General features: G+C 40.4%; 1 protein-coding gene and 3 long non-coding RNA genes across 6 annotated transcripts in view; all 4 read right to left on the bottom strand.

Annotated features, from left to right (window-relative positions):
• Positions 1-15526: 15526 nt before the first annotated feature.
• On the bottom strand, positions 15527-68244 carry LOC118006252. The gene is made up of 8 exons (XR_004678024.1): positions 67666-68244; positions 65140-65473; positions 39082-39239; positions 36234-36339; positions 29865-30047; positions 17779-18192; positions 17361-17434; positions 15527-16908 (listed from the first exon to the last, which is right to left on the bottom strand). It is a non-coding gene; the product is annotated as an uncharacterized LOC118006252 (long non-coding RNA).
• On the bottom strand, positions 32008-35502 carry LOC118006251 (zinc finger C2HC domain-containing protein 1A-like). The gene is given in 2 exon segments (XM_034998842.1): positions 32008-34030; positions 34032-35502. Coding segments are annotated over 2 exon segments (969 nt in total). The 5' UTR covers positions 34473-35502; the 3' UTR covers positions 32008-33502.
• A 7740-nt stretch (positions 68245-75984) lies between the features above and the next one.
• Positions 75985-80994, bottom strand: LOC118006253. The gene is made up of 2 exons (XR_004678025.1): positions 77926-80994; positions 75985-76901 (listed from the first exon to the last, which is right to left on the bottom strand). It is a non-coding gene; the product is annotated as an uncharacterized LOC118006253 (long non-coding RNA).
• A 13413-nt stretch (positions 80995-94407) lies between these two features.
• Positions 94408-111320, bottom strand: part of LOC118006249 — a 106872-nt gene continuing 89959 nt past the window's right edge. The window contains exons 3-4 of one of the 3 annotated variants that reach the window (XR_004678018.1): positions 94697-94746; positions 94408-94432 (exon numbers count right to left, since the gene is read on the bottom strand). This is a non-coding gene — a long non-coding RNA (uncharacterized LOC118006249). Of the gene's footprint in view, positions 94433-94696; positions 94747-110727; positions 110758-111320 lie in introns of those variants that run through there. The other 2 variants (XR_004678022.1, XR_004678023.1) reach the window with 2 other exon arrangements.

The following is a 111320-nucleotide window of genomic DNA, read 5'->3' as shown; positions in this document are numbered from 1 at the left end:
TTTTTTTTTTTTTTTTTTTTTTTTTTTTTTTTTTTGCTGTCTTTACAATATTGGGATTTAGTGTCTTCTAACAGACCAAAATACACCTAGGACCAAGTGGATCACCTCGTTTTATCCACCTGGGAGATTATATTCTCTCTTGCCCCCCCCCCCTCTTTTTTTCTTCTTCTTTTCTTTTTTGGTTTCTGACCTATTCAGATTTGTCTAGTGCGTATTTCACTTGGGTCATGGTTGATATTTTTTACTTTGTTCTCTTGTTCCTCCATTCTTCTCTGGACAAAATGACTAGAAGGAGGAATTCACAACAAAAGAAAGAACCAGAGGTAATACTCTCTAACTGTCTAATACTCTCTAAACAGATCTAAGCTAACCTTACACCTAAAGGACCTGGAGAAAGAAAAGCAGATCTAATCGATATGGATATAAGTAAACTGTCAGAGCTGGGATTCAGGATAATGATTATAAAGGTACTAGCTGGACTTGAAAAAAGCATGGAAGACACTAGAGAATCCCTTAGTGCAGAAATAAAATCTAATCAGGCCAAAATTAAAAATGCTTTAACTGAGATGCAGTCTAAAATGGATGGTCTAACTGCTAGGGTAAATGAAGCAGAAGAGAGAGTCAGTGTCATAGAAGACAAGACGATGGAAAGGAAGTAAGCTGAGGAGAACAGAGAAAAACAACTAATGGACCATGAGGGAAGGCTTCAAGAAATCAGCAATACCATAAAGCAAAACAATATTAGAATTATTGGGGTCCCCGAGGAACAAGAAAGAGAGACGGACAGAAGGTATATTTGAGCAAATCATAGCTGAAAACTTCCCTAATTTGGGGAAGGAAACAAGGATTCAAGTCCAGGAGGTAGAGAAAACCCCCATCATAATCAATAAAAATAGATGAATACCCTGACATATAATAATGAAGCTTGCAAATTTCAGAGATAGAGAAAATCCTGAAAGCAGCTCAAGACAAGAACTCCTTAACCTATAGGAGTAGAACATTAGACAGGCAGCAGACCTATCCCCAGAGACCTGGAAGGCCAGAAAGGGCTGGCATGATATATTCAGGGTACTAAATGAGAAAAACATGCAGCCAAGAATCTTTATCCAGCAAGGCTGCCATTCAGCATGGAAGGAGATATAAAGAGCTTCCAGGACAAACAGAAACTAAAAGAATTTGCGATCACTAAACCAGCCCTGCAAGAAATATTAAAAGGGATTCTTTAAGCAAAGAGAGAGCCCAGAAGTAACATAGACCAGAAAGAAACAGAGACAATCTACAGAAACAGGGACTTTATAGGTAATACAATGGCACTTAGTTCATATCTTTTGATAGTTACTCTGAATGTAAGTGGGCTAAATGCTCCAATCAAAAGGCACAGAATATCAGATTGGATAAAAAAGCAAGACCCATATGCTGTCTACAAGAGACTCATTTTAGACCTAAAGACACCTGCAGATTGAAAGTGAGGGGATGGAGAACCATTTATCATGCTAATGGACATCAAAAGAAAGCTGGGGTAGCAATCTTCATATTGGAAATATTAGATTTTATAAGTTTGTAGTAAGGGATGAAGAGGGACACTATATCATACTTAAAAGTTCTATCCAACAAGATCTAACAGTTATAAATATTTATGCTCCTAACTTGGTAGCAGCCAATTATATAAACCAATTAATAACAAAATTAAATAAACACATTGATAATAATACAATAATAGTAGGGGACTTCAACACCTCACTCACAGCAATGGACAGATCATCTAAGCAGAAGATCAACAAGAAAACAAGGGCTTTGAATGACACACTGGACCAGATGGACTTCAGAGATATATACAGAGCATCCCATCCTAAAGCAAAAGAATACACATTCTTCTCGAGTGCACATGGAACATTCTCCAGAATAGATCACATGCTGGGTCACAAATCAGGTATCAACTGGTACCAAAAGATTGGGATCATTCCTTGCATATTTTCAGACCACAATGCTTTGAAGCTTGATCTTAACCACAAGAGAAACTTTGGAAGGGACTCAAACACTTGGAGGTTAAAGAACATCCTACTAAAGAATGAATGGGTCAAACAGGAAATTAAAGAAGAATTTTAAAAATTCATGAAAACACAACTTTGGGATATAGCAAAGGTGGTCCTAAGAGGGAAATACACAGCAATAAAAGCCTTTCTCCAAAAATTAGAAAAATCTCAAATATACAACCTAACCTTACACCTAAAGGACCTGGAGAAAGAACAGCAGATAAAGCCTAAACCAAGCAGGAGAAAAGAAATAATAAAGATCAGAGCAGAAATCAATGAAATAGAAACCAAAAGAACAGTAGAACAGATCAATGAAAGTAGAAGCTGGTTCTTTGAAAGAATTGATAAAATCAATAAATCCCTAGCCAGACTTACCAAAAAGAAAAGAGAAAGGACCCAAATTAATAAAATCATGAATGAAAGAAGAGAGATCATGACCAACACCAAGGAAATACAATTTTAAGAACATATTATGAGCAACTATATGCCAACATTAGGCAATCTGGAAAAAAATGGATGCATTCCTGGAAACTTATAAACTGCCAAAACTGAAATAGGAAGAAATAGAAAAACTGAACAGATACATAACCAGCAAGGAAATTGAAGCAGTAACCAATAATCTGCCAACAAAGAAGAGTCCAGGGCCAAATGGCTTCCCAGGGGAATTCTACAAACATTTACATAAGAACTAATACCTATTCTTCTGAAGCTGCTTCAAAAAATAGAAATGGAAGGAAAACTTCCAAACTCATTCTATGAGGCCAGCATTACCTTGATCCCCAAACGACACAAAGACCCCACCAAAAAGGAGAATTATAGACCAATATTCCCTGATGAAAATGGATGCCAAAATTCTCACCATGATACTGGCCAATAGAATCCAACAGTACTTTGAAAGGATTATTCCACCATGACCAAGTGGGATTTATTATTGGGCTGCAAGGGTGGTTCAACATTCACAAATTAATCAGTGTGATACATCACATTAATAAAAGAAAGGACAAGAACCATATGATCCTCTCAATTGATGCAGAAAAAGCATTTGACAAAATAGAGCATCCTTTCTTGATTAAAACTCTTCAGAGTGTAGGGATAGAGAGTACATACTTCAATATCATAAAAGCCATCTATGAAAAACCCTCAGTGAATATCATTATCAATGGGGAAACCTGAGAACTTTTCCCCGAAGGTCAGAAACACAACAGGGATGCTCACTCTCACCACTGCTATTCAACATAGCACTAGAAGTCCTGGCCTCAGCAATCAGACAACAAAAAGAAATAAAAGGCATTGAAATTGGCAAAGAAGAAGTCAAACTCTCACTCTTCACAGATGACATGGTACTTTATGTGGAAAACCCAAAAGACTCCACCCCAAAATTGTTAGCACTCATACAGGAAAAATGAAAGAAGAGAGATCATGGACTTGGCAGGGTATAAAATCAATGCACAGATATCAGTTGCATTTCTATACACTAACAATGAGACAGAAGAAAGAGAAATTAAGGAATTGATCCCATTTACAATTGCACCCAAAACCATAAGATACCTAGGAATAAACCTAACCAAAGAGGTAAAAGATCTGTAATCCAAATCTACAGAGCACTTATGAAAGAAATTGAGGAAGACACAAAGGAATGGAAAAACATTCCATGCTCATGGATTGGAAGAATAAATATTGTTAAAATGTCTATGCTACCCAGATCAATCTACACATTCAATGCCATCCTTATCAAAATACCATCGACATTTTTCACAAAGCTAGAACAGATAATCCTAAAATTTGCATGGAACTAGAAAAGACCCCGAATAGCCAAAGGAATGTTGAAAAAGAAAACCAAAATGGGTGGCATCACAATGCCAGACTTCAAGCTCTATTACAAAGTTGTAATCATCAAGACAATATGGTACTGGCACAAAAACAGACACATAGATCAATGGAACAGAATAGAAAACCCAGAAATGGACTATCTACTCTGTGGTCAACCAATCTTCGACAAAGCAGGAAAGAATATCCAATGGATGAGCTCGAAGAGGTTGCTGCCTGTGTTCTCTTTAGGATTTTTTTTTTTTTAAGATTTTATTTATTTATTTGACAGAGAGAGAGATAGCAAGAGCAGGAACACAAGCAGGGGGAGTGGGAGAGCGAGAAGCAGGCTTCCTGCCGAGCAGGGAGCCCGATGTGGGACTCGATCCCAGGACCCTGGGATCATGACCTGAGCTGAAGGCAGACGCTTAACGACTGAGCCACCCAGGTGCCCCTCCTTTAGGATTTTGATGGACCCCTGTCTCACATTTAGGTCTTTTAACCATTTGGAGTCTATTTTTGTATGTGGTGTAAGGAAATGGTCCAGTTTCATTCTTCTGCATGTGGCTTTCGCAGCTACTTCTTCCTAGAAACATCACCAAAGGCAAGGGAAGCAAGGGCAAAAATGAACTATTGGGACTTCATCAAGATAAAAAGGTTTTGCCCAACAAAAGAAACAGTCAACAAAACCAAAAGACAACCGATAGAATGGGAGAAGATATTTGCAAATGACATATCAGATAAAGGGCTAGTATCCAAAATCTATAAAGAACTTCTTAAACTCAACACCCAAAGAACAAATGATCCAATCAAGAAATGGGCAGAAGACATGAACAGACATTTTTCCAAAGAAGACATCCAAATGGCCAACAGACACATGAAAAAGTGCTCAACATCGCTCAGCATCAGGGAAATCCAAATCAAAACCTCAATGAGATACCACCTCACACCAGTCAGAATGGCTAAAATTAACAAGTCAGGAAACGACAGATGTTGGCGGGGATGTGGAGAAAGGGGAACCCTCCTACACTGTTGGTGGGAATGCAAGCTGGTGCAACCACTGTGGAAAACAGTATGGAGGTTCCTCAAAAAGTTGAAAATAGGGCTACCATATGATCCAGCAATTGCACTACTGGGTATTTACCCCAAAGATACAAAGGTAGGGATCCAAAGGGGTACGTGCACCCGATGTTTATAGCAACAATGTCCACAATAGCCAAACTGTGGAAAGAGCCAAGATGTCCATTGACAGATGGATGGATAAAGAAGGTGTGGTATATATATACAATGGAATATTATGCAGCCATCAAAAGGAATGAGATCTTGCCATTTGCAACGATGTGGATGGAACTGGAAGGTGTTATGCTGAGCGAAATAAGTCAAACAGAGAAAGACATGTATCATATGACCTCACTGATATGAGGAATTCTTAATCTCAGGAAACAAACTGAGGGTTACTGGAGTGGAGGGTGGGGTGGGAGGGATGGGGTGGCTGGGTGATAGACACTGGGGAGGGTATGTGCTATGGTGAGTGCTGTGAATTGTGCAAGACTGTTGAATCTCAGATCTGTACCTCTGAAACAAATAATGCAATATATGTTAAGAAAAAAAAAAGAAGATAGCAGGAGGGAAAGAATGAAGGGGGGGAATCAGAGGGGGAGACGAACCATGAGAGACGATGGACTCTGAAAGACAAACTGAGGGTTCTAGAGGGGAGGGGAGTGGGAGGATAGGTTAGCCTGGTGATGGGTATTAAAGAGGGCACGTTCTGCATGGAGCACTGGGTGTTATGCACAAACAATGAATCATGGAACACTACATCAAAAACTAATGATGTAATGTATGGTGATTAACATAACAATTAAAAAAATTTTAAAAAGAGTAATAAAAGTGAAAAACTAAAAAAAAACCTTAGCCATTGAAGTTTCAAAAAAATATATATATATATATATCCAATGGAAAAAAGACAGTCTCTTCAACAAATGGTGTTGGGAAAATTGGACAGCCACATCTAGAAGAATGAAACTGGACCATTTTCTTATACCATACACAAAGATAAACTCAAAATGGATGATAAACCTAAATGTGAGACAGGAATCCATCAAAATCCTGAGGAGAACACAGGCAGCAACTTCTATGACCTCAGCCACAGCAACTTCTTGCTAGACACATCTCTAAAGTCAAGGGAAACAAAAGCAAAAATGAACTATTGGGACTTCATCAAGATAAAAAGCTTCTGCACAACAAAGGAAACAGTCAAAAAAACTAAAAAGCTATCTATGGAATAGGAGAAGTTATTTGCAAATGACATATCAGATAAAGGGCTAGTATCCATGATCTATAAAGAATTTATGAAACTCAACACCCAAAAAACAATTAATCCAGTAAAGAAATGGGCAGAAGATATGAACAGACATTTCTCCAAAGAAGACATACAAATGGCCAGCAGGCACATGAAAAAATGCTCCACATCACTAGGCATCAGGGAAATACAAATCAAAACCACAATGAGATACAACCTCACACCAGTCAAAATGGCTAAAATTAACAAGACAGGAAACACCAAATGTTGGCAAGGGTGTGGAGAAAGGGGAATCCTCTTACACTTGGTGGGAATGCAAGCTGGTGCAGCCACTCTGAAAAACACTATGGAGTTTCCGCAAGAAGTTAAAAATAGAGTTACATTATGACCCAGCAATTGCACTACTAGGTATTTACCCCAAAGATACAAATGTAATGATCTGAAGGAGCACCTGCACTCCAATGTTCATAGCAGCAATGTCCACAATAGCTATACCATGAAAAGAGCTGAGATGTCCATTGAAAGATAAATGGATAAAGAAGATGTGGCATATATATGTATACAATGGAATATTACTCCGCCATCAGAAAGGATGGATACTTACCATTTACATCAACATGGATAGAACTGGAGGGAATTTTGCTGAGCAAAATGTCAGAGAAAGACAATTATCATATGGTTTCACTCATATGTGGAATATAAGAAACAGCACAGGATCATATGGGAAGCGAGAGAAAACAGAAAGGGAAGTCCTCAGAGAGGGAGAAAAACCATGAAAGACTCTTAACTATAGGAAACAAACTGAGGGTTGCTGGAGGGGAGGTGGGTGAGGGGATGGGGTAATTGGGTGATGGACATTAAGGAGGGTACGTGATGTGATGAGCACTGTGTGTTATGTGCAACTGATGAATTATTGAACACTACATCCAAAACTAATGATGTACTATATGTTGGAAAATTGAGTTTAAATTAAAAAATAAATAGATAAATAAATAAATAGGGTTCCTGGGTGGCTCAGTCATTAAGCGTCTGCCTTCAGCTCAGGTCCTGATCCCAGGGTCCTGGGATCGAGCCCCGCATTGGGCTCCCTGCTCTGTGGGAAGCCTGCTTCCTCCTCTCTTACTCCCTTGCTTGTGTTCCCTCTCTCACTGTGTCTCTCTGTCAAATAAATAAATAAAATCTTTAAAATAAATAAATAAATAAAATCAGGACTAGAGAAAAATACATATGAAAATGGGGCAATCAACACCTGAGGGATAGGGAAGAAGGAAAATGAAACAAATATATAACTCCACATTAAAATCATGCAGGTCAGGATGAGAGTGAAATTGCATTTCAACAGCAAGATAATGTGTAAAGATTATATTCTGAGGGCAATGAGGTATCATAGAATTTTTGATGTATGGAATTAGCAAGATCACTTTTTATTTCCCAGACAATTTTTGTAACATATTATAAATTCTGACTTAACTCATGTCCCATCTACCTGCCACAATGGCTGACACATAATAGGTGTTCAATACACACACAATGAAGTCATCTGAATGTTAAGTGACTGTGAAGGATGTGTGAGTGTTAATAAAAAGTAAGAATGTGGTTTCTGGAAACCAAAAGTTCACTTTACACTTTTGTCTCTGGTCAATCCTTTGGGGAACACTGTGAGATAAAGAGGTAGAAATGTAAATCAATTATTAAAAACTTCTCAAACTGGGAGATTTGAGTCCTTAGACAATGCTGCCCATATGATATTTTACAGAGCTCATGGATACAAATTTATGATTTCTTAAAGATAAATTGCATCAAACCTCAAGGAAAAGTAAGTACATCTCTCCCCAGATGCCTTCATAAAAAAGCCAATATTAGAATTTCAAATTAAGAAGAATGTGATACATAAAATTCATTAGAATCATTCAAATCCATCTTCTTGTGTGTCCACTCTTAGGAATAACTGTCCTTCTAAGACCTCAAAGTAAAGAAGCATAAAACTCTCGAACCACCCACATTGAAGCATTCAGGTAGGGAAATTTAAGATCTAATGCAAGATTACAGGAGGAGGACCAAGTCACCAATGTCCTCAAAGTATTTATCAATATGTTTTTAAATCACTAAAATTAAATACAAGCACTACAATAAGCAATTATTCATGGTGTTTTATCTACCTCAACCTAATAATAAGAACTGATTTCTATTTAACATTCTCTGCTCTTTATACATTTGGGTAATTCCTTTCTCCTACGCTTTTAAATTTTTTGGTAGCAAATTTGTCTGCTTCTATTGCAATCAAATGGCTGTGAAAGCATTCTTTTTTCTTTGGTTTGCTCATGCAATGATCAGTCCTTTCTAATGCCATGACACTGAACTCTTGGCATGGTTTTCTAGGCCCCATTATGGTCCCAGAGGAACCTTAGATACTTGAATAGAAAAACTGATTGAATGATGCAAGCTAGCTTGTTAAATAGATTTTTCTGAAATTCCCCAATACAGGTCGTTTTAGTCCCTTCTAGAATGGCTACATCCACAGCCCAGAACATATGATAGAGGTCCTCTTATGCTGGCTTCACCTCCTTCCTCCCAGCAGCACAGCACTAAGCCTTTATCCTAGAAAGGCTCTGTTCTAGGACACAAGCCTCTGCAACATTCCTCTGCTTTCTCCTCCTGGGAGCACAACTCTAAGGCCACAACTCACTGTCCTTCAGCTACCTTCAGCATACCATATATCATATCAATCATATCATATCAATCATGTCATATCAATCATATCCTATCATGGTAACACTTCAGCTCTCATTCTAACTTGAGATTTACCCACCTCACCTATTCCCAGCATTGCATCCCTTTGTATTCAGGTATACCCCATGGAAGTAAATGGTAATTTAACATTCAGGATAAATAAACTCATAGTTGAAGAAAATTAGGAGTTTAAGATAATAACATGAGGAGGTTAGAATTTCATGTAAAGAGAGCTCTGTTAGATAGTCCATTTGTCCTTTCACACCTGCTCTCTGCCTTCTCCAACCTGCTATGTGCCTCTGTGTCATCCTGCATGGAATGCCACAGTAGGGCCTTCTTGCCCTCTGGTTTCTAGATGGTTCGGTCCAATATGAGGCATTAGCTAAAGGTCACAGAGCAGGAAATCAGAGATATTGATGTGTTTATTTCTCCAGCTCCTCCCTCATAAGAAGTGGCTTGTTCTTTCGCCCTCCTACAGCCAAAGCTCTTGCCAATCTCATAACCTGCTCTTCCCTTCGCCTCTCCCTACCTGTGGAGGTAAGGCCTCCCCTTGTTGCTCAACCAAGGGTGCTTCCTCACCCCTTCTTCATTTGCCAGCACTCTTACCACATCTTGCAAAGACCCCCTTTATTAATCTCTCCTCAATCAAAAGGAGTCAAAAGACCCCCCCTTTTGAGTACTCCAGCTATTTCCCACCAGGACACTGAGATAACTGACATTTGGGAAAAGTGCTTCCAAACTCAAGTACATTTGTGGATTTTTACTGAGTTGACGCTCTACCCCACAGGGAAGTACACAACCGTCCAGCGGTTCAGCCTGGAAGCACCATGCACGCTGCACGTCCTCCTGACTCCAGCCTTAATGGTTCAATTATACAATCTCAGAAATGATTTGTCTTCATGGTGGTAAATGAAAGCATGTTCTATTTCAGCGTTTGAATTTAAACAAACCAAGGGTACGCTCTAATCTCTCTGCGTCTGATCCAACTTTAATTAGATTCCAGAATAGATGTGCAAGCAGAAGCATGACTCAAGAATATGTTAACTGTCCCCTGCTACAGAAATTTGCTAGAATTGTATATGTAACTGCATTGCCTAGACTACACCTTATACTTTTCTTTATATACTTTTCTTCTAGTTTGTAATCAGACTGAGAATACATAATGACAAAAAAAATGTTTTCTTCTACTGCCCTATTTTCTCACCTCAAGTTCAAATTGATTCAGAGTATAATTTGAATTTCCTTGTGAACAAGATAAGCATGTAGATCCTTCTTTCAAACTTTTTTACCATGACCCACATCACAATCTAGACACGGAAATCTATGCACAAAGACACATGCATGATTTACTACACGAAGTTTCATTAGGCAATAATTTTACTGTGCATAATGAATCCTAATATTTTATATACTCTTCTATTTAGAAAATATGGTAGTTATTGCCCATGAAAATGACTGTATGACCCACTAGGGGCTGTGACATTTGGTTTGAAATGCATAACTTTAAGCCAGTTGAGAGAGGAACAGGACAATGAAACAGACATCAGTTAAAGCAAATGAAGAGAGCACAAACTCTGGAGTTAGCCAAGTTAAACTTAAACAAAGTGAAAGTTTAATTAGACTTTTGAAAGCTCATTTAAAGCAAATCCTCAATCACTTAAATCATTAATCGTTTAAATAATCATTGATAAATATTAATATTTAATATTTGAAATAAATTAATAACAACTAATAATTTAAATAAAATTTTAAGTGAAATTTATTTAGAGCAAACCAGTATTTTCTATGGTAATATTTAAGCATAAATAGTTTCATGGACACTAAAGTCATATTCTCTTCATTCACGAGAATAATTGTCACAATGATTACTTTCATTTCAACCTACATAACAAAACACATTTTAATATTGAAGCTCCAAACTTACCCATAGACTATTTTGCCTCTTTAAAGGAAATGGCGGTGCACTCAGCCAAGTTCCTAAGTATCTACATGAAGTGGAGCTCTTCCAGGTAAGGAAACGGCTTCCTCTGGTCAGTTACTATATTAATTTGTGACAAGCCATGGTTCTCCACCTGTATTATGAAAGAACAATGCATACTCTCCAAGGGTCTCAAATCTCTCACCTCTAGTAATAAAGTGTTCTCAAGAAATACACAAATGAATAAAAGCCTTGGTGAGAATTACATTGATTTTTATGGATTGTAAGTATGCAAAATACCGTGATAGCCCCTGGGGCTTCTCACCATTAGCCTGGCTCTCGCCTTCTGGGCACATGTAGAAGTGCACCAGCTCCACTTGAAGTGTGGCCTCGAGACTTGAAGTCTGAGCAGAAGAATCAGTATGTGCAAGTCCAGGTGGAGTAGCAGAGGAAGGACCGTGTCGGTGTGGGGGCAGAACCCTCAGACAGCTCTCAATGGGGCAGAAAATAAACCTTTGTTCTTTTTGTATGAAAACTTCTTCTGTCTCTGCCCAGATCCTCCACATAGATTTTCTCTTCTGAAGTGTCTGAAGCCATAAGAATTTAATAAAGGAGTTTTTAAAAGAAGTGATTTCACTTAGCCCATCAAAAAACATACAGAAATCCTCTTGGAAAGAATGTATCTCGGGGCGCCTTGGTGGCTCAGTCAGTTAAGCATCCGGCTCTTGACTTCAGTTCAGGTCATGATCTCAGGGTCCTGGAATCAAGCCCTGCATCTGGCTCCCTGCTGCGAGGAGTCTGCTCGTCTCCCTCTCCCTCTGTCCCTCCCCTAGCTCACAGGCATGCACTCTTTCTCTCTAAAATAAATAAACAAATCTTAAAAAAGAAAAGAACATATCTAAAGTTAATTTCCAATGAGAAAGAAAATGTTTATCAGAACATTTCATTTAGGTTTCATAAAGCAAGATTTTCTACCCTTAAGCCATCAAGCTGATAAACTTTTAGTTGTCTATATTAAAGAAAAAAGATCGGACCACTTGATTCATTTGGCAATGTTTCTGGGCCTTGTCCACTGACCAGCCAGAAGTCAGCAGGCAGAGCTCACAAATCACTCTTCTGCTCAGGAAAGCTGAGATTCCTTTTTTTGTCTGGTGTCCTACCAGCTTTAATATGTGTCATGCCATATCACATTCAAACATTTTTTTGAAATGCATTATTTAAATGTTTCCACACCAAACCAGATATCAACTTTCAAGCAAAGTTTACAGAGTCAAAACAATTGCAAAGTACCACCACATTAAAAGTTTCATTTAAATAAATGATTTCATCTCAAAGCTAGGAAATGTAATTAGGATTTTCCCTTTCCTAGCAATGAAGAAACCACCCTCCAGATTCCAAAGAATGTAAAACCTCCAATAACTGTATATATAAAAAAAAAAATTATTGACAGTCTATGCTGGATATTTCTTTCCATCAATTCAAAGATGTACTGACAATGGCTAAAAAATGTGATGAGTTGCTCAAATCACTAACCAAAATTTGTCTCAATATCTTACACATGTATTATTGAGGAGAAATCTGTCATAGACACTCCTAATCAGAGACTTAGGTGGTACCTGGGGTCTGGGAAAACAGAAGACATTATACATGCTCCCTCTTCAAAAGAGAAAGGTATAAATGGCATGGCAACTCACAAAGTCGTCTAAACTCGGAGTACGTATCACCTACATTAAATTTACTTACTAGGGGTCATAATTTTGTTATGCTTGTAGCATCCAAGACTAAGCTCTTTTCATCTTAGAGATAAAAGGCAATGAGTGATGTATGTTGATGTCTTTATAAAAAGGAAGCAAATTATCTTGATTATATAATGTGCCATATGCCCTTGGTCTTTGTACAACCTCCGTGGGAACATTTAAAGCTATGTACATGCAGCATTTGTAATTACAAGGAGCTCCTTCCAAATTGGAAAACCTGGTTGACTCTGAGGATATAGAAAAGCATCTCAAGCGCCTTTCTGAAGGTCTTGGCTCCCACAAAACCCCAAGTGCAATTGGCCAACCACTTTCACCCTTAACTTTCAAGCTCATGTGTATTTTAAGGGAAATTCAATCCGTATGTTTCTGAATCATGGACACTGAACCCATTAAGATTTTTGTTTGGTAAGAGCTTTCTAAATCCCAAGATGACTTACGAGACTTTTTATAGCCTGTTTACTTTGAAGCAAAGAAGTCACGTTTTGCTGAAAGTAAATAAGACTTAAAAGTAAGAAACTTCGAGACTTAGATAAAATAAGAGTTCAAGAAAGTTTATTCACATCCAACCTGTACAAAACTCATTAGTTGATTCCTCCAGTTTACTCCACCCAAAGCAGAAATAATGGTACCTTGGGCCAATAAGTTTTTATGTCCATAAACATAGTCTACAGTATTTTAGAACAGCATAGTTCTTTTACTTGGGGCAATAGTTCATCATTCAACAGAATCACATATTTATTCCTTCTTTCGTGGAAACATTTTCAAAAGTGAGTGTCACTGATTTTGAGTTATGTTTGTGTGATTTGATTTCAATTTGTGTGTGTGAACTCTTAAGGGCTCCTGGCAAAATCTTCATTATTTCACATGCTGTTAATTTGGAATTTATGATGGGGAGTAAAGTTTACCCATAATTCAACTATGGAAAAGAGTTTGGAAACAAATTTACATGTGAGCAAGAATTGGATAGGCTCTTATTTCACCTATTTATGATTAGAACTTCTTTAAAGTATTCAATGAGCACTCCTTTTTTCACACGAACAATATATACTTATTACAAATAACTATCTTTATTGAAGGAAGTTACTAAAATGCATTAGTTGTCAAAATTTCATATACCTAGATCTATTAGTTGTGTATATTTGGCAGTAACAAAGTGTAATTTATTTAATTAATCTATTATTTGGGTTGGCCATTCCTGTCTTATTTGCCTGAATTAGTGATGTGTATTTCCTTGCATCAGATTTTTTTAATTCAAACAGATTATCAATGTCAAGGCTGCACCACTTTGTGATTCAGCTACATTAGTTCCAAATATCCTGGTTCATAATCCCTTTAACAGACACCCTAGAATCCACCTCAGTCATGTTCCCTCAAAAGGTTACAGCTTTGAAGGTATCAATCACACACACCTCATTAATTTAGAAGTCTTGAGATAAATCAGTAAATGCTATGTGCAAGTCACCATGCTAGATACTAAGACATTACCAACGCCAATAAGAGACTGCAATTTTGTGGTAGAAGTAACTGATGATTTTTAATTCAATTACTCCAAACACAGGCTGAGTGGTAAAGGCTTTAAAAAGGCACTAACCTGTGCTAAGATGATGGAGTAAGGCTGGGGATGTGAATTGGCCCCAAAGAAGGAAACTTTATTTTTTCTTCGTTCCTTCCTTCGTTCCTTTCTTCTTTCCTTCCTTCCTTTCTCTTTCTTTCTCTCTTTCTTCCTTCCTTCCTTCCTTCTTTCCTTCCTTCCTTTATTTTTATTATGTTCAATTAGCCAACATATAGTACATCATTAGTTTTTGATGTAGTGTTCAATGATTCATCTGTTGCATATAACACCCAATGCTTATCACATCATGTGCCCTCCTTAATACCGTCACCTGGTTACCCCATCCCCCCACCCCCTCCCTTCTGTAACCCTCAGTTTGTTTCCCAGAGTCCAGAGTCTCTCATGGTTTGTTTCCCTCTCTGATTTCTTCCCATTCAGTTTTCCCTCCCTTCCCCTATGGTCCTCTACACTATTCCTAAATTCCACATATGAGTGAAACCATATGATAATTGTGTCTCTCTGCTTGACTTATTACACTTAGCATAACCCTTCCAGTTCCATCCATGTCGATGCAAATGGTAGGTAGTCATCCTTTCTGATGGCTGAGTAATATTCCATTGTGTATATGAACCACATCTTCTTTATCCATTCATCTGTTGAAGGACATCTTGGGGAAGGAATCTACTTACAGCCAGTGGAAGGGAGGGATGCCTGGAGCCATTCCCAGCCAAGGAAGGAATCAGGATAAACAAAGTCAACAAAATCAGAGGAGGTGGGGAAACCAAGGAGGTTTGGGGCATCCCAAGCCATTTGACATGACTAAAGCACAGGTGGGGGGAAAAGATTCTCCTAAAGCTAAGCTGAAATTGGATTAAATACATACTAGGATATTGCAGGAAAATCCAGTCATGAGTATGGGGTAGGAGAACTTAATATTTACTGTGAAAGGATAAGTGCAAAGGAAGGAATAAATGTTTTAACAAGAAAGATAACCTACTGGATAGGATACAAGATTATTTTTCTCCCTCCAGTCATGTGGGTTAAGAGAGAAGTCACAAAAGGGAGGGTGCGGGAGGGGGGAGGAAGAAAAAGAATATTCTCTCATGAAGAATTCTAACCACGTATACAACATAAATAAATAAATACAAGTACGATTATTTATTCTTATTAAAATACCTTTGAAGTGGGCATTGAAAGAATAAGATATCAAATGAATGTGTCATTGATCTCAACAAAAGGGATAAAATGGATTCTTTTGGGGGCACCTGGGTGGCTCATTCGTTAAGCGTCTGCCTTCGGCTCAGGTCATGATCCCAGGGTCCTGGGATCGAGCCCCACATCGGGCTCCTTGCTCTGTGGAGAGCCCGCTTCTCCTTCTCCTCCCTGCTTGTACTCTCTCACTGTCTCTCCTTCTCTCTCTCTCTCAAATAAATAAATAAAATATTTAAAATAAAATAAAATAGATTCTTTTGTCAACTTTAAATCTCTGACAGAGAACAAACTTTAATAATTTCAGGGTTCTGTTGCTCCATGGATTTAAAGAAAACACATTCTTCCATTTAACATTTCAGAGGAAACTTAACTGAAATATTCATGGCGGGTGTGGATTCCGTGATGGTTGCTGGATGTTTTTATCTGTTAAAATAAAAGAGGCTTACCACCATCTAACTTATTATCCCTGACAAAAGAGGAGATCACACGGATAACTGGAAGAGCCTATAAGCTTTCAACACTCCACACAAAAGCCAACACTTGGCATTTTCATTCTTTGTTCATTGTAGTTATTCTAATAGGTGTGCTGTGACATCTCATTGTGATTTTACTTTGCATCTCCTCAATGACTATGAGGTTGAGTGCCTTTTCATTGGCCATTCAAATGTCCTCTTTTGTGATGTTTCTTACCCAGTTTTCTACTCATTGTCTGTTTTTCTTTATTATTTGTTGCATTCTTTGTATACTCTGAATTATGTATTGCAAATATCTTTTCCCACTCTGGGTTGAATATTTACCCTCTCAGTGATGACCTTTGTAAACAGAAGTTTCTGATTTTCATACGGTCCAATTTACCACTTTTTGTTTGATGGTGAATATCTTGGGGGTTTTTTTGAAAGAAATGTTTACCAATGCCAAGGTCGTGAAAATGCACTTATATGTTTTTCCTTTAAAGACTTTATTATTTTGCCTTTAATGTGTAGATCTACAAGCCATCTGGAATTTACTTTTTTGTATGGTGCAAGGTTGAGGTCAAGAATACATTTGTTTTCCGTATCAATATCCAATTGATTCATCCTTTCCTGCTGCACTGTACTGTTTAATTTGCCATAAATCAGATGAAAGTATACATCATGGTCTGTTTCTGGACTCTTTTTCTCTTCTGTTGGTTGGCTTGTCTCCTTGAATCCAACACCATGGTTTTAATTTCCATAACTGTAGCTCAAGTGGTCCAGTTTTGTTATTCTTTTTCAAGATCTCTCTGCATGTTCTTGGCCCTTTGCATTTCCAAATAAATTTTTGTAATCAACTTGTCAAGTTACACACACAAAAAAGTTCTTACTTGGAGTAGAATAGCATGATATTAACTTAAGAATCAATTTGGAGATAGTTGGTGTCTTAATAATTTTGAGTCTCCCAGTCCATGCCTTTCTATTTATAAAGTCTTCTTTAGTTTCTCTTTGTTTGTTGCTGATGTACAGAAATATAACTGAGAAGACGATAAATTCACTTGTGAATTCTAACAGCTTCTCTGTATATTCTTAAGGATTTTCCACATTCACAATTGGGTCATTTGGGAATGACACCTTCACCTCCTCCTTTCCAATGGTAGGATTAGAACAAATAAGCAATAAAGGTAACAGAAAAACTTATATAAGATAACAGATAACAGGAAATCCCAAACATATTCAAAAGTAACATGTCTTTATGTTCATTTTAGTGTTAGCCTCCTGGAGTGACAAATAGCCTATTGCTTCCTGAAGGCAAAGTGGGTGTTTGTTTTTTGTATAGCCAAAAAATGTCACCTGTGTCTAATTCTGGAGTCCCCCTCCCATTATCAAAGCCTCCTGCATGGTCACAGGATTGCCATATTAGACTTTGGCTTAGAAATCCTTGCTCTTAACAAATTTGCTGTCAATTAATACGAATAACCAACAGACCAAGAAGTGAATAGAAGCAGAGCAGGACAACATGTACAGTGAAGTTGGAGGAGCACCAAGGTTGGGGGTAGGGAGCAACCAGACATGTTTGAAGCCCATATGCCCTGCACCTGCACTTTGTGGGCTCTCCTTTCCCTCAGGGCCAGTGGGGGGTGGATATCCTTCTGTACAGTGAACATCAGTCCTAAGAAAGTAAGGAATTGAGAAATGGACAGTTTGAACAAAATAATATGTCTTTCTTAATGAGTAGACTGTTTTAATCTTTTGAAAAATACCTTTCTTTGAATATGCAATCACTATTTCTATTTCATTTTATGTTTTTATTTCCCTATAAGAGATGAATCTGATCTACAGCAAAAGCCCAAGGGATAAATGATTTTATTTCTATGCATTTCTGTGGTAATAAAACAAGAGTCAGAAGGAATAAAGAAAACTATTTCTTTTGTATTTCTTCTGTAGTATACACCAGAGTCTCGAGAGGCAGCCTTTAAGAATGTAAGCAAACATTTAAGGCTTCTTTTCACTTACCACAGCATTGTATTTATGCCTATGTTGTGCATGAAAAAATCCCACATGGACAGCCAAGTACGGTTCAACACAGTGGGTTGCAGAAACACAGAGGCAGAGGTGTAGAGAGAAGTCAGAGACACCAGCAGAGAAACAGAGTGGGATGTGGGGAGGCTGAGACCAAATGCTTCTTAGGTCGGGATCCCTGCGAGGAAAAAAATTTTAAGCAGTTATTTGGGGAGATGTACTAGTCAGTGTTCTTTAGAAAAATAAAAGTGATAGGATATATATAGATATAGATATATAGAAAGAAGTTTATCATATTATGAGGACTTAGCTCATGTGATTGTGGAGGCTGAGAAGCCCGATGATCTGCTATCCACAAGCTGGAGCCCCAGGAAAGCCAGTGGTAGAGTTCCAGTCCAAACCGAAGGCCTGGGAACCAGGGGAGGAGACAGTGTAATCCCAGCCATGTCTAAAGGCCCAAGGGAGAAGACGGATGTCCCCACTCAAGCCGCAAACAAGTTCCCCCTTCTTCCACTATGGGTTCTATTCAGGCCCTCAGTCAATTGGAGGATGCCTACTCCAGGTGTGAAAGCAATCTTCTTAGTCTACCAACTCAAATGCTTATCTCCTCCAGAAACACTCTCACAGACACATCCAGAAATAATGTTTTACCAGCTATCTGGCATCCTTTAGCCCAGTCAAAGTGATACATAGAACCAATCACCACAGGAGGTAATCCCAGAAAGTGTGGAGGAGTGGGGACGTAAGGCAGGAAAGGAGCAAAGCCAATGCAGCGTATGTTCATGAGTGGGGACCACAATGGGCAACTGAAACTAAATCCTGCCCAAAACCCTCTGAGAGACTGTATGTGTGCGCTGTCCCACATGGTAGCCACTAGCCACATGTGGCTATTTACTCTTTTTTTTTTTTTTTAAAGATTTTATTTATTTATTGGAGAGCGAGCGAGAGAGAAACAGCATGAGAGAGGAGAGGGTCAGAGCGAGAAGCAGGCTCCCCGCTGAGCCGGGAGCCCGATGTGGGACTCGATCCCAGGACCCTGGGATCATGACCTAAGCTGAAGGCAGTCGCTTAACCAACTGAGCCACCCAGGCACCCAACACATGTGGCTATTTAAATTTGAATTTAAATTAACTAAAATTTAAAATCAGTTCCTATTCTCATTAGCCACATTTTAAGTGCTCAATAGCCACTTGTGACTGATGGCTGCCATACTGGACATGGCAGATGACAGAATATTTCCACCATCACCACCCTGTTGGGTAAGGCTAATATAGACCCCAGCACAGAATTGTCCCATCCAATGGGCAAGGAAGGTGGGGTACTTATCTACCAGCTTTCATCCCTTATTGGATAATGGTCATTTGTGGAGCCTTAACTACCTCACCTTCTGGCTTGTGCCATCCACCAGAGAACACCTTCAGGCAGAGAGATGCATAGAGCAACCAAAGTGTGTAAGTATTCCTAGCAGGTAACCTCTAGAACGGCTGCAGTTGCATACAAAACAGATGGGAGGCAGAAATCATGAAAGACACAAAGAAGATTAGAAAATGAAACCTGCTAAACAAAAAAGAAGAGGAAAAGAAGTAGGAGAGGGAAGGAAGGAAGGAAGGAAGGAAGGAAGGAAGGAAGGAAGGAAGGAAGGAAGGAAGGAAGGGAGGAAGGGAGGGAGGGAGAATTAAGAGCAACTATCTCAGAAACAGCCACAGGCAAAGTCAAGGCTGCATTACACAGCTGTCCTGCTGGGAAACCCAACCCTGCACGCACACACCCCAAGCCTGTTCCTCTCACAATCGGAAAGTTGACCTCACTTAGACCTAGCCCCAGGCCATGGTTTACTACTTCTTTTTAAAGAGTATTACAAATGAGGCAGAACTTACTGCTTAGAAGGGAAGGCAGCCGATTAACTAGAACAGTGTCAAAGGTTCTGGAAAGAGAACACAATCCTCCCAGGCCCTCCCTCCTCCCCTGGGCCTGCCTGATGGCCCAGGAAAATATTTAACCCTTGCCAAGTTGCCTATCAGACCCCTCGATGGCCACAATAATTTTCACAGCAAACAAAGCCTTCTTTTTCACGACCATCATCAGAGATAAAGCTGAGGACCTATGCATCCCTGGGGAGGGAACAACATTTAGCTGTTTTCTTGGTTGTATAAAATTCTCTCAAAAATTTTCCTGAGAGATCTATGTTAACTTGAGAAAGGGAATTATTCTCTGCCCTGTGTGAGAAGAGGGGGTTATGGTGTGGATAGTGGGCCGTAAGAAGTGAAGATTAAACAAGAGGCTGCCTGGCAGATAGGACCTGGGGTAAGGGGGCAAGGTCAACTTCACCAGTAGTGATGAAGTCACTATCAGGCACCCCAATAAGATGGAACAAGAGGGGGACTTCAGCTGTGCAATATTCTTCTCAAAAATCCATAACCCTGTCTGGCCACGAGAGAAACATCAGGCACACCCAAGTTGAAGGACATTCTACAAAATCCCTGAACTGACAAAGTCGTGAAAAACAAAGACCAAGAAACCGCCCCAGTGTCTTGTAACAACTAAACGCAATAGGATATCCTGAGTGGGATCCTGGAAGAGAAAAGAGACATTCGTGGAAAAACTAGTGAAATCCTAGTAAAGTCTTGAGTTTGGTTAATAGTTATATACTAGGGTTAGCTTCCTAGTTGTGATACATATATCACAGTCATGTCAAATGTCCACAACAGGAAAAAGTGGGTGAAGACTATATGGGAACTCTCTGCCCCTTTTCTGTAAATCTAAAATTGTTCAAAAATTAAAAGCTCATTTTTTAAAAAAAAGGCTGCATTGTCCAAGACCAACTGCATAATTCCACTTTAGGCTAGCCCTGAGATGGGAGATGGTCTAGTGAGGGAAACAAAGTGAAAATTATGGTACTTACAGGTGGCAACATTGCAGGCATGGGTAAGTGGGTATAGAGCAGGGAAATACAAAGAAGGGATGAAAAAAAATCCCTCTTTGCTTACCTTAAGCTTCCTCAACTATTAAAAATTCACATAAAGGCAAAGGTTTTATCTGCCAGAAGAAAAAGTTAATATATCAAAACAAGTTTACCTCAACAAAGTCCAATACAAATGGTGGCGCTCAGGTGAGTGATGGAGAAATTAATGGCGCCCTGTGTGCCTGAGCCAAACAGAATGGCCTCACATCCAGTAGTAACAGATGGTGCACAGAAATTAAGTCCAGCCTAAAGCTTTTCAGATAAGTCAGTTAAAATGAAAGGAAACAAAAATGTTGAAATGTGTATGCTTTTAATGTGTAAGTAGTGCACTCTGGCTCACTGACAAAATGACAAATTGCAGTTTTATTTAAGCCTCAACAACAAAAATTTTAATTCAGGGAATTTCTTGGTAATTATTTTAACTGACTCTCGTTAATCACACACACACACACACACACAAACACCACACACCATAGTTTTATGACACATAACTGAATAGTTAACAACTGCAAGACTCAACAACTTCAAGAAGGGTTCTATAAATGGAAAAATTCTCCAAACCCACTAACAGTGTAACTGGAAATATGGAGTTTACCGAGTTTACAAAAAGAAATCCCTGAATCATAGGAACTAAACAAATAGAGAACCCAAACTGCTGACTTAGCATCCAGGGTTTAGGAGGGTGAAAATTAAGACATGCTAGGAAAAGCAATTGAGAAAAGATGGGGGAGAACAACAACATGCAACCAAAACACAACTGAAAACAAAGCTCTACACATGCCACTGGGATAGCATCAGATGGAACTCTTGCTAATCCTAAAACATATTCCATGGGACCTAATTACTGTTAAAAATGTGCCACCTCTTCTTTTCTTTCCATTCACTTTTCATCCATTGCCCATCTTGGTATTTCATTACTTAGAACCTTATGAAGCATGTAGAGGTATCCAGGGTGTTCAATGTGACTTTTCCTGATCTCAGCAGAGGATCCTGAGCACTTTTGTAGGCACTATCCATGCTAAGTTCTTGATCATTGCCTCTCAAATTTTAATATGCATAAAAAATCACCTAGTATCTTGGTATAATGCACATCCCATGGATTGGGAGTGGAGCCTAGTGTTTGCATGGCTAATAAGCTCCTGGCTAAAGTCAATGCCTGTGGTCCAAGAACTACACTTCAAATATAAGACTCTAGAGCACCAGGAGGGACAGGCTAAGATATTAAAGCAGATTTGCAGGAGTGGGCCCTTCACTTCCCTCCAGGCTGCATAGATGAAAACAGAGCATTCCCTGGGTTTTTGAAGAATCCAGCCGTGACCTTCCTTGCAAATAGTGCTCTGATTTGCTCCACTTGTTTTGGCTTTCCTGTAAGCCAATTGAGGAGCATTTTATGAAAATCCATAGACAGCTTGACCCTATCCTCTAGAGCTTGAGATCCAAGGGGATGGCTACTTGATCCCTACCTGCCAAAAGGTGAGAAGGTGGGGGCTAGGAGGTAATGAACTTGGACTGAACTTTCAGAGTTTGCAAGCACAAGGATGCATGCAAAAAGAAAAAGAAGCAGCATTTGGAAGCTACCCCACCAGATGAAAGCAACACCATACTCTAATTCCATCAGGAAAGTTAAACCTTCTTTACATTTGCTTCTAATTCCTGTTCCTCCAGGGCTCCAAACAGCAGCTAGCGAGTGGGGAAGGGGCTAGAAACTAGAAAGAGAGAAACAGCCCATGACAGTGACAGCATTTCCCTCCATTCTACCCACTACAGGGATCTCAGTTGGAGCCTGGACTGAACCAGAAGAGAGGAGAAGCTCTCAAGTAATGAACATGGCATCATGTGATTTTTCAACTGGAGTGGATTTTCATTATCTAGGAGAGAAAGATCTGCCGAGATGCCCAAAACTTTACCCAAAGTTGAGAAAGAGCAATCCCATAGATGAAGTTTAATGAGAATTGGTGAGAAAGAATAAAGTTGCTTTGTCTTTGTACCCTAGGACCCTAGTTGGTTCCATATTTGAGATTCTCAGTTGTGCTCATTAGAGGAAAGAATTTCCTAGATCACGTACATATGAATGGGCAGACCATTGTGCATGTGCCATAATAAACAAGAATATAAGAATCTGCTCTAATTAGACTTGGAGTTGGAGAGCTAAAAGAAATCCTAAGGCTTATCTTGTCAAACCTTGACATTTTTATGGAGAGGGAAACTAAGAACTTTATCAAGTGACTCGTCTGAAGACACAATCGCTTATTGGTAGCAGACTCAGATCTGAAAGTCCAATACCCTGACTCCTAATGCAGCATTCTTTCCAATAAGCCATGAGGACAAGCAAATAATTTCAAAGGAGCAAAGCACCTAAAACAGCCAACAGATTTATGGTTATTTATTGCCAAAATAGAAGCTATTTCAGTGGGAAATTACCTTTGGTGAGCAGGGCATGGAAAACCACTGTGATATAAATATTATAAATTTAGTATAAATTTGCTCAAAATATAGGTTTTAGCCAAAACAATCTTGAATAAGAAGAACAAAGTTGGAGGGCTCACAATTCCTGATTTCAAAGCTTATTAAAAAGCAATAGTAATCAAAACAGTGTGGTACTGGCATAAAGACAGATGCATATATTGGGCAATGGGATAGACTAGAAAGCCCAAAATAAACCCCTGCATGTGTGTTAAATTGATTTTTGACAAGGGTGCCAAAACTATTCATTGGGACAGGACAATCTTTTCAACAAATGGTTCTGGGGGAACTGATACCCACCTGCAAAAGAATGAAGATGGACCCTTATTTTATATCATATGCAAAAATTAACTCAAAGTTGATCGGAGATCTAAATGTAAGCACTCACACTATAAAAACTCTTAGAGAAAACACAGGGTGGGGGAAGCTTCATGACAACAGATTTGGTGATTGTTTCTTGGATATGACATCAAAAGCTCAGGCAAATAGGGCTCCTGGGTGGCTCAGTTGGTTAAATGTCCCACTCTTAATTTCAGCTCAGGTCATGATCTCAGGGTCATGAGATTGGAGCCCTGCGTGAGATTCTCTTTCACCCTCTCCCTCTGCTCCTCCCCTTGCTCATGCTCTCTCTCTAAAATAAATAAATAAAATCTTTAAAAAAAGCTCAAGCAACAAAAGCAAAAATAGACAGACGAGACTAACTTAAACTTAAAAACTTCTGCTCATCAAAGAAAACGATGAACAGAGTGAAAAGGCAACCTGTTATATTGGAGAAAATATTTGCAAGTCATGAATCTGATAAGGGACTAATATCCAGAATAGAGCTCAACAGCAGCAACCACCACTGTGAAACAACCAAATTCAAAAATGGCAAAGGGTTCAAATAGATTTTTCTGCAAAGAAGATATACAAATAGCCAATAAGCATATGAAAAAATGCTTCACATCATTAATCATGAGGGAAATAGAAATCAAAACTATGAATGAGATACCACCTCACACCCTTTAGGGTGGCTACTATAAAAAATAATAACAGCAGGTGTTCTCGAAGGGATGGCAAAACTGGGACCCTCGTACACTGTTGGTGGGAGTGCAAAGTGGGATAGCAACTGTGGAAGACAGGATGGCAGCTCCTCAAAAAACTGAAAATAGAATTGGCATATGATCTAGTTATTTTACTTCTGAGTATATACCCAAAATAATTGAAAGTAGGGTCTCTAAAAGGTATTGGTACATTCATGTTCATAGCAGCATTATCCACAAGAGCCAAAAGTGCTCATTGGTAGATGAATGGATAAACAAAATTTAAAAATTAAAAAATAGTATTGTAGGCCATTTGAAAAGCTTCAGTGAGGGTTTTGTCAACCATGTCTTTCTGTCCAAAGCCAGAATATCCATGGTTGAAGGGAAGAATGGCAAACAGAAACCAATTCAAGGGCTGTCTCTAATGGCTGTTAATAATTTTCTTTTGCTGTACTCATACTTTGCATGCTGCGCCAAATCACTCTAATTTATATAATCAGAAATATATATGTATGTGTTTTAAGCAGTATAAAAGGACAGATTGTATAATGTTCAGTTCAAATACTTAACACCCAAAGAGTGGCAGTCACAGCAATCCCCGCCTCCCTGTTCCGTACAATTCAACCTTCTAAACAATGGGAGCTAAACCATGTCCAGGAAGCTACGAGGGAAATTAAGACATTGTCCCTGCCCCTGCCAAAAGATCCCTGGGTTCATTACAAGTTAGCATGTCAGTGAGAAATTTTAAAGGCATCCTAAAGTTTTACCACACTCCCTCAACCATAAAAATCTGAAAAGCAAATGGAAAACAAGCCAACAATTTCATTAAGGGAAAAAACTCTTTTGCTACAGTTTTGTGGGTCAGGAGTGGAGATGCGAGTTCTAATAAAAATCAGGCACCATAACTTCCCTGACTAAATTGAGAATTGTGGAGGATAAACACTGGGTCTGGGAGATAGATATCAAATTGTCAGCTTTAATACTGATTAAAAAAGGAGCATGTCCAGTTACTTCCCCCCAAATTCATGAGATACCTTTACAATAAGGGCCAAAGTTCTAGGCCAGGAATGTTGCTCTAACAGAGGTCCCTTCAAAAGGAACAAAGCAAAGAGAAAGGGAGTTACTCCCTGCGCACCGGCAACTGGCTGCTGGGATCAGGGGAGCAGAAAATACTATATAAAAATGAGAAAACGGGTTAAGAACGCGACTTGAAGTAGAGTGTCGTCTCCAAACTCCACTTCAGCCCTTGAGAAGCCCTAGAGCTGCCGTGTGAATGGCAGGCCAGTCCCCTCACCCCCAGGAACCTCAGTGACACATTTATATAAAGAAACAATAGTCCCCACTCTCCTTGCCTCACAGAGCTATTTTGAGGGTCCCCAAAATTATGCGCCTGGAAGGGCCTGACACACTGCAACAGTGCTAAGCAAACTGCATTTTTCCAGTTTTCAAACATAAACTGCCAACGCTTCTCAAGTCTGCTAAGCACATCGTGTGGAAGACTATGATGCCATTTTATTTTTTTATTTTTATTTTATTTTTTTAAAGATTTTTATTTATTTGTTTAACACAGAGAGAGAGAGCACAAGTAGGCAGAGCAGCAGAGAGAGGGAGAGGGAGAAGCAGGCTCTCCGCCGAGCAGGGAGCCCGATGCGGGGCTCGATCCCAGGACCCTGGGACCATGACCTGAGCCGAAGGCAGACGCTTAACGACTGAGCCACCCAGGCGCCCCTATGATGCCATTTTAGTTCCCTTATTCAGACAAAGTAAGCCACTAATTTGCTCTTAAATCTCTGTGCTTGAAACTGCTTATGTGGGGCGCCTGCTTCTCCCTCTCCCACCCCCCCTGCTTGTGTTCCCTCTCTCGCTGTGTCTCTCTGTCAAATAAATAAATAAAATCTTAAAAAAGAAAAAAAAAAAAACTGCCTATGTTACAGAATCTGCCTTTACAAGGACATTTCCTTCTGGAATGGCAGCCAGGAAACTTCTAAGCAAATTGGATGGTCCTAGTCTAGGTGACCCGAAAACCAAGGCACAAAGCGACGTGGGCAAGTGTGAGTCACAGTCCGCAGGCTGCTCACATCGGACTGGGAGTGCTACTGTAGCTTAAGTGATAAATCATCACCTAGAGAAATATAAACCCTGGTTACACAAACAAATTCAATTTAAGAGTCCCTTAATGAACCTTTAACGAGTTGCATGTGGGCCGCGAACGCCCTGCAGGCTGCCTCAGTGTGTTTGCTTTTGAAAAAAAAAATTTAAAAACATCAGTTACCCTGATCTTATGACTCATCTCGTTAGCAAAATGCAATTCAAACAACCGACTTTTAAATTAAAACGCTATTTCCAGAGGAAGAGGGGGAGTGCATCTGCTGTTGATAAAGACATAAACAAACTGAGAAAACATAGTCTCCTCCGTGAGGGCGGAAAGCAACAAAGGAACAGTGATGTTTCTTCCAATGAGTGAGAATTTATGAAAAATTCAAGACTTTCTGCACATGGCATCAGCATTAAAGTGTCCCTTTGCCTTTTATCACGGTTGGAACTTCTAAATGATAGGGTTTTCGTCCTCCAACTCCTTCTTTATTGGCTGAGACTTAAACACATGCTCACATACACACACGAAACATTTTACTTGGGAGGACAAAGGTAAGGGTTTCAATTTGTATAATGAAGACTAGACAAGAAGGCAGTACCAACTAGGAGTTTTCCCACAATGACCCAAATCTGCCCATAGCGTTTCCACTGACGGATAAGGGGAAGCATGGAGCCCATGAGCAGTGAGGAATGAGCTTTGTTAAAAAGACAATGCTTGTTCCTATCACTTCAGGTACTGCACATTGTCAACACAGGACGTGGTTATTCATTTATCTTGCGAATGTCCTTCCTTACACAGGACTTTTTTGCTCCTCACAAACCAAGGATTCTGACTTGACAGAGAAGTAGTTACAGGCCAGGTCCACTGGGACGGGACCAAGTAGCCAGCAACTCACGGATCATCCAGCCATGATGAAAGGGGCGGCCAGGATGGAGACAGCTGGTCAACAGAAGTACGTTGACCTGAGGACAGCCCTACATCCTGTATGTCAGGGCACGTCAAGCACTGCAAATAGTTCCACTTGCTGACTTGACTTTGATTTGTGGAAAACCTTAAGATAATTTGTGTGAGGAAGCGGGGAGAAAGGACCTCGGCAGAAGGTCTAGAAAGTGCTTAGAACCACATCTCCCAATGTCCCCCAGGCACTTCAAGCCCCTGTCTGACTTTGAGGCTTTGAACAAAACTTCCCACCCACCCTGGTGCCTCTTTTCTCTACACCCTCGTTTGAATCTCCCCTGTGAGATTCTCCCACTGTGCTAATCAGTATGGGTTTATCGTCTCCAGAAGCTAATTATAAAAGTAAGGCTGTATATGTAGGCACAACAATAGAGGTCCTTCCTCGGGCAGTTCTGAGTCTTTGTTGCCCCAGTGTCCTCACCTCTAAAATGCCTATAATAGTATTACCTATGTTGTAAGGCTATTAAGGAGACTGAATTTGTTAACATAAGAGGTGCAGTTAGAGTAGTGCCTCACACAGAGAAAGCATTGTATAAGAATATGGGGGCGCCTGGGTGGCTCAGATGAGTGACCGACTATTGATCTCAGCTCAGGTCTTGATCTCAGGGTTGTGAGTTCAAGCCCTCTGAGCATGGAGCATACTGAAGAAGAAGAAGAAGAAGAAGAAGAAGAAGAAGAAGAAGAAGAAGAAGAAGGAGGAGGAGGAGGAGGAGGAGGAGGAGGAGGAGGAGGAGGAGGAAAGAAAGCATTGTATAAGAATCACATATTTATTCACTCATAGAAAGAAAATTTCAGCATATATTATCATCTGCTAGGCAATGCTGTTGGAGCCAAAATACAATAATAGCTGACATTTATTGAGCACCTACTATATACTGAGTCCTGTGCTAAACACTACATTTGCCTCATTTAATGGTAGAGGAGGAAAGAGAGAAATAGCTTGTGTTATTGGCTACCATGTGCCAGGAAATTCTTCTTATCCACATCATAGCGGAGACAGAACCAGTACCTTACCTACAGTCACAGCTGGTATGTGGCCCAGTCAGAAATGAAATCAAGTATACATCATGTTTATGTTCTTTCCACTAGGCTCTCTTCCATATACTTATCATATATGCATGAAGAATTGCTTTTCTGCAGGATAAAAGCCTAAGCAGACCAATGCTTTTCTGGAAAAAGAAATGTCTAATACAGAATATTAGAATTTTTGGAAGGGAAAATGTGTCTGTGCATCTAAGGGAGAGGGCTCAGACTGGCCACTTGCTGGCATTGATGCCTGCTGAGGGAGTTTCTTCAGCTATTCTTTTTTTTTAATTGTTATGTTAATCACCATACATTACATCATTAGTTTTTGATGTAGTGTTCCATGATTCATTGTTTGTGCATAACACCCAGTGCTCCATGCAGAACGTGCCCTCTTTAATACCCATCACCAGGCTAACCTGTCCTCCCACCCCCCTCCCCTCTAGAACCCTCAGTTTGTTTTTCAGAGTCCATCATCTCTCATGGTTCGTCTCCCCCTCTGATTCCCCCCCCCTTCATTCTTCCCCTCCTGCTATCTTTTTTTTTTTTTTAACATATATTGTATTATTTGTTTTAGGGGTACAGATCTGTGATTCAACAGTCTTGCACAATTCACAGCGCTCACCATAGCACATACCCTCCCCAATGTCTATCACCCAGCCACCCCATCCCTCCCACCCCCCACCACTCCAGCAACCCTCAGTTTGTTTCCTGAGATTAAGAATTCCTCATATCAGTGAGGTCATATGATACATGTCTTTCTCTGTTTGACTTATTTCACTCAGTGTAAAGGAAGCAAGGGCAAAAATGAACTATTGGGACTTCATCAAGATTAAAAGCTTTTGCACAGTCAACAAAACCAAAAGACAACCAACAGAATGGGAGAAGATATTTGCAAATGACATATCAGATAAAGGGCTAGTATCCAAAATCTATAAAGAACTTATCAAACTCAACACCCAAAGAACAAATGATCCAATCAAGAAATGGGCAGAAGACATGAACAGACATTTTTCCAAAGAAGACATCCAAATGGCCAACAGACACATGAAAAAGTGCTCAACATCACTCAGCATCAGGGAAATCCAAATCAAAACCTCAATGAGATATCACCTCACACCAGTCAGAATGGCTAAAATTAACAAGTCAGGAAACAACAGGTGTTGGTGGGGATGCGAAGAAAGGGGAACCCTCTTCAGGTATTCTTAAATTCATCTGCACAGTATTTTAAAAGGCAAAGCACCTAGGTTGCCATTGTTGGTCATAGTTCCAAAAGCTCAGCATTTTAGGACAGGCCCACTGTCAACATTTGTCTTAACTGCAGACCTGGCACAGACATTTGAATTTAGTCCCCTGAGAATCTGATAAAAATCAATGGGGAAAGGTTCCAATTATATTGGGAAATTTTTTCCATCTTGTTCAGATACAACCTAAATGCTTTATAGGTTTCCAGAATAGTTTATGTGATCCTCTGGTTTGTTTTTTATCTTTGTTTTGGGCATCACCTGAGCTAGAGAGATGGGTCGAAGTTTTAAATCATAGAAACAAGCAAACTCACCTCCCGACAACTTGATCTTTCTCATTTGGGAACCAGCATCAACTCTGGCCACTGGGCCTTGGATAGAAGTGCAATCATTATAGCTGCCTTGGATCATCAGAAAGAAGAACTTTATTAGCTGTTCTCTGCCTTCACTCATCTTCACTCATGTTCTCATCTTCACTCACCCAGAAGTGATTGCAGCTGCAGGAAAGAAGTTCGGGGATCTGAAATGAAACTAGGCAACCTGGTTTCATTTCTCTCTCCATTTCTCGTTGCCAGGATTATTGGGTTTCCCATTCATTCCCAAACAATCACTCCTGCCTCACCAGGGATTGTGAGCCAGAAAATGGCACCTTTTCTAGGAATTCTCCATTCTCACTTCCCTTTAGAGCCTTCCCTTCTTGTCTTTACCAAGCAGAGGTCACACAGATTTCTAATAGAAAGAACTGATAAAAAGTACCAGGTCAACCTCTACTAGCTCCTCATAAGATACCTTATAACCACAGCCGCACATTGGAGTCACCTGGAGAGTTTTGTGAAAATGGAGATGTATAGCTCACCTCAGAGACTCTGATTTCGTGGGTCTGAGGAAGTGCCTGGGCACTAGTATTCTGTAAAGCCTGACAGGAGAATCTAACACACAGCCGATGGAGATCCACTGCCTGATCCCAGGGTCTCTGTTTCTTGGAGAGATTGCCTTGGTCAGTCTCTCTCTTTCACTTTGAAGTTAAACTCCATTTGGAGTTTCCTTCTGATGCTGCTTCTCAGGAGTCACCCAAGGCATGGCTTCTCTGCAGAGCCCCTCTGCAGAACAAGATGTTGGGATCGGGTGTCTATTTCTCACCACTGACTCTACCCATCGTTGTTTTGCCAGTTACACCCTCCAATACGGGATCTATGCAGAGCTGGTAAGGGGCTAATGGGGCACTTGCCATAAGCCCCACATAGATGGAGGGTCTCAAATGTAGACCCTTGGCCTAATAACAAACAACTAGATGCATACAGCCGGAAAGATACACTGGCAGGTTTGAAAGAATACTTTAAATGTGACGGCTTTAAACATAAATCCAATTAGTAAACTGTACCACTTAGAGTGTGCGATGAATTCATATTTTTATAAATCATACAATTACTTTTGAAAAACAATTATAATACATTGTATTTTGGGGGTATATTTGAAGCCCTGGTGAGTTAAATGACAAGCATTTTAAACTCACCACAAATTTTGCAGCTCTGCTTTGGCTTCTTTCATTTTCAATATCTTGGGAGAGGTGAGTGCCCTGCCCCAGCTACCGGGTCTCACAGACCTCACCCGGGGGTGTGTCACAGGCCTCACTATACACCAGGGGACAGACCACTAAGCCAGCATTTCTTCCACCCTGCTCCCCTTTCTTCAGAGAATCCACAGCAAGGGCAGGACTAGGGTATGGTAAGAGAGACACAGGGGGCCGGTATTTTAAGGGGGCCCTCACTGTCATGTACAAATCATGCCCGTGCAACCGGGAAAGTGAGGGCCTCCATAAATATTGTATTGTGGGTGGTCAGGTACTTTCTGAAACACGACATTCATGCACACTTATGCCTGCACATGCATGTGCATACACACACACACACACACACACAGATCCAGCCATCTTAAGACCAAAGTGATAACAAAACTTCTGATGTAAAGTATCCCATTAAAATGCCTCTTACTCAGGGCACCTGGGTGGCTCAGTCAGTTAAGTGTCCAACTCTTGGTTTCAGCTCAGGTCATCATCTCAAGGTCCTGGGATCGAGCCCCGCGTCAGGCTCCTTGCTCAGCAGGGAGTCTGCTTGAGATTGTCTCCCTCCCTCTCTCTCTGCCCCTCCCTACACTCTCACTTTCTCTCTCTCTCTCTCTCTCAAAAAATAAATCTTTTTTAAAAATGGCTCTTATTCAAAAGTATGTTTCACCTTTAACAGACATATTTGATCCATTGATCTTCTATTATAATAATGAAAAAAAATTAAACCTTGCCATTGGACATTAATAATCCTGAACCAATGATAAGGTACTTGAAGGAGAGAAAACAGAAAATGTGTTGAAAAGACACGTTTGTATGTGACGCCTATTCCTGGGGATATATAAGCAGGAAAGAGCCACAGGGACTCTTGGCAACAGATCTACTGAGACTGTTAATTATTACTCTTGTTTTTATTAAAGGGAGTTTTCACAAAAGCTAAAATATACGGTGTTCTTTGAAATGGTAGAGACAATGAGAAAAAGACCAAATCTAATCCAGCCAAGTTGAAAACTGTGCTTGTAAAGACCTTGGTGATATGCCTGTGATTAATCCTGAGGCATTTTTCAGTGAAAAATATGAACTTGAAGAGATCGTCATTCTGTTCTTCCTTTTAAAAAAAAGTCAATAGGTTAATATTGTTTACATCAGTTTACTTTATTGTTTCAGTTCATTGCAAGTTCAAGTTACTTTTCCATTTTGAAAGGACTCCTACATCACTATGTGTATATACAGAAACACACCCCTAATGAGACAGCCCACTTGAACTCAAGAACACTTACGCACTGTAACAGCTCTCTGAAGAAAGAACTCTTTCTTCTGCTGTGAAAGGGCTGTTGTTCCTTTAAGAGGACAGCTGAGGAGAACAGCTTGTCTCTCTACTGAATCCCATCAGCTCTTGATTCTGTCTCATCATTGCATGAGCCTTGCCCAGTACACAGCTTAAAGGATAAGTCAGTGCAAAGGAGAGGATAGGAAAGAAGTGAGAACGTTATGTTTCCTACGAGCTGGTCAATGTCACCTCCAGTCCTACGTCAACCACCTTGCTGAGGATTGATACTATTGAAGCTACTACGAAAATAAATAATGTTCTAGAGTTCACTCCTCTACCCTTTCATGAAGAGGAGCAGCCCTCTCCGAAAAAAATCGGACTCATTTCTTTTACAATTGACACAGTGAGGAAAAGAAGTCCATTGTGGGAAAATTTTGCTTATCCGGTGGAATTTCTTACTCTTCAGTTCTTTAATTATCAATTTTTTAAAAATTTGACTTTCGTGGATGAATAACCAAAGGGATCAAGATTAGGAGGAAAGATAGCTTCACGGCTGATGTTATCCACCACTTTTGTGTCTGATTCCCACTTTACTGCCTACATGTCCTGGGGCAGGCTGTCGAGTCTCTCTGCTACTTAAGTTCTTCATCTGTAAAATGCAAACAATAAAAACACCTATCTATAGCCACTGTAGCAATTAACAATTCACCTTCAGCCTTTTAATGCTTACCAAGCCCTTAGTGCAGGGCCTACCTTAAAGCAAGGGCTCAAAATTTAGCTGTAATTATGCTTAATATTATTAAGAATCCTTAAATAATTTGTCAGGATACAAGATCCCTTAAAGAGGTTCCTAAATAGATCCTTTACAGTTTGTAAGGATGCAAGATCTTTCAAGAAGTCTTTTTTTTGGGGGGGGGGGGGGTATCAGGTATTTATTATATACAGTATATGTACACATTTATATACACACACACATTACACAGCCAAAGAATTATGCTCCAAAAATTGCTGAAAAAAGTATTTCGAATAATTTTAGCATAAAATCACTAAAGGAAATGTCTAGCTGTCCAAGGTGCAACAGTCATAAGATTCTGGACTTAGCTTTTTCTTTTGGGGTCTATTCACAGAACCATTCTTCGAATGCCACATTCACAACAAAACTTTGCCCATTCTACAGGGTATTTAGTCCCACACTCACGGCAGAATTTTGGTAAGTGTCCTGTTGAATTTCCTTCCATGCCTTTAACGTTTCCGCCATTAAGTGAAGATATATAGTCTCCATCTGGCCTGGCTATGTAGCTCTCAGTATATGTTTTTCTTTTGTTTGTAAGAACACCTGAGGAAGGATTTCGTGCCAAACTAGGTGGTGTGGAATTTCGAGGTTTGATGTTAGTTCCTACATGAGGGGCTGCTATCCCTTTATGGGAGGGAGATAAGGTCTGAAGTTTGTTTCCCAACTTCCTAACTGAAGACACTTTACCTGAAGGCACACCTACAACAGTTTTGCTAGTGCCACTTGGTTGTGGTAATCGTGAAGATCCTGATGGTGCAGTTCCAGGAGAATTTGACTTTTTAAGTGCAGGCGGCTTATACTGTGTCCGAGAAGTCACCTTTCCTTTGGTATCAGTAGAAAATTTGCCTTTATTACCTAATACGTGCTGCCTGTTCTTTACAGAAATTAATATGTCTACCAGCTGCATTTTCATTAAATCTCCTCTGGCAATATGGACGCTGAATATTATCAGGATCATAAGAAGGTGGAGGAGGAGGAGGAAGTTTTCCACCCTCTTTAAGTGCCTGATCAAGGCCTTTAGCTGCTCTTATGGTGGCAATGAATTCTTCATGTTTTCTTCTCCAATTAGATGGTTTCTTTGGTGGTTCAGGCCTAGGTTTAAGAGGCTTTACTGTTGGAATATCAGTTCCTTCAGCTCTCTGTCTGCTTGAATCAAAAGTCTTCCGTTTTTTACTGGCAGTTTTCTGGCAAATGGGTCCATGTTTTTTTAATGCCACTGGAAAGAACGTTCTTCCACAAATCTTGCAAGGTAACAATTCTCCCACTTGGACACTTCCATTTTCTCCCAGTCCCTCCATTGCGCCACCGCCCCTGGTTCCACGAGATGCCTCCCCCAGCACCCGCCACCGCCACCGCCCAGCTCCGGCTGTAGCAACCCCCAAGAAGTCTTTTCATAAGACCCTTCGCTCCATCATTTGCCAGTTTTGTGGGATTACAGACAATTGCTCTGTCTCTCTGAGGTGAAGATACCAACTCTTAGGGCATGGTTAGGTTTCACACTATTGAAATAAGCATGGCTGTCAATGGACACTAAATAAAAATTAATTCTCTTCATACTAGAATCAACCCCAAGGAGGCCACTCTAGTGCCATATGCCACAAACCCCAAACCTATGGTTTCTTCTCAGTTTTCCATGACAGGGTTCCCAGCCAGACATTCTTAAAACCATTCTTCTTAGACTATTGCTTCTACATGCCTGGTGAGCTACGGCTCCTTTTTAGCTCATTGTGCAATAACTATATTAATATCATGGCATCTTCTATTTTTTTTACATGGTTGACTCGAGATAAGTATAGAAATTCCTTGTGTCAAATTTATTTAAATTATTGGCTTTCCTGTCTTCCTCTGGTGGTTCCCAATGAGTTAGTAGTAGAAAGTCCTTTATAAATCCAGGATATGCCATCATCAATGTTGTTATGATAATATCAATTCCCTTAATAAGGCAAATTTGATAAATTGAGACACCACACATCATGCTTCAACATTCTCAGCAAGAAGCTCTGTAATAATCATTTCTAGCTTGAGAGAGGCCTTTTCTAGCCAAGTGTCCCATGAAAGCCAGACTTGGCAGGGAAACAAGATGGATTGCTCTTAGTGATTAATAAACCACATATTGCAAATTGATAGTCCAAAGTTGATGTAGAAAGTTCCCAAACTGAATGAGATGCCATTTTCATTCTACTCTGGTCTTTAGGTCTTTTCTAGAAACATCAAATGTCTGGGATAAATATAAGGTCGGTCTTTTGGCTTAAAAAGAATGACAAGTGGGGCGCCTGGGTGGCTCAGATGGTTAAGCGTCTGCCTTCGGCTCAGGTCATGATCTCAGAGTCCTGGGATCGAGTCCCGCATCGGGCCCCCTGCTCCTTGGGAGCCTGCTTCTCATTCTGCCTCTCTCTCTCTCTCATGAATAAATAAATAAAATCTTTAAAAAAAAAAAAAAGAATGACAAGTGTGTCTCTCTAGACATGTCACAGTCATCATGGGAACAGACTTAGAAACTTTATCAAACAAGGTGATGCAACTTCCAGAACAGTGATCCATCAACTCAGATGTCACATGGTTAGAAAGTAGCGTCCTTCCTTGACTCTGCCCAGGTGAGATCTTACCTGGAGCATGGAGTGAAGCAGTAAAGCACAGATGAGTAGTGTTGGGGGAGGGGTTAAAAGGACAGTGCAGAGATCTGAAGCCATGACGAGTGGATAGTTGACTTTCACTTCTCGACCAAGGCCAAGGTTCCCTCTGCAAGGTCTTTTGCATCTGCCCCTCATCTCTACCTCGGCCCCTTGCACTCCCCTGTGTTAGTCCAAGTCCCTCTTGTCTCTTGCTGTTATTGCAACACCTTTCCCTTCCCTCCGCGCTCTCTCCATGCCAATCCTGCCCCCAAGAGTGTACCTGTGTAGAGCCCAGGCTCAGCAGCCAGGCTACTTGGGTGTGGATCTGGCTCTGCGACTTGCAGCTATGTGACCTTGAGGAAATTTCTCAAATTCTCTGTTTCCACCTAAATGGGGGTGATTATCTTTATTCCACAGGCATAGTGAGAAAATGCAGTGTATTCATACCTGAGGAGTAGTAGGGCAGTGTCCGCACACAGCAGGCGCCTTATTACTGACTCTTCAAGTAGCCTTCTGGCACTCACTTTTCCAATGTTGACGTGGCTCTTATTGCCTACAGATTGGAAACCAAACCCCTCAGTAGCATTCTGGGCCACCCTTGCTCTACCCCCGAGCTTTCCAGGTTTGTCTTCTATTCTAGGCTCCAGACACATGCACACTTTAATCCACGTGCATCCGGCTACCCCGCATCAATCAAAAGCTGCCACCCATTTTTCCCATCTCCTCATTGAGGCTCTCACCACCTCTCCTGACTAACAGTCCCCTTTGCCCAAAGTGCCTTTTAAAATACTGCATCCCCTTCAAGGTCTGGATCAAATGAACTGTCATCCAGAAATAGTCTCAGTAACCCCATTTGGAAAAATTGTCTCAACCATGATGTTTCTCTGGCCCTCTGTCACTGTATTACACACATCGTCCCATTCCCTCTTATATTCTCAGAGTTGTGAAGGGAGACATAGGTGTACAGGGGCAGGTCACCAAAAATTTTCCCAAATCACACTCTGTGACGTTTCTGATCGGCGAATGTGCCAAGGATTTGCTTCTTTAGCTTTGAGGAGTAAAAGAAGGAAACAGAAGATGTCCTGTGGAGCTGTTCCATGAGCTAAAATCTGAAATAGCTCACATCCTAAAAAGAGAAGAAGATGGTAACATATCTGACAGCACGGGAACCTATGGATTAAAAGAAGTAGTCAGGTAGTTATCATCCAATCTCCAACATGGAACTAATCTCTGTTGAGAGAATTCGTGTTGAATATACACTCCAAAGGAGACAACTCTGATTCATCTAATATTTGCACTATCTTGTATTTTACATTCTTTGAATCATAATAAAGGATGTTTTCTCACCTAAGCTATTATCTTGAAATCTTTCTTTCTGAAAGCATAGTTATCACCAGCAATTGTTAAATGTTGGAATCCTGAAATCTTGCAGACTCTGGAGCCACTTTAAAGGCAAAATGGGATGCCCTGGACAGTTTCTACCCTAATGATCCACAACATTGCAATTTGCTAACATATCAAAAGGAACAGATGTTAGAAATGGAGGTAACTTCAAGCAACTGCTCAAGAAATAGCTGCCTTAAAGCATTTCTAAATTATTCTGGTCCTTTCCTGACCTTAAAGTTTTACAAAGCAATTGGAAAAGATAAGATCTGTTATGAAAACTTGAGTTCCAATCATCACTTTACAGAAGGATAACGTGAGTTCCAACTTGGGGAACAACTAACCTATAATCAATGCAAATCTTGGGAACCAAGTCTTGATAACAATAGTGTATCTTGATGCTGGAAGCAGAGGACTGACTTTGAGTATTTATAAGCAAAATAATAGACTCCATGATAATTCATCCACAGTCCACAATTAATCCACAGAGATTTTAGAAAACCAGAAACCGGGCGCCTGGGTGGCTCAGTTGGTTAAGCGACTGCCTTCGGCTCAGGTCATGATCCTGGAGTCCCGGGATCGAGTCCCGCATCGGGCTCCCTGCTCAGCAGGGAGTCTGCTTCTCCCTCTGACCCTTCCCCCTCTCATGTGCTCTCTTTCATTCTCTCTCTCAAATAAATACATAAAATCTTAAAAAAAAAGAAAGAAAGAAAGAAAACCAGAAACCAAAGGTAATCTATAATTTTGAAATAGAAAAAGATACCCTAATCTCTAAGGCAGACTACAGTGGTTCATGGATACCAGTCCAGGCATGAGCTTGTCTATGCACATCTCTGTAGCCTTACAGAGTGGGAAGTCAGTTTTGTCAGTTGACGTGATAAACGAGCTGGGGCTTAATTCAGTTTGTGGGTTCATCTTGTGGAAGACAAACGTTTGCACTTCATTCAGCCTTGGATAATTCAAAAGTTATGTTGTTCTAACAAGATAATCCATTAAGCATAGTTGTTCAGATGTCTGTCCATTTGGGGGGAGAATTTATCAGGGGGTTGTCAGAGGAAAAGAATCCAAGTGATGCTTCTCCAGACATTGAGCTTACCCTGCAAATTTGAGAAGGGCCCCTGCCAAAGAGCCCACACCAGAGACAAGCCTACAAGCAGATTTATGGAGCAAGGAGACCACACTCGCAGAAAGGGTCCCATGGCAGCTTCCTCACCTCTTCATAAGCTTTGGGTTTGGCTTCACCAACACTGAACTCTCCTAGACATTTACAATGATCTATAGCCTCAGTTTGAAGCTCATCCAAAGGTAACTGCAGAGCCATCGAGTTTTATTTCTATTAGGATCCTCTGGAATTTACTGAGTCTGCACTGGACCTTGGACAAAAATGACCTTGGTTTGCTTTGTCACAGGCACATAAGAATCATACATTTCAATCATTAGCTCCTCATGGACTATGAAAGCCTGATACTAAAGATTGAGCCTTTTAAAGATCATATCCTATATAAACATTGTAAGTGAGAAATGTTTTCTTCTTTGATTTTGAAGGTTAATGGAAATGTCATGGAAACACTCACACATCCATAATTCTATGGATACCCAGAGGAAGGCAGCATACTCCCTGGTAGTTGTGTTTAGAATCCATGCCACAAATAGAGAGCTGAAGGTACTCTACGTTGCTTAAGAAGTAAATGTAATGGGTCACAGGTTAACAGAGAGAAATGCTAGGTGAAGTCCTTGCATTAATACATGACAACATAAAAATCTAGAAGAAAATGATAGAAAGTGTTTGGGGCAGACAAGAAAACACTGTGGAGTCCATGGGATTACTGCTATATAAACTGGTTGAGCTCTAAGCAAAGGACAACTCATATCGTCATTTCCCCAATACACCTTCCAAGTCTTTGTTTCAAACCTTTTGGATGAACACGGCATCAGTCCTGCCACCCTTCTGCCATTGATGCCCCTTCTTCAGTCCTTCAGCCACGCGCACATCCTCCTTCCAAGCAAAACAATGTTCTGAAACACTGCCATCTTGTGGCCGCTCCCGGAGAAAGCATGAGCACTAGGCACCTGAAACACCAATCACCCAAGAGAGGAAACTTTTGAAGATCAAGTTTTCACAAATGGGCACTTTGGGGATGAGGATGTTAATACCCTCCAAAATGTAAAGTAACGTGCCCAATGTGATTCATATAATAAGTGACATTTATGTAAAATAGAATTCAGGTTTTTTTTAAATTATAACTGTATTTCCAGACTGCTGGATGTGTACACAACCAAGGCATCATTGTGGGAAAAACAAAATAGAACTAAAAAAAAAAAAAAAAAAAACTAAAAGAAGAAAAGGAAAGAGGAAAAGAAGGAGAAGAAGGAGGAGGAGGAGGAGGAAGAAGAGGAGGAGGATGGGAGAAGAAGAATCTGAGCAATGTCAGCACTGTCCAATAGAATTTTCTGCAATGATTAAAAAAAGAGAGAGAGAGAGAGAAACAGTAAAACATATCTCAAGAAGACATCTGCACATGCAGCTCACTCAGGTGATTATTTGTGATCTGTATGATGAGTTCTGCAAAGGGCATTCCAGAAAAGAGATTGGGATCACGTTTTCCCAAATTTTTGTTTTTGGAAAATTATCAAACCTTCCAAAAAGCCAAAAAAAAAAAAAAAAGCATCATGAAATGCCTGTATTCCCATTCTTTCGATTCACCAACTGATAACATTTTCCTATTGTCTTTATCTCTGTATTTCAATTAGAATGACTGACAGCAATTTGCAGTCATCATTAGCTCTCACCTTGAAATACTTTAGCATTTATTGTCCCAAGAAAAAGGACCTTCTTCTCTGTAGCCACAATATCAATGTCACACTTAAGAAATTTAACGGGTCAGTAACATTATGTAATATAGAGCCCATATTTCAATTATTTTCATTCATCCTCCAAAATATCTTGTATACCCTATCTTTTTCCTGATCCAAGGGCCACTCAAAGTTCACATGATGCATTTGATTATTATGTGTCTTCAGTCTCTTTGCAGGTTGGACAACCTCTCCCCATCACCATTGTCATTGTTCATGACCTTGATGTGTCTGGAGAGCCGAGACAGTTGACTCCATTTCTGACATTCTGGATATGTTCGTGTATTTTTGACTTCAGAGAACAAAGTTAGCTGATGCCAGCCTTTCTCCTATCTCCCCTCATTTTCATTAAATATAAATGTATTTATTTTTTCTGTGGCCTCCTAGGATGATAAGCACTGGAGTCCTGCTGGACCCCAAGGAATATCTCATTAGACCATGAAATATCTCATTAAACAACTTGCCTATATACAATCTCAAGGGAGAGACACAGAGTCCTGGGCTTTTCAGGGGGTCAAGGACAGGAGAACAGTTCTGCTCATGACTGACATTTACTCTCAGGCTCCATTTTCTTGGGACCCTCATGCACGCAAGCGGAAATTAAAAGTTCATGTTTTCATTTTCATGCCCATGTTCACAGATACTCTTATCAAAACTTGTTTTTGAGGAAAAGAATAATGATATGGTCAAAGCATGAGAAAATATTCTAAGACCTATCAGATTTCAAAAATGATCCCACCCAGTTTTATATCCTTTCCTACATCTCAGTCACGATCATTTGCAGCTGAGAGGGAGCGTTCTTCGCTGCAGAAGTAGGTTCGTATTTTCCATCGTTGTTCAACCGTACATCTGCCATCCGCCTGGTACCCAGTACACCCCGATGGAACTCTCTCAGGTTTGGCTCTGTGTTCATTTGCCTAACAGTTTGAAGTCTTATAGAAACTGAGAACCTGGTAGGTTTCTTCAGTTATTTTATGAGCACCTTAATCTGTAATATAGAATTTACCAACGTCAAGAGACCATCTAATCCCAGTCCTATCTGGGTTCCTCCTTCTCCTTGAAGTTGTCTTATTTCCAACACACCGCTGCCCAGTCCTCCTTGCCTGCTACTGCGAAAATCTGATACCCAGTTCTGGGAGGAAGGCCTTGCTGGTCCAAGGGGCACCCTGTTTATTTATTTTTTTTAAAAGATTTTATTTATTTATTTGACAGAGAGAGACACAGCGAGAGAGGGAACACAAGCAGGGGGAGTGGAGGAGGGAGAAGCAGGCTTCCCGCTGAGCAGGGAGCCCGCTGTGGGACTCGATCCCAGGACCCTGGAATCATGACCTGAGCTGAAGGCAGACGCTTAACGACTGAGCCACCCAGGCGCCCCAAGGGGCACCCTGTTTAAACCAGGAGCAGTAGCACCTGCTTGTCCAGTGCGACCCAGGTGAAGAGTTGGTCTCTCCCAGCCTTAGCACTCAGGTCCTTCACAGTGTCTGATTGCCAGCTAATTATAACCTGGCCATTCTGATTGCTGATCGCCTCTCTTTTCCATGGAACTAAATTTCACAAGGGTACTAAACCATTCCCTCACATCAAGAGAAGGAGTGCCTACAAACTAATCAGGGACACACACACACACACACACACACACACACACACTGAACAGCTCTGATTCTGGAGTCAGATATGCCTGAAATTCCAGCCCAAACCACCCCTAGGAGGTTAATCTGGGAAAAGTTACTTGTATCTCTAAATTTCAACTTTCTCATGTGTAAAATACTGATGAAATACACCCTATAGGAAGCTTATAAATCTTAGCGAGATAATGTATATAAAATGCTTTACTTTTCAGGCTCCTTCAAGTATCCCAACCCCACATTTGATATGTGATGTCAGTGTGTACTAACCATTGCTAAGATGATTCATAGGACTCACAGATTCCACTGATTAGTGAATTACTGTCAGGGAGAATAAATCGTAGAATTAGATAAGACCCTTTGGGAATTTGAAGGTAGTGATGCAAAAATTCTTTATGGATGATAAAAATTGCTACTTAGCATTAAAAATTAAAAGCCCATAATAAAGGGCATTGCATACGCATTGTCCAGGGGCATTTAACAGAGGCCTTTGCCAAGGAAGGGGAAATTTTAGTAAACTGGTTCCACCTCACAGGATAAAGGACTACTTGGCTAGCACTGGCAGGATTTCCTGACTGTGCTTGGCTGAACATTTGGCTTCAGCTGATAGAAGCACGTAGACCTATGTCCTGGCCAAAATGGAGAGATAAATTCTCTCTCTCTGTCTCTCTTTCTGGGTCTCTTTGGATTCTTCCAGAAGACGTGAATTTCACTCAATCAGCAGGCCTGGGTGCATGACCTCGCACTAGGTGGGGAAGGCAATGCGGCACACACAGTTCCTGCACACTTGGCCAGCTCGCCCAGTCCCATCTTGCTCCTCCCTTCAGTTCACACTGGCCTCATCACTTCTCAACCCGTCACTTCAAGTCATCACAACGAACTGGCGGGAGTGTGGACATGCAACATGATGTTTACTGTTCTGCTCACAGGCCACTCTCATTCTGGGTGTGGGATACTTTCATTAATTCCTTGGGGTTGGACCCCTTTCCTAAGTTTCTCCTTGGGATGTTTTAGTGTTTTGCATCATTTCAATATAGATTCATCCTATTATTATGAATTTCATCTTCATTCCTTCCAGAATGAGAATGAAAACCAATCCTATAACAAGAGCTAACACCTATAAGCTTACTATATGCCAGAAACTGTCTAAATATTTGTATAGTAAATTATGAATCCACATGACAATGCTATGAGGTAGGTACCATTATGATCCATAGTATACATATAAGCAAAACACTGAAGGGCCCCTGGGTGGCTCAGCCGGTTTTAAGCGGCCAACTCTTGATTTCGGCTCAGGTCATGATATCAGGGTCATGGGATCAAGCCCTGAGTCAAGCTCTGCACTCAACAGGGAGTCTGCTTGAGATTCTCTCTCTCTCTCTCCCTCTCCCTCTTCCCCTCCTCCCTCTCAAATAAATAAACAAATAAATCTTAAAAAAAAAAAAAAAAAGGAAAGGAACAAAAGAAAAGAGAAAAGAAGAGAAGAAAGGAAAAGAAAAAGAAAAACACCCAGAGAAGTTAAGCTGTTTGCTAAGGTCACAGAGCTGTGAAGGCAAAGCTAGGAATTGACTCCAAGTAGTGAAGTCTGCGAAGAAACATAATCCCGTACTCTCTCCAAGGTTCATGTATTCACTCCATGGACAGTTATCACTGAAGACTGTGTGCACAGGTATATAAATTCTACTTCTACAACTTTAAAGTTGTAAGTTACCAAAATGGCGGTGTACTAGAAAAACAATCACATGTTTGGGGCTGAGGAGGAAGCAGATAGCCCACCTTTCCCCAGATGGCCCTAGAGACATGCCTTATCCTAAAAGAGAGAACAGATGGTTACTGAGCATCACGGGCACCCTGTTGAGGCCGGACACAATGAGACTGTTATGATGAATGACCAAGATAAGAGGTGAGAAGGAAGAGAGAGGTAAATGTCACAGTGAAAAGTTAGCAGTAAATACAAGAACCTTAAACATCCTCCAAAGAGGAGAAAGATTTGAAAGGAAGAGAGAAAGAGGGGAGGAGGAGAGAGGGAAGGAGGGAGGCAGGAGGGATAGAGGGAAGGAAGGAGTGAGGGAAGCAAGGAGGGAGGGAGGGAGGGAGGGAGGGAAAGAAATACCAGGTGTAATTCTGTTTTCCTTTTAAGCTACTTTCTCAGGACTGAAAGCAGCTAGAAGACTTTATCTTCATAGAAAAAGCCAAGCTGACATTCTTCCATGTCTGGAATTCACCCACATGTTCCTTAATGCCAACAAGAATCCAGGTTGCAGAGACAACTGTGAAGTTTCAGCAAACTGATTCAGCAACCACCACAGGCCATTTTTTTCTTTTTCAGTTGCCTTTACAGTGAACAATGTTTCTTTCCAATGTAACTGCTGAGTGGATGATGTTTCTAAGAGCAATCTATCTCTAGTTGAGTCTCTCCTGGCTCAAGCAAAGATTTCAGTCCTAGATCTAAGAGCCAGCTGACAAGTATCTACATATACCTTATTCCAGACACATCGAGACTGCTTTCTCCCTAAAGAAAATAAGATAAGAAGGGGAAAATATACATATATGTATGCATACACACACATACATATGGAGAGGGAAAAAGGATGTAGGTATAAAGGATATATATAGGGATCATTTTTATATATTCTTTCATATCTATATCCTTTAATGTATATGTGTATATATATCATGTATGTATATATGTGTGTGGGTATGTATATATACATGTATAAATAGATACACCCACAGTTTATTATATATCAGGTCACTGGAACTTAAACTAAACTCCTATTTTTTATTTTATTTATTTATTGACTTATTTACTTATTTATTAGAGCAGGGAAGAGTGAGAGGGGCAGGGAGGGGCAGAGAGAGAGGAAGGAGAGAGAGAATCTCAAACAGACTCCCTGCGGAGCACAGAGCCTGACACAGGGCTCGATCTCACAACCTCGAGATCGTGACCTGAGCCAAAATCAGGAGTCAGTCGCTTAACCAACTGAGCCACCCACGTGCCCCACTTAGACTAAACTTTTAAATGAAACTACATACAATTTTTGAAACAGGCACCAAGATTATAGCATATTTATGGCCCAAATTCTAAGCTAGGAGTTTTGATTTTTAAATATCACCAGCCCATACATTTCTGTCCTGAGGCTCTCTGCCACATCGAATTATCATTTATATAAGCATTTGCTAAGCACTCATTAACTGTCTGACTCTCAAAAAAAACGGTGTCTATTTCAGTTCATTCCCGTCCGAATTTCTGATCTGGATAGCACAGGAAATTGCAGAGTTGCACAACCACTAATCAGATAGGTTTCTTTTCAGAGATCACCAGGGGCTTTAGAAGAACAAGCTCCCTGAGTGTGTGTTACATGAGGGTGAGGCCAGGCCTGGTAGATTTCCTTCATTGTGATTGCATGCCAAAATGTTACACAGTTCTTGACTTAGCAAAGGGCGCCAAGGCTAATAAACTGGTCTCTTTGTAGGCTCTGGAAGGATACAGCTGCCCGCGTTTTAAATGCCCCGTAAAAGCCATTTCACTTGAGATAACAAATAGAAGAAGCAGTCTTCAACCAAAAACTTGTCCTCTTCCCTAATTACGGTCCCAGAAATTCAAATCAGCCACCGTAGAGAATCATATTAAAATTCCTACATTACTCCTGACCTCAAGGAGACAGGGAGGTCGAAAGTGCTCAAGGCCAACAATAGTCAAGCTTTAATGCAACTTAATAAAATCATGACCCGCTTTGGCACTTGGCACATCCTCTCATTAAACCTAACATGTAGGGCTCTTAATGCTTCCAAGGGGTGTAAAATTTTTAGGTTAGAAGGTAAAGGTAGCAACAACAATCGAAGCAGAAATATGATGAGAGAGGAGGGGTTGGAGTTCCGAGGAGTCAACCTAACAATGGCATTCTGTGCATGTCGTGCAGAGTTAAATATGTCACACATGCCTAATGCAAAGCCACCCACCTGCCCATCAAGCCACCCCTTTCAAGAGTTGGAAACCAATACCACTCCTACTCACAATGCCCACATTTCTTAATTCCAGACTAACTGCAGCTTTTCACAGTGACCCAGTGTCTCACTGATTTTGCTAACCAAGACAACCTGATCATATATTACTCAGAGATTATTATTATTATTTGGTTCCCAGTTGCTATGGAGACTGTGCATTTCTTATCTTCGGGGCTAACATCACCATTTCCACCACTGCCAGTGCCTTTCTTCTTTATGGATAGATAAACTGCATTTACAATTCTTATCAAAAGTTTCATGACATCCTTATACTGTCTCTTCCTCTTTACTTTTTTCTTCCTACTATAATTTATTATTTTTGTGAGTTAATCCAACTCACTCTTTCTCAATAGCTAGACCAACTATTGGCAAGCTAAAATTCATCAAGAGGGGATAAAATATCATGCTTTTATAAAATCATTATCTGGAAGGTGCCTGGGGGGCTCAGTCGGTTAAGTGGCCAACTCTTGATTTTGGCTCAAGTCATGACCTCAGGGTCCTGGAATCGAGCCTCACACTGGGCTCCTTGCTCAGCGGGGAGTCTGCTTGAGGATTCCCTCTCTCCCTCTGCCCCCCTCCTCCCGCTCATGTGCCCTCTGTCTCTCTCTTTTTCTCTCTCTCTCTCTCAAATAAATAAATAAATTTTTAAAAAATAATATTAATTCTCTGGAGAGCCCTTCATTGGCTGTGGTAAATGTCTGGATCAGTATTTACAGGTGCAATATCTTTCAATAGGGCCTAAACCACAAAATTTAGATTAAACTATATCTCTTCTTTCATGTAGCTGCACACCCTTTGGGGGAACCTCCATCATAGAGGTAATAGGGCTCCACTTGGCTCAGAGTTGCAGAAGATTTCACTGGCTTTGCAATGCCTGGGACACCTTGGGACAGGACTGGGATTCACCTTATGCCTGGATTTACAGGGGTGGGGGTGGGGTCACAAACATTCTATAGATGAGATTGCCCACCCCAGCCCAAGATTACAATGTATTTTCCTGATTGTTCTCAATTCATTCCTTCCCCTAAATGTAACCATTCATACCCACGAGAAAAAGTGTATAGAAGACTTTTGATACTCATATTTTTGTGGCCTATTTCCTTTCTTTGTCATGGGCTTAAATGCACCTATTAGCCATTCTGCATTTCCACAATTTAGTTCAAGTTTGTGCTTTGAAGTTCCTGATTTATCTAAAATTTGCGTTTCACATGGGGGGACCTAAGAGGGGGATATTTGAAGAGCTGCCCAAGAGACTGTCTTTTGACTGCACAAAAGCTTTGAAAAGTCCCAGTACTCCAGCTGCACCTGAGATGAATCACATCAGAATCTCTGGGGGTGAGATGCAAGCATTATCAGTATTTAGTAAAACTCCATGTGCAGAAGAGATTGAAAACTCCTGCTGTAAAGTAACCAGGAGTCCCTTGTCCTACTTCTTCTTCAGCCTCAGACACCCCCCAGCCAGGGGTCACCCAAATCCTCTTGCTCTCAGAGAAAAGCAGAAGAACAAGCCCAATCCTGACCCCAAAGAGCACGCAGCTTCGTTTCTGCCCCAGGGAGCTAGCCTTATGGGAAGACGGTCCTGAGTCAGCAGATGTTAAGCTTTTGGGGTCTTTATTTATGTATCTTTTCTCTAAGGCGCATGTGAAGCAGGGTTTTCCTTTGCTGGAAGGCTCATCTTTTTTTTTTTTTTTTTTTTTAAGATTTTATTTATTTATTTGAGACAGAGAGCATGAGAGGGAGGAGGGTCAGAGGGAGAAGCAGACTCCCTGCCGAGCAGGGAGCCCGATGCGGGACTCAATCCCGGGACTCCAGGATCATGACCTGAGCCGAAGGCAGTCGCTTAACCAACTGAGCCACCCAGGCGCCCGGGAAGGCTCATCTTTAAAGGCTCACGAGTCACTTCACAAAATTCAAATTTGATGGCAACAGTGGGTTTCATGCCTAACTTATCAGCTGTGACTCCCTCGACCTAAAGAGATTAACACAAAGGGAAACCTGCAAACATTTTGGTAACCAGGGCTCCTGTGCATCACAGGAAGGCCCGGGGGCTTGCTCCCAGCCCTGGGGCTCACAGAAGGGTGACCTACGGCTGGGGTCACATATAACAGGTATAACACTGTGGTCACGAGGGCTGCAGGATCCCAGACAGCCAGGGTAAGTCAGAGAAAAACAGTGAACTCCACAGGGGAGCCAAAAGGACCAGTTTTTGAGCAGTCCTCAAAGCCTTCTTGGGCTGGATGGAAGAAATGATAAAATTGTGGGAGACTGGGGATATTGTAACATTAGGAGCAAAAGCCAGAAAAAGATACTGTTGTCCCTTCTCGCTGCTTCTCCTGGCTGATGTCTGAAAACCAGAGGCGGTATCAGGGGCTGATATCCTCTGGACACAGTCTCTTCCTGTTTGGACTAAGTGTCAGAGAAGAAGACAGATTCATATTCTCCTCCCACATACCCACTTGTCCTATGGTGATAACTCTTAACTGTATGTATTTGGCCCAGACCTCTCTTCTGAGCCTGAGTCATGTCTCCACGTATCTACCTGATATTTCATCTCTTCCGTGAGTCAATGGGGTGGTGAAGACATCGTTGTAGGACTAGGAACTGAGGATTACCTCCCCCCACCTGCCCCAGACCCCCCCATTCACTGGATGGAAGGATGGGTGACCTGCAGCTTCAAGCATGGGGAGGGAACTTTGGTAGGGTGGCGTCACAGATGGATATGAGCGAAAAGAGGGCAGGGCTGCTGAAGGTCAGACTTGGGAGCAGGATTTCTAGGGTGAGAAACCTGGGTGATGACAGGCTGGGCAACATATCCAAGAGGCAAGGCAGGAGATGTGTGGGGACTGGGTCTCCCCAGTGAAATGCCGAGGGAAAATCCTTCAAACCAGGTCCTCTGTTTCCAGCTTTCTGCTCTAGCTCACTATGGAAGAGAACGCTTTCTCACAAGTTCCCTCCATGCTTCTGGTAATTTCTTCTCTAAATTAAGTACGTGGTTCTCTTGAGATTTTCTAAGACTTTGGTACTTATTCATTTATTCAACAGAATAACTAATTGAGAACAATTAATCGAGCATCTTGTATGTGCCAGGCACTATGGAAAGTGCCAAGGACATAATGGTGAATATGAAATAGAAATGGACCATGAGTTTGTGGTGTTTAAAGGATACTATGAAGAGCTAGACAATAATTTTAAATATAAAAACACACACTCACAAAATGATTACAGTGGTTACAAACACTATGGTGAACAAATGGGATGTGGTGATTGAGGATACCAGGGGAAACTACTTTAGATGGGGCAATCATGAGAGACCTCCCTGACATTGGAGGAGAATGTGAAGGGCAGATGGGAGTGGTCCAGGCAGAGGACAATCATCGCCAAGGTGCCTAGGTGAGAAAGAGCTTGTGTGCCAGAACCAAGCAAGGGAGAGGGACAGGAGATGTGGTTGTAGAAGATCAGGTAGGACCACTCTAGTCACATCATGTGGTTTGGGTTGTACTCAAATGCCTTAGCAAGCCACTCGAGTGTTCATGCAAAGGCATTGGAAGATCCAACTAACACTTCTAAAACAATGCTGTAGCTGGTAAGTGGAGAATAAACAGAAGGGTGGCAGGAAAGGAGGCAGGAAGCTGCTCAGAAGGCTGTTGGAAAAGGTGACAATGCAGAGAATGGAGGAGAAGAAAACTGGGCGGAAAGGGAGGTACGTTGGTGGATGCAGAATCACTAGCATCTGTGGACGGATTAGTCGTGGGTTTCAAAAGAAGGCAAAATGAAGGCTGACCCTTAGATTTTGGCTAAAGCATTGGGGGGAATGCCAGAATCAATTCCCAAGATGAGAAATGGGAAAAGAGAGAGATCTCTGGGGTGCCAGAAAACAAGTGTTCCTCTCAAACATTAACACCATGATGCTCATGGAACGGGACTTCAAGCAGAGTAGCGAAGTCGACGTGTGGGTACATGATGCTGAGACTCAGAGGAGAGGTCTGGGCCAAATGTACATATGTAGAGCTGTCACAATAAATGAAGCAGTGAGAAAGGATGCTCCTGGTTGGGCTTCCCCATAACATGGCAGTCTCGGGATAGTCTCCTGACATGGCAGCTAGCTTCCCCTGCAAAATGGGTTCTAGGAGACTCAGGCAGAAGCCAGAGGTTTCTTCTGCCCTCATGTCAGAAGTTACAACCCTTCCCTTCCACCATGAACTGTAACACTGCACTTTGATCAGATTATTTCCCCCAATTCTTCTCTGTAGACTACTTAACGATGTCTGATTCTTCCAGACTCCAGGTTGAAGCTGGGATTTTCATACAGGGTCCATATTGAACCCACATTCTGAAGTGTGAAGTTTTTACTTGAAAACATGCTAACAAACTAAAATATGAATGAAAGGGCATAACTACAGGGATCTCCTTTTTGGAAGGCCAGCGGAAAGGGCAACACTGAAATCATGAGACAATGAACAGGAAAGAGAAAAGCCATTTTTCAAAGCATCGATGTTATTTACCACCAAACATACAAAAACTAACATGGACCCAGTTCACAACTGGAGCTGCAGAAGAATCCCCCCAAAGTGCTTTCACAAATACAGCAGCTTCCAGCCCCGTCCCTTCTCTCTCTCTTTTGCCCAAAATCTCGTTTCTAAAACTGACATTCTCTTTCCCTCTTCATATGCCTGTTCTTCTCCAAGCCACATCTTCAAAAACAATACACCAAAGCTATACAGTGTTTCTCTTTCAGAGGTTTTTTTAAATCTCTATTTAATTAAATTCCAGATTGAGATATTTTACTAGTCTGCCTAGATAGTCACTACAATTTGATTAAAATAGTTGTGCACATACTTATATCAGGAATGCATTAGGGTTATGGAGATGACAGTATTTAATTATGGCAACTTTTTTATAATTACCATTTTTTCATAGGGAACTTCTGGCCCTGGTCCTAATGATGCCTTAGGAAATGTGTCTCACTAGTTCTATATTAATTTTTATTCTAAGGAATCTTTTTAATGCTACACTGACTGGAGTGAAGTTGTTTTTGTCTTTTTTTCCTTTTTGAATCGTATCAAAGTACCAAATACCATGAAGATAAATACTGGGCACACAGCAGTGACACTGAGGACTAACTTGAGGTGACTCCCTCTGCATAGCTTCTGGTCCTCCTCCAAGGGCAGCAGCTTGGTGTTATGAGTCAATAACAGATGAAAGATATGCCTGAGAAAGAGCAAAGCACTCAAAGCCACAACTAGAGAGCTATCAAGACACATTGCCATTTTTTTAAAAAAACAGGAAGAATGGTTTTTAATTCAAAAGAAGATGTAATAAAACAATTCTTTCAGTTTGGGAAAGAAATGTTTGGAATCTAATCTGAACTATTGTAATGTCAAAGTTTCACCAGCATCTATATTGCTCAAAATTAGACATACTATGTTTACTGAGTCTTCTAGAGTTCTATAGAAGATTGATTAACACATGTCCGAAAAACTTCCTTGCTAAATTGTGGCCATACTCTTTGGCAGACTTCACAAACAGGATGTCCACAGGCCAGATCCGGCCCTCACGGGTGTCTTATCTGGCCCGCACCGTGTTAGAGATAATTGAGAGATTTCATCCAAAATGATTCATTCATGTATTCAGCAAATACTTACTGAGGACCTTCATACGTGCCAAGCTCAGTCCCAGAGTAAAAAATACTACAATGAAAAAATATGTGATTCTTGTTCTTGTAAGGTGTCCAGTCAAGACAGGAAGATGGATAATCAAACAAGCAGTAACAGAAAGTATGGTCAACGTTATGACGAAGTAAAGGACGCTGCCGTGTGTGCAAAATACCTAGTACTGACTGAGTGTTTACGATGCACTAGGAACTGTGTCCTGCGCTGTACCACATGCCATCATCACGGCAATCCTGGGAAGGGCGATAATCCTACCATCTCCATACTTCAGATGAGCATTCTGAAGCACAGAAAGCTTTGGGAATTTGTCCAGTCTCATAAAAAGTTACCCTTTTGAATTCAGTATTTTGATTTATCTATTCTGGATTATATTCTCAAGTCATTTGTTTCAGGAAAGGACCACGGATAGTTTCATGGCAACAGCAACGAATTATTCATATCCTCGTGGGGATATTAAGCTATTTTCTAATATGTTTTTCTTATCTTAATCCATGAATAGAGCATTCATAGTATAATGTAATGGATGTAGACTTTGAAGCCAGTTAGACTTCACTTGGTATTTGAATTCTGTCACTTTCTAGTTTTGTGGCTGTGGCAGACAGAATTTTGGTCCACGTAACGTTCACGCTGTGTGTTATACCCACAAATATGTTATGCCACGTGGCAAAAAAGACTTTGCAGATGGAATTAAAGTTCAAAGCCAGTTGACCTTAAGACACAGAAATTGTTTTAATGGGCTTGCCTCACTGGGTGCCTGATATTTGCCATGCAGTGTCTTAGGCATTTGGTAAACGGTAAATTTTGATGTCGATTAAATCTTAATGAGAAAGGCACTTTTATAATGTAAAATTACTTGCAAATATTACTATAAAATTTGAGTTTTATAGCCTGATTCTCCATTCCCTGGCCAACACAGAGATGGACCCAGCCAAAGTCCACTCTCTATGTGCTAACTGGGCATCAATGTGCATGATCCCACCCAAACCCATCTTATTTCTCTGGATACAGAAAACTTTCTTTTAATGCTTCTTCTTACTCTGATGCCATTCATTTACACATCTCTGGTCTGGTGCCCTGGGTCAAAATGTTGGAAGACAATATTATAAGTACCAAAAAACACCTCATGGTTATGAGCCACGTATATTTATATTTTGCATTATAATTTAGCAGTAAATAGCTTCTAATCCTTTTGGGGAAAGGCAGGATATATATTAATTGTCAATGAACTTTCCATTCCAAGCCAAAAAAAAAAATGAGTTATACGTGTAGAAATAGGCAAAATACAGTAGATTTGTTAAAATAGGACATCTACCAAGTTAGAATATAGTCTCTGCCTTAAGTTCCGTTATTTTGAGTAAACCAATATGGCATTGTTTTTTCTTTTCAGTATGTCATTGTTTACTGTAAAACTTCATCAATAGGTCAATTACTGAAAAGTTGATTATAAAATGAATTTTTGAAACTGAACTTTGTTCTTATGGCAATTTTTATATAAAGTAACATGCCTATTTTGAACTCACCTGTTTTGTAAATTTGAAATACACATAAGATTTTGTTTTCTTATTTCAATGTACATCTAACAAGGCAACTTGGGAGGGATATTCAAGGTGCTTTATAGTTTTATGCATCCATTCTTCACTTTTAATTATCAGTAGCATTAGGATATATCGAGCTATGATCTAGGCAAGGCAGTGTTCCTATTTTTCTCCAAGAGTTTCCAATCCATTAGGGAGATAAGAGAGACATGAATAATAATGGTACAAGGCATACAACATAGATCTTGTATAGGTCACCTCCCAGGACTGAGTAAAGAACCATCCCACCCTTGAGTAAGACTCGGAGGCAAATTCTCTATATAGCAGTGGAAAGATAACCAGACCATGATGCCCTGTCATTCATTCTTCAAATGACTTCAGGCAGGCGAGTTCCCCTCTGTGGGCTCTGGTGTTTTAGGAAAGGAAGGGAACTCTCCAGGTAAAACAGGAATGGTCACTTGCTGCCCCAGGACCCCAGGGCTAGTCCACTCGTTGCCCCTTGGCCCCCACCCAACTGAGGGGTCAGGAACAAGAAAGAACTGAGAAACTGGGGAGGAACCTGGCTTTGGGCCTCTTTCTTTCTTTTTTTTTTTTTTTTAAGATTTTATTTTTTATTTATTTGAGAGAGAGAGAATGAGAGAAAGCACATGAGAGGGGGGAGGGTCAGAGGGAGAAGCAGGCTCCCCGCCGAGCAGGGAGCCCGATGCGGGACTCGATCCCGGGACTCCAGGATCATGACCTGAGCCGAAGGCAGTCGCTTAACCAACTGAGCCACCCAGGCGCCCTGGGCCTCTTTCTCTCTCCAACCGAGAGGCAAGAAACGGGGAGATTTGCAAAGGAGAAGGGAAAAACAATGTGGGAACTTCCCCAGGAGACTTCAGCAATGATACAGGGAGTAAAACTGAAGCTTTCTTGATGTTCAGATCCGTGGTCATGTGAATTCAGAACAAAAATAATCTCATCGAGTCTTATTTTTACTTCTAAAGAAATCACTCAACACCGAACATAGCTAGAATTGTGCTTACTGGAATTCATAAAACTTTACACTTGCACTGAGCTCTGCTATCTCATCAGCATACGTTTAATGAGTAGGAACTCATATCTACACAGAATTTGAACTCGAATCTCTTCCTCTATGTGGAAGGTCAGTCACTTCTTTACCCATTTCCTAAATCTAGGAGCCACCTCTCACATCTATACTCTGCAATCTGAGATTCTAGGAAATATAAATGCCAGATGGCTTCTAAGACATATAAACGTTATTTTTTAATTTCAAATAAAATGATTTTTCAGAAGGCTTTAACACTTCTGGCTAATTCTTCATTTTAATCCCTCTGAAATTATCCACCAATCCTGAAATTTGGGGCCGCTTAACAGGAAAACTAGGAATTTCAAATATAGGAGGCAGGGCACCAGCACTCATCACATCATGACTACGTACAACAGGGGCTGAGAACATGAACTCAGAAGGCAGGCCGTGTGCGTCCGCAGCCCATACTCAAGAAGAGGGGCATTAGAGCTCACTTGTTGCAGGGAGGCATCTCAAAGAGTTCGTGGACATGTTTTTTTTTTTTTTTTCGTGGACATGTTTTTTAAAAGTACCACATTACCTGACAGGATTATAGTCAAGAGTAAATGAATCAATATGCATAGAACATTTAGAACACATAAAGAGAGCTTGATAAATGCCAGCATTTATCATGATTTTTATTATTCATGGGGTGTTCACTGTGTTCCTGGCACTGTGATCTGTCAAGGAAAGGCAGAAGCAGAATAAAACTTATGACAGTCTGACTCTGGAGCCAGCGTCCAAACCAAGGATGGAGCAACACGTGGGGGGAGAAGAAAGAACACCAGGAAGCAAAGACCGAGGTCTGAGTTATGTCAACCCCAAATCCCACCTTCCTCCAGGACTTGCCTTACTGTTTACATCAGTTCAAATTGCTGTTGTTGATATTTACATCCAAAATCAGCCTCGCTGATAAATCCTTAAACACTGGCTGCCATATTTTACATATTTGTTTAATCGTTGATCTAAACAACTGTGACCAGGTGGCCACTTTTGGTTATGTAAATGGCCCCAGGGAAATCTATTTAATTAGTCCAAATTTCATAACATCTGAATTTAATGTATACATTCTAAGTGATGGTTCCTTTTCTTCCTGGAGATTAAATGGAAAGCACAAATGGGAGATTAGCCTACGGTGGCATGCCATGGTCACTTTGTAATATTAGTTGCACCATTTATAAAGAGTTAGACAATATTAGTAGGAAAATACAATATAGTAGCTCCTCGCTAAGTGTGCTCCTTAAGCATATTTTCATTTCTTTGAGAATATTTAGTTTGGAAAAGAAAAAGGACCACAGAAATTTTTAATAAATTAAGAAAAATTCCTATGTGGAGTTTGTTAATTATGGGAACTCACACACTGCTAATTCCTAGCCATCTATCTTTGGGCAGACTCCTTAAATTTCTTGTTGGAATCAGGATATTTTCTTTGGTTTTACATTAATGATATTTAAAAATTAATTTTTCACCCACAGGAAATATTAGTCTTTCATTTGAGAGTCAATAATATTATTTTTGTCCAATAAATCATCTGTGAGTCGCCAGCTCTGAAACTCAAGATTCATAAATTATAAAATCATGAGGTTGAAGGCATCGTAGGATCTTCGAGCCCTGTCCTTATATGGATAAGGACAGTGAAAAGAATTGCCTAGAGTCACAACATGGAAAGGGCAGACCCAAACCCAGGTCTTCTCCTTCCCAGTTTTCTTAGTTTTTGGCTACATTATTGCCAGGCTTAGAAATGAATTCCAATTTTTACTTCAAATAAATAAAATTATGAATTGAATTTTAATTATTAATCAGTCATCAAAACGGAAAAGAAGCAGAAGCTGCTACGTTCTTTCCCTCTGTCTCTAATGTGTGACATTTCCATTTGACCCGGGTGGACTTGACTTACCCTGTGTTTGTAGCCCTGAGGGAGGATTTCTCACTTTTTCTGTTCCTAAGCCTCGCAAGTTAGAAGTTAGGAAAGTTGTATATTCTCAAGTAAAGGTCTTTAGCTTACAAGTCAGCCATTTAATTAACCACTGGGTTGGCCTAAAAATGATTTGGGTTTTATAACTTGGCCCTCCACAATCTGTTTCCTCCTCACCAAGAGATGATCAGAGCTCCTCCTATGGTTGGCTGCCTCTCAAATACATCTGATTTCATAGCCTTATACCCATGCTCTTCACACTGTTGACCTGCCCAGGGAACACCATGAATAGCACTTATTCATCTTGTTGAAAGAATTTTGGCTTTGAATGTACAACGTACACTTCAGGGAAAATCAGCTTTCACCTCTGTGCGTCCTTCTTGGCATTTCATCGCAGTATCTTAAAAGGGGGGCGGGGTTCTTACAAAGGAGAGCAATTTTCTTGTTTTACATCAGCTTATTGAGTTTCTCTCTGGAAATTGTTGCCCAAATGTTTTACATTAGTTGATTCCCATTTCTCAGTTAATCACCCCGTCAACAGAGCCTTAACAACAGTTTTTCATATTTCACTGTGTCTTAGACTTTCTAGAGCAGCGATTTCTTTGTATACCTTGGAGATAATTCCTGTAATTAAAAAATATTGCATTCCTACCAAACCATAGTCAAATAGTATTTATTCAGACACGAGGCTATGTCTCTGCCCTGTGGCTATTTAAATGTTAAATTGATCATCACGGATTTAATAAGAAGCCTGCAGTAGATAGATTCTCCAAGAGAGGCATGAAGGGGAAATTCACAGAATTCAAATATTGGCTTAGAGAAGATAATAAATTAGGTTATGAGTAAAACAAAAGAAATGGCATCTAGTTGCAAAACTCATAGATATGGAAGCATCATTTAAAAAAAAAATGAAGCCATTATAGTTGTTCTCCTCAGACACCATTTACCCCATTGTGCCCCAAACATGAGAAGTGGGCAAAGGCAGAATCAGGAGATCCCACTTTTAATCAAGGGTGATAGGGATGCGTTATATTCAATGAGATGAAAGAAAACCAATGAAACCCTAATTTACTGGAGTGACTGGAATTCAACCTCATTTATGTTGACACTCATTCATGTCATATATGAGATTCTAGGGGGCTAATGATACCAGAATACACAGGGGAAAGGCTCCAGGCTTCAGCCTGCATGACCCACTCAAATGCCAAGTGTGGACATGCAAACACTTCACTGCAGTTTCTAAGGTTGTGGCCTTTACCCTTCATAAAACCATCTTTCTTAACACCCATGTGTCCTTCAGTAAATGCATCTCCTCTTTAGGAAACTCTGGTTCCAAATGGAACTTCTTTTTATCAGATTTATTGAGATATCATTTATGTATCATACAATTCATCCATTTAAAGTACACAATTCAAGGGTTTTTAGTGTATTCACAGATATGTGCAAACATCACCATGGCCAGTTTTAATCACCCCAGTAAGAAACTCCATATCCATTGGCAGTAACTCCTATCACCCACCCCCAATCACTAGTCTACCCTCAGTCTCTGTAGATTTTTCTATTCTGGCCTTTTGCATAAATGGAATCATACAGTAGATGGTGTTTATGACTGGCTCCTTTCACTTAGCTTACTATTCTCAAGGTCCATCCACGCTGTAGCATATATCAGAACTTTGTTCCTTTTCATTGCAGAATGCTATTCACTTGCAGGGACATACCACATTCTATTCATCCATTCATCCATCGATGGACAATGCGTGGTTTCCACTTTTTGACTGTTGTGCTAATGCTGCTATGAACATCCACGTACAAATTTTGGTGTGGACATATGTTTTCACTTTTCCTGGATATATCCAAAGCGTGGAATTGCTGGGTCAGATGACAGCTTCATGTGTAACATCTTAAGAAAGTGCCAGACTGTTCCAAAGTGGATGCACCACTTTACATTTCCACCATCAATGCATGAGGGGTCTAATTTCTGCACATCCTTGCCAGCACTTCTTTATATATTGTCTTTTTTTTTTTTATTTTAGCCATCCTGGTGCATGTGAAGTAGTATGTCATTGTGGTTTTGGTTTTCATCTCCCTAATGACTAATGCTGAGCCTATTTTTAGGTTCCTACCACTTTTTAAAAGCCTCAATAACGTCCACTGTTTTCTTCCTAAGTGAAGCTCTTTCCAGCACCAGCTTCCAAACCCCAGAGTCCTCTCCCCTTTCCAGGCACAAACGCTTCTTAACTCTGGTGTGAGAAAATTTGAATCTTAGGTCTGAAAGTACAGCTTATTGAAGAAAGAAGCATGGGAAAAAGCACCTTCAAGACAAAGAGAGCCTATGAGTGGCTGTGAAGTAGACCTTCAGAGCGGACACTGGAGCATGGGCTTAACTGGTCAGCTGGAAATAGCATGACCCATGCCTGAGAGGGACGTGGTGGGGGGACCCTCGCGATTCTGTTTTCCCATGACCTGGCGCCTCGCTAAGAAAGGACTAGGGCAATACTGCTCAGCATCTCGCTTCACACTGTGTTTAAACTAGCACATGGGTAAAAAAAAAAAACAATAAAAAACCTCCTATTAACAAGACAACCAGCATCAAAAAATACTTGTGCAAATTAGCAATAAAAATATCCCCGTTATAAAAGTCATATAGATGAAAAGTACAGCATAGGGAATACAATCAAAAGTATTATAATAACATTGTATGGTGACAGATGGGGACAACACTTACTGTGGTGAGCATCGAGTAACGTATAGAATTGTCAAATCACAATGTTGTGCACCTGAAAGTAATATAAAGCCCCATGTCAATTGTACTTCAATAATAAAAATTTTAAATATTTGAGAAATAAATGTATATATTTATACATAAAAATACATATAAAATAATACATATATAAATATATATATATGCTCATAACAGGATAAAAAGTCCTTGGTGATACGATAATTTGATTGAGACTTATTCAGAAAACCTTGAGGAAAAGAAAATAGAATCTCAGAGTGAATGAGAAGGAAAATGCTGGATCTTTCTTGTCTTTGCTTCTTTATATCTGTAAAGAGAACACCTATCTAGAATGGGCTCAGATGGAGGGAAAACCTTATAATCCCTTTGCCCAGAATATCCTTTTAATAATCATTTTGCTCAAAAGCTTTTTTTAACAGGATTTTATTTATTTGAGAGAGAACAAGCATGAGCGGAAGGAAGGGCAGAGGGAGAAGCAGGGTCCCCGCTGAGCAGGGAGCCCAATGCGGGGCTCGAACCCAGGACCCTAGGATCATGACTGAGCCAAAGGCAGACACTTAACCAACTGAGCCACCCAGACATCCCTGCTCAAAAGCTTTTTGTCTTTAGCCAAATGTTTTTGGAGATGAACTAATTAAGAGGGCTGTATTCGTTTGCTCTGACTACTATTACCAAGCATCACACACTGAGCAGCTCAAACAGCAGACATTTGTTTTCTTCTGTGGCCTCTCTCCTCGGGCTGTAGATGGCCATCCTGTGGCAACTTCACAGGGTCTTCTTCCCCTTGTGTTTGTGCCCTAATCTCCTCTTCTTATAAGGGTGCACATTGCTGTGGTCTGAATATGTCCCCCCCACACACACAAATTCATATGTTGAATTCTAACCCCCAAGATGACGGTATTAACAGGTGGGGCCTTGGGAGATCATAGGTCATGCCTGTAGAGCTCTCATGGGATCAGTGTCCTCATAACAAGGTTCCAGAGAGGTCCTTCATCCCTTCCATCATGTGAGAACCCAGAAAGAAGACCATCTATGAAGCAGGACTTTCACCAGACTCCAAATCTACCAGCACCTTGATTTTGGACTTCCCGGTCTCCAGAACTGCGAGAAATAGCTTTCTGATGTTTATAAGCCACCTGTTCTATGGTATATGGTTAAAGCAACCCACACGGACTAAAACACCAGTCATATTCAGTTAGGGCCCACCCATGTACCTCTTATTGCCTTAATAATCTCTTTAAAGGCCCTTACTTTAAATATGCTCATTCTGAGGTACTGAGGGCTAAGATTTCCACATATGAATTTTGGAGGGACACAATTCATCCCATAACAAGACTCATGCAATAAATTAATGAATTTACATAACACTATGGTATTATACAAACCGTGTGGACATTTATTATTTCATTCAATTCTCACAAAAAAGGCTATGATTTAGACACTATTATTTACATTTTAATGGAAAAAAGATAACAATAGGTGCTCAGAGAGAGTGAGAAATTTTCCAATTTTATTTAGCAAGCTAGATACTTGTTTTTTTAATATATCAAAATAGCCCAGTACTTAGAGAGTCCACTGTTTATTTTAAAATTACAAATTTTAAAATAAATTTATTTTATTTATTACATAAATCTATTATGTTTTCATTACATAGTAAAAAAACTGGAAATACGCTGAATATTCATCAACAATAAAATAATTGGATATATAATGGTCATGCATACTATGAAATGTTATACAGTCATTGAAAAAGAAAAAGTTGGATATATATGCATTGACCTAGTCATAAGCCATGATATAAAGAAAAAATAAAGTTATTATAGTAAGCATGTGTTCCCTGAATAATTTTTATATCAAATAAAGGATAAAATTATATCCATAAAAATCTCATTAAATTATATTCTCAAAAAATTAAAAGCTTAACAAATATAGAGTGAACATGTGTCCAAAATATATTAACTCATTCATGAGGAAACCAGAGATGATAAAGCTAGTTCAAACATTTGAGAAACAAAATTTTTTTTTTTTAAAGATTTTATTTATTTATTTGACAGAGAGAGACAGAGTGAGAGAGGGAACACAAGCAGGGGGAGTGGGAGAGGGAGAAGCAGGCTTCCCGCGGAGCAGGGAGCCCGATGCGGGCTCGATCCCAGGACCCTGGGACCATGACCTGAGCCGAAGGCAGACGCTGAACGACTGAGCCACCCAGGTGCCCCAGAGAAACAAAATTTTATATATTCAGTGAAAAATGCATTTTTTTTTACAAAAATGACAGTAAGTTGTTAATTTAGATACAAAAGTGCTTAATGTTTTACTGAGCAATAAATGATACTCTTTTGGTTATCTTTCTACCAAACAGAAATCACTGGCACTGTTGTCAGTTTGCTACAATTTAACCACAATCCTTACAGAGCTTTAGAATATTCTAATCAGTAATACATACAAGTCACACAAAGGTCTACATCTCTGAAATATAAACTACTTCCCAGGTGGACAGCTTGGACAACTCTCAGTAAGGACACCCAATAATTCCTTCTACCTATTTCCAATTTTTCAATCTTTTTTTATAGTCTCCCTGGTTCCATTAGATAACTATAAACATTATCCTCTGAAATTCCCAGGGATTAAACCTATAATACAAAACTGATAGAATAAAATTATCTCTATTCTCAACTATACAAATATAATTTACATATAAAGTGAAAAAAATTTATATACAAAGCCTACGCCCCTCAACAAAAAGTAAACAATGCCAAAAAATAATCAGAATTTTAATTGCTCAAAAGGTACATACATGCTACTAAGTCTCCATGACTTCTATAAACTCAGTCAAGACATATGCCAGGGGACGCCTGGGTGGCTCAGTCGGTTAAGCGTCTGCCTTCGGCTCAGGTCATGATCCCAGGGTCCTGGGATCGAGTCCCGCATCGGGCTCCCTGCTCCATGGGGAGCCTGCTTCTCCCTCTGCCTCTGTCTCGCTCTCTGTCTCTCATGAATAAATAAATAAAATCTTTAAAAAAAAAAAAGACATATGCCAGGCATCCTGTCTACCTAGTGTTATGCCCTCTTCTAAGAGACATGAACTAAAAATTATCTTCCAGCATGACTGCATTTGAAAGGAAGTCAGAAAAACCACAGAGACCATTATACTATAAATCCACAATGGTTTGCAAACTTGTACAAAGTTCTGATGCTCTTTAAAGAATACTTTTTGCATCAGTTAGGGGCTTCTGTTGACAGTTTCTGAAAATATATGAATCAGTTAGGAAGCTTTCAAATGAAGGTAGGAGAACACCTAACTTAAGGTAGCCTAAAAAAACTTGTTGGATGATGTACATCAAAGTCCAGAGGTAATGTGGAATCCAAATATAGTTTGATCAAGGCTCTCTTTATCTGTGATTGCCTCAGCCCTCTCCCAGCCTTAAAGCCCTCTGCTTGTTCGCACTCTGCCCAGGCTCTATTCCCTGAGATCTCTGCCTGACTGCCCCTTTCACATTAGTCGGGTCTTCAAATGACACCACCTCAAAGAATCTTCTATGAACCCCTAATCCAAAGAAGTTTCTTTCTGCTCAGCACTATTCAATTAAACTATGTTTTTTTCATCAAAGGATTTATCATTATCTGAACTTACCTTATTTACTTACTTGGCTATTGAACATCATCACAACTAGAATATAAGATCAACAAGAGCAGAGCTGCTCTCTTATTCACCCATTATCCCCAGAGCATAGAACAGTGCCTGACATTCAGTAAATGATCACTAAGGGTTTACTGAGAGATCAAGTGAAGGAACTATTATTCATCTTTCAGGAGTCAGTTCAGACATCTTGTCTCCAGAATCTCAAGACAAAATTTACATAGATTTGAGGAAATAAAAAGTATACCTTCCTCCATGTATGATAGTAAAACATCCATGTACTGCAGAGAATGGCACCCTCCTTGCCAGAAAGAGGTGGGGGGAGAGGCAGAGAAGAAAAGAAGAAAAAAGAAAGAAAGAAAGAAAGAAAGAAAGAAAGAAAGAAAGAAAGAAAGAAAGAAAGAAAGAAAGAAAGAAAGAAAGAAAGGAAGGAAGGAAGGAAGGAAGGAAGGAAGGAAGAGAAAGAGAAAAAGAAAGAAAGAGAGAGAGAAAGAGAAAGGGAGAGAGTGCGGGGGGGAGGGGGAGGAAGGAAGAAAGAAATCACTATAATGTATTTATGGTTTTTGTAATGGCATGCCACTTCACTTTTTTTTTTTTTTTAAGAGAGAGAGAGAGCACAGTGGGAGAGAGTAAGAGGGAGAGGGAGAGAGAGAATCTTAAGCAGTTTCCATGCCCAGCATGGAGCCAGACATGGGGCTTAATCTCATGACCCTGAGATCATGACCTGAGCTGAAATCAAGAGTCAGATGCTTAACCAACTCAGCCACGCAGACACCCCATGACATGCCACTTTAAAGAATAGTAGCTACAATATATAGTCAGTTGGTATTACTCTTTTTCTTTTTTATATAGAATGTTGAACTTTTTCAAGGTATCCAGTAGAAGAATTTTAGTCCTTCTATGGTTGTTACTTTTTCTTATTATAAATCTCCCACCGTACCAGTTTCAATAGTTGTAGTTTTGGCGACTAGGAATAACTGTGGACTGTCATGGGAAGGCCAGCTTTCATTCAAAGCAGGATGAATACAATCAAAAGAGCTTTTCTTAAAGATCTTAATCCTTGGGTTCAATGCTGAGCTCCACATTATCGAATAAAAAGGCCATGTTCTCCTGAATTCTTTCCAGGCTCTACAATATTGAGCAGCTATTAGAATCCAAATTTGTTCTTCACCTTTTGCTGCCTGTGGGTTTTAAGATTTTTTTCCCCTGAGATCAAGGACCATATCGAGCAATGAAATGATCACATAATAAGCAGATCCATTTTCTACCACTCATCAGTACAAATAAATCTCCTGTCCTTACTCTTCTTAAAAGGAGCATTATTGTGTACGAGCACCTTCTTTCATTCCACTGTCTTTCCCTATAAATTCCCAGGAGGGAATGCCATTTAACAGAACCCAGTGCATGACAAAACTACATGACGTCAATGTCCCAGAGGAATTAGATTGAGATCAATCAATTTTCCAATCTCTTCCAATTTCTTTTGCCTAATTCAGTCTTTTCCGTTCTTAACATGATTCTTCATCCTGCTTTTTTCATTGTTATCCAGACCTACTGGCTACAAGGAACAGCCCCTCCCCTTAACTCAGCCTTTTCAATGCTTCTGCCCCATATTTGTTCTCAATGACCACCTAGGTAACTCTCTGCTAGTTTCTTCTCTAATTGTGGAGTCGCTGATCTAACCATGGCAAACACATTAAGCCTCTTTTATGGACGCCTGCCCTCCCTGGCTCCATGTTTTCCCTCTCAATATATGGCCTCACCTCTTAATTTGAACAGAAACATCAAGATTGTTGGAATGCCAGTGTCATCTACATCTTCTCCATCTTTTCATCACTTGCTTCCTTCCCTGCCATGTGTCACTTCCCACATTCCATCTTAAGCTGTCATACGTCTTTTTATTTTTTAAAGATTTTATTTATTTATTTGACAGAGAGAGACACAGCGAGAGAGGGAACACAAGCAGGGGGAGTGGGAGAGGGAGAAGCAGGCTTCCTGCTGAGCAGGGAGCCCAATGCAGGGCTTGATCCGAGGACCCTGAGATCATGACCTGAACTGAAGGCCGACGCTTAACGACTGAGCCACCCAGGCGCCCCACTGTCATGCGTCTTTTACACATCTGAAATGTGTGTGTGTGTGTGTGTGTACCCAGATTGCACCTTCAGCAAATAGACAGCAGGAGATAGAACTGAGAATGATGACCGAAGAGGAAGTAGGACAGGTTAGACTGATACCCACCTGGCTGGCGTGCTGGCCAGTCACTCCCTAGCTGCAAGCCTTGAAAACATGGCTTGGCCTCTCTGAGCCTCCAAGTATCACTTTCCACATCTTTTTTTTTTTTTAAGGGGTCATCTCACAAGCAAAGAATTAGTTTTTAAAATAAGACCAGCACTGAGTGTTGTGTGTTAGTGATAAATCACTAAATTCTACACCTGAAACTAACATTACACTGTATGTTAACTAACTAGAATTTAAGTAAAAACTTGAAACTACGAATAAAATAAAATAAGACAAACTAGCAATACATTTCTGCCCTAGAAATAATCGCTTAATCTGAAAACATGCTAAGGATTGTTTTGGTACAAGAGACATTACTTCCATTTTCTCCCTTCTCTTAGCATATTAATATGCTTCTTTAAAAAAACTATAGTGGTTTCCCTAGGGCTTTCTTTGAACATTTTCAACTAATCTAAGTCTACTTAGATTATATTAGCATGATGTTATTTAATAACAGATAGTGTGGTAATTTATAACAGAGTATTCCCAATCCTTCCTTCTCATCCCTTATAACATTGTTGTTATTCATCTCATGTATTCACAAGATATAAGTAACCAAAACATTGTTGCTATTATTATTTTGAACAAATAGTTATCTATGAGATCAATTAAGAATAAGAAAAGGAAAAGATTATATTTTACCTTCCTGGATTCCTTCCTTAACCTTTGTCTTTTCCTTATGTACAAGCTTCTCACTTCTATCATTTTCTTTCCCCTTGAAGAACACTGAGTATTGGCAAAGACACAGAGCAACAGGAACTCTCAGTCACTGCTGGTGGAAATGCAAAATGGTACAGTCAGGTACAGTTTGGGTGATGCCTTACCAAACTGAACATGAGCTTACCATACAAGTTGGCACCCATGATCCTTGGCATTTACCCAAATGAGTTGACAATCTGTTCACATAAAAACCTGCATACGGTGTTTAGGGCATCCTTATTCATAACTGTCAAAAACTGGATGCAATCAAGATGACCTTCAAAACGTAATTGAATAACAAATGAAATTAATTTTAATGTCTCATTATGCTTTGTCATTTATAATAAGAAATATATATTTAGTCTTTGCCCTTGTTTCTGGCACAGAGCTTCTAAAACTCTTAGAATTTCCTACGTAGTGAGAGTGACAAAAGTATCTTTTGTTCTGTCATTGAGGTAACTTTTAGACCACACCTAAGGAAAGGGACTGGTTGTCAGGGAATCAATCCTGTGACTAGAGAGGAGGGAAGAGAGACTAGGGGTTGAACCAATCACCAATGGCCAGTGATTTGATCAACCACGCCTGTGTAATGAAGCCTCCATAAAACCCCAAACAGATGGGTTCAGAGAGCTTCCAGGTTGGTTAACACGCAGAGAAGTGGGGAGAGTGATGTCATCAGGGGCATGAAAGCTCTGTACCCTTTCCCTACACTTTGCCCTGTGTATCTCTTCCATCTGGCTGTTTCTGAATCATATACTTCTATAATAAATTGGTGATCTAGTAATTAAAATGTTTCTCTGAGTTCTGTGAGCTGCTCTAGCAAATTAATTGAACCTAAAGTGGGGAGAAGAGTGGTTCCTGGAAACCTTTGATTTATAGCCAGTCAGTCAGAAACATAGGTGACAACCTGGGTTGGCATCTTGGGGTGGGGGGCAGTCTTGTAAGACTGAACCCTTAACCTGTGGGATCTGATGCTATCTCTGGGTAGATAGTGTCAGAACTGAGTTGAGCTGTAGGACACCCAATCAGTGACCAGAGGGGGCTTGTTGGCTATATGGGGAAAACCTCCCTTTCCAAGCATTGGAATTGGTGACCAGAACTAATACTCATATAAGAAAACTGTTAGCAATAAATAACATGAAAGATCACTTTTGCAGCAATATTTAAATCAATCATGAAAAGTTGTTAGCATGTAATCACAAACAGAAAGTGCAATTGAAATGAATAAATATTGCTTCACACCACTTTGAAGCCAGTGGCAACAAGGCACTAAAAGGTGAGCCTCAGGTATTGAGGAGGGCACATTCTGCATGGAGCACTGGGTGTTATGCACAAACAATGAACCATGGAACACTTCATCTAAAACTAATGATGTAATGTATGGGGATTAACATAAGAATAAAAAAAAAAAAACCAAAAAAATAAAATAAATAAAAGGTGAGCCTCAGTGTGATAGAAGAGATTTGATAAAGACCTTTGATGTAGACATTTTTAGATCTGCTTTAGGTTAAAGAGAGAGAATAAGTGTAAAATGTATTTTTATCAAACTTCAAATGGCATCATTTAATATGCTCAGAAGATATATTGAAAAGCTGACTGAGGAACTGAGGTCTGTTTACAGCTGGTTGAAAGAATAAATGTTCCATATTTAGTCATTGTAATGGTGGCCCTCTGTGAAAACATGTCAGATCACAACATACTTGATAAGAAAAGATGAGGGAGTGTTTTGGTGGATATGGGGTCAACTGGAAAAATTGAATCTAAAAGCAAGTGTGAAGCCCAACCAATGGAGACAAAACTGCTGGGGTGGTGGTTGTCAGACCCCAGGCCAGTAAGAACAGTGAGTGCATTAGTACTCATTTCATCATTCATTGAGAATAGAGTGCTTGCCTCTTGATTTTCTCATTGTGTTCGATGGAGTGGTAAAAATGGGCAATTTGGTAGAACAAACAAGATGACAAAAAAATGAGTGCTTAGAGCCATCTTCAATGAAACAGGAAGTGACTTTGAAAACTTACTCTGGAAGACAGAAAATGGGTTGAGAAGTGTCAACTGATTCGTAGGAGCCTAGGAAGGCCAAGCCAGGATTACATGCAAAGAGGCCATGGGAAAGAAATAGAGGACCTGCTTCAAGACTCCAGTCTTGAAGGGGTGAGGATGATGGAGGGCAGCAGTGAAAAGAGGGCCTGAAATCCAGGAGGTTCATTGACTTCAGTACAGGGAACAACTGTTCCCTCCCTTCCCTTCCTACCTCCAGCCTAGATGGGAGCCAAAGGATGGAGAGCCCCAGAAGCTAGTATCCAAGGGAAGGTGATATCAAGACACTTGAAATATTTAAAACTGGCAGTCACAGTGATCATTCTTTACAGTTTCCAAAGATGATTCATTTGACCAACTGAGAGCCCTTGAGAAACCTTTAAGAAAGACCATGATAACACCCACCCTAGAGCCCACCTCCAAAAGACCCACCATCACTGACCAGGAGGAACTGCTCGGTGAATGCTAGCCATCCTGCTTCCCCGGTCAGCCTCTTCCTGTCCAATGGACTCATGAACAGAGCACCCATGGTGCACAATGGACTTGCATGGCCTGAAAAATAATGATAGTAATGAGAGTCTCCTTGCAGAGGTCAATCTGGTCACGACCACTACAAGTTCCTGATATTCCAGCAGCCTTGACCTACCCAGGCCACACTTCCAAGGGACAAGTCCTCGTGGTATATCAAATGCATAGCAGTGCTTCTGCCATGGAAGCAGGGGGACATTGGTCTGAGAGCACAGCTCCTACACTTGGAAATTCACCCCCACCTTCACATCCAATCACATTTCCCCAGGCTGCTCCCAGCCAAAGATTGAGCATGACAAGGATGTATTAACCATGTGCATGTATGGTCCATCTCATATAAAGATTCTTTTAAATGTAAAGAAAATTAAATTTAAGAATTAGATAAGAAAGTAGATCATGGGAACTAAGAGTTAAGACTGTTGGTTCATGTCTTCTGTCCATTTCTTAACTGGATTATTTGTTCTTTTGATGTTGAGTTACATAAGTTCTTTATATATTTTGGATATTAACCCCTTATCAGATAAATCATTGCAAATATCTTCTCCCGTTCAGTTGGTTGTCTTCTTGTTTTGTTGATTGTTTCCTTTGCTGTGCAGAAACTTTTTTCATTTTAATCTGATTAAAAGTATCAGTGGTAAAATAGATGATCAAAAACATCAACTTTCTTCTGATAATAGGAGAGATCTGACTCATGAATCAGAAATTATTCCAGTCTGCGTGTTATTCAACCCTGGTGCCTCTCAGGGAGGAACCCATCAAAATGTCCACCAATATCAGCCTGAGATCATTGCTTTTCACCTCTCTGGCAACATTTGGACCTCTCTCTCCAGAGATTTCTCTGATAAAATTTTCATAAGAATGAAGGGGGAAAATGCTACTTATATATTTCAAGTCTGAGCTATTGAAATATCATGACACCAAGAAGCAGCAGTGAAATCACCTAAAAGACACAACCAATGGATCATTCCACTGCTCTTCAACTCAGCCTCACTCTCTACAACTGATAAATTCAATACAATAATATTTTACACATAAATCAGCCACCCAATAAAATAGGGCTTCAGACAGGAAACACTTGTGTCCATGTCCGTCTTTTTTCCTGAGAGTATTTTAAAATATTATTTTTATAATCAGAGAAATATAGAATGATTTGGATGTGACAGTCACACATGAATTTTTAAGGTTAAGCAAAAAACATCAAAAGAATATCTCGGCTGCTATAGTAGGCCTCAAGGCATGCCCCTGATTTCTCAGGGTTCAAGTTCAGGTCTTGCCATTAGGTATACTTCAGTGAAAAATTGTGAGAAGCAGATATTTATGGAATGTGTCTTGATGTTGTGAGCAATGAGGAGTCATTTAAAGTTCAGAGTCAACTCTATCAGCCTGTGAGGAGAAGCAGCTAGAGGAAGGAAATCCTGGAAACACAATGGTTTTGGTTTAAGATGAAGATTCCTTACATAAGAGCATGTTCAGGGAAGATAATGGAAGAAATTAATCTTTTACTGATTTCTAATCATTTATTTCTCCTCTATGCCCACTAAGTTAGCACCACAGTCTCTGACAAGCTCTTAATCAAACTCCACTCCTGCCATCAATCCTGTCCTACTACACTCTCCTTAAAAGCTCTCATTCTTCAAAGTCATTACAAAAAAAGCTTCTGCGTTATGAAAAGTGAACCCAGGACTCCATTGCTCCAAACCCCTTTTTTTCCTTAACTTTGTCTATATATTGCAGAGCACAAGTGTTAGCAAAGATCTTTGAAATCTTGAATTCCTCCTATGGAGTATGATTTTAATCTTCTGAAAAAGTTCCCAGGCACCTCTGAAGCTAATTGGCCCTAATGACATGTCAAAAACTAAACAAGTGGGTTTCTTACACTTCTCTATGCCCCGTTTTTTTTCCTTTTTTGAAAAAAAAAAAAAAGCATGACAATTTTATCTTTGGAACGAACACAAAGAATCTTCATCATTTCTTTCTGTTCCCCTGTCCCTCACATCTCCCTCTGCATGTTGCAAAATGTGCTATGGAAAACATTAAGTTGATGATAGATGATGATGATGATGGTAGGTAGAAGATAGATGTTAGATAGATAGATACATACATACATACATACATACATACATACATACAAGAGAGAGGCACAGAGAGATATTGTATATGTACATGCATATATACAAACTAGGATATGAGGGGAGCTCCTGGGTGCTCAGTCGGTTAAGCATCTGCCTTCAGCTCAGGTCATGATCCCAGGGTCCTGAGATCGAGCCCAACATCAGGCTCTCTGCTCAGCGGGGAGTCTGCTTCTCCCTCTCCCTCTACCTGCCATTCTACCTATTCTCTCTCTCTCTCTCTCTGTCAAATAAACAAACAAACAAATAAAAATCTTTAACAAAAGTAAGAAATAAAATAAGATAAAAAGCCAGGATATGAGGACTAGAGATAAAATGTGGGTAAATAACCATGCTTATTTGACTCTGGGTAAAATAGAAATGTTCGGATTTTCAATCCTTCTGTGTTATTTAGTGGTGAACAATTCTTCAGGTTGTCTTGGAACTGTGCTGTCCAAGAGATTGGCCGCCAGCCACACGTAGCTATGTAAATTTAAATTCAAATTAATTAAATTACGTAAAAATTAAACTTCTGTTCCTCATTTGCACAAGCCGCATTTCAAAGACTCAATATTCTCCCATGTCCGGTGGCAATGAATGTGACAGCAGACACTCAACACTCCTATCACAGCAGTTCTCTTGGACAGCTGGTGTCTTGCAATTTTTTTTACACCCGTATTAGTCTATCGTTAAAAAAAGAGGCTTAATTGGACATACAAGGGCTGAAACATTCTTTTCTCAGAAGGAAAATTGCTTTTGTCAAACTCACGTAGAAACTCTGAAGAATCACCAGGAAATAAAATTATAGAAAGCAGAGCTCAAATCCTTTGGTCGTCAAATTCAGATTCTATCCTATAATCATTGAATCTCAGGGTTGAAATAGAATTTAGAGGTCATCTGACCCAATCATCCTTTCCATGTTTGCCATTGCCTCTTCAAGAACTCTACCAAGATGGAATCGAGCCCATACTTGAAAACCTTCAACAAAACAGCCATGCCTCCAGGATAAATGAAACTCAAAGAAAATGCCTAACCAAGGGGACCACCAAATCAACACTAATGATAGAATCACAGGTCTCGGGGTGTCTTGGTGGTGCAGTCGGGTAAGCGTCTGATTCTTGATTTCAGCTCGGGTCGTGATCTCAGGGTCATGAGATGGAGCCCTGCGTCTGGCTCTGCTCAGTGGAGAGTCTGCTTAAGATTCTCTCTCCCTCTGCCCCTCCCCCCTGCTCTCTCTCTCTCTCTCTCTCTCTCTCTCAAATAAGAAAATTTAAAAAAGAATGATAGGTCTTAGTCATTCATGGCTTTGCTGCTTGTGATTATGTTAAATTGCCACTCTGCTAAGGGCAGTAAGACTCTGCCTTTAGTGACCCGTTTAAAAGAAAAGTAATAGCTTCTGCCCAAAATGTCATTTGGCAGCCCTTTAAAAAAAAAAAACATAGCTACTTTTCATAAAGCACTTTTGCTTTGACAAAGTACTTGCTTATTCAACAAAATGCTCTTATCCTCTGCTAATTTTTCACCTAGCACATGGCCAAGACACACTCAGGACTCTTGACCCTATTCCCAGTCACTTTTTATGTTGAATTGGAGACTATACTATTTGGGCAGAGAGAGCAGAAGTCTTCCTTTTCCCTAGGCCCACTCCTGGATGGAATATGGCTATACAAATAATGAGGACTGAACTTGACTTGCTTATGATAGCTTCATAATCAAGAGAACCAATAAAGTATTCACGATGGGAGCCGAACAGAGTATGAGATATTATAAAAGGGGGTAATGTCATTTTGTCCTTTTATGGTTAGAAAGGCCCAGCCATTATAAAGATACTATCAGGTTTTCCTAATGGAATTGTCATGGTTTAGTTATCTCATGCCCATAAATCTGCCTTCGCCATGCATTGCAGTCTAGAAAATTTCTGGTTAAGAGAAAAGTGGAACTAAGCCTGTTCTGCAGTTCATAGATAATAATCAGTATTTGCAAGCCTATAAATAAAATCCATATAGATTCTTCAAGCAAACAGCCGTAGATTGGCTCAAGAATATAATCCATTCTCCACAAGGTAGCCATGATGGTCCTTTCAAAACATACATCGGCTCATGTCACTCCCTACTTCAAAGCCAGCCAACTCACTAGAATCACATCAAAGTTGGTGCCAAGGCTTAGAAGGCCCTGCATGATGGGGTCCCAAGCTACGCCTCCAATTGTACACCTTGCCTCTTCTCTTCCCTCTGCACCTGATTCCTTGCTGTGTCCTTGCAGTTCTTCAGACTTGCTGAGCACACCCCTCACTCAGGATTTTGTACTTCCTGGTCCTCTGTCTGGAATGCTTCCCCCAGATAGTCACAGCCCTCCCCACCCCCCAAGTTGTAACAGGTCGATCAATTGTCACCTCGTCAGAGAAGCCTGCTATGGCCACACACTCACTTCCTGCTCCTTACCTTGCTTTCCTCATGGGACTTATCCACACCTTGAAATGTTATTGTCTTTCTTATTTTAAGATGAATCCCGCAGGGTAGAAATTTTGTCTTGTTCATTGCCATATGCTAGTAGCCAAATCAGGACCTGGCATGTTAGTAGGTGTTCGACGAGTATGCTTTTACAAATGCAAAAATAAGTAAATGAATGAGCACCAGCTGTCAAATGCTTCTGTCTCTGAAAGAGCGCCCAGTACTTCCCCTTTACAACATTCATAACCCTTGTAATCACTTGACATTTTATTCTCTGCTAGATTATGACTGACTTCATTCACTGCTGTAAACCCCCAATGCCTTCCAAAGTGTTTTTTAAATATGCACTAAGTGAAAGTGCATGAATGAACTGTCTACTTTGATTATCCATAGGATCCATCCTGTTGACAGATTTGACTCTCGTCCTCAGGCAATAAAGGTAGACAAGAAAAATCTCAGAGATTCATTAGCATCGTCATGATCATTAGCTAAGAGGCTAGAGTGTGTTGGAATCAATAGCCAGATCAAGTCAGAAAGCAGTGCTATTTCAAAAGGGATTGCTTTGTGGTGCCCAGGAAAAGTGGCCAGAGTGCCCTACAGATCTGGAGACCACACTGATCATTAGGCCAGTGAAGTATGGAGACAAATGCACCAGCAAAGAGGCTCAGGGGAAATTGTTCATACCATGCACCAATGTAGAAAATATTCTTCATTCATCTTCTTCAATTCAGGGAATATAAGTGACCTTAGGAACATGGGAAATAAGGATACTAGACATATCTTTTGTGATAGGCACAGTGCCCCCTGCTCTCCCTTTCCCATTCTAGGTTAAACTAGCCCCTGCTTGGGAGACTGCTCCTGTTCATGATCAAAACAGCTATAATGCACAATGGACTTTGTATGACTCTGATAATAATGAGTTTCCTTTCAGGGGCCAACATGGCAACCTTGACACGAGTTTCCTGATTTTCCAGCAACATGATAACCAGGCCTGGGATAAAACACCACACCTCAAAGGGACAAGTCCTCATGGCAGGTCAAACAGATAGAGGTGTTGAGGCCATGCAGAGGTAAACCATTTGGATTTGCCTTTCTTATCTCTATGCCATGGTATCATCTTCGGCGAGCTTCCTGAGAAGAAATATTAAATATTAAATATTTTATTTCTCTGTACATCAGGTGGTATTCCACACACATTGCTCTGGCCAAGGATATGTTCCCTCTTGGGAACATGTGGGCACAAAGGGATCCCAAGCAGGACAAAATCCAACATCCCAGGTCCGTGGCCCTAATACTATTTCGTTACACCAAAATGATCCCTTTCAGTACTCACAGTCCTGTAAGATGAGCCCTGGTATTATCTCCATCTTACAAATGGAGGAACTGAGGATCAAGTGTCTGAGGATCAAGTCATTTGCTCATAGTGTAGATGAGCTGCAAGTTCAGTTCTGTCTTACTCCCAAATCTCTGCTCTTAACCACTAGAAAATATAATAAGTCCCTGGTTTCTGTGACCTCAAGGGCATGAAATATTACCCTTTTGAAAATCCAAGTAAATAACCTGCTTCAATGACTTATTCTCTCCCCATATGTAAGAAATTATAAATCATTTCTATTATCCACGCTGAAAATTTTACACAACTTATAAAATGCAGTCTGATCAACCCTTCACTGTTCTCAACTCAATACATCTTCAGTTTACAACTGATTATTTACGACATGTTCATTGCAGACCCACTTGAACTCCCTACTTGGTTTAGGCAGAAATAAAGAGGCTTCTACTAAGAAAGGGTAAAATGTGTTATAAATGGATCACCAACTCCAAATATTGGGGGGTGAAGAAAGAAGAACAAAATCTTCTCAACCATGACCTTTTGCAAACATTTATTATAAACTCAATTCAAACTCAGAAACAATACACAAGGTGTTCAGGTTCAAGATAAAATGAAGTATTATAACAGAAGGAAAATCAGTAGGCTTGTGTCAGAATGTGAGACCCTTCCCCACCTGTTATTACTGCATTGGATAGGGCTTAACCTCTCTGAAGTTGAGATTTTTCATCTGAAAAATGTTATAGAAACCCTCCATCTTACCAACTGCAAGGTAAAGGTGTTGTGAGGCTCAAAAAATTAAAGTGAATGAAAAGGTCTTTTTTTTTTTTAAAGATTTTATTTATTTATTTGACAGAGACACAGCGAGAGAGGGAACACAAGCAAGGGGAGTAGGAGAGGGAGGAGGAGGCTTCCTGCAGAGCAGGGAGCCCGACGTGGGGCTCGATCCCAGGACCCTGGGATCATGACCTGAACTGAAGGCAGACGCTTAACGACTGAGCCACCCAGGTGCCCCAAAAGTGAATGAAAAGGTCTTAAACAGTAAGTGTAATGAACATACTAACTGGCAGTAGGCTCGGAGAACAGGGTGTGGTGCAGCAGGAAATTGGAGTCTCTTCTGGCAGATAAAGCCCCTCCCTCCCTGTGCAGCTCACACTGGCTTCTCCTGTCCCTGCAGAAGCAAGAGGAGAATAGGAACCAAATTTTGGCTTGCTCTTGAACTGTTTTTACTTTCCTGGAGACCCTCAGAGTCAGAGTTTATAGTTGTCCTGAAAGGGGGGTTTTATTTCTTCCCCATCATTACCTAAAAATATTCCCCCTGGAGGACTGCTACCTCCAGCTCTGCTGGATTTTAGACTTCTAGTGCCCATAACTGAGAGACAATAATGTCTGTAGTTTAAAATCACCAAGTTTGTGGTAATTTGGTACAGGAGTCATGGGAAACTAGTACAATATCATTTAAAGCATTGAGACTAGATGAAATTACCAAGCGAGGGGACATGGATAGAGATTAGGAGGTAGGACTGAGCACTAAGGCCCTGTAATTGCAGGGGGTGGGGGAAGGGGTCTAGAAAAGGACAGTATTCAGGGTGGAAACCGGGAAGGCGGTTCTGGGGGTGCGTGAAGAAGATGGGTTGGCTAATGTGTCGAATGCTATGGATTGGTCAAGTAAGATGAGGAAGGACAGCTGTCCAGTGGATTTGGGAATTTGGAGGCCATTGGAGACCTCCACAAGAAAGGTTTCAGCGAAGCAAAACCTGATTTGTGTTGATTTAAGATAGAACTGAAGAGAGAAATCGGAGACTTTGTGTATTTGGACAACTCTCAACATTTTGCTGCTAAAAGAAGTGGAGAAATGGAGTGACAAGGAGGTAGGAAATGAGGTCCAGACAAGGTTTTTCAGATGAGAAGAGCTCCAACGGCACGCTTTTATGCTGATGGGAATGATCAAGATAACACCCCCCCCAAAAAAGTATTACTTAACAGAGAGAGAGAAATTGCTGGAATGATGTACAAAAAATTTTTTCTTTAATATTTTATACCTCCATCCTGCCAAGATAACAACTATTTGGTGAATCTTCTTTTCTTTTTTTTTTTTTTTTAACAGACTTACTTATTTTAGAGAGAGAGAGAGAGAGAGCAGGGGAAGGGGCAGAGGGAGAAAGCCAAAAGTAGACTCCCCGTTGAGCGTCAAACCTGAGGCTGGGCTCGATCCCAGGACCCTGAGATCATGACCTGAACCGAGATCAAGAATCAGACGCTTAACCAACTGAGCCACCCAGGTGCCCCTGGTGAGTTTTCTTGAAGTGTTTTTATGCCTTTTTTTACCTGGTTGAGATTGCAGCTATTTAAGGATAGTTAATTCAGTAATACACACAAATCCAGAATGGAGTATTATTTGAATAAGAGTTTGGTGACTAAAAATATCTGGATAGTTTTTAAAAAAATGACTTGATCCATTTAATATAAGGTGCCAAAAATTGTTAAATCCCCTGACAAGTAAATGGCCATTGTGGAGATCTATGCAATTCTGCTTTTGTAAGAGCAAAAAGGCTTCACCATATCGTACACTTGAAATTAATATAACACTGTATGTCAACTCTACTGGAATTAAAATAAAAAATAAAACATTTTAAAAAGAGCAAAAAGGCTTTTTGTTGAACAATTCTCCTCCCACTGTGTCCTGCTGGGTCATCAGTAGGTACATTCTTAGCAAGCGCTGGGAATTGAAAAGCACAGTCATTTTTACATATGGTTATCAAATGTGTTAAGAAGTCAATCTGAACAGTGGATTGAAAGCTGACCGTTGGGGAACACATTTCCTGACACAGAAAAAGAAGCCAAAAGAGAGCTAAGAAGAAAGCAAGGAAGTTTCAAGTTTCACGGGGTTCACCATTACCCGAATCAACAAGGCAGCAAATAATACAAAGGGTTTAGCATTTCCATTTTTAATCAGGAATAGATGATATGCACAGTCCTCAGTTCTTCATTTATATTTTGAAGGCTTACATATCTAATAGCATCTTTTTGATGACTTTCACATGAAAAGCAACTTCTCTGTGCATTAATTTATTTGGTCACACGGCTTTCCACGCATCCTCTTTAGATTGTTCTTCATTGTCTTTTGGTCTTTGGATTCTGAGAAAAAGAATATTTTTTGTTGGAATCTCAGGTAATTTTTTTCTTTATCAGCCCAGTTCAGAATGTGAACTGGGATTTCTGGAGGTGTGTATTTCTCTTTAGGAATTTCACCTGACGTGGAGTGAAAACAGGGAAGGAGAATGATCAATTATTTGTTCTCTCTTTTAAATGGAAGCTATGTTCCAAGGGTTTTCTTTTACTCCTCTAATTTTTATGTTGAAGTCTCTATTTATAATTTTCTGTCATTGTTTTCTCAGCTTGGTCTTCTTCCTCAAGGACTTCTTGAGTTTATTTTCCACAGTGCTTACTTTATGAGAATTTTAATTTTAATTCTGGAATGATAGGTTGGTTCATTAAAATTTCCTTTTCTCATCTATTCGTACTTTCACATTATCCTATTGTTTCTTAAACTCTGGGATTTTTTCCCTTCCAATGACTCTCTGTTACATAATGATGAATTCTTCCAGTGTCCTTTTGGAGAGAGGATATTCAGAATTTCTAATACCGTTTTTCTGATTCTTAAAATAAATGATTTTAAGATATTTCTTCTTCCTTGGGAGTTCTATTGTTTTACAGACATGCTCTTTTTCTTCTATCTCTCTATCCATTTATTTATTTATTGAGAGAGAGATCAAGAGCAGGAGTGGGAGAGGCAAACGGAGAGGGAGAAAGAAAATCCCAAGCAGACTCTCCACAGAGTGTGGAGTCTGACGTGGGGCTCAATCTCAAGACCCTGAGTTCATGACTTGAGCCGAAATCAAGAGACAGATGCTTAAACGCCTGAGCCACCCAGGCACCCCTCTCAATCCTTTTTTTAAATGAGAATGCAAATGCAAAGAATGCAAAATGCAAAACTTCTGCTCATTGTTCTTCAAGACATAATGTATCTACATAATGGATATTACGCAGTCTCTATTAGAGGAAATTCAGCAGTCTTTTACTAGGAGGAACATGCATATTTAACTTGGAAAAAATTATTCCGTAATTATTAGATGAGAAAAAGAAATTATCCTGACTGCACAGGATAGCATGGTCACATTGCTGCTTTAAGCATAAATATACCTTTCAATCATTTATTGAATTAATATTTAGCACCTATCAACCGCCAATGTCAGCTGTAAACAAGACAACGTACCTGTTCTTAGGATGGGTACGTTCTGTTGGGGAAGAATGATAAAAGCAAACAGTGTAATCAGTTTAAATCATGAAAAATTGAGATGACTCATCTGAAAGAAATAAATAGAATGATCAAATGCAAAATACAGTAGCCAGCTCGCAAAGGGTGAACAGAATGATCTTGCCATGACCTCACTTCAGGAAAGACCACTTGGGCGAGTTTAGAAAGATGACAAGGAAATGCCTTGTGCCTTAGGGAAGACTCTCCACATGGAGGGAACAGCAACTTCAAAGGCCAGGACGTAGGAAAGTAGTTGTTGTGTTTGAAAATTAAGTAAAGAAATAGGACCATGTACCTGGCTGGAGCATATTTATGGGGAAGAACAGGAATAAGAGATGAATATGGATATTTAAATCCAATTCAGATCATGGAGGGCCTTGGGGATATTGCTAGGGAATTTAGAGTTTATTCTAAGAGCTCAGGAACTAGAGGCTTTGGGTGAACAAAAATTAAACCCCAGAGTTTCTTCATTTTTAATTAATATTATATAAGTCATAAACTTAGTTCCACTTTAAGCTTTTAAAGAATTTTATTGTTCAATTTCAAAGACGAGCAAATATTAATAATCATTTAAGGGATCCAATTGATGTTTGACCCCACTTACAAACTCAATTAATTTACTGCCTTGAAACACGTTAAGGTGCATTAATAAACTTACCCCGTTGATACTTGCTGATTTTGCAATTATCTGAGAAATTTTCCTAAGTACTTCTGTAATTATAAGTATGTTGTAAATACAGTGATTCTTAAAGTTTCTTAAATGTCCCAATAACTCTATATAAGCTTAGTATGACTTCAAATAAATTTCAAACCTAAAATAATCACTCATCTTATTTTTAAACTGAAATCACAAGGTTAAGCTATTAACACACTAATACATCAGATATTCTTAAACATTACAGATAACAAATGTATACATATTATATTAATATTATTATGAGTTTTTACTTTCTTCACACCTATACTTAATTCTAAACCTCCCTAGCATTAAAGGGGCTTACCCACTAAGGGAAAAATGGTGTTACTTCAAACTACTTTTTTTCAGGCTTATTGAAGTATAATTGACAAATAAAACTGTATATATTTAAGGTGTACAGGATGATGATTAAATATACATATACATTGTGAAATGACCACCACAATCAAGCTAATTAACATATCCATCACCTTACGTAGTGACCTCTTTGGCGTGTGTGGTGAGAACACTTAACATCTGCTCTCAGCAAATTTCAAGTATTCAATATGGTATTATTAATAAGAGTCACCACCCTGTACACCAGATTCCCAGAAATTACTCATCCTGCTTAACTGCAACTTGTACCCTTTGACAAACATCTCCCCATTTCCTCCACCCCCAGACACAGGTAACCACTGTTCCATTCTCTGTTTCCATGAATTCAACTTTTAAAAAAAATCCCGCATTGAGTGAGATTACATGATATTTGCCTTTCTCTGTCTAGCTTATTTCACTTAGCATAATGTTCTCCCCTCCAAGGTTTATCCATGTTGTCACAAACGGCATTCAGCCCTAAAAAAAGGAGGAAATCCTGCCACCTCAAACAATCCTGAGCTTGCTTTCCCAGGGGAATATTTAGGATTTCTTGGCATACTGAGGCTTCTTAATAACTAGACCAAATCTCTCAGTGTTATCATATCCTGAACTATAGACATCTAGGGCAAATCTTCTTCTTACTCTCACTGCCAAGCCAAGTCCCATTATATAGTACTTTCTAGAGCTAACAAGTACATCCCACGTGTGTTCCTATAGCTAACCTCCATCCAGGTGGCTTCTTCATCTGATTGGATCAGCAGATCAGTGTCCTGCTTCAATCTGTGCTCACTTCTTGTCCTGTTCTTCCCATCTTTAAAATCACAACCTTTACAGGTATGAAAGTAACATCAGATTGAATTCTGGAATGCCCTCATGGCTTTGTCCGCCAAGAGCAATGAGAAGTCATTGAACGATTTTGAGCAGGAGTATGATATGAATAGTTTCACATTTTCAAAATATTACACTGCAACTTTGGGCAAAATGAGTTAGAAATATGCAAAGCGGATTCAGAGAGACCACTTTCGAGGCTCTTGAAGTATTTCACGCAAGAGATTACTTTGTGATTCAAGCTAAGGATTGCATCTACTTCTGCACCCTTGACCTGAGAACGACCCTCTGTCTTCTTCCACCCAGGGCCACGCCATGGGGGGAGGTATACATGAGAAGGGAAGAAGGGAAGAATACAGTCAACCAAACCAGTCCCCTGATCCTTTCTCAGCCACACCACCCTCTGGTCCATGGGGCATTGCACCTAAGAGAGGCAGAAATCCAGCAAAGAAAGAAACTGAACTCAAAATAGGATCACAGAGTTTCACATGTTGCCCACTGGATGTCAAGGAAGTTGGATAATTTATGTGTATAAATATAGCTGTGTCTCCCAGCTGTGATGGGATGGATGGAAAATAACAGTATCTGCAAATTCTTCTGCACATCTACACTTATTTGATCATTTTATTAGAATCTATGAAAGGAAGGAGACCTATTATTAATCACATTTTGGTATGAAGACATTGGGGCATAGAGAATGTTAAATAGTTAGTCCAAGGCAATATCCAAATACGTACTTGTACACACACATGCACACACATGCAGAGGACAGAGCTAGGACTAGAGTTCTTGAAAGTATTTCTTCCTTCAGGCATCTACTCATATTTTAAAATTTTCAGTCAGGAAACTTCTCCTCAAAGCTACACTAGCAGCCCCATCTCTTGCTACCAGATTTTTTGTATTATAAAACTAGTACTAAAGGCTTACTGGTGCTTGACACTATATGTGGAGAAAATGAAGCCAGTGGTATTTCTATTTTGTTCATTATTCTGTCCCCTATGCTTAGCCCTCAGCCTGGCATGTAGTCAGTGTTTGACAAATACTTAATCAGATGTTGGTGGTCATGTATGCCCTACCTTTTACCAGATGGAAGTATTTTGGGGCACAGGAAATTCAAAATAAAAGTCAATTCTTGGGCTCAGTTTCTGCAGCATGAATGCTAAACGGACAGTCGCAAAGCGTTCTCCTCTGGCTCAAGTGTGCTTCCCAAGTGTTGACTCCTATTGTTATATGCTGGTCTCTCTGTTTCTCAAGCTTCCCCCCCCCCATTCCCTGACACTTTGTGACTCTTCCTTTATTCTGCTCTTCCAGTTAACACATGGAATTGGTTGGAAGTATCACCTTCCCTCCTGTGGAAATTGATGAAGGCCTACCAAATCAACACAAACAAAGACGACTGAGTGAGAGCTTGCTATTGCAAGAAACTATCACTTCTATCTTGCAGAAACTCAAAGGCAAGCAGAGAAGTGGGAATGTTTTCTGGTGGAAAACAGAGAAGTCTTCAGGTATGTCCTGATTGTAGGCTGTTCATGTGAAAAAGCTGGAGGAGAGCTTATGAGAACCAGGGAGCCTTTTGTGATTGGCTAGAGGTCCATATTTGGCATTGTCCACTTGGTCCTAAGTTGGTAGCAGGGACAAACTTAGGAAAGCTTCCAGTTATTAATAAAATTCCAGACATTTGGGGTCAACTGGTACAGGAGCTATTGTTGGACTTCCTAAATTGTTTCTAGAGATAGTGTTCTGAATTTCTACAAGTCTGACACAGCAGACTGGCTCCCTGCGCTAGTTACCATAGATAATGGGAAGTTACCTGGGCTGGTTGGGCAGACCATGGGTCAGAGTTCTATTTTTATGCATGGTATGTCCATAGTCCACTTGTCTATTCAGTCTCTTACTACTCTTCTGAATTCTGGTCTTGGGCTGATCAGAGCTGCCTTACCTCCATTGTTCAAATAAGGTTTAGGACAACAGAACTCTTGCATGTGACTTGCTTCCTAGTATAACCTCTTTCTCCTCTGAAACCTGATCAGAAAAGAAGGCTAGGTTGAGAAGTAATTTAAATATCAGGAACTCACGATCATTCCACCCCTGTGACCCCTTACTTCTGTCCCCAGAAAAAGCTTGGGCACCTATACTTTCTCTCTTACCATCAGCTACTCTACTCAAGGCAGGCACATGGATGTGTTGGCCAGATGACCCTTCAAGGAAGAAAGGAGGGCTTGCTCTCATTTGCAGGAAGTACAATCAGCAGACAACTTCCACTGTCAGTTCCTTCAGGTTATGCCTCAGCTGCTTAGAACCTCCTCACCCTAGGTCATGCCCTTTGGGGGGCAGCCCATGTCTAGGAACTAAGCAAGGCAGGGGTATGAAGATGCTGCCATTTTGGCCTGAGGAGGACAACTTTAATGGGTGTGCTCTCCCCAGAGGTCTCTGCCAGATTGGCCAAGACTTCTCAGTTTGACAGCACCATTTCACTGTTTCCTCTTCTCAGTCCTCCCCTTCCTTTCATGGCTGCTGATTCCTAATAAAATCTTCCACCCTAAACTCCATGTAAGTTTTGGGAGAAACCAATCTGTACCTCTACCTCAGAGCCTGTCTGCCATTGGCTCCAGGGTCTTAGTTCTACAGATGAAGAGTCTGGTCAATATAAATATGAATATGCTCTCTGTTCACAGCTTCACCCCTCACTTTTAACTTAAGTCTGGGAGTAAATTCATATACACTCACATGCACACTCATTCTCTCTCTCTCTTCCTCATACACACACACACACACACACACACACACACCAGTCTAAACATTGTGATCAACCTGGTCTCTGATGAATTATGTAGGTAAGCAAGACTTAAAACACAGATGAGCAAGTGGCAGCACATAGTCTGCCACTGGGTCCATGATATGCAAGGACTGAATTTAAAAGCAGAGAAGAGTCCATCCATTTCTCCTTCATGGAAGTGACGGGGCCGCTGGGTGCTCTCACATCTCCCCTGTGCCCCTTTATCTGATGAATAAGTGTAGCACTAAACCCAAGATAGTCTGGTCAATAATAGAAGAATAGAAAAGTAGAAGAATAAAAAAAGTCAATAGGAAGAAAGAAGATCAGATTGAGCAAAGTTGTTACCTTGAGTCATTCCTGATTTACAGTTTAACCCCCTGGCTTAGAGTCTCATCCCACAGCAGGAATTTAGCATGAATCCTTTGAGCCCTGAGCTGTTCGGGAGCTAGCTGTCTGGGCTTCAGATGGTGCATGCACAAAACCATTGACAATCACAGGCTGTGGCTCCAGACAGCTACTGGATTAGGAGAAAATTTTTTCATTGGTGCTAAATTAAACATGATCCAAATCCTCACATGACTAATATTTTGTACTCTTTTCTCATCAAAAGGTGATTTATTGAGTAGGGGAAATGGATATTGGGAGCAAATAGCAAAGTGAATGAGCATGAGTGTGAAGATGGAGGAAAATGCTCTGCTGCAGCCTCTGTTTGCTAGTGAATCACCTCCTAGAGAATTATCACCAGCAATGAGAAAATACATCCATCAAGCAGACAGTCTTCTAGAGAGTCTGTGAACAAAAGCCAAGGAAACAGCCACTGCCTCCTGTTTTCCCAATGTGAAAGCATTCCAAAATCCAAAGCACTAAGACGAGAGTCCCCAGTTGTTCATATTACCCTCAAATGAAACCTCATTACTATGAGTCATTATGTTCCAGTAGCTTTATTTCTAGTGCCTTTAAGCTGCAAGATTGTGCATATTTCATCCGACATGAACAGGCCTGGGATAACTTGTGGTTTGAGGCATTAAAGAATCATAAAAGACAACCTAAATCACTTGAAGAACATCAAGTCAAATTAGATCAAGATGGCAGACTGAAAACACAGACAGCTGCGTCTCCTGTCCCAAGTCCCTAGACTCATGAGACATTGGGAAAGTGTGTGTGTGTGTGTGTGTGTGTGTACAAGAGATCAATTACTTATCAGCATTAGAAAAAAAAATCTATCAGTACACTAGAAATTTGGCTAAATTCCAAAAGATAGAAGGCAAATGAGGTTGGTTTAATGAAGTAAACAAAAGCCCCAAACTCCAGCCCAGCATAGGGAAATTACAATCAGAGCAGAGCTGGGTAGGCTCTAAACCCGGGTGTGGCTCTTACAGGTTACTAGGGAAACCATCAGGGTTACGAAATCACATTTGGAGCATATAGAGCTGCCTGGTGGGTCCATCCCGCCTTCACCATTCTTTCATGCCACACCTCCACTTCAATCAGACGAAAGCATTTTCCCCTCGACAGTAGCAGTTAGTTTGAATGCTCAGGTTGAAGAGGCTGGTTGGTGCCAAGAGTAACTTCTGACAAATAAAAACAGGATCAAAAGACAAAGTAATCAAATGTTCTATCAGGGAGCCCCTCCTGTCCCCTTCCAAAACCACTGGAGGCAAACTGCAGTAAACAAACACAGTCACACATGTGTAAACAGGGAATCTCAAATTGTAAAAATGAGTACATGAACAAGAAAGAGAAAATATTTAAGGAAAACTAACACTTTGAAAGAGAAGTACAAAAATCAGCAAATAGAAAAATGTGCACAATAGAGCAAAAAAGAGCAGATTTTAAATGAAGTATAATTAATAACTTCAGAGTTATAAGAAAAGTTATCTATGAAATAAAAGTGAGTTGTTTTGATAATTAGAGATCTTGGAAATAAAATAACATGATTACCAAAATAAAAATTTCAAGTAGGCAAAATATCAAAATAGGCACCCCTGAGGAATAAGTTACTAAGTTGGGAGACAGAGCTGGAAAATTCAGACTTCTGTACAAGACAAGAAAAAAAAGATATGATATAAAAGTCTAAAATATGAGGGATACTTGCAAGAGTGAAAATCCTTTGAATCAGAGAAATTCAGTGCGATCTAAATCAAAATTCCAACAGAACTTTATTGAACTTGACAAGTTAACCATAAAATGAAAAGAAAATGCAGAATAAAAAAGAACAATGGAAGGAACTTGACCTACCAAATATGAAAACAAGCTATAAAGTTCTGTGAGCTAACACAATATGGTGATTGTATATATTGACTGGGTCTCGATACATGAACAAACATAGATGATTATAAAAAAAATGGAAAGCTCATATTATGTTTCATGTGGAAAGTTAATGCGATAAATAAGAGATCTGAACTGTTCTCCTCTTGAGAAACAGGTCTGACTCCTTACTGGGCTTTGGTAAAGGCTGAAGACCTAACCATGGGATATCAGATGACCATGAAACCTGAGTTTCTCATGACGCACAAAGTCTTGCCTTATGATTGGGTTCCTGCAGAAGCAATCTATCATCAAATGGAAATAATATTATGGTAGCTTTGTAATGTGTCAACCAGACTAGGCTGAACCTCATTCCCAGAATTCCCTTTCTTGTGCATTTCTGGGTATGCTGGGTCACAGGGAGATTCTTGAGACATTTGAAAAGCTGCAAAGAAGAAGCAGCTGTTTGTAATATACATACGGTTGTTAGTGATCTATTGATTCACCTCATTAGCACGAAGCAGCATCTGGACCTTAAAATACCCTATCTAATCCTACATCCTCCTCTAGGTTTTCTGAGTTCAGGGCCAGGTATGTGGGGGGGGGGGGGTTACCTCCATGATAAGGGGTCATCAAAGCCAGATCTTAGTTTGTCCTCATGGGGTCCCAGCTCATGCTCACCAGGTTTTAGTCTACTCATGATCTTCCGTTCCTGTCTGCCTGCTCTATGGATTTACAAGGAAAACAGCCTTACAGAGACTGCTTAACCAGCTCCCTCTTGTATAAGCATAATAAACTCCTACTGTTCTTATCTGGTTGGGTCCTGACTGATACAGGTGTATAAGAGACCAAGCTCGAGCAAATCCAGAAGGAATAAATGAATTACCTCTGGATTATGAGCAGGTGGCTCAGACTTCAACACCAACTCCAGTTGAAATTGTCTCCTGTCCCTCAACTCACATCAATAGCCTCCTAAGTTGTTCCTTATGCCCAACTAACTAAAGAAGAAATGCTTCCAGGTGTTATTCTAGCAGCACCAGAAAAAGGAAAGCTGCTGCATCGCAGCCCCACTCAGGGATGACACTGAAGGACAAGGTGAAGGACAAGCCTCCCCCAAGCAGACATTTGAACAGTGTATGTGCACTAGGACTGAGGTGAGATACCGCCAGAGGTGTGGCTCTACACTGATCCACAGGCTATTTCTAATGGTTTGGCTGGATGCTCAAGGACTTGGACTTTGGAAGGAACTTCCAAGTTTGGAAGAATGCTGGCCAGGAAATCTGGGGTAAAGGTATGGTACAAACCTCTTAGAGTATGAGAATTTGTGTCTTGTGTAGATACCCACCAAAGGGCATCCATCGCAGAGGAGACTCTTCATATCAGGTGGACAAAATGACTTACTCTATGGGTGTCAGTCAGGCTCCTCCCTCAGACCCACAGTCTTTAGTTTCTCTGTGCTCATGTCATCTTCTCAGCCCTATCCCCTTATCTTCTGATCCCTCATCCTGATTTATTTCCTTTCCTTCTTAGCCTTTATCACTCTCAATACATACATTTTTGCTTCCCTTCACTCACACTGGCCTATCCAGGTCACCGTCAAATCCCACCTGGACCAGCAACCATTTCTAACCTCATGTTTTTTCTCCCATTTATTGTCCACACTGCAACCAAAATGACCTTCCTTGAATGAAAGCTGACTTAGTCACTCCTCTTTTTAAAGGCTCCCCCAATTCCCCTCTACCTTTCATGTAAAAACCTTCAAATGCCCTTTGTGATACACCCCGCACCAACTCCCTACCCCACCTCAGCTTAGAGCACCTCAAGATGCCAGGCATACCAAACTTCCTTCTGTTCCTCAAACCACACCACACTCCATCCTAGAGGCCTTGCCATGCATCTCCCCCACTGCCTGGAACATTCGCTCCATCTTACCTCTTTTTCCAGTAGCTTCTGTTTGCCCTCCAGTCTCAGAATAAATGTCACTTTTTCTGGAAGGCCTTCCCTTAGCCTTTCCCCTTTGTAATGGCCCCATGGCATCTTCTCTTTTTCATGTGAGAGCTATCACCATCCTTTCTTACAGTTACCCATTTAATTGTTTATTGCAAAGCAGTGAAGCAAAGAGTTTTAAGAACATGGTCCTGAGTCGGCCTGCCTGGATGTGAATCCCAGCTCTGCCTCTTACCAGCTTTCTCACCTCAGGTCAATTATACCAATAATGTTATTCAGCTGGTGTGAGGATTAAGTGAATTAACGATACTTGTAAAGCCCTTATAACAATGCCAGGTAAAGTAAATGCTCAAGTAAAATCAACAAGTATTTGCTGAATGAATAGATAGATGAGTGGACAACATCTTCGTTACAGTCATAAAGCGAAGCAGTGTGGAAGCTGGGCTGGAAATCCAAGTCTCCTGTCTTTTCTTATGTTGTTTTCCCTCCTTATAATTGTGAATCTCAGGCCGAAATGAGTTTACCTCCAGGAGGGCATGTTAATTTGCTCAGATAGTCTGAGCCTCAACACAAACAGGATTCACCTTCCTTGAGTATCAATTTTTGTTTAATGATAAGCAATTTAAAACGTTATCCTTACATTGGAGAGTAAAATGTAATATTCACCTGAAATTTGAAAGTAACGTAAGACTAGAAATAAAATGTCCAACTTAGGGGTTTGCCTTGCCCCCACCCCTCATCCCCCATTCCAACATTCCCCTCACCGACCAACAAGGCCACCATACACAGCCAGGGACGGCACCGACTGGCAAACTGTTCTTAGTGCCATTATTGACAATAATGGACAACCCAAGAGAATTAACTTCAATGCCCTCTAAAATACTGGCTAGCATCTTAGACATTATTTTAGTTAGAATTTGGTCCACATGTATGTGAGGATCATTTGGACTTCCAAACAGAATCTGAAATTACATTTTCTTCCCTATTATTTCTGATTATAAGCTTTTCCAAAGACTATTTACAAAGAAAGGCTAAGCCGTTAAACAATTATATGTTGCTACTTCACATTAATCTCAGGCAAACTGATCATAAATAGTAAGCCCATTGTCCGTGGCAAAACACAGCTGGCCTTATCCATTTCCACATGCAGTCACGAGGAGCCACATGCTGGCTCCCCGAGGAGGTATACGGGGGATGGAAGAAAAGGTGTCCTAATAGACTAGGTTTCTCAAGGGCGGCACATCGACATCTGGAGTGAATACTTTGTCGTGGGGGCTGCCTTGTGCATTGTAGGATGTTTAGCAGCATCCCTGGCCTCTCCCCACCCAATGCCAGCGGCATCTCCTCCCTCTAGTGAGATTTGAGATGACCAAAAACATCTCCAGACATGACCAAATGTCCCCTGGGGGCAAAATCACCCCCAGTTGAGAACCACCATAGTAATTACAACAGAACAGTAGTAGACAACAGAACCCAGATGACAAGAGACACAGAATGTCTTTTCAAAACAGACACGTTCTATTTGGACCCTCCTGTTTAAATCCTGCTGTAGAACAATTGCCAAAAATAAAACGCAACCCATCCTCAACGTTGCAAGAGCTGTTTTCAACGGCAACAAAGAAAAGGTGCAGGAAAAGCTACTTTTTTTGGGAGCCTCTCACTATTCTTGGATATGGATCTAAATTCCATTCCTTTTGAAAGAAGTCCCTTGGAAGAATAGCTTACATTTTTCCCCCACATGCCAGAAATTGTGGTAGAGAAGGCCTTTTTCACACTATTATTTTCAAAACGCCTCAAAGAGAAGCCTGATCTTCAGTCATTCCTGAGCTGAGAATCATTTTCTTGGCTTTTGCAGCACTGGCCAGGAGTGCTAGCCTGCTGGGCATCTATGTGGTGTCTGAAACTGCTCATTAGAGGGACCAGGGCTGACCTACAGAGACGCTAATCACTCACCTGAACTTCAAGGGCTGACCTTATTCCATAAGGATCCAGCGAAGTCATATTAATAGCTTCCTTACTCAATTCCAACTGAATGTATTGTTAACCATATTTGTGACCCAAAACTAGAATCCAGTTGTGAGAACAGCTTCCAAAGAAATTCTGCCTGTTTCATCGAAATTACTTTCCCCGAGAAGATGAGTATTTTCTTTTTCATTGCCAAGAATGTGCGGCTCTGCTGTGGTCCACCTGGCCCCCAGGCTCTTTGATATTCTGTTTTTATTTTTAGGTATTGCTTCAAACCTGAGGAACTCAACCTTCCCTCAGGGAAAGAAAAGCATCTGTCATATGGATATGAATGGAGGGATGGGGCATAATTTGTGGCAGAATTAGTGTCAGAGTCTCGCTCCACTAAATGGACCCTCATCTGCCTCTACATCTCATTCACCTTGCCATTTCCCATGAAACTGTTTTGTACTTAGTAGTCTAGAAGACAAAACAACAATACATGTGTAAGGTATTTTTTTCAAGAAGATCCTTTTTTTTAAATTTTTTAAAATTTATTTGACAGAGAGAGAGAATGAGAGAGAACAAGCAGGTGGAGTGGCAGAGGAAGAGGGAGAAACAGGCTCCCCGCTGAGCAGGGAGCCTGACGCGGGGCTCAATCCCATGTCCCTGGGATCATGAGCTGAGCAGAAGGCAGACGCTTAACCCACTGATCCACCCAGGCACCCAAGAAGATCTATAAAAAAAAAAAAAAAAAAAACACAACTACTGAGTTTATTCTATTAAATTCATCTGAAGATGACTCAGGTGTCTTTTTTTCTTTTCCTCAGATACCTTTTTTTTTCTCATAAAACTCATATCGTGTTTGCCTTTTATTTCACACGTTCTTCCTATATCATGGTCAGATGTTGAGAAGCTGACATTGCTGTCAATTTTCCTATTTTACAGAAGGGGCAACTATTAAAAGGCCTGGATCGATGGCATAATTCTGACTAGATTTCGGTTCCCCAAACCTTTTCTTCCAGGGCTCTTATCACTTGATTTACACAACCTCTCTATCACTCTCAGTGTTGTTGTCACGTCATTATGAACCATGGCATGTGGTTTCTGAATGGCTCTATTTTCAAAATGAAGAACACACATCTGAGGCAAGAATTCAAAGGTTATTCTTTGACAAAGCTAACAAAAATGTATGCCTGTAAATCTTTAGCTGAAAGAAATACATCATGTTCAATAGATAAAGACTCAAAACACAAATTACTTTGTCTGCTATCCAATACGTTGAGTAAATACATGACTGTTCGGTTAAAATATGTGATTACAAAGGGGGAAAGTGGTGAGATCTAAATGTAATTTTTCCGTGAAAGCCTTATAAAATCTATTTCAGGAAAATCGGTCTTCGGTGGAAGATTATTTGAAAGCCCAGAACAAAAAAAAATGTAGGTTAAAACTATCCTAATTTATAGCCCACTGGATGGCTTGGGCTTTTGTGAGGGAGTTTATTGGTACATTAGGAACGGCAGAGGTATAAACATGCACATACAATCAGCAGAGAACTGAAAAGTAGAAAATTAAGCAGAGGCTCGAAGTGGCTGGAATCTTTTCTGGGCAAGAATATTGGCTATTTGAGTCATTCTAAGAGCAGGCAAAGAGTAGATAAAGATCTAAGTAGCTACCTCCCTTCAATTCAACTGTGCAAGTACAATGATTCCACGCAGCAAGAAAAATGCTCAAAATATCACATTGTCTCTCCAGTAAGTGGAAGAAAAGATGTTTTTATATTTTTATTGTTATCATTGTTCTCGCCAGAGGACGGAAACTCACAACAGAGCCATAAATACTCAACACACTGGACATCTTAAAAGTTTGATACAGGAAGGCGTTAAATACAAGGCTCTGGCCACAAAAATGGGAAAGTGACTGAGCCACCACATCATTTGTCTTGAACTTAACATTGCCAAGAAATTGCAATACTGGCACAGAATACAGAAATCATTTCCTCTGGTGCTCTTCATTCCCAAAGCCCTGACTCAAGAATGGTGAGCAAGGAGATGCTGAACGAAACCCTGATAAAAATGACTTTCAAAGGGCCAAGTCAAAGAAGGTCAAGGATGTGAGTGCATGGATTTTTGAAAACCTGCAGGAGTGACTTAGAAAATATAAACCAGATGACTCAGCAATATGGTTTAGAAAACACATATAAGACCCCTGTTTAAAAAAAAAATGGAATACCAATAAAAGAGTAAAAAATAAAAATAATAAAAAATAATTTAAAAAAACAATAGACACAGTGTGTCAAAATGGCTGGTAGATATATTTCATTTCCTGCTCGTCTTACAGAATGAATAGGGGTTCCAGTGCCTATGAAGATCTAGCCTCTTCCAGCCAGGATCCCCAAAGGGGATCCAAGGGAGCATATCCAAAAGGAACATAATGTTAAACAGAAAATTTTAAACACCATGAAAGGTGGAGAGAGAAACCACAGAAGAAGGGCAAAGGTCTATATTTGCGTGGCTTGTGGCACTTTCCTCCTGCTTTTTGGAAAAGGGGTCCCACCATTTTCATTTTAGACTGAACTCTGCAACTCAAATCTGTTTCAGTGGCAAAGAGAATGTATTGGTTTGAGAGACTTAAGAGTCTAAAGTAGATATCCTTTGGAGGATACCTCAGAAAGGACTCTCAGGATTTTAGCTGGGTCTTGGCAGGTTGTTCATGTTCATTGTGAGGCATGCACGGTCAGGATTGGGTCTTCACTGATATGTTTCAAGATTCAGTCTCCAGGAGAGCAGTGAAGCTACCATGTGGTCCTTTCCAGCTTTCTGAATGAACATCTCATCTTCCAGAGATTCCTTGAGCTCTGTTCACTGTCTGGAGTGGGGGAATCTTCAGCCTTCAAATATTCTGGGCAAGGCTGGCTCATGCAACTTTGGAATGGAAGAGCCTGAGCTGTATGGAGTTCTGAGGGGAAGGTGACTTCCTGTCTCGTTTTCCTCACTGTGCTGGAATTCCCATCAGCCTCCAGAATGGGGCTTCAGAAGGGAGGTGCCCATTACATCACACCAGGCTGATACCTGGAGTCCCATCCCACATTGACTGAAGACCATACTCAAAGAAAAATTTCAGTTAATGCGAAGTTCATTCCAAAATCCCCAGAGAACAATAAAAATAGGCATGATAGGGGCCAATTCCGATGGGACAATAATGCTAAACAACTGATGAACTGGAAATTAAGAGGCAAAAGGAGTTTCTGAATAGTCCTTTTAGTAATAATATACATAGGAAGGGGAAATCCACTCTTAGGGAAGGGTTCACTCTGATTTTCATAAATAATTCATAACTTTTGGCAATGGTTTCAAGGCAATTTGGGAAGGAACAGAAAATAGTAAGTCCAGAGAACAAAAATTACAACTGCTTTATATGAAAGAGATAGACATAGGACTTCATAGTTTGGGTTACAGAATTTGCTTTGGGATCTAGACTGTCTATTGATATCATTGCAGAAAATAATTCCAGAGGAAAAATCTATTCTTATTTGATCCCAGAGCACCTTTTTACTTGATAGCAAAACATACTATTGCAGAGAATCTGTGGTGTGTTACTTACATCATGTTCTCCTTTGTTAAAGCTAATACATGCTGTGCTAGGTCCTGTGTTAAATGCTCTCACACACTCAATCCTAGGTAATCTCTACGTCTCTAGGAGATGCATTACATCACTCTTCCCATTTCACAGAAATTGGGACTCAGAGACATTACATATCTTGCACAATATCTCAGGGAAAACTAGCAAGTCCAGGACTCATCCAGGTGCGTCTGACTGCCCATGGTGTGAATTTTGTATTACACAATTTGTCACAAGCCAGAGAGGTCTGGGATGCTCACAGCTTCTAGAGAAAAACTTTATTTTATTTTTTTAAGATTTTTTAAAGTAATCTCTACGCCCAACATGGGACTCAGACTCACAACCCCAAGATCAAGAGTCACATGCACTACCATCCAATCCAGCCAGGCGCCCCTACAGAAAAACTTTAAAGGAAGGGAAGGAAGCTAGATACTGCAGACCAACCCTACCTGTATGCTGCCAGTTTCTTAATTTATATGCCCTTTTCCTCAGTTCATAAATGGAGAAAATATTACTATTCTTACTTTTTCTTGACTTTGACTTCCCAAAACACAACATCCTTGTGAGTTCAAAATAAAAATGTGTTTGATCATACTCAGAACAGCATGAGGGGGAAAAAGTTTAAAAATTATTTTATTTCAAGAAATTTGTTCTGGAAGAATGGGGTTTTGTTTTTAAAGATTTCTATTTATTCATTTGAAAGAGCCAGCACAAGCAGTGGGGGGGGGGGGGGGGGGGGGGCAGAGGGAGAAACAGACTCCCTGCAAAGCAGGGAGCCCAAAGTTGGGCTCGATCCCAGGACCCCTGGGATCATGACCCGAGCCAAAGGCAGATGCCCAACCGACTGAGTCACCCAAGCGCCCCTGGAAGAATGGTTTTAATAAAAATCCAAACTATCCATATTGAGTATAAAATTTTGCCATGTGTGTGCGTGTGTGTGTGCACTCATCAATGTATCATATACCTAGCATGTCACATTAAGAGAAACCCTGGACATTCTATAAATGTCAACAGTATGTGTGAAAGACTCATCCACATTCCTGAGGATAGTTATATTGTATTCATTCTCATTGCTGTACATTATCCAATGGAACAGTTCACTGGATCACAGATTAGCCGTGGCTCCATATCAAGGATCTACTACGTATACAAGTTTTACACTATTGTTCACATAGTCTTTTCCAGGTTTCTTCCGATTAATGGATGATTTCTAGAAAGCACTAGTAATGCTTTCGTTCCTGTCCTAATTGAAAACCTTAACTAAAAATGCCACGAAAACCTGCAAAAACAAGAGGAATTTGTCTTCACAGGGGCACTTGGACCATTTGCCACCCTTCCCAGCATAAAATTAAAAAACAAAAACAAAAACAACAAGTTTGAACACTAGAGGGCAACATTGTTCCTCGTATATACTCAAAAGAAAAATTAAGGATGCATAAAATTCCTCAATATTTTTTCTTCCCTTTAAGACTCTCTTTGATACATACAATTTGATGAATTTGGAGATATGTATATACCCATGAAACCATCACCATAATCGAGGTAACAGACATATCCATCATTTCCAAAAGATTCCTCCTGCCTTTCCCTGCTTTTTTTGTGATAAGAATGCTTAATCTGAGGTCTACCCTCTTCACAGTTTCAAGTATATAACACGGTATTGCCAACTATAGGCTCTATGTTGTACAGCACATCTTAGAATTTGCTCATCTTGTGTAACTGAAACTCTAATACCTGTTGAAAAACATCTCCCCATTCTCCCACATACCAGCCTCTGGCAACCACCATTTTACTGTTTCCATGAACTGACTATTTTAGATACCTCATATAACTGGAATCAAGCAGTGTTTGTCCTTCTGTGATTGGCTTATTTCACTTACCATAATGTCCTCCAGGTACATCCATGTTGTCCCAACTGACAAAATTTCCTTTTGTTTTTTTAAGGGTGGATATATAATATTACATTCTATGTACATACCACATTTTCTTTATCCATCCATCCTTTGAGGGACACTTAGGTTGTTTCCATGTCTTGGCTATTGTGAATAATGCTGCAATGAACATGGGAATGAAGCTGTCACTTTGAGATACTGATTTCAGTTCTTAGGGGCATGTCCCCAGAAGTGGGATGGCTAGATCATACGGTGATTCTATTTTTAATTTTTTGAGGAAGCTCTGTACCGTTTTCATAACTGCTTTTTCCAGACACTATGGATGATCTGCCCATGTCCCTGGCATTGACCAAAGCCTCTACTTGTCTACTACTTCCCTTATCCCCTCATCTATTTAAGGATATTGTAATGTTTTTCTCTCACCAGCTGTATCAATGTCTTCCTCTTTTCCGTGTCATTTGCAACATCAGGAGCTAGAGGGGAAGATGGGGTGCATAAAGATAGTTTAAGTAAGTTCTTTATTGAAATATAATATATATAGAGAGAAAAGCACACAAATCATAAGTACGTGGTTTAATGGTTTTTCACAGAGTGAACACACTGAGCTCTGAATTCAAGAGAAAGAACAGAACCTGCCTATCCGAAGTCCCCCTTGTGCCCCCTTCAAGTCACTACCCACCAATGTCAACCACCATTTTGACTTTTCACTTTTCCCCCCATTCTATATAGATAGGAAAGTACAACAAGCCTTTTTTGTGTCTGGCTTCTTTTGGTCAACAGTATGTGTGAAAGACTCATCCACATTCCTGTGGATAGTTATAGTGTATTCGTTCTCATTGCTGTACATTATTCCATTGTACATATTCACCAGAATTTGTTTACCCTTTCCACCTGCAACAGACGTGTGAGTTGTTTCCAGTCTAAAATATTATAAGCAGTGTTGTTATGAACAACCTTGCATGTGCCTTTTGTGTCTTGTGTATTTCAGTGGGTATATGAGTGTATGGAATATACATATATGTGATAGATACTAGGTGGATAAAATATCAGCATGCTTGTCTGCAAAAGCAAAGGTCTAGATTGTATGAGGGGGGATGTATGGAACATAGCGTATAAGCTTCATGGATTTAAAGACCATTAATATGTTTCATCTCTCAAATACATTTATGTATTAATCTGCAGCCTGGACCTTCTCCAAAAACTCTAGACCCTCGCCCCCATGGCCAACTCAACTTTTCCACTTCACCGTCTAATAAGTATCTCAGATTAACCTATCCAAAGCCACACTTAGTCCCTTGTCCAAATTTGTTCTTCCTCAGTCTATGTCATTTCATGGAATAGCAATTCCATAATTCAGATCATGCTAGTCAGAGATCTCTCATCTTCCACTCCTCTCTTTCTCTCACACTCTGTTTCCAGCTGTTCAGCTTTTTCTTTCAACATCCAGAATTTGACTACTTCTCAACAGCCCCAGCTAATTAGTCTGAACTAATTAGTCTGTCCACCATTCTGATCCAAGCCCCCATCATCTCTCTACTCTGTCTTGCAATAGCCTTTGACCTTTGACTTCTGTCCCTGATTCTGTCCTTGCCCCTTTGCATTCTGCTCTTCCCATAGGAATCAGAGCAGAGTCACAAGCCTACAAAACATAATGAAGTCAGTGATATTGTGCTACGTATTAAGCAATGTATATTTGGTCTCTCTCCCAGTCCCTGGCACAGAGTTCCTAAAACCTTTGTAATTTGCTAGGTTATGAGGGTGATAAAGGTGTCTTTTGTTATATTTTTTTTTATAATTTTTTTTTAAGATTTTATTTATTTATTTGACAGAGAGAGACACAGCGAGAGAGGCAACACAAGCAGGGGAGTGGGAGAGGGAGAAGCAGGCTTCCCGCGGAGCAGGGAGCCCGATGCGGGGCTCGATCCCAGGACCCTGGGATCACGACCTGAGCCAAAGGCAGACGACCTGAGCCAAAGGCAGACGCTGAACGAATGAGCCACCCAGGCGCCCCTGTCTTTTGTTATATTAATATGGTGACTTTGCGGAAGCTCCTAAGTAACCTAAGGATGGGGTCTGGTTGGCAGAGGACCCAACCATGAGATTAGAGGGTTGGAGATTCTGCTCTCACCCTTGACCTGCTGGTGGGCTATGGGGGAAGAAGAGCTGTAGATTGAGTTCACTGCCAAAGGCCAGTGATTTGATCAATCATGCCTGTGTCATGAAGCCCCCATGAAAACCCCAAAGGGAACTTCAGAGAACTTCCATGTTGGGGAACATGTATAGACATGCCCAGAGGGGGCATGGGGAAACTCCTTCCAGCATCCCTTACTCCATGTACCGCTTCATCTGGCTGTTCATCTGTATCCTTTATAATACCCTTCTCATAAACTGCTAAGTGTAAGTAAATGTTTCTCTGAGCTCTGTGAGCCACTCTGACAAATTAGTCAAAGCTGAGGAGGGGGTCATGTGAATGTCTGATCCACAGCTGGTCCGTCGGTAGCATGGGTGATGAGCTGGACTTGTGGTTGGCTTCTGAAGGGGCTGGTAGCTGAGGGGGGGCAGTCTTGTGGGACTGAACCCTTAACCTGTGGGATCTGGCACCATCTCCAGGCCAGAACTAATTGTTCGGTGCACAGAAAAAAAACACACAATTGGAAGTTCACTCTGCTAAGAACCATCTAGTGTCTTCCAAGCTCACGCCAAATAAAAGCCAAAATCTTTACACATGACATCTAGGCCCCAACATAATTTTCTCTCCATCACTTATTTGTCCTTGCTCCTGACCATTCTCCCCTCTGACCACTCTGCTTCCTCACTCTGTTCTTCTAACAGTCCTGCTCCAGTAGGCTATTTGCATTTATTGTTCCAATGCCTTAAAATATTCTTTCCCCCAAATATCGGCATGACTTGCTCCTTCAATTCCTTCAACTCTTTATTAAAATGTCTTTTTGAAAGGCTTTCCTTTGCCACTCTGAAAAATTGCATCAATGATCCATATACCCCCTCTATATTTTATGGGTTCGTTTTTTTTTTTAACTTACCTTGTTGGGGTTTTTTTGGGTTTTTTTTAAGATTTTATTTATTTGACAGAGAGAGACACAGCGAGAGAGGGAACACAAGCAGGAGGAGTGGGAGAGGGAGAAGCAGGCTTCCCGTGGAGCAGGGAGCCCGATGCGGGGCCTTTGTAATTCGCTAGGCTATGTAATTTGCTCGATCCCAGGACCCCAGGACCATGACCTGAGCCAAAGGCAGACGCTTAACGACTGAGCCACCCAGGCGCCCCTTGTTGGGGTTTTTTCATGAACTACTTTTTTTAGTAGAAAGTATGTTCCACACATGCCGGTAAGTTTGTCCGCTCTGTTCACTTCATGCTAAACTAAAAAAGTTTACCCTTGTACAAAACTAGGGATTAAGAAAGGAACTGCCCTATAGGAAGAAGACTCATTTTTGGAAAAATATTCCTATTTTCCAATGGCAGGAGGAAATAATGTATTATATTCTGTATATTCCACCCTAAACTCAACATGTCCAAAACCAGGCTCATTATCTTTTCTGTCTTCTGGGCTTTCTGATTTGGTTGGTAGTAAGCACTAGCAGATACCAAGATAGGAACCTGGAAGGCATTCCACCATCATCATGCTTACCTGCTTCATTTTAAATGTGTGTTTAGGTTGTTTCCCATCCTCACCTGACTCTAGCTCAGTCTGAGCAGGAACCTGATTTGTCTTATCCACTCTTGTACACTCAATGTCTGGTAGGCCATACCTGTCATGTGGTAAGAGTTTCATAAATCTTGGCTAGGTAAATGTCACTGAGTACATTCTAGACTCTTCCTTTTCTCTCATTTCCACTTTCCAAGAGTCTTCAAGCCCCTGGTTCAAGCTGCTGGACCTCCATTCAAATCTTAGCTCCCCTAACTAACAGACCATGATGCCTGGACCACCCAGCTCTGTCTCTCTAAGTATCTTCCACATCGGATCATCTGTGACATATCCAGACTAGCAATCCCACTCTAGGGTCTTGTGGGGAAGAATAAATGAAATATAATTTACTTAGTGTGGTGCCTACACATGGTAGATATTAGCTAAGAGAGATAGATACCTGTTTTTTTTGGTTTTTTTTTTGTTTTTTTTTAAGAAAACAATTACATGGGGCAGCTGGGTGGCTCAGTCAGTTAAGCATCTGCCTTCAGCTCAGGCCATGATCCCAGAGTCCTGGGATCGAGTCCTACATCGGGCTCCCTGCTCAGCGGGGAGCCTGCTTCTCCCTCTCCCTCTGCTGTTCCCCCTGCTTGTGCTATCTCTCTGTGGGTCAAATAAATAAATAAAATCTTTAAAGAAAAAAGAAAAAAGAAAACAATTACATTACTATATGTATAAGTGGTACATAATATGCAATATTATACATATAAGTACATTATGCATTATCATGCATATATGCATTATACATCATGCATATAACTACTACATGATTACTATAATTACAATAAATATTTATCAGGCAGCATTTGTCCATGCATAAACAAACCCTTTTTTTATTAATTTTTATTTTAATTCTAGTATAGTTAACATACAGCGTTATATTAGTTTCAGGTGTACAATACAGTGATTCAAAAATTCTATACATTACTCAGTGCTCATCATGATAAGTGTAGTCTTTAATCCCTATCACCTATTTCACCCATCCTCCCACTCACCTCCCCTCTGATAACCATCAGTTTGTTCTCTATAGTAGAGTTTATTTCTTGGTTTCTCTCTCTCTCTTTTTTCCTTTGTTCATTAGTTTTGTTTCTTAAATTCTACATATGAGTGAAATCATACGGTATTTCTCTTTTACTGACTGACTTATTTTGTTTAGCATTATACTCTCTAACTCTATCCGTGTTGTTGCAAATGGCAAGATTCCATTCTTTTTGATGACTGAATACTATTCTGTTGTATATACATACCACTTCTTCATCCATTCATCTATCAACGGACCCTTGGGCTGCTTCCATATCTTGGCTATTGTAAAAGTGCTGCTATAAACATAGAGGTGCATGTATCCCTTTAAATCAGTGTTTTTACATTCTTGGGGTAAATACCCAGAAGTGCAATTGCTAGACCATAGGGTAGTTCTATTTTTAACTTTCTGAGGAATCTCCATATTGTTTCCCACAGTGGCTGCCCCAGTTCGTATTCCCAAAAACAGTGCACGAGGGTTCCTGTTCTCCACATCCTTGCCAACACTTGCTGTCTCTTGTGTTTAGATTTTAGCCATTCTGATAGGTGTGAGGTGATATCTCTTTGTGGTTTTGATCTGCATTTCTCTGATGATAAGTGATCTTTTCATGTGTCTGTTGGCCAGATAGATAGATACCTTTTACTGCTATTGCCCGTGCACCTTTTCTGTAAGGAAATCTCACATTCTGAATACAAGATTTGTATCATATATAAAGCATGCTGACTTAGGTAATATTTTGTCCTACTTTTCACTGGTTGATTGGGAAAAAGAACACGACCTAAAAAAATAAAGTTTGTAAAAAGTAAGCTATCATTTGAGAACAGAAATTAACTTATTCTTTATTGTCACCACAGTAACACGGGAATGACTTTTAAAATTTTTTGTTTCTACACAAAAGATACCTTTTTATGAACAAGTAGTTTGGTTTCAGTTATTCAGATTCATTGACCCCCTCTGTAAATATTACAGAGTTCTGGAGAGTAAATATAGACAGAGGGGCAGAGAGTTACAAAGGTTGATGTTTTTGGGATTGGAGGCCATGGGAACTGAATCACCTCAGATAAAGCTGAGCAGACTTCACCCATCTATGTAGATGATGGGATCTCTTCTTTGTGTGGAACGGGCATTTCCTCACAGTTACATAATATCACCTATTTCTGTATAACTTGGGGGAGAAACAGTTTAAAGTAAGAGTACTCTCCTCTCAGTAAAGGTTAGTATTTTAAGAATCAAAATAATTTTAATGCGCCTTTATAATGTAAACCAGCCACCTTTTCTAGCTAATTTGAGCTTTCCTTAGGAAAAAAATTACACATCACATTTTCTTTGCTCAAGACATCAAATCATCTTTGTTGCTCTTTTATTTTAACTTCGATTTCCTTTCTAAAGTTCTCTCCATGGTGTTTCAGGATTCTGCCCCTTTCTTCTGCTCCTCATCAAACCACCTTTGATTATGAGGTCACGTGCCTGCCTCTCACCCAGAATCCCCTAACCCACCTGCTGATACGCCTGATCGCTCTGAACATTCTATCCTCCACTCTGAGACTTCTAAAATGTTTCTTCCACAGAACACCAAAGGCCTGGGCCTTGAATCAAGACAGCTTTTCCCCTAGAATTATACTGAACCAGAATAATTCTTGACCACCTTTGCTAAATGATTTTCTATGTTCTCTCCTCTTCGAAGGTGATTTAGGGACTGATGTGTTAAAGTAGTATTTTCTCTTAATGGTAAGGAAAGAAAAGTCCTTGAAGAAGACAGGCGTTGACTGTTGAGAAATTACTTTGGGCTTCACTCCATCCCTCCCTCCCTGCCTACCCACATCACTGCAGCGGTCAACTACAAGAATCCAACAGGGCCAAAACACACTGACTAAATGGAACTACAGTGCTTCCTGACATGCTGAACACTCAGCCTTCAGATGACGCAAGATGGTGGTACGAGTTAGTCATGTGCAAACAAGAGTGGCCCATGACTAGCTTTATTTGCTTGGGTTCCAAGTGTCACCACCTACACTGTACCAAGCCTATGATAGCGATGATAATCCTCGTTCCTTTATTCACTGATACAGCGATCACTAGGTCCAGCAGGAATGAGAATGAACAAAACAGTATCCGTGGTCATCAATAACTCATCATCTAACAGACAAGAGGACAATTCCAAAACAACATAGAAACCCCGTGATAAGTATGCAGCATACAAGGAGGGACTTCAAACCCAGAGGGTGGGGGAGGAGGTACCAGCGAAGACCTCCCGGGAAAGGCAATGTCAGAACTGAATCTTCTACTCGAAATCTCAGAGATCAAAATATTTTTGCACACATAGAAAAATCCTTGTGTTTCATTCAAGCAGATTACCTCTCAAGCCAACTTGCTCCACAAACACTCTCAATTCCCGTTGGAAAATGGGCTCCAGAGCTGTGATTTCTTTACGGAATTAAATTTTATCCATTTTCTTTTACTTCTTCTTCTCCTGGGATGAGACCATAAATCCTGTTCACAAAATAGGTATTTCTCGACTTTTAAAACTTTGGTTCGGAAAACATCCATTTCCTGCTCCATTAAATAAGGTTCTGGCAGATTCTGGTTCTCACCCTTCTGCCAAAGCCATTACACACGTGGGCTGTGGTGTTTGGACAGATTTTAAATAGGAGTGTTGAATCCCAACGGGTGTGTCCTGATGCGATAATTGCTTTTGGGACAGGTTATTGTGCACGGTTTCCAGTTCAGGGCGTTCAGCTTAAAATACATTTTGCCTATCGTGCAAATCATTTGGAAAAAAATCCTTGGTGAACTGCCTATAAAATTCCTAGCACAGGCTAAGTCATATCCTCAAGTATTTCATTTTTCCATTGGACCCAACTTTAGAGACTTTAATTAAAGGCAAATTTTATTACTTTCATTCTAAGGGTGGAGACTGGGAGACGTTAGCATAAAATGAGTCATGCAGAGTTGCAGAAAGGGTCAGATGCAGAATCTTCTGATAGAGGCTAGTTGGGGCTGTCTAGTCATTCAGTGTGACTACTGCTTACATTTCCTTTCAGTAATATCTTTTTCCATGTTTGTGATATAATGCAAGAAATCTGTAGAAGTGGATGCAGAAAAGAAAATGCAAACCATTGAGATGGATGTCAGGATCGTCCTGTCACCAGCTTTATTTAATCAGTGCATTTTACACGAAAACACGTCTCTAATTTTTTATCCTTCTGAGCACACAGCTAAGCTGTCCTTCAAGATAGTGTCTTGGGGGTCGTACTCCAAGCCTACCCCTGGTCTCTATAAGTATATTCTAGGGTCATATTGATACTAATCAGCTGCTTTTGTGCAAATATGTTGCTCTATTAACTTATTTTTAAGGTACCGTCTATATGAGTGACTGTTCATTAAGAAATATGCTATCAACTGGAGCCAAGAGTCAGGTGGGACTATCCTCTGACTGTTGAGTGTTGAGAATTTTTTCTTGGCAAATGTTCACTGCTGAAGACAATTAATTAAAAATACGTTAGTAGGCCAATATCTTTGTGGGAGGGTTGCACAATGATCAAGTGTAATCCTTGATAATCCTGGTCCTTGCTATGGTCCTGCAGTAGGTACGTTCCCCAAGGCAAGGAAACTCTCTCCCCAGGTGATAAAAGTATGGTTGCCTCCAGCAGGAAGCCCTCCTCTTCTTAGCAGCTGTTTCATTGACTCACCATGTGGGTGCAGGTGCCTGGGCCGCAGCAAGCTGCAGCATTCTAGCCTTGGAAGAGGCCCAGCTGTGAGTGGTGGGGAAACTAATAAATCCACATTCCAGCTCTCCTTTCCACAGTTATTGATCGGGCAACTCCTGAATGCCAGGTTCTGTGCCACACCCCAGGAAGAGGCAAGTGACCACAATGGACACAACCTCATGGAGCTTACAGTCTAGTGGGAGAGACAATCAACAAATGTGGGAACGTATGGAGGACTATGAGAACGTGTAAGGAAGAATCCAAACTGGATGGGAAAATTAGGAAATTAGGCACCTACAATCTAAGAACTGGCTTTCAAACTTGGCTACATATTGAAATCACCTGGGGAGCTGTAAAAAAAATACTTTTTCCTGGGTTTCAGCCCCAGAGATTCTGATTGGACTGGTATGGGATGAAGCCTGGGAATCAAGATTCTTTAAAGCTCCCTAGGTAATTCTAATGCACAGCAAAACTTGGGAACACGAGTCTAAGGGTAAGTGAGAGTGAATCCAGTGAAGGTTGTCCTAGCAGAGGGAAGAGCGTGGACAGAGACCCAGAGGTCTGGGGAGCTTAGTGCGTGCTGGAGCCAAAGCGTCCGGAGTGTCAGGAGGAGGTTGGGAGGGATCAGAGATGAAGCTGAGGATGAGTATGGAGAAGTAAGCTGCATCTAGACCACACATGGCCCTGGTAAGTCAAGTTGCAGATTCTGCACTTTTTAGTAAGAGCAATGAGAAGACACTGGATGGCTCTAGACAAGGAAGGGACATTATCAGACCTGTGTTTATAAAAGCCATCTCTGATTGCTGGGCAGACAGTGTATTAGAGGTGATATGACATGACGATATTAACATAAGTCAAAGAGCACGATGAACAGGAACAGGAACAGGGTCATGCCGAGCAAAGCAGAAAGGAGTCAGGCTCTCCCAGCTGATCCCGACAGTGGGAAGAATCAGATTTTCTTTCAAATAAGCCACATGGAGGCCAACTCCCTCCCATTACACTGACCTCCTGTCTTCTATCATCTAGATCTAAATTCTGACTTCACCCATCCCCTTCTTCCATCTCCTAAGACTGTGCTGAACAAGCAGACAGGAGGGCATGAACAGAGAGGAAAGAGCTCCAAGGGAAGAGACTTCTCTGCTTTCCCATGGCGATCGTCTGCAGTGTCCCAAGAATAGAACATGAAAGCCGAGTACCTTCTGCAAGAGCTAGAGGGTATGCCCTGAGAGGGGAGAGGAGTCGTTCCCAAATCTTCATGACCCACAGCTGCCATACTGGCTGGAAGAGCCACTTGACCACTGTATGAACTTCTCTGGACTCCATGTGTGAACAAACTTGCCAACAGCAGCAACACCATGTGTTATGAATGAGCCACTCCTTCCTTCCACAATAAGGGACAAATTAGGAATGAAATTAGGCTACTTTCCATTCTATCCCAGATTTGCTATTGAACTCTAAAACAAAGCCTTCTTGTATGGTTCTTTTCCACCCACAAAATGAGTGTTTTGATACCCTGGGAGGGAGGTGGAGAACGCTAAACTCTGTATGAGTTCGGCATTCAAAGCAATTAAAGTAGAAATCTACAATGTCTTTTTTAAAAATTAAAATGGAGATCTAATAAAAGCCCTTCAACATCTTCCATGAGCCAGACTCTACACACACATCTCACCCAACACTGCCAACTCCCCCATGAGTAAGGCCTTCTTACCACCATTCCACAGAAGAAGAAGCTGATGTTGTGGGGGGCTACTGTAATTTGCCCAAGGACACAGGATTGGCTGGGTTGTAACTTGAACCCCATTCTAGTCTGACCCTGGAGCACACATTCTCAATCAGTATGTCCCACTGCTTCCCCAGCTGGATGCTTTCTCAACCTGAGAAAACTCCTGAGCTCCACCTACTCACAGTATTCTGTCACAAGTACGTCTGATGGCACCAACATGACAAGGTCTGAAAATTCAATGTTGGTGAGACGAGGAAATTTTTTGTCTTCTAAACCAGAGGTCGAATCCAGGCCAGTTACTTAAGCTCTCCAAGCCTGTTTTCTCCCCCGTTAAATGGGGATAATAAGAATAATATCTACCTCATAGAGTCTTGCAAAGACTGAATAAGATGATTATATAAAAAAGCATTTAGTACAGGGGCACCTGGGTGGCTCAGTCAGTTAAGTGTCCAACTCTTGATTTCCGCTCAGGTAGTGATCTCAGGGTTGGGAGATCAAGCCCCGCATTGGGCTCCACACTCAGTTCCGAATCTGCTTGAGATTCTCTCTCTCTCTTCCTCTGCCCCTCCTCCTGCGCTCTCTCTCTCTCTCTCTCTCAAAAAAAAAAAAAAGCATTTAGTCAAATTTATCATGCAGTTAGTGTTCAATAAACGTTAGTGATTATTATTGCTATCATTACAATAGGTTTACACACTTCTTTATTTTTTACCCCACTTGTGTAGCGCCTTTCACTTTCAAGTGGCAAGTGACAACAAATTTAGATAAAAGACTATAAGTAGAGTTCATTGCTTGGCCTTAATTTGTTTGATGGAGATGGGGGGGCAGGCAGTGGGGGGCAGGGAACAGCTCTGCCCATCACCACTAGATGGTGCTAATATATTACAACCCACAAGCAATGCTTGTCATATAAATTTCACAATAAAAAATGTCTGAGGGCTGACAGGCGCCATGGTATTGTTTTCTAAATGCTGCCTATTATTCTACTTCTGACACAAGGGCTCAACAGTGCTGCTTACATTAGCCCATGCACCACCCTGAGAAAAAAGGCTGGGATTGTCTTCCTACTGCTTTATTTTAGACACAAGATAACTGAAATAGCTGTCTTTTCATATCATAATTAGGGTCACGCAGTCAACAGAAGACATTTACGTTTTTTCGCTAAATGTGAAGTGTAATGAGTTGTTGCTATAAAAGAGTGACTCCCTATAAACCGAGATGAGTGAAAGAAGCTTAAACAAAAGTCGTAGAGTTGTTTCCTCCATTAAGAAAAATCACATGCCCTCCCTCCCAGAATTAAAATGTCCTCACAAAATATAACTTAACAATCATTGTGGTGGATTTTCCCTGCCTGATTTCAAAAGTACATTCTTGCCTTTTCTCAAGTTTTTGCATCAAAAATACCCAGTTTCACCTGCAGATGGAAGCCACGAACTCAAGTTCAGGCTAGCCCCCATGAAAAGGTCATTCAAGGATCCCTGTTGGTTGCCACATGGCCTTGGTGATGAAAGACTGTTATCATTTCTCCCTGGGAACCACAGGTGGGAAGTTTTTGGCCTCCTCTGTCCCCATCAACAGAGGACTCAGCTTCCCGGAATTGCACGCCTTGCTTTCCCAAGTGAAAAATTCTCTCTTCACAACCATTATCAGCAGATTTCAAAGTATTCACATATCTCTCGCTCACACTTATTCCAAATGATGAGGCAAGGAGCTATTTACCAAAAGGAAAATATCATATTATTTTCTGTTCTCACAGCCAAAAATAATTTCAAAGGAGCTTTCCTTTATTTTCCGTGTGGGCAAATGAACAACCCTTGAGAGCTGTATCATTGGGGATTCCAGATACAAAGGAGAAAGGCTTGCCTGTGTGACCCTGGCATGAATCAGATACGTCCCATGACTTGAACACCTCTCATATATTATCTGCCAGCCCATAGACCATTTTGCATGTGTTCTCTCATGTTGGTCTCCATACCAGTACAGTTACAAGACAAGGCAGTCAATTGCTATCGCTCCCTGTCAATGCATAGGATCTGACTTGCCCACGATTGAAAGTTGGCTAATGGTACAGCTGGGACTCAAACCCAAGCGTTCCACATTGCTTTGCTTTTCACTATTGCACATCACATGCTGATTCTAATATCTCCTGCTTCAGTTGATATTTATCGATTGCCTTCAGCTCTTCATGGGTGTATGTGGTCTCTGTCCAACTAAATTTTAAATTTAAAGATAATGACTATGTCTAACAAACCTTATGTTCCATAAGGCCTTAAACATGAAATAAATAGGTTAGGTCTTTATTGTGTGAAGAATGAGAGTAATAAAGGTATTTTACTTATTACCCTTAAATCTAAATAAAATTGAATGCTTAGATTACCGTTTCGTAGCAGGGGAAAATACATCAGGATTGAAAAATAGACAATTTTTTCAAATTCATTTTAAATGGAAAAAGTATGACAATTCAAGGCAGACTCATTTCTTATTCTATATCCATTGTGGGTTTAGGTTATAATTTTGATGACAGCAAAGAGACTGGGGTGTTCTTCTGTTTTCCTTTGCTAAATGACATGATTTGGGTACAAGTAAAATTGTGTTTCTGTGGGTTCGCCTCCATATTTACTTTCTGCCTCACTCCCATTTTCCAGTGTTTCATAGTCTGGAGAGGAAGTGTGGTCTAGTGGTCAGAAAAACAGTTTAGGAGACTAGAGTCGTGGTTTCTATTCCAGTCTTGCTCCTTGACTCATCAAAAGATCTTAGGAGAGTCACTGAAGCATTATGAGCCTCAGTTTATCCACTTTTTTCCAACATCATAGAGATGTTGCTCAGAAAAAATCAGATCATCTAACAATGTGTAATAAGAAAATCTTTGGCTCTAAAAATAAGTTATACCATCTAAATACTAAGCTTCATGAAATTGGTAATAATGGCCAGAAGAAATGACAGAAGAAAAACAGGATTCTATAATTAATTTTATCAACTGAAAGGAGGTATCAAAGACTCCTCTAGTAAGTGTAGGTTTAGCTGGTTATGGGTTACCAACAGAGATAGTCTGGAAAATAATTTATGATGGGAAGAAAATCAAAGAACCAAGAATCTAGGGGAGAGGAGTGTCAGGAATCACAGGGTCTTACCCCAGGTCTCCAGAAGAAAAAAGTAACCGGCCAGAAGCACTCATATTTCATTTGGGGATCACATTCTTAGACATACCAATAAACCTCCTAGGAGTACCCATCTGATCAGGCTACAAATTCAAAATCTACTTGAGATCCTACTTTCTCTCCACACTTCATTTTCTCCCTGTTATCCTACTTCAAGAAGAAAAGATAACAGATGTTATACCTTGTTGAGCTAAAAGGGGAGAAAGGAGAACTCTGAAGAAAAAAAAATCAAAGCCACCCAATTGCCTACACATAGAGAATCATTTTTATTCCATCACATGTTTTGGCTGGTTTATTGACTCTGGTATTCTCAGCCACCAAGAGCCACCCAAGAAAACAGAACAGGGTTGTCTTCAGAACCTCACTGTTGGTTCAGCGATTGTTGTCATTGCATTAGGGATTGCTGTCACCTTCATAAAATAGAGCCTGATGTACCAATAGTTTACTATAATTCTGACACTATACTTAATATTAATAGTTATGATTATTATAAGAATAACAACTATTTATTAAGCATATACTAATTGCCAAACAGAATGCTAAGTGTATTCTATACATGACTTCAGTTAACTCTCCCCTAAATCCAGTAAGATAAGAATTGGTATTTTCATTTTACAAATGAAGAAACTCAGACTCAGAAATAAAGTAACTTGCCTGAACCCACAGAGTAAGGAATAAAACCCAAAGCTGTCTGACTCCAAGGTCATGAGCTTGACCTACTTAGGTGGGCTGCTTTCCTCCAACAGGTCAAAAAGGAGCTTGCCCTAAGAGGTGTTAAGGGAGAAGCAAAGGGCTTGACACTCAATACATCTTATTTTCCTAGAAGTAGGGAAGCAAAGAGGACTGTTTCTAAGGCCTGTAGGGTTTTGCTGGGTTTCTTTTTCTGCTGGAGGCCACCAATTGGCCAAGCTGGTCTCCCTGCTTGAAGAGCAGATAGAAGGGTAGAGCCAACTCCTGTCTTCATGCCTGCTGGCTAAACACAACAAAGTGTTCCTGGGGGGGAAACAATGAAGAAAATAATGATCCAGGATATCAAGATTCTCAGGATCCCGATTGGTGAAAAAGAAGAGGAAGGGAGAGTATTCAGAACAAGTGCCCCTGAGCCTTAGGTATAGGCCATCATCCCAAGACCATGAAGCAGGACCTGCTGAGGATTAACCACAACAACACATCCCTGCAGGAAAGAATCAGAGGAAATAGCACGTTGAATATAAGGAGTCACAGACCGAAAAGGAAAAAAACCCATCAGGGTGGATGGCACAGCCCAGCCATATGTGGATTTGACATAGGCAGGAACATGTGACTGGAAAAATCCCTAAGAGCTTGAAGAACTGTCAGGAAATTAAAGGGCCAGTAAGGTACAAATATTTTTATCTTTATTTCCAATTTAGGATACAAACTTTGATACAAACTATCCCATCAATAGGATAGAGAATATGAGAAGGAAAATTTGATTGGGTGTTCATATAATTTTAGAATCCAAGCTAGCACACTTTTGAAATTAAAAGGGGAGGGTGTTAATTATTAATACCCCAAGAACAACAGATAAACTAGGACTGTCACAGGCAAACTGGAACAAATGGTCACTCTAACCTTTGGGGAAATTTGTCAATACAAGAATAAAAGTTTTGTAGAGAAATCTGGGTAATGGTAAAATACATATATATATATATATATGTACATATGTGTAATATGTAAAGAGAGGAACAAAGAAGTTACTGTAATGAGGATATGCTGAAGAAATAGGTTAATCCTGGCACGGCTCATAAAATTGGCACATTGACAAGTTATGGAAGTGAGGAGAGATTTCAATTACTAGAAATGTTGGAAACTTCCATCTGAAAATCAGGTCATCTGATAAATGTCTGGATTTAACTTGCCTGGCTTACAAGTTCACTTCTCAGAAAGTAAAGGAAGTGGCAAAGCAACTGCTACTTTGGATGAAATTCTTCTTCTTTTTTTTTTTTTAAAGATTTTATTTATTTATTCATGAGAGACAGAGAGAGAGAGAGAGAGAGAGAGAGAGGCAGAGGGAGAAGGAGGCTCCGAAGGAGCAGGGAGCCCGATGTGGGACTCGATCCCAGGACCCTGGGATCATGACCTGAGCCGAAGGCAGACGCTTAACCATCTGAGCCACCCAGGCGCCCTGGATGAAATTCTTCTTAATAATGAGAAACTTCTAGGAGATATGAGATCCAACACATGTTCAGATTGTGTCCTGCTACCAATCCCAACAGTTTCCAAGGAAAGAGAGATGGGATCCCCTCAGACTGAGATGGTTCAAGAGGAAGAAAAGCCCATAGACATGAAAATCACACAACATAGTCACAACGAAGGACATAATACTAAAAAGACCTGTAAAAATAGAGCCAGAGATGCCAAAACCAAGGCAAGGTGAGGCTGGCAAAAACGTATAAAACTCAAGGAGATTTGCTTTGGAGTCAGATGGAAGACATTATTGGACATGTCCACCCCTTATAACCCCTGTCACACTAAATGAACACAGTAAGTGGAAGAGTTGAATGATAATCTACATTATTCCTTTCATTTCTGTATTCTTCAAACCATGGCATGTTATTCATTTATTTCCACTGAAGAAATCTCACTCTGAAGCCTCTGTCTCATGCCTGTGCATGCACAGAACGTACTCCCAAGGAGAATTAAATTTGTAGTCAGTAGGGGTAAATTAGAGAAGACACATAAAGCAGCTGAAAATAGCAGTGGTATTTATGGGATTTGAGGTAAGCAGAAACAGGGTTTAATGTATGGAAATTCTACCGAGACAAGCAAAATTAAAGGAAATAATGTACAACAGATAAAGTGAGTATGGAATATTTAATTAGAAAATTTCCAGGAAGTGTGTTCCCTGATTTAGAAACTATCATGCATTACCACATTCTTAGGTACTTGGAGTCTTTTGTCTTCCTGTTGCTTCCCCATGCCATGCACATAGTAGTACTCAGTAAACATTTGTTCAAAAGGTGAAGTTAGGAATGATACTCTAGATCAACATCCATCAATATAGTACATCAATATCTATAGTCCAGTCCTCAAAGAACATACCACTTTATAGCAACCCAAGGAAGCTGAGAATAAGAATATACAGCTCTCATCAAGTCAATGATATCTTTTCAAAAATCAACTTACCTATCTATAAAATAAGGATCCAAATGTATTCTGTAAATATAAAATAATAAAGTAAAATATAAAATAGGCAAAGCATACAAATTTCTGAGAATAAATTGGATATCTCACTTGGAACAAAACCCAGGTCCTAACAATGGCCCCAAGAGATGGGATTGGGTCTCCCTCATGTCTCTGTCCACACCTCCTTCTACTCCTCCTCACTCTCTCCACTCCAGGCAAACCAATAAAAGGGTCTTTACTCTTGCTGTTGTCTCCTCCACCTGGAACACTGTCCCCCCAGTTATCTGCATAACTATTACTTCCTTTCTTCAGGTCTTTGCTCAGGTGCACCTTCTAAGTGATACCTTCCCTGGAAACCCCATTTATATTTGTAACATCATCCTAATTACTGCATTCTTCACCTTGGCCTGGGGTCCCCTAGAGCAGAGCCTCAAAAAGGCTTACATGCAGGGATGTATAGAAAGCAGAAGGGGAGGACCAGGTGAGTGAAAGAGGCAAGGGGTAGGGCCATCAAGGCTATGCAATCTTTTTTTATTATTATTTCTATTCCTTCCTTCCTTCCTTCCTTCCTTCCTTCCTTCCTTCCTTCCTTC

The sequence above is a fragment of the Mirounga leonina genome, unplaced genomic scaffold (assembly GCF_011800145.1).
Source record: "Mirounga leonina isolate KUSES-001 unplaced genomic scaffold, KU_Mleo_1.0 Mir_95, whole genome shotgun sequence".
Taxonomy (NCBI): Eukaryota; Metazoa; Chordata; class Mammalia; order Carnivora; family Phocidae; genus Mirounga; species Mirounga leonina.
Note: the sequence above shows the minus strand (reverse complement) of the source record. Positions and strands in the feature narration are given on the sequence as shown.